The 144,179-nt window shown below is 37.6% G+C and overlaps 1 protein-coding gene and 1 long non-coding RNA gene across 4 annotated transcripts; one reads left to right on the forward strand and one right to left on the reverse strand.

Annotated features, from left to right (window-relative positions):
- The first annotated feature begins 6,713 nt into the window (after positions 1-6,713).
- TNIP3 (TNFAIP3 interacting protein 3) lies at positions 6,714-98,734 on the forward strand. 2 transcript variants are annotated; one of them, XM_015539997.2, is made up of 13 exons: positions 6,714-6,799; positions 43,823-43,943; positions 62,005-62,091; positions 65,741-65,821; positions 67,739-67,804; positions 69,255-69,386; positions 72,665-72,793; positions 77,543-77,662; positions 80,507-80,632; positions 84,646-84,696; positions 85,611-85,709; positions 88,866-88,926; positions 98,602-98,734. In XM_015539997.2, the coding sequence occupies exons 1-13, from the start codon at positions 6,768-6,770 to the stop codon at positions 98,631-98,633; spliced, it is 1,137 nt and encodes a 378-aa protein (XP_015395483.2). In that variant the 5' UTR covers positions 6,714-6,767; the 3' UTR covers positions 98,634-98,734. The 2 variants fall into 2 exon arrangements, with proteins under 2 accessions (XP_015395483.2, XP_015395484.2); XM_015539998.2 differs by lacking the exons at positions 88,866-88,926; positions 98,602-98,734 and adding an exon at positions 88,257-88,859.
- LOC107180153 lies at positions 22,736-69,262 on the reverse strand. 2 transcript variants are annotated; one of them, XR_006216804.1, is made up of 4 exons: positions 69,049-69,262; positions 61,712-61,777; positions 25,021-25,118; positions 23,145-24,270 (listed from the first exon to the last, which is right to left on the reverse strand). It is a non-coding gene; the product is annotated as an uncharacterized LOC107180153 (long non-coding RNA). The 2 variants fall into 2 exon arrangements; XR_006216803.1 differs by lacking the exons at positions 23,145-24,270; positions 25,021-25,118 and adding an exon at positions 22,736-23,138.
- Positions 98,735-144,179: the final 45,445 nt, after the last annotated feature.

The raw sequence follows: 144,179 nt of genomic DNA on the forward strand, positions 1-144,179 counted from the left end.
GTGTAATTTTCCTCTCTTCCAATTTCTTCTACGCTGCAATCAGTCTTAAGTATCTGTGAGATATAGGAATCTTGCCTGTTAGAGGATATAAATGAAGGAAGATCTAGAACATATGCTTAAATTTTTATGACATTATCATATTTTTAAAAACCTTGAGCATTTGTCTAATTTGGGATAGAAATTTTCTGAAATATTTTAATAGAACATTAGGTTTGTGCTTATAAATTTAGGTTGGTTTTATAATCACCTGATATGTTTCATAGTTCCTGTTTCCCAGCTAAGTGGATTCCATTTTCTTTTTTTAATTTTTTAAAAATTTGGAGATACAATTTCTTTGATAGGGAGCTGTGAGGCTAAAGCTTCTTGAACATAGAAACTGGTATAATGAGTAACTTAGACAAAGCTAAGGTATTATTAGGAAACCATATTCAAGATTCTGTATGAAAAATGTTAAACTTCCATGTACAACTAACTGCTGACATAATTAATATTCTTCAATTCATTCACTGAATGTTGGTGGAACATTTACCATATTACAGGCACTGGATTAGGTACTACAGATTCAGTTTTGAACAAGAAAGGTGTAAAATCACAAAATTTACAGTCTAGTGGAGAAGAATGGCCTTAAGCAAATAATTGCTCACACACCAAACTAGGGAAATTACAATTATGATAAATGCTGCGAAAGGAAGGTGCATAGAGCTGTAAGCGTATATGTTAAAGGAATTTGTATAATATGGGAAGTCAAGAAATATTTACTTTAAGGAGAAGAACAATCTAAGAAGGAACAGTTGCTTCAAAGATTATAGCAGATGGGAGCTTGGCACCTTCAAGAAACTGACAAAATTATCTTATGGGTGATAGAGAAGATGCTGGAAGGTGATGCTGGGGAGGAAGAGAATGGTTATCATAATGATTGGGGGGTCAGTGATGTTAAGCATTTTGCAAGACCAGAACTGTTCCCACACAACAAAGAACCATCACTTTCTATATCCAGTATGTAACCCATTTAAGACATGCAGAGCCCTTTAGCTATGACAAGGACTTTGGTCAGTGTAATGGAAAACCATGATGGTGTGTTTATTGTGGGGGTGGAGAAAGGAGAGATGATAAGGTCAGATGCATATGTTGAAAAACAAACAAAAGAAAAGAAAACAAAACAAAAAACTATGCCTACAATGTGGAGAGCAGATAGAGGGGAGCTGAGGGAAGAGGCAGACCAGTTAAAATGATACTCTAGTGGTCCAGGTAAGAAGGAATGCTTTTACCAGTGGTTTGCAGCATTGGAAAAAAAACCTATAAAATTCTTGAAGTTATTTCTTATCAGCCAATATAATAAAACATTAAGCATAAGGAAAACTTCCTTTGGCCCTTTAGCTCCAAAATTTATTCTCGAGCTTTGTATAAGTCACTTAATTCTACTTTAAGGAGAGCCAAACACAGAGGCAATAGCACTCCTCCCTTTAGCATTAATCTAGTAGTGATCCTGGTCACCATCCCATGCTGACAGTAGATATTTGGCAGTGATAGTCATGGTCATAGAATTTTAGAATTCAGGGAATATTAGATCTAACCCAATCAGGCCTTGATTCTACAGAAGACAACTGAGACCTAGAGAAAATTATTATGCTTAAGATTTCACATCTAGGTAATTTAGGAATCGGGACGAGAAAAAAAAAAAGTAAAAAAAAAAAATCTCATTTGGTGCTTCCCCCCGCCCCATATTTCTTTCTTACTAATAATAACAAGGAACTTGAAAGTGTTACACATTACTATCTGCATATTGGCATCCAATAAGCTCATACTTTAGAAGTTACAAAAGGTAATGAAAAAACACTCAATAATTGATGAAAGAAAATGGAACATTTTTAAAGAGAATTGTGTTTTGTTTATTTTACTTTTTCTTTAAAAAAATAAATTTTAAAAAATTTTAAAAAATTTAAAAAAATTTTAAAAGAATTTTAAATTTTAAAGGACATTCATTTACTTATTCTTCACAGGTCCTACCACCAAGTGTCACCAATTTATGTTAGCTTCCTGACTCTGCACGATTTTCCCACTCCTGACTAAAAGTATTGCTCTTTTTCTTACCTCCACTTAACCAGCTCAGCATGGCTTAACCACGCTGTCCATTCTCTGTGTAAAACCTACAGCCTGGAACTCAAGGCTGCTGAAAGCTATTCACTTATTTCTGCCTTGAAAGTTGAGTGGTACGTTATACCAAGAGCCAGCCTTCTTTGTTCCCCTAAGTATTTATGACAGTCTTACTTTCTTCCAACTACATACTATAAGTAAAATTAATATAAGCCAATGACACAAGAGTACAAAAAAAAGATACAATAAATGCTGTTCCTAAGCAAGCTAACTGAAACATCCAGTAAAGGTGAGTTGCCAAATTTAAATTGGATGTGGGTGAGAGAAACATAAAAGTTTAGACATATATCATAAAAATCTAAAAGCATTGTTTTCACATAGCTTTGTAAACGTCTTGAAAATCTAATTCCCTTGTAAAGAAACTAAAACTAGAATTCACAGATTTGTCGTGGGCCAGAAAGTCAATGTGGAATACTATCAGTAGACTCCTACCTGGAAATGAGAGGTTGGCAATTGAAGTGCACCTGGGTATTTTAAGTTACACTAAATTAATATGGTGTCAATACATTAATCTTCATGAGTCCCAGCTTTAACTAGTTTTTTGGTCAACTGACTACCTGTAGATCTCTTATGTGATTGATAAGAAAGCTTTTTTATGTATTAGACACCAAAATTTCATTTCTAAAAAAAATCAATATTATTTCTTTTATATGTAAGTATAAGTATGTATGGAAGTATATTTTCATATAAAATATTTATTATTTATCATATATGTAGGTATAAGAATAGTAATTTTCATGATGGTTTAGTACTTGCCTGGAGCACTTCATCTTAAACGTATTGACTCTGGTTAACACTTGATTTTGAATTTAGTATAGGTGGATACTGGAATGAAACAGAGTTTCTAGTTAAGAATCATGAGTTCTAAATTCTATACCCCAGAGGAAAGAGCACATTATATAGATAAAAATTCCTTGTCAGCTTAAATCTTTTTTCTGTCTTAAGTAAAGCTTTCATGCCTTTGATTACACATGTATTTTCATACATTCCAATGCTATAGCACAGGCTTGACCAGTACAAAAACTTCTACAATGGTAGAAGAATTCTTTGGCAATTTTTAAGGTGACATTTTCAAGGTCTGTGAAACCTATTTTTGCAGAGTTGACTATTACTGGTATTAGTCACATTCTAGTCCTTGAATTTGACTTTAGAAATCCAAGCGTATTAAAAGCTGTCACCACAAATGGCGAAAATCTCATAAAACTTGGTTTACTTCCAAAAGTAAGTTTATCCTCTAAAGTTGGGTTATTTTGGAACTGTGGATTGTGTAAACTTCTGCTTAAACAATCAAACAACTTATGATCTTCACTGATTTACTGAAATCCATCCAAAAATCCGGGACACCTTTTGGTTATGTTAAACAGAGAGCAACAGATGCTTTTTGAGCAGGTGAGAAAAAAAAAAAAACAAAAAAACAAACTCCTTATAAAGAGGAGTAAGAGAGGGGGAAAGGAAGAGGCAGAGGAAAGTAAACAAATGAGGGAAACAAAGAAATGTATTTGCCATTAGCTTAGAGGATGCTGTCAGTCAGTTATTTTCTATGGTCTTTAACTGCAAATCTTTTGGTTAAGATTTAAACCCTAAATCTTAAGGTTAAGAGGGTTGAGGTACCCTATCTTTCCTTTATCTTTCTACTGTTTGGTTTTCAGATACAATTTGGTGTGATGAAAGTCCACCATGTTCTATGTCTAACTTGGTTGTCCCATTTAGAATGTGTTTCAAATACTTAAAATGTTTAGCAAGTAGTAAAATAGTAAAAAATACATAAAAATAGGAAATATATGCATAAATAGTAAAAATATTTGAATTACACATTTTATTTATTTTTTTTAATTTGTAAAAATTCTTTTTAATGTTTATTTTTGAGAGAGAGAGAGTGTGAGTGAAGGAAGGACAGAGAAAGAGGGGGACAGAGGATCCAAAGCAGGCTTCATGCTGACAGCAGAGATCACGATGCAAGACTCTAACTCAGGAAATATGAGATCATGACGTGAGCCCAAGTCAGACGCTTAACCAGCTGAGCCACCCAGGTGCCCCTAAATTACACATTTTATAAGAAATCAATGAACAACAATCAAAGGTAACTGCAGTGTGCTGCCGGACTTGGCACTTATGACTGCCGTGTCTTCTGGTTTGTTGTATTGGCTTTGCTCTGGCCCCTTTCCATGTCTCCACACTGGCCAATAAAAATTCAGGAAATCCATTCCCTCCCTTTTAGATCAGTTCTGTGCTTCTGCTCAGTGAAAAACCATAGAAGAGAGAACTTCAGTAGAATTCCTTATCTTACAGTTTCATGTCACCTTGACTTGTAATTAGTGGAGATGAAGTTCAGAGGCACACAAATATTTGCTAAGTCTTATGAGACTTCAGAAATGGTTCATTTTCTCTATGATTAAAACAAATGAGGTGCTGGAGTTAAGAAAGGCACCGTGTCCTTGGGGTTGGCTTGATTTTATTTGCTTCCACTTGAAAGAGAAGTCCTTTAATTGCTATCTTTTTCTGATTGTCTTCTCTGTCTGTTCCATTGGAAAAGTATCTCTGTCTGTGGAAACAGATCAACTATTGGAAGTTATAATATGGTTGGGCTATTAGCTTTTTTGATTATCACTACTTGATATTTTGACTTCCTAAACAGAATAATTACAAGTGTAAAATCTCAGCAGATGAAAAGTTTCTTTAGAAAGGAAATACAATGTTCGGTAAACTAATACCTTTGCGATAATACCAGTCTTGTGTGTTTGCACTGCCTCAGAGGTATTATCTGTGAATCTTAAACTAAAAAAAATCTAAATCTGGAAATTTACCCCTCCATATGCTGTTTTGGGGGTTGTTTACCACCAGAGTTAGTTCAGTTAATACAGTATCCTTGCCTGAGAAATATATTTTTATTGGGTTTCATTCATAATGTGAAATTTTTGTATGTTACTTTCAAAATATTTTAGTATTAAAATGAGATCTCTCTTTATTTCAAACTTGAAATTTAATCTGTATAATGTTCATTTATAACCACAGTAGAAAATCATAGACTGTGAGTTCAAACGGCTTGACATCTAATCCTAGATTAGCCATTAATTAACCAAATCATTTGTCCTCTTCAGGTTTGTAAAGTGATGGCATTCTCAGAGTATTCTCTAAGGTCTCAAATTCTAGGACTCTCTGATACTCCAAGACTTCCTGTATCATTTCCAGTCTTCTGTGACATTAGTACTTTTTAAAAAGTAATTTTAAAAATAACGAAAGCATCGAAGACACTTTAAACAACTTTTTTTTGCAAATTTATTTTAATTAATTAATTTAATTTAAAAAAAAATTCCAGACATTACAGTACAGGCACTTTCTGCAAGTCACTCTTTGTCAAGTAGCACCTCCTCTGTCTGCCTGTTCGATGCATTTGCAGAATTGTGTAATATTTCCAGAGTGCCATATAAAACAACTGGGCACTCTTGCAATATTGCATAGTTAAGAGATAGCTGGACTAGTTGGTGGTCCAATTCCTACAACAGTCCTGAAAGGCATTTGCTTTCATCTAGTAACTGGCTACCATGGTGGTAACAGATGACTTTTAAACAGCTGTCACAAGCTGAAAACAAAACAAAATAAAAAAGCCACCCTCCCACACTATGAACAGACAGCTTGCCAATAGCTAAAACAAATCCTTCTAAGATCGTTTTAACAAACAAACTTTTTTTTTTTTTGGTTATTGTTATAATTAAATAGACACTCATAAAACTCAGACAAGCTGGCTTCGTGTTTCCCACAGACCTGAACCGCCTGAATTTTCTAATGGGATCACAGCAATTAGTGGTTTCCAGATGCATTTAAAATGTGTCAAGTGCCTACAGGGATTGGCTTTTAAAGCATACACAGTCTTCAAATGCTTCACTCTCAAGAATCTACTATAAGCCCCATGAGGTACTATGACGTCTATGTAATGTTAGACCGGAGTTTGGTGCTTAAGTTGCAATTAATAAGGAAAAAAAAGGGAGGGGATTCTGTGTCTTACATACAGTTTTCTTTTTACCTCCTTCTTCTCTTTTAATGGCCACATTACCAGTTCCCTTGTTATCTGAAAATCAGAAATAACCATCAGCTCTCCTTGGAGAAAAAGCTGGAATGAATGGTGTTGGGAGAAGAAAGTTCTTGGTGTCCATGGGTCACGAGTCACTCCTGGAAAACTCATTCCTGGGCTGTGGCTAATTGAACTACAAACATGTCAGTCTAATAATGTTAACAGTTTATGGCACCTGTGTTGAAATGTCCAGCCTTCTTTTACCTGCTCCTGGACAATCTCTCCCTGTCACAAGACTCTTCTTTAACTGAAAGACTGAGTCTTTAATGTTTATACCCAGCGTTTTACCTTTGCTTGAAACTAGGCAGAAGGCAAGTTTGTGGTCTGTTTTCTCATAATTGGCAGTGCTGAAAACAAGACATGAGAATAAAAACATTTTTGATGAAAAATGCATTTAACGGGTGGTTTTTCTCCTCCAGTCACTGACATGGTTATCTTCCCTTGAGACACATCCAAGCCTCATGTCCTTCATATTTTTCTTTCCTTTTAGATTCCGTGTGGACAACGCATAAACAAAAACGAGAAACACGAAGAGAGACTGGTAATGTTCACCAATCAGCAAGAGGATTCTGAAAGGTAACCATGACATTTTATTTAGAGGGTGTGTGCCTCTCCTAGTAATGTTCTACTGGACAGCACTTCTGCTGTCAGAGATGATGAGTCTATTATTAGTAGACGAGAACCTATCTGAATCAAACCATATAGAGTAGATAAGAAAAAGAGGATGGAGAACAGTGTGGACGTTTTGAACACATTTTCTTTCATTGCTATCTCATGGGCAAGAATTATGGTAGTTTATGGAGGTTTTGCTTCTTCTTCTTCTTCTTCTTCTTCTTCTTCTTTTTTGTTTTTTTTTTTAAGTATTTGGTAAATTTCCCTTGGCAAGTTTGGACCTTAAGATAATTTCTCTTGAATAGCAGAAATGTTCTCCTTGAAAACAACTCTATTTTATTCATAAGGTGAAGAGGTAGCTGTATCTTCACTCCTCAGTTATCAAATCCTTAGCTCATGGATAGGGTGAGAAATTTACTAAATCCTTTACCAAAAAAATCCCGTTGTCAGTCACTTTCCACATTCAATCAACCCCTTATGGCTTGTCTCAAGCCTCATCCTATTCGTTGACCTGTATAGTTATTTCTTCGACTTTTTATTTGGCACCTTTTGTGTGCAAGATATTTGCTAGCTACATGCAAAAGATGAATCAGGTACAGACTCTATCCTCTAGCTGTTTGCTGTTCGCAGGTAAAAACCCAGGCGCATACCTCAGGATAATATATATTCGGTGTTTGCCTCATAAGTGAGGCACAGATATGTTGCTCTAAACAATCAGAGGAAGGTGAGAATCCTCTTTGCAGACGTAAAGAGAAGCGTGAAGAAGGAGTTGTTTGGCCTAACTTCTGGCAAAAATAAGATGGGAGAAAAGATAAGAAAGAGAAAGAAATGGTGTTCCAGGTTGAAGGCGTAAATGTCCTCATAGGAAAGTTGAGGACTTTTGAAGGGACCAAGGGAGCAGTTAATTGCGGCTTCCACATCTGGCATGTAATACAAAACACATCCTGAGTGAGACACCAAATAGCCAAGAACTTATTCTGTAGGCTGAGGTTTCTCTGTCTAGAAAGACAAAACTTCTTTCAAGTAAAAGTCTATTTGAAGAAATAAGTCAGTGTTTCTCAAACTGGGGTTCTCATAAGCCCCTCGGTCTGAGGCATATGTCCAGGGTTCCGGATCTGTGAAAACCTATTCATGAAAAGGGGTTCATATGTACTTCCAATATGAGAATCATGACCACACACAAGGGCAGCCACTACAAATTTTGAACAGGGGACTGACAACAGGCGAATCTGGCTACAGTGTTTAAAACTGGCAAGGGGGAAGAGTAGGAGCTTGAACAAATATAGAAATGGTGATTTCTCTTATCCCTCTCAACCAGTATCTATAACAAGCATTTTATCCTATAATTGTATAAATTTAGCATTTTATTTTGTACTACTCTTTATTATTCTACAACGGTGCTGGGCGTGTAAGTCTCGTGTCCTTGTAACATTTTATCCACTTCAAGACAAAGAACGTGTCATACAACAACATAACCTGCTTTAACAGTAGGTCTACAGACAAGCATTGATCCATTTCATACAGTTTTACAACATGTAAATGTTGTATAAATTTATATTTATATCACAGGAGTACTCTGGGGATTTCCTGATTATATCGACAACCTCTAAGATACTACAGATATTATAGAAGCATAGAATACAATCTATGATGCTGAATGATTTCTAGGAAAGATGATACCCATTCTCCGTTGGTAGAAAGGCCCATATTTGCCAACTTTTACAGTTTAAGAGAACGAAGAAAAGCGCAGAAAGGACAGAAGGAAAGAGGGAAGGAGGAAGTAGAGGAAGGAAAGAAGACAGAAACATTGTTTCTGTGTTTTGAAGATATGTATATCTTTAGCTTTGTCTTCAATATATCCACTCTATAAAGAGGTAGGGACTAATCTTTTCTTCAGGCAGAGAATTGTATGAACTCAGTAGCCTCTTCAGTCTTATTCTGTTGCTTCCTCCTGCAGTGCACATTAATACTGAGATTCTATTTACCGATGATGACAATTACACAGAATTTAGAAGTTAACATATTTTTTTCTACGGTAAGAAAAAAAATTGTATTTCTGAGAGAAAGAGAGAGAGTAAGTAATTTTAAATGCTCAAGAGATAGTTTTCAAGTTAACCTTTTAAGGTGGCTATGACTCAGGGTCCAGAAGAAGGGTGACTGGATGAGGCGGACATTGTAGTCTGTTTTTGTCTCAGGCAAGTTGAAAAAGAAAGGTAAAAAAGGAGATGAGAGGCAACAGGGCAACAACAGAATAGTGAGTGCTGAGTCATCTTTTCTTCTTGCTTTTCTGCATGGACTCCTTTCTAATTGAACCATTATAAGTTCTGCAGGGATATAACTTTCCATCTTTTGAAGTACTACATATTCATATTATGGATGTCATACCAAGCTTCTTTTTCAAAGTGAAAGTAAAGAGTGGAGGAAACAACTCTGATCCCAGTGGGGGATTATCAAAGTAAATACAATATTTTATAGTTTTTACATTACCCTTTAACAGGATCTCAAAGCCTATTGTTTTAAAAGCAATCCCACTCAACATATTATGATCCTGGATTGGTCTTTGTTTTAAAGTACTTTTATACTGCCAACTCCTCATCTTTATTGTTTTTAATTTTTTTAATGTTTTTATTTACTTTTGAGAGAGAGACAAAGACAGAGCACGAGTCGGGGAGGGACAGAGAGAGAGGGAGACACAGAATCCGAAGCAGGCTTCAGGCTCTGAGCTGTCAGCACAGAGCCTGCAGCAGGGCTTGAACTCACGAACTGGGAGATCATGACCTGAGCCGAAGTCGGACGCCCAGGCACCCCTTGCTAGCTCCTCATCTTAATTGTTCTTTCTTTTTTTTTATTTTTTTAACTTTTATTTATTTTTGAGAGACAGAGAAAGACAGTCTGAGTGGAGGAGGGAAAGAAAGAGAGAAACACAGAACTCGAAGCAGGCTCCAGGCTCTGTGCTGTCACTCAGAGACTGACATGGGGCTTGAATCCACAAACCACAAAATCATGACCTGAGCTGAAGTTGGATGCTTAACCGACTGAGCTACCCAGGGGCCCTCATCTTAATTTTTCTAAGGTAGATGTTTCCTTGTCTTCACATTTTATTTTATGAATTATATTTTTAAATGAATTATGTGTTCAGAAAATTATAGCCTAGCAAGGAAAACTACTGTGATTCATTATAGCCTCAAATAGAGGTAATCTCAGAAAAATAAAGTGAATGGTAAATTCTCATGAAGTATCTTTTACCTGGCCTTAAACTTATTCATGTTAGCACTCATTCAACCTATGTACTAAACACGATTGAATACAATCTCAGTTATTCGTTGCTTTCTGGGAACAATGTACTGGTTTCAGATGCACTTAAGGAGCTCCTGTGTCTTTCCACATATTCAAAGTGCTCAAATTTCTTTATTCAAAGCACTGGTGTACTTTAAGAAAATTAACCAATAGGGATGCCTGGCTGGCTCAGTTGGTTGAGCTCTGACTCTTGATTTCGGCTTAAGTCGTGATCTCACAGTCGTGAGCTTAAGCCCTGTGTCGGGCTCCCTTGCTGGGTGTGGAGCCTGCTTAGGATTCTCTCTCTCCCTCTCTCTCTGCCCTTCCCCCCATCCTTCTCAAAGGAAGGAAGGAAGGAAGGAAGGAAGGAAGGAAGGAAGGAAGGAGGGAAAGGGACAGAAAAAGAAGCGATAGTTGCTGGGATTTTTGTTTTTTGTTTTGTTTTGGTTTGGTTTTTTTCCATATGAATACTACACTCCCCTCCAGATGCAGTATTTGGCAGTCAAACAGCTGCTGGCTATTAAGTGTCCCTTAAAGCTCCATTTTTTGCTCATAAAGGGAAGAGAAGTGTAGGGACTTTTATGGGGTGACAGGCAGATGTTTTTGTTGGAGCAAGACTATGTATGTGGTGAGCAAAAGCTAAAGTGATCTCTTTTATGATATCATCAGCATTTTTACAATTCCTTTGGCCTCTTTGTTTTTAACTGCCTTCTTACTTGACCTTAAATTAAAGTATTTTGGAAAGGTAGAATAAAGGGCCATTTATACAGTTGCTGTCCACATTACAGACAAGTCAATGGGACCATCTACTTTCTCAGACAAACAGAGATTATTCTCTGTCCATTCATATTGTTTCATGGGGTAGAAGAGAAATTGATCTTGAAGTGCTGAGTAAGTATTTTTAATGACTCACAGAACATCACACATCATCATTTTTTCTCATAAATTTTACTAATTCTTAGTCATGCTTTAAGCAGTTTCAGTATTAAAGTTCACAAAACAAATTTGTCAGTTTTTCATGAATTATAGATATTCAAACTAATAAAAACCAAAGTCATACTGGGTTTCTGGACAATAGTCTAAGTCTTTTCTCTTTCTGAGAAAAGAAAGTGCTATCTCAACTATGTGTTTATGTGTAACACATTAAGTAAAATTAATGTTTATTGGATGGATAAATTCACAGAGATTTAAGCAAGGGACTTTTGGAAAACTTGTGTTTTCAGCGAGACTCTATAAAGCACGTTTTGGAAGAGGCTCTTCATGTAAACAACACCCATGGGATAAACATAGACTTCATTTTCTGAGGCCTAGCTTATATAGAATGCCTAAGAAGATGTCTGTAGCATATCTTCTGTTCTGCCTGTTTTTAATACCTCATACCTCCATAAATTCTTTGTTTGATTCCATGCAACAATCATTTGTAAAATTCCTACTATGTGCTAGGACGTGCTGGGGAGATGTTGTTGGAAGGAATACCAAATTAGAATCCTCCAAAGAATCTACTTATCAGTTCTCTGGGAAGGACTAGTTCTGCCTCTCAGCATGAAATCTGTGTATCTGGAAACTGGATCTGCCAGCTTTTATCTTAATAGAAATGTCTTTGATATTAACTGTGGAGAGACAGAGCTTGCTTAGAGGTCTATACCAGATCCTGGGCAGGTCACAGACAACACACAGCCAGCTGAATGAGTTATGTATAAGTTTTTCCGTTTGGCAACTCTTTCTGTTTGGCAGCTCTCAGAGTTGCCGTTTTGTGCTGAAGGCTTCAGAATTTAAGCTAAAGGCATCTCCTCCAACGTGGTAATTAAATACACAGATCTTCTAAGCCAGTATAGTCAGTTTTCATGGCTCAAACTTGACACAGTTCAAAGCCAAATAACAGGATGGAAGGTACTGCATTAGCAAAATTCTGATTTTCAGCGCAGTTGGAAATAATAAATTCACAATTCCTTTCGTGCTGTTCAGACAGGAAGTTGTGTGAATACACTAAGTGATACAATAATGAAGAAAAAAAAAATGAAGGGACTCGAGTTTAGAAAGTTCGGCTTGGTTTCGGCTTAGATCTTTCTCTTTTATTCCTTAATATAAATTGAAAATTTAAATTTAATATCCTCAGTAAACTGGGTTCTTTTCATCTCTGGTAGGCTTCTGCTTCGAAAACTAGCTACGTCTGTTCAAACATGGGTTTACTTTAGAGAGTAGATATGTTATGTTCAGAATTTGTTTGCTATAAATTTTTACTCCCCACTCTTAGACATTTATATCATTTGCTAATTTGTATTTTGATATAATACTCTACCTACCACTTTGTATTCTGAATATACTGCTCTGTTAGGATTGTAATTACTTACATCACACATCACCTCACTTTCCAAGGCAACTGGACTAGAGATTTATTTTTCCGTTTCATGTCTAGAAAATATTCTTAAGCCAGGGACATCTGCTTTCTGAGCACAACTGCTTTCATTGTTTTAACCATGTAAGACCCCTCATTCTCTTTATATTACCCGAGTGGTGTTTTCAATCATTGTGGAAGATACCAGCACATTAAAAAACAAAATAAAACTTTTTTTAAGATTGAAACCGTTTGGCTTACTTGCCTTTTAAAAATTGTTTTCATTTTGCTCTATACCTTACCACACTTTATTTTAGAACACAAGCAAGAAAAGAAATATAAATATTAGCAGCAAAACTTAAGTTTCACACCCTATGCTGTCATTATTAATACTTGAATGTGACATTGTTGGGGTGATTTTATTCATAATTGTACTCACACTTGTTTACTATTGTACAAAGGTCAGAACATCTTTACACATTCATGTCTAAATTTAGAGTAGGTTACAATCTACACGGAAAAGTATATGATTCTTGTTTATTTCCAACTGCTTCCAAGTCTTATCTGCTGAATAGTTAGTTGCTTCTAATAGGAAAAGAGCTGATCACAGTGAGTGGCGTGCATGGTAAGTGCCCTGAAAATGTTTGTTGAGTAAGGGGACACCTGGAGATTAATTTAGCCTGTAAGGTGGCTCTATTTTTATGCCAAGGGGAACCATTTTCTGGTCATTACAAAATAACCTGCCACCATGCCATCTTCTTATCCTCCTTGTCTTTTTCTTTCTATTTGAAAGTAGTTTTTATTTTCTAATTATAATATTAAAACATGAGCTATAAGTCAGTTCTTTCCATGTGTGGTCACTCTAAGAGTTGCTTTATTTATGCAAAAGGCTTTACATGTTTAAAATACAGACAAAAAAGAAAGAAAAGAAAACTCAGGTTTAAACCTACTCTCCAAAATAACTACTGAATATTTCAGATCTCTCTCAACCTTTCCATTTTTTTTTTTTCTTTAAAAATAGGTCCATTGTTGGGGAAACTGAGTGGCTCAGTCAGTTAAGCATTCGACTTTGGCTCAGGTCATGATCTCAGAGTTCTTGAGTTCCGGCCCGCGTCAGGCTCTGTGCTGACAGCTCAGGGCCTGGAGCCTGCTCTAGATTCTGTGTCTCCCTCTCTCTCTGCCCCACTCCCCCTCAAAAAAATAAATAAACATTAAAAACAATTTTTTTTTAAATAAGACCATAGCAAAAGATTGTCTTTGAAACTTTTTTTTTTTAATATTTATTTATTATTGAGAGGCAGAGAAAGACAGAGCATTAGCATGGGAGGGGCAGAGAGAGGGGGAGACACAGAATCTGAAGCAGGCTCCAGGCTCTGAGCTGTCAGCAAAGAGCCCGATGTGGGGCTCGAACCCACAAACTGCGAGATCATGACCTGAGCCGCAGTTGGATGCTTAACCAACTGAGCCACCCAGGCGCCCCCCCTCCTTTATTTATTTATTTTTTTTAATGTTATATTATAAATATTTTCCCAGGTAAATATTTCTCAGTAGTATCCAGTTATATAACTATTTCAGCGTTTATTTAACTGGTTGCATGTTTGAGTTGAATTCAATCTTTGTCTATTACAAACGATGCTACAACGAGCCCACTTGTATTTAAACTTTTGTGCACATTCACTTTTGTTTTCTTTGGATAAATCCCTAAACGGGGAGTGTTGAATAAAAGTTTGGAAAACCTCAAGACTTTTTATATGTACTCACAATGCTCTCAAGCAGAATAATGCCAGTTTACCTTCCCTGCAGGGATACAGAGAGTAATTTTTCTGCATTATTAGTATTGCTCCACATATTATTTAGTGTTGAACCAAGTACTACTTCAGTCTGGTCAAAAGTTCTCTCCTAAGAATGTTCTCCCTCACTTGAGTTAAAAGTTGCTCTGCTGCTTTAGTTGGTTGACTTTTGAGAAGTCCTCCTCAGTAAATGAGACACCCTACCTCTGATATTTTCTCTACAGTCAATCCCTTCAGATGCTGTTTTTTCTAACACCCTCCCTTCTTGAACTCCTTGTTCAGCTCTCCAATCTGGACTGTTACTCTTTGGCCTATAGTGCACTTTTACTTCCTAGAATTTTCTGTACCACCTCAGAACTTCTGATCATTGGGTCTTTTCTGGCTGTTCAGTTTTTCTAGCGAGGACTTTTCCAAATGTGTAGTCTTGAGACATATGGCTGGTTATGGGTATTGTGAGCAAAAACGTGGGAAGAGATCTTCTACTACAGTTTTCTATGTAGATTTTCATGCAACCCCTCACCCTCACCCCTCTCTGTCCTCCTCTGAGCCTCTGTCCCTGAGCCCAGAGGCTTTTGGTTTTATCTTCCCAAAAGAATCAGTCTCTGGCTACGCATATAGTGTTAAAGATGGTTGCCAGGCTGCACGGGTTCCTGTGGGAAGAGACCTGAGGGATTCAAGTGCTCCAAAATCAGACACTGAATCACTTCCCTCGTTTCCCATTTTTTCTTCAGCCCTTTCAAGTGCTTAGCCTCTCAGAAATTCTTTGGAGAAAATTGTCCTCACTTCTTGCTGGCATCTTTCTTTAAAGAGACTGGTTTTAACTTCCTGTGCCCCCATAATTCAATTGAAACTTCTTTTCTTCTTCTAGAAAGTGATTAAGAAAATCTCATCTACTGGTGTCTCCTTTTCCAGTTCTCTTTGTCCTTGTGGGCTAATGATAGTTTCAAGAATTCATTTCTTGGGATTCTAACAGGGTTTCAAGAAAAGAAGAGTTAAATTCATATGTGCTATATACCTTATTGATATAATGTTTATCTGCTCGTTACTGAAACAAAGTATGTCAAGATCAATTGTAAGAATTATTTCATAAGTGAGACTTGGTGTTTAATGTTATCTGACATTTTCAAATTAATGGCCAGAGATAGGTGAATTATCAAGTGTATTTACTTCCAATTAATTTCAGAGTGTTAACTTGTCTCATTTAATGCTTTGCCTCTGAATTTTACCTTACTGATCACAACCCCAACATTCTTGGTGCTTTCATTTGTCTGCTCAGCCTTAGCCCAGTCTTTACTTTTAGCCTCTCTGAATCCCTTGGTTTTGGAGTGTCTTTTCTTCAGCATAGATTTGTTTTGCTTTGTAAACCACATTGAAAATCCTGTAGCCGAGTTAATCCCATTTCCATTTGTTGATAAGACGAGTGTATCTGTTCTCGATTCTGTTACTATTTGATGTTAACATTAATATCAGATTTACTTTGTTTCTCTTAATCTGTCTTATTTGCTTAGATTTGGTACTTATTTTTGCACTTAGGAAAGCTTGTATTTTTGTTTTAGTAGTTGACTAACTCTGTGCTAATAACTCTTAAAATTCCCTTGATCTTTTTTTCCTTAATTAGTCTTCTACTATTTGTTAGATTTAAATGACATTTGTTGACTTCTATCTATAACTTATGCAGCAATCAATGAACTTATTCTAATATCTATTTTTTCCCTTCTCCAATTTTTTTTCTTTTTCTAAGTTACTTTCACTTTGTAAGAGCACATAAAATTTACGTAACACTTTTTCATATTCGTCCTCGCCTTTGTTTTAGTTCTGGATGTATTCTTAGGTCTACTATTTTAATACTCATCAACAGTCCTTTTGCCAAAATTTCCTTTAGTTGTGATACATATAAAACAGCTTCACTGGATGCAAAATTCTTTACTCATACTTTCCTAAGTTAAAAAAAAAAAATCTGTGTCATTTTTGTCTTGTTTTTGTATGTTTCAGTCAAGAAACTTTGTAAGTTTCTTGGTATTTGTTTTTCCCAGATGAACATATTTTTTTCTGATTCTTTAAAAGTAAACAGTTTTGCTAGACTCTGACTTGTAATTTCCAAGGTATATGATGGGCACTTTCAACAACAACTTTAAGGTTTTACTTTTCCTTTGATTACAGTTTTAACAATAGTTCTACTCCATTATTTTATTTTTCTTAATTGAGGAAAATCCATTGTATATAGGATCTTTTTTGCTGTTCTATATTTAGTACTTTCTTTCTGAGCCTTTCATTTTATTTTTGTTTCCTCTACTCAAAACATCTTATTAGACTTGCCATCAGATCTATTCTCCCTTGGATACTTTGTAATTTGGGCTTCACCTATGAGATGATTTTCATCATTGTCTTCAATTTCTTTCCTGAATTTGGTCATATCTCATTTTAAATTAAAAAAAATTTTTTTTTGGGTCCACTTCTGTTCTGAGTTTTTTGAATTTATGATTTAAAGTCCTCTTTTATATCTAATAATACTTATTTAGAAATGTTGGAGGGGAGGTGTTTTATTGCACTTTTCCTCTGTTTTGTGTTTATTGTTTTATTTTTAATTAAAAAACACTTTGTAATGTTTACTTATTGTTGAGAAGGAGAGGGCAGAGCAGGGAAGGGGCAGAGAGAGGGAGAGAGACTCTGAAGCAGGCTCCACACTGTCAGCACAGAGCCCAACGTGGGGCTCCAACCCACAAATCATGGGATCATGGACCTGAGCCAAAATCAAAAGTCAATCACTTAACTGACTAAGCCGTCCAGGTGCCCTGTGTTTGTTGTTTTGGAGAATATTTTCATCAACTAAAACCTTTTGATTGTCATTTTCTATTTTCTTCTTTCAGTTTTTAATGGATGTTGCCTGTCATTCTGTAATCATTTTTCTGGACTGGGTATAGCAGGTGTTTCTGTGTAGATATGGTGAGTGTGTCTTACTAGGTTTCTTAGTCTAAGAGAACCCTCTTCTGTTGATAAAGATAACTGCTTTTTCTTTGGTAGTTGATGTATTTGAGGTTGATGTATATTCTGATTTTTATTTCCCTAGGGTTCAGTTCCACCGCTTGTTTGCTTATATCCTTTCACCACCAAATTCCACAGAACACTTCTTTCTTCCAAATCTCATGCCCTCTGTTCAGTGGTGCCTTCCCAGGGCTGCCACTGTTAAGAGATCTTGGGCTTCCAGCTTCCAGAACTTTGAGAAATACATTTCTCTTGTTGAAGCAACCCAATCTGTAGTATTTTGCCATGGAAGTCTGAGCAGCCTAAGATACTTATTTATGCTGCAGTTTCCTGTTATTGATTTTATTTGCTCTCCTTGTTGATCTGTAAGGATTTGGGAAAATGTGTGGAGGAATTTGGATGAGGCAGCTGCTAATATCTAATAGGCATCTAGAAGCCCAGGCAATGTATTGGCAAGTATTCCTTAGAGAAGCACAAGTGCTGTTATTATCAACCTTAGTTCGATTGAAGACTATTGGAAATGCTCTAGAGTGTACAAGGAGTTACCTCATCTCTATACAGTGGGGATCTTTTTTAAAAAGTATTATATGGCATAATTTATTAGAGGATGGTGAAACCCTTTCTCATCAATGGCTCAGGGCAGCACACCTACCCTTCTGAGCAAAGCTGGTAGCAGAAGGTCTTATTTATTGACCTTAGAAAAGGGCATCTAATATTTCAATGACACCACTTAAAATCAGTATTGTGGTTAAGAGTGTGGTTTCTTGAGTCAGACTGCCTGAGTTCAAATCACACTTTTTATGTAAGTTACTTAATCTCTCTAAAATCTTCATTGTCTCATCTTCCCAACGGGGATAATCATAGTTGTGAGTATTAAATAAGATAATACGTTTAGAGCTTCTGACACATAGTAAGCATTCAATCAACATGCAGATCTATTTAAAACAACCAATTAGCAACCAAATTAGGTTATGGTATAGAAAACAGTTGCCTTAAAAGTATTTTCAACTTTCAGTAATTTTCGCTTAGAAGCAGTCATGTGAGATTAGGTGTAAATTATACGTAATACCCAAAAATGTGTCACGGATTTGTTTCTTACAATAACAAATATAAGGAACATCTAAGACAATTCTTGGCCTATAGTAAACTTTAATAAATATTTGTTGAGTGAGTAAATAAAAGATCATATAACAAAATGATGTAACTGATATTTATCTCACCCCATTTGGGATCAAAGAATAGAGGATCTTGATTCTTCTACAGTTATTTTATGGAACTTCAGAAGTACAAATAAATGTGTGAGATTTGCCATAATTTTACTGATCTGAATGTATAAGGCTAATACGGAGGCTTGTTATTTCCTCTGGGTTCACTATTCCTTCTATATATGATGATATTTGGGTTAATATAAACAGCACTTATACCCTTTGTGACATCTTTCTTTCTGACAGCAAATGAGTGATTTTTTGCACACCAAATTCTCCCAACACCAGCTGGGTGTTCAATTCAGTTCATTCAATTCAATTCTGACACTAACTCCCTGGAGTTAGCACAGGTGCCACAGTTTAAGTGTTGAGTCCTCTAAGACTGACCCCACTTTGAACTCCAGTCACAAACCCCAACAGCCACCTATACTTCTGACTGACCAACTATACATTTGAAGGTTCCACAGACCTCTCTTCAGGTTCAATAACTCATTAGAATGGCTCACGGAACACAAGAAAACATTTTTACATTTACTAGTTTATTATAAAGCATACAGCTCAGGAAAGGCCAAAAGGAAGAGATGCATAAGTAAGGTATGAGGTGGGGGGAAGCCGGGACTGGGCTTCCTTGCCCTCTCAGTAAGCCAGCCCAAAGATCTCTAGGAGTCCCTCCTTGGGTCACCTCACTAGGATAAATGTAGGTGTGATCAAAAGGAGCCCTCTGTGAATAAGACACTCTTATCACTCAGGAAACTCCAAGGGTTTGAGGAGGTCTGCTAAGAACAAAGGCCAAAGACCAAGTATACTTTTATTATACCACACCCAGTTTTTGGCCTTCTTGTGTAAATTGTTCTGCTCCTCTGTCTGGTCAACTATGCCTCAAATCTGCATGTTTGTTATCCTTGTTTTCATTCACTAACATCTTAACTCAGTGCTGAAGCAGTTAAATAAAACACTTAAAAATCATTATGAAGTAATGTGGAGGAGAGTAAGATCTAAAGAAACATAGCACCTACATAGAATGAGTCAATAACAGAGTAAGTCAATGACATTTAACTATTATAAATCATGTATTGGTCTGTCCTGGTTTCTACCAGGCTTGAATAGGCTTAACCTTAATTAAAATTTCTCTGATTTTTCTGAAACTTGTTAATTTTTCGCTGTGATTTAGAAGTTCCTTCTATAATTATCAGAATTTAATGTCTTCTTTATGTTTTAGGTTAAAATAGATCATTGACCATTGTTTTTTACTCATCCTGTGCTTGTTTTCATTGTACTTTTGAACAAATCTCTGAACATTCAGGGTCATCTTTTCAATTGCCAGTAGCTAATAATGCTAAAAAACAGGGAAAACAAACAAACACCAAAACAAAACACAAGAAACAAAAAACAAAAAACACAAACCCAGACCACATACACAAGATATTCTCACTAATGTGACCCTCCATGACTGTTCTTTTCCAATGAGAAGATTTTCCTTTACCTGACCACCTCATTTTGTTCTTAGCTCTTTGCCCTTTGGAGTTAATACTTAAGTTTATTCCTATTTTGAGTCAAAATGTCAAGAGGCAACCCCATAAATACAAAATTACATAGTTCTGTACCCTCAGGGGCTTAGTACAAGAAAAACCCAGAATAGATCCAAGTCTAACATTTCAACACCTTTAAATACATTTGTATTTAAAAAATCAAAACACTAAGTAATGTGTCTGTGATAAAATGCCTCTGACAATAACGAATAATTTGTAGATTATCTTTAAGGAAGAAGTTCATCATCATTATATTTAACTTAACTGCAAATCAGGAAATAACTGTGGCTTCTTTATTATTTTAAGGTGAGGATTAAATTTGATCAAGTCTTATATTCATATCATTTGAATATATGATACATATCATATATCAACATAACTAAAAGTATGTCTTCATGGGGATTTCTTAAAGACATCCAAAATAAGAGGTTCAAAAAAAAAAACCTCTATTTCTCTAAGTATCTCAAATTTCCTCCTCCCTCATTCTTCTCTGTCTCAATAAAGGACAACTCCATTTTTTTTTTTTCAGGTGCTTAGTCTAAAAGAACTTTAGAGGCATCCTTTAACTATCTAACTCTCTTCCCTCTCTCTCTCTCTCTTTCTACCTCCCTGTCTCTCTCTCTCTCTCTCTCTTTCTCTCTCTCCCCCACCTCCTTTCCTCCTCTTTCTGGTTAAATTACACCCAAAATCCAATCCTTTTCTATCCACATCCCCACTACCACTCTATCCATACCATTAGTGTCCCTGCCTGGATTATTGCAATTATTTTCCAAATAGGCCTATACCTTTTTCCTTTACCTCCCTTTACACACAATCAGAGTGATCTTTCCAAAATATGTCACATCATACCACTTCTCTGCTCAAAACCCTCATCTCTTCAGAATAAAAGCCAAGATTTTTTTCTTTAATTAAAGTATAGTTGATACACAATGTTACATTCAGGTATACAACATAGTGATTCAACAACTCTATACATTATGTTATGCTCACCACACACACACACACACACACATACACACACACACCAAGATCTTTTTTAATACCCATAAGCCCTCCTTGGGTTGACTCCCTTTTACTTCTAGTATTATCAGCTACAGCCCCCCTTCTAGCTCTCTCTACTCTAGTCATACCTTCTTCCTTGCTGTTTGTTGGACATACCAAGCAAGCTCAAGCCTTAGAGTCTTGGCCCTGGCTACCTTGACCGGAAATACTGCTTCCCCAGTACACTACATGGGTCACTCCTATACTCACTGTAAGTCTTGCTCAAATGTCACCTTCTCAATGAGCCCTGCCTTTGATCACCTATATAAAATTACAACTCCTACCTCCCCGAACCAACACCCATGATCCCGATCCCATTTAACTTGCTTTTTATTTTTTCTATGACCCCTATACCTGTGAAAATGCTAGACAAAGAACTACTGCAGATGGGAAAGAAAAAGGAGCCCATAGGGAAGGTCAGTGAAGAACCAGGACTAGCAATTATAGAATAGAACAAGCAAATAAATAATAACCATATTGAAATATGATCAACATCATTGGTAATTAGGAAAACACGAATTAAAACAACAATGGAATACCCATTTTGGCAAAGATATTAATATATCTAGAGCTAACTCGTAGCAAAAAAAGTCCTACACATAAATGATAGAAAAGAAAATTGTTATAACCAATTTGGAAAGTAACCTGGAAGCATAATTAAAAGTTTGAACATTCAAACCCTTTAACCCAACAATCTGGCTTTGGTAAATCTATTCTATATAAATAAAGTATCATTGTGTAAGAATATATTTAGGTAAATATTTCTATTACATATTGATTGTAGTGAGATTAAAAAGGAAAAAATAATTAGAAACAGCTTGATATTCCATTATAGGGAAATGATTAGATGAATTTGGTCCATTCATAATTTTCAAATAATATTTGGCCATTAAAAATAACTGGTTAGAGCTATATGTATGAACCTGAAAAAAATGTTGAGAGTAATACAGAATAACCAAATAATTAGCAGAGTAATGTATAATATGACTATATTTTTACTTATTTATTTTTATATATTTTTATTTTAAAACAGAAAGAAAGAAAGGAAATATTGTATATATATATATGTATGTATATATATATATATACACATATATATATATACATATATATCTATATTTGTTATGAGCATAGGGAAAAATATGGAATACTTATGTTAATACTAATTATCACAGTAAGGTAGAACTCAAGGAAGAATACAAATATTACTGTTTTCTTTTTATCTTCTCTAATGCATACTTATTAAAATAGATGTACTTTTATAGTGTAAAAATTTTTTTTAAAGTTTATTAATTAAAAATACATAGCCTTGGGGTGCCTGGGTGGCTCAATTGGTTGAGCATCCGACTTCGGCTCAGGTCATGATCTCACAGTCCGTGAGTTCAAGCCCCACGTCAGGCTCTGTGCTGACAGCTTGGAGCCTGGAGCCTGCTTTGGATTCTGTGTCTCCCCCTCGCTCTGCCCCTCCCCTGCTCATGCTCTGTCTGGCTCTGTCTCAAAAATAAATAAAAACATTTAAAAAAATTTTAAAAATACATAGCCTAATATTTTGATAAATATGCAATGTTTATGTATCATACCAGAGGACCTAGATTTTTTTTAAGATTTTTAAAATTTATTTTGGAGAAAGAAAGCACAGCAGGGGAGGGGCAGAGAGAGAGGTGGGGACAGAGGATCTGAAGCAGGCTCCAGGCTCTGTGCTGACAGCAGTGAGCCTCATGTGGGGCTTGATCTCACAAACCATGAGATCGTGACCTGAGCTGAAGTTGGATGCTCAACAAACTGAGCCATCCAGGCATCCCCAGAGAACCTAGATTTTTATCTCCATTCTCAAAAAGAAAAAAGTGACATTTTTAAATCAATTATATGATTTCAATATTGGGTTGACCTAAGGTTGTTCCTTTAACTTACATATGAGGAAAATGAGAGCCACATGCATTTAGCAGTTTCTTGGTTTATGACCATTGACTGAATGAATAACTGCATTAATTTTTAGGCAAAAAATGAGCTAAGTACTTGCCCAAGTCACAGGTAGGTAGTGGCAAAGACACATCTAGAATCCAGATCTTCCAATTCCAGGTCCAGGGCTCTTTCCATGACCACATAGGCTTGGAAGACCAACAGGGAGAAAGTTGTTCGTGTTGCCTGAAACAGTGATAGGCTTATCTAGAAAACTTACAAGTATTCCAGCTCTAAATTTGTCTACAGCAAAAATCATAGTGAAGAACCATTAGTTACGTTTTCCTCTTAGAAGGCTTATTTTTTGTTTGTTTTGGGTTCTTTTGCTTTTGTGTTTTGTTTCTTGAAGCATGCAAAATAATGTTTAGAAATTAATTTTAAACATATGAGACACAATACCAATAGAATACCTAATAACCAGATGCTGTATTCTGGAGCCTGCTGCTCTGTCAGAAGCAGGCCAGTGACCACATGCCGTCTTGCATGGTTTCTATCGTGAGTCCTCCTGTGGTCCTTTCCAAGCACTAAATAAAGCATCAACATGGCTACCCAGTTGTTCCCTTTTGTGGAACATTTGATTAGCACCTTTTCTGGACTTTCCTCACACCCCAAAACTTCCTCTACTTGCCCTCTACTCATTCAGGCTCATCAGAAGCATCCACTGACGTAGCTTAGAGTCCATTCATAAATTAACTATAGTTACTGCAGCCACCAAATTTCCCCCTTGACCTTCAACTCCCACTCTCTTCCCCAACACACAGTTCCATTTTTACTAATATTCAGAGTCTCTTACCAAAAAGTGACCTTTACTTTCACTCTCACCTAGCAGATCCAAAGAACAGTTTCACTTTGTGATAATCTCCTCCCGGTTAATTCTCCCTCAGATACATTATTTTCCAGTACAGTTCTGGTTTTTCTCTTAATAGAGTCTGAGCAGAGGACTTGGAATGGCCAACCAGGCTAGGCTGGAGTTCCAGAAATCTGATGGATGAAAAGAAACAAAAAGCTCTCTGACGGAATAAAAACAAACCAAACAAACACACCAAAAATCTGCTTAAGAAAGGATAGCCAGCGTGCCTGTTTGCCCACAGTAATTCCCTGGTCAATAAATCAATCATGCAGTAAGTGTCAGCCAGAGTTCTTTTTGAATTAGATTGTTCTGTCATAGGAAAAGGATGTTTTCTGATCAGCAGTTCGTTGGTGGTTACCAAAAGCACTACAGGAACTGGAAGCCTGCTGGTCAGGGCTTGTGCGCTCAGGGATCTCTTTATGCATCCAGAGACTGCCAGTGGCCCTGCAGCTGCCAACGGCCAAAACTCTGTGTAAAGATGAAAAACGTTGCTTAGAAGCGTGGAAAATCCCCTCAGCCTGACAAGTTCTAACTAGGTACGGTTTTGAGAAATTGGGTCTAAATAAAGACTGCTGAGGGCCCTACTACATCGTTTTTGAGAAATCTTGGACTGTTAAGAGTCCTATTCTTAAAGAGTATGCAAAGGGAATCTGTCATTTTTGTAAAATGTCTTCTTTGTAAAAATTCTTCTGCAGGGGTCCTAGGAACTCGCTGCCATTGCTTAGTACTCTCAGGTGGGGATGGTGTCCCCTGTTTGGGTGAGAATCGGCCAGAGGAAGTTCCTTTAGCATGTCTGTATCCCTGTGGGGGCAGTAAAGGAACTGATTCAAAGTGGTCTCAGTGTCTCGACATACAAACAGAAGAGCTGCCAAATTTCCACCCCAGTGGTGCCAGGGAGGGGCTCTGCCTCTGACTGTAGTTTTTGAGAGGGGACACAGTTGCCAGGGCACCACTAGCCCATAGAGTGTGTCGTGTGATTGAGAAACAGGGGCCCCCTTCTTCTGGGTGTATGCAGACCTCCCCAGAGCTGTTGGCGTGGCAAGTGGGGAATGGTGACATTCCAGCCTCCCCTGCCTCCTGTGTCACACAGCACAGCAGCACCCAGAACAACTGCACCCTGTCAGTTCCCCTGACAAGTTATCTGCTCCAAAGTCACCCCAAAAAGATCAAGCCCCCTTAGCTTCCTTTCTTATTGAGAGTATTAAAGGGATGCTTCACCTCTGAGCACTGTGAATTTGGGTTTACGTGCTCTGTTTTCTCTTCTCTAGAACATTCTTCTCTAGGCGTTGCAGCTTGGCACACACAATCAGTTCCAGCTGAGTGTGGGAGAATTAGGGAGATAATAATCAGTTCAGTTATAAGTTTAATCTCACACCTCGTAACTTGTCACGGGCTGAAATTTTTAATCAATGGTTGCTAGTTGCCACTTCCCTAATTCATTGACCCCTGACTCACGTCCAGGACGTGTGGGGTCTGTGTTTCACCAGCCCATTTACCTCTGCCAGGCAGGGGCATCGCCAGACTACAAGAGGAGCAACATTCTTTTCTTACAGGCTTCATGCCCGAATTCTTTTACTTTTAAATAAAAACTGCTGTCAGTAACTGGTACATTTTATTAAACTTCTCCTAGCTCTTGCCCTTGCTGGGTCCCTGCGATTACGACCCTCTCCATGCCCAGGCAGGGTTTTCTATTTTGTTCGAGTTTCACCAAATCACCCCCTAAGCTTTTTACAACTTTGTATTTCCAGCCATCATAGGATCTGTACCCTTTTCAAAAGAGCTCTTTAGAAGTTTTACATGTTAAAGATAGTATCTTTCTGAGGAACCTCCCTAATTCTTCCTTTTTATTTAAAAAGATTTAAATACTTCAGAGCTATGTGTTTTATGACACAAACTCTAGGGCCATAATGCAGATCATAGTCACTTTTGAAGAGACAGGTTGTTCTCAGAACGCATTCCGTGATTTTGTTAACATTCTCTTTGAAACTATTCATATTTTCCAAACAGATGTACTAAAATTTTAATTACTTTAAAGCAATTAATCTTCTTGATCAGTACTTGGCCCTCACTGGATCATCTTCTGAGTCATGTTTATTAATGAACCTGACAGCAAATTCACTAATAAGTGTGTTTGGAGGCCAGATAATTATTGTTGTTTTTAAGGATGTGAGCTCCACAAGAGCAGGGACTTTCTTTTTCTTTTTTTTCATTGATATAATGTGCCAGCCATCAAGAAGAACATCTGGCACGTAGTAGGTGTTCAATAATTATCTGCTGAATAGCTGAATGATAAAAATCCAGTCTTTTTTTTTTTAATCTCTATAGAGCTGTGAGAATGATTTCATAAGTAAATAATATGTTTTGGGTTGTTTTTTTCTCTAAATGTAATTCCTTATAATGAAAGTCGTGTACTACTTCTCGGTCTATTTCCAAGCTGTGTAACTTTCCTGTAGTTTATTGCTTTTGCTTTAGCATTTTGGTTTGAAAAGCCTTTAAAAATGTTATTGCCATTGTTTACTTTTCTTTCTTGTAATTTACATACAAAACAAAACAAAACAAAATCTTTCCTAACCCAGATTCCTGAGAGAAACCAAATATTTATACTGACCCAAAAATATATCTATTTTCTACACCCTTTAGTTCTTTTCTAGAATCTGTTGTTTTTAAACACGACAAAACATTTTTATTGCAACTCCATTTTTAACATTGCTTTTGCCTACCTACAATCTTAGTGAAGTTCTCACGTGGGTTTATTCAGTGAAGCAAGATTTGTCCTTACAGAAAGATTTCTTTCTATAGCTTAAATTACTTTCATATTAGATCTATATCATGAAATTACATTGCTGACAGGTAAAGTCTTTGCCTTTCTTATATGGTTCTTCGTATTAATTAAAATAATATTAGCAATCCTCATTTCTCTTTCCTGACGGCTACCATTTTTTGAGAAGGATTCCTAAATTTTCCCTCAAATTCCTTCAGAATCTTTGGGTGAATCCCAATTTTTTGTTTATGTGTAGCTTTATAGCTAGACTTAGAATAGATCCTACGTGTGCTTGAGCTTGGACTTAGGTGTTGAGGAACACACAAAATCTTTAACAGGAAAGTTGAAAATCAAGTTTCTTAACTCCGAACATCCATCTGCTTGTTTTCATTTTTTTTTCATAAGTTTTTACTTTAATTCCAGTTAGTCCACATATAGTTAGTTTCTGGTGTACAATATAGTGATTCAACAATTCCATAAGTCAGCTTTTACATTGTACCGATAGTCACACTGCCTTCTGACTGGTTTTTGCCTGTCTTGGTGTACTTAAATACATCGTATTTTATTGATGTTTATTAAGCCTTTTACTTTGAGCCAAGATGGTTCATGTTTATTCTTGAATGCTTTGAATTGAATTCCTTTTCTACTCACAGATTTCTTTACTAAAGGAAAGGCCTTTAATACTCTGATGATATATTAATCAGAAAAAGTAAAATATAAAAATTTATATACCCTTAATCCCAATTTGCAAAAAAAATGCATATGGCTTTATAAATAAAATAGAGTAAGTCTACCATCATTTTATTCTAAATTTTCTACATTAAAGTTGTATTCTTATAACAGTTATTATGAAAATATTTATTACAAAGTATTAAAATACTTGTTTTTCCTATTTATTCAGCATTGTTGAGATTTGACTGTGCCAAATATTCATGCTTATATTTGGTATGAACGTGTATTTTTAAGCAATTAAATTTTTTTCATCTATAAAACTAAACTCTTTTCCCTGGACATTTATAATTTCATTTTTCTAAAAATAATCTGGCCAATTTCTTGGCTTTCCAAATCTCATTGGAATTCTGAATCTAATTGTGCTATGATCTCCATTATGTGGTCAACCACACACAATTATTTCCTGTACCAGTTCCTAATTTTTTTAGTTCTTCAGGACCAAATCTTACATTTGGCTCTTTCCTTTTTACTGTCTTTTTTTTTTCTTTTTTTAAATTTGTTGAAGGAAAACAAGCAAACAAACAAACACTGCTTTTAAAAAAGATCTGCCTCTACCAGTGTCACTATGATCTATTCTAAGGTTTTACCTTTGGCAGTCTACACATAATCCCTGACCAATGGAATGCATTGGTTAAGAGCTCAGCTTGGGCAAATTGTTTCATCCTCCGTGAACTTCAGTTTTTTCAACTGTAAAACAAGGGATTCAGTTCCAACCTCAGGAGAGACGTCTATGGATTGAATGAGATAAGGCATATACAATGTTCGGTGCGATGCTGGGCTCAATAAATGCTCAATAAATGCTGCCATCTCTATGACTAGCCTGGCCAGGATGACTTTATGTTTGTCATATTTCAACAAACATCCCTGAGTGAGGGTGAATGACATGTCTCTAGCAGAATGCTACTGTTTGCTATCCATCCTGTTATTACTCATAAAAACTATCACCTCATCCACCTCTTGGTCCCTATTTTTATTACAGAATGCCACTTTGCCTTTGAAGATTTTCCCTTTTCCACTGGATCTCTGAAATACCAGTTATATGTGAGATTCACTCCCACTGCCATGTATTCTGACCTACCCAATTTCAGTAATTCCTTTTCTAGTCTTTGTATAGTTGCATTTATACAAATACTACAGGTTGCTTTAATATAAAGCCTGTAAAGATATATGAAAAACAAAAACAAATTTTATACCAAATAATAAAATTATTTTTCTTTGCTGGTTTCTTACATAATTCATGGCCCTTGATAATTCCCATCTGAATTCAATGGTTTGATATTTTGTAAAAACATAAAGAAGCCAGTGTTTCTTCCATTTCACCTACAAATAAATAACCCATTCTCTGTACTCAGAAATGAATAGACAAGGTCCATATAATTTTATTTTATAACTTTTGCAACTAAAAATAATACAGTGATAAACACTGATTTCAACCCCTGTGTGTCAAAGGTCATACCCTTGTGTGGAAAAAAAAAAAAGATAACTAATGAAAGGAAAAAAAAATCCCCTTTTATGCACCTTTCTTTCTTTTCACAACTCATCCAAAAAGATGAGGACAGTCTTGGTTAATTTCTAAGGTTAAGAGGTCTCACACAAAGAAGTTTTAAAGAAATATTTATTGAATTAAAAGAAAAAAGTCTCTATGAGACTTTTGTTTTTCTAATGAGCATGGATTTTAACACTAACCCACATTTCCAAAAGTAGGCTTCTATAATATGAGAATTCAAAAGAGCTGACATGTTTATTCTAAGTCCACAGGAAGGTGAAATGCCAGCCATTACAGAGCAAAGGTGAAGACATTCAAAATGTGGGGGTTTTGTTTTTTTATTTTGTGCTTTTTCCTACTTGGGCTTTAAATATTATGGTGAAAATAGCTCATTTGTTTTTCTGGAATGGCTAGAACAGATCATCAAAGTAATTTGATTCATACAAATGCTCTTCCTCCACATTCTTTCAGAAAAGTAAAACAAAACACTTAAATCATCTTTGTTTTGGTCTGCATTAATCTCACAAATCTCAAAAAAGATTTATTGGCCTGTGTCTTAGCGTCTGTTACATAATGAAATGCTAATTTCATTTTCATAAAATGATTCCTACATTGAGCGTGAGATAAAGCATCAAACCAGATTTTATTTTGTAGGTTTAATATTTTAAGTGTTTTTTAATTTTAAAATAATTTCAAAATTATCAAAAATTTCTAAATGTACAAAGATCTTTTTACTCCTGAGCCATTCTGAAATAAATTATCACTGGATGATTTAGTGTGCATTTCCTACCACCAGGGACAATTCTTCTGTGTAACCACAAGATAATCACCTATCTGGGAGGAGAAACTTTTCCTCTACCCTCTTGTAGGGTAGTTCAGTATCAGGGGCCTGCTAATTTAACTGACAAAGGCTGCTTAACAGGAGAAAAGTAATATACATTTATTAGTATTTTTATTTGCACAGGAGTTCACAGAAAAAGAAGTGAAGCTTAAAGAAGCAGATTCAGGAATGTATATATACTTCTTAACAAAGGAAAGAGGGTGTGAGCTTCAAAGGAAGATAAATCATAGGGAAGTGAGTAGGAAGTATATGGGGGAACCAGTGGATGATAAGGGCCATTTTAGTAAGGTTTATTTATGCAGATTCATTTCGGTGCTGGCTCTCCATCTCTGTGGATAAAAGTTTCTCCTTTTATCCTGGTACACAAGAGGAGTGAAATTTATGCCACCTTCACAAAGGGAAGTTTATGCTCTGCTTTTAGAGAGATCAGGGAAGGGCAAAGAATTCTTCCTGTATTTGTCTACTCTTAATTGCCTTCAGCTTAAAATAATCCTATGTCAAAGTGATATAAATTCAGAAAATGAACATTGGTACAATACTACCCTCTAATCCTCAAACCCATTCAATTTTTTGCCAAATACTTTGTTCATACCCTTCATAGAAAAAAAAGGATGCAACTCACGATCATAGACTGCATTTATATTTTATGATTTTAGGTCTCTTTCAGTCTGAGATAGTTCCCCAATCTTTCCTTGACTTTCATGACCTGAGACTTTAGATTACGGCCTGATATTCAGTGGAGCGTCTCTCAGTTGGCTTTTGTCTAATGTTTCCTCATAATTAGATTCAGATTATGCATTTGGGGAAAAATACCACAGATGTGAAGCTATTTTTTTCTTAATGCATCTTATCAGACGGTCAGAGTGGATTTTTTTCATTACAGGTGATTTTAACCTTGATCCTTTGACTAAGGTGGTGCTTGCCAAGATTCTCCAATGTAAAGTTATTCTTTAGTATTTCCTTCAGTATTCACTAAGTATTGACAGGAGGGAGATCCTATGAATTATGTAAATATTCCATTCCTCATCTAAATTTTAGCCACTAGTTTTAGCATCCATTGATATTTCTTATTTGAATTATTACTGTGATGTCTGCCAAATATTGATTTTCTATTCCATAATTTCTTCTACCTTTATTAGTAGGCACTCCAGTGTAAAGAAAAGACTTCTCCTGTTCCTGTTTAGGTTTGCTTTAAAATCCTTATAAGTATAAATTAATTAATGAGTTCCTATTGTAATTAATGAGTTATAATGTATTCTTCTTATTATTTATTTTGATGCTAAAATTGTCCCATTTTTTAACCAGCTTCTGAATACTTCTTAATTTCCGGCACAAAAAGAAATTCTAGGTTCATCCATTTTAGATTCATATGAATGTTACAAAAAAAGGGAATATGGACTATTGAAATTTTTAATAAACCAATTTACAGCTGTAGGAGGAAATCTATTTGGTACAAGTCTAGGGCATAAATGTTAAACAGTGACTGCAACTTAAAAAAAAAAATTCCTATAAAGAAAAACAATTTTTCTAAGTTTAAAAAAAGAAAATAAACAGAAATGGGCATCAGTTATTACACATGTGTACACCATACATCTCTCTCTCTCTCTCTCTCTCTCTCTCTCCCTCAAAATTCAAAATGAAGATGTGAGCAACATCAGAAACTGGTTTTCACCTGAACTGAATGCAGAGTGCCCTCTAGAGGCTTCATTCAATCAATGCAGTATTTCCAACAGAGGATGAACCTACTTAAATTTCTATACGTTTCAGACACAGTTCTTATTACATGAATAGAATTACTCGACACACAATAAGTGACCCTGAGTTGATTCAGCATAGGAGGGACTGCCTGTAACGAAACGAATGTAAGGGGTCTGACGAAAAGTGGGCTTGTACCCAATCAACTACACAAAAGAATTGAAAACATGCCATCAGGAGATAGAAGACATTAAATTGTCAGTTTGTAACTTTGGTAAAGCTGTTATGAAATCTTCCAAAAATTTATCACAGAAGGAATATCTTCATAACTGATTCCACTATTTCCTCTATATCCATAGCCAAACTGGTGTAGATTCTGATGGGCAAGCTGCCTCACTCCCCAGTCTTCATTGGTTCACTATATGCCGCAGCAGACCCAGAGACTAGTCATAAATTAAAACCAAGAATGGCAACCAGGTCTTGAAATGAAACTTCAAAACAGATGTGAAAAATATCACATTTAAGCTGATATAGTTTAAATAAGTGTTATTTAATGAATAATTAAGTAGAAAGGTAAACAATTTCTGCTATAAAATTTTTGTACTGCTCTCAAGTATACAGTCTCTAGGGCGCCTGGGTGGCTCAGTCGGTTGAGCGTCTGACTTCGGCTCAGGTCATGATCTCACAGTCTGTGGGTTCGAGCCCCGCGTCGGGCTCTGTGCTGACAGCTCAGAGCCTGGAGCCTGCTTCCGATCCTGTGTCTCCCTCTCTCTCTGCCCCTCCCCCGCTCTCACTCTGTCTCTCAAAAATAAATAAATGTAAAAAAAATTTTTTTTAAATAAAAAAAAAGTATATAGTCTCTAAATTACTTAATGTCTCAGATATAGTTATTAAAAGCATCTCTTTCTCCCCGCCTTTGCTATAATTTAGAGGAATTTGAATAAAATCCTTTTACCAGTAGCTGTTGTGTTAAAAAAAAAAAAAAAAAAAGACCTTTCAAATATTTGTCCCAGTGAAATTCAACTTTAACAATACTGATTTAAGAGAAAAGTTTTAAAATGATATTATTTTCCTGTTAATGGTAACTGTTACCTAAATACATGGTCAATGATCCAAGAGAAAATATAATTAGACATGATTCAAAATTTAATCTTCTAGTCTTCCTAGTCACACCTTGGTATTGTATAGAGACTTGGCAGATACATTTTATGAAATTAAAGGAAAACTATAGTCAACATAAGAATGTGGTTACATAGGCTCCTGGGTGGCTCAGTCCATTAAGTTTCCGACTCTTGATTTCGACTCAGGTCATGATGTTAGGATTTGTGAGATCAAGCACCGAGTTGAGCTCTGCGCTGACGGTGCAGATCCTGTTTGGGATTCTCTCTCTCTCTCTCTCTCTCTCTCTCTCTTTCTGCCCCTCCCTTGCTGTCTATCTTCCTTTCTCTCTCTCTCAAAAATAAAATAAATACTAAAAAAAAAAAAAAAAAAAAAAAGAATGTAGTTACATCAGATGACTATACCAGACCTAACTTATCTTCTTTGCTTTTTTGACATAGACTCAACTGTAAAATATATCATTTAATGTTTCTGTTGAAATTCTTATTTCTAAGAACATTGCAGGGGAGGAAAATTCTTTCCTCTGCCCATTTTAGGTCTTGGCTGGGCTTTGTAACAAAAGACAGCTTAAGAGAGAAAAACATACACATGTTCATGTGATATGGGAGCCCTTGTATGGAAATGAAGACCCAAAGAAATGACAAAACCTAAACGCTCTTCTACTAGGATGAACAAAGAGAAGCTTTTGTGGAAACAGAAAATATGTTAAAGTAAGGTTAAAGAAAGATAAGAATTATTTAACAAGGTCTGTTTATGCAGAATTCTTTCAGTCTTCCTGTCCTTGATAATAAGAATGTTCCTTTCTTGCTGGTTCAGGGAGGACATCTTTCAAAGGGGGGGGGGTCTTATCCTGTTTTCAGGAAGAAAAGGGGAGAGCAGAATGCTTTTCTTACATCTACTGTTTTTCAAGTGACTTTAACCTCAAAATAATCCTGATGCTGAAGTGGCATATTTTGAAGTGGATAGTCGACCACCCTTCAAAATTAATGATAAAATATATAACTTTTCTTTGCATGTATAGCTAGTTTAATTTTGTTCTCTTCCAGGTGTTCATCAATAAGCCAATACGAATATATTTACACTATAGAACAAAGGTTCAAAAGCATTGACTAGATGATGCAAATGTTAGAGTAAGTGCCAAGGTTTTCTTGACTTAAAAATGAAAGCTTAACTTGTTCATAACGCTGGTTAGGAACTGTGTTTTCTATTGCTTCAATCTTTAAAATTATTCGCTTTTTATAGTCTGCTTCTTCAAGAGAATGGAATTTTAAATAAATAAAAACCACCCTTGATGATAGTATCCCATATTAAAACAAAAATAACAAAAATACCAAGGAATCTACCCCCCTATTGATCCATAAAGCTATCAAGCTATGCTCTTCCTGTATCCCTGTCAGTGGGTGCATTTTGTGTTATTTTTAACTTTGTAATAAATGGTAAGCAGAGTAATGATGTTTGCATGACCTCTTCATGTTTCTCCTTTTCCTCTCCTACCATCCCTGCTTCCCAAAGTAGAGAAACTCACATCTTAACATTCTGTGCTCTTCCGGGCTCAGCCTGTTCATGAGATCTAGCATGGTGTCATTTTCCTCTTAATAAAATCTCAGAAGTACTGTTAGGTGAGAATCATGCTTAATATTTGCCTTTGGATAAGGTTTTACCCCTGTTTATATTTCTTCTCAAGTATTGATCTGTGAGTTTGATTCCAGGGAATTGGAAAGGATTTCCCAAATCAGAAATACCTCCTGAACCCTGCTTACTGATCCCCGAAACTATACTTTGTAGCAGAAAGATGTGTCCCTGTCACAATACTCATAGCCTTTAAGCCTTTGTTGGCTCTTTTGCTCAGAGGCAGATGTATTGAAATGAGGAGGGAAGAAATAATATAAATACCATGGAGAAAAATGCATCTAAAAAAGACAGAGGAAAAGCCTACACATGACTTTTTAATATAAGCTTCTCCTTCTTCAGTACTACCTTTTATCTTTATTGACTTCAGATCTAGTTGTTCTTGACTCTTTGTCCTCTTATCCAATATTTAATAATCCCAGCAAGGATCTGAACTGCAAGGATAAGCAAGCTAAACCTGTCCTGCTTCCAGAGGTGTATAATCTAATGGAGAATACATGCAAGTGAACACACAATTACAATAAAGTGTAATAAGCTTTGTAACGGGAGAAATAGAGGTTGCTATGGAAGTACATAGTCAGACTGTCTCATGCAATCTAGGATTCAGTTTCCCTCCCATATTTAAGGTGAAAATCGTAGGATGGCTAACATTAAGCCAGGCAAAAAGGCCAATGTATGCACTTATTAGAGTATCTTCTGACAAAACTGTGTTTATTCACGGAAACTATATGCTACTCTCAATCTGTCACTCTGCCCTTGTGAATGAGAGTGTTTCACCTGGGCGGAACAGTTCCAATGAAGAGGCCAACTCAGTAGGATAACTGTGGGAGGTTGTGGTTTCTATGTAACTTTGCTCACTCGTGCCCTTTCATGGCCTGAACAGCACCTGCAGTTCACTACATCTCTGCTCCAACCTGGCTTCTCTCCCCGCATGTTTGTCCTGGCTGCAGCCACAAGAGGTTTGACTTACTTGGGCACGTGGCACATCAGTTCAGCAACCTAGCACATTACAGAAGCTGAGAGGAAATGAATAGGGATACAGACAAGAATGCAAATTGAGTGCTACAACAGAGGCCATGTTTATAAGAAATACCCCTATCCTCTGGGCTTGAGTATTAGACATGCAAAGACCATTTTTAGACACTATTTAAATGATTAAAGCACATAGCTTAGGTAAAACTTTAGAAATATCCATTTTTGCCTGAGGCCAATGCAACTTCAAAATTTCTCCGAGGGGCGTCTGGGTGGCTCAGTCGGTTGAGCATCCGACTTTGGCTCAGGTCATGATCTCGCGGGTTGTGGGTTCGAGCCCTGTGTCGGGCTCTGTGCTGACTACTCAGTGCCTGGAGCCTGCTTCAGGTTCTGTGTCTCTCCATCTCTCGGCCCCTCCCTCTGCTCATGCTCTGTGTCTCTCTGTCTCTCAATAATAAATAAATGTTAAAAAAAAAATTTTTTTTAATTCTCCGAGCAAACCTTTCTCTTCTACTACCTTCTTAAGCCACAAGTGTTAAAGTTCTTAATTACTAAAGTAATTAAGACATCATGACTTTATTCATCGAAAACATATATACACAAAGTAATCTTTTTTTTTTTATGTTTATTCATTTTTTAAGAAAGAGAGAGAGAGACAGAGCATGAGCGGGGGAGGGGCAGAGAGAGGAGACAGAATCTGAAGCAGGTTCCAGGCTCTGAACTGTCAGCACAGAGCCGGACATGGGGCTTGAACTCATGAACCACAAGATCATGAGCTGAGCCCAAGTCAGACACTTAACCGACTGAGCCACCCAGGCGCCCTCACAAAGTAATCTTTATTGAGTAATTTATTTCTCTCCAAATTGGTCAAGAATATGCTCAGAGTACTAATCATAATAACAAAAAGTAAAACCTAAAAATTACTCCTTCACTATAGTCTTTTAGACAACACTTCTCATTCCGAATCACCAAAGATTACAGCTCCTGGGCTTTGGACATCTGGAAGCATTTCCTTTATAGAAGAACCCACTATCGATTTTTTCCTTGTCTTATATTTGCAAATATGCTTTGTTCTCCGGAATCTTTCCTAAAAAGTCTTGGCTTACGGTGTAAGATCAAAGCGTAAAATGTGACCTTGGCAGCAGGCCCGGAGGAAATGTGGACATAAGAGGTGGGCAAGTGTGTGGAGGAAGGAAGAGCACTAGTGTCCTTCATTCTTGCCCTGGCTTTGCTGTCATTTGACTCCCCTGAGCTTCCTTTTTCTGTCTTAAATGCAGGACTTGAATTAAATGAATTTCAGGTTCTTTCTTTTTTTTTTTTTTAATTTTTTTTTAACGTTTTTATTTATTTTTGAGACAGAGAGAGAGCATGAACGGGGGAGGGTCAGAGAGAGAGGGAGACACAGAATCTGAAACAGGCTCCAGGCTCTGAGCTGTCAGCACAGAGCCCGACGCGGGGCTCGAACTCACAGACCGCGAGATCATGACCTGAGCCGAAGTCGGACGCTTAACCGACTGAGCCACCCAAGCGTCCCAATTTCAGGTTATTTCTAAGATTGTAGTTATTTGTTTGTTCTTCAGGAATTTACACTACTTGCCAGTACCAATGATGCAACCATAGCATGTAACCATAAAAACCAAGTCTGGTGAATTTGGGTTGCATGCTCACCATGACTCAGTATCAGAAACTAGAAATTTGAGGTTTTAAAGTATAGATATCCAGTGATGTTAACATCAATGCACAAAATGTTAAAAACATGACCATGATACAGTATAAAATGAACGTGTTTGTGTTTTTTTAATATTTTTAATGTTTATTTAGTTTTGAGAGACAGAGCATATGTGAGGAAGGGGCAGAGGGAGAGGGAGATACAGAATCCGAAGCAGGTTCCAGGCTCTAAGCTCTCAGCACAGAGCCTGACGCAGGGCTCGAACCCAAAAACCCCGAGATCATGACCTGAGCCAAAGTTGGACACTTAACCGACTGAGCCACCCAGGCACCTCTGTTTGTGGTTTTAATTCAACTAATTAATTAATAATATCCAAAAAGATAAAAAGGCACATTCAAAGAGTATTCGAGGAGCTGGGTAGGTACAGGCAATTTAATAAAGGAATGTTAGAATAAGATGGTGAGATTAGATACAGTTAATGCCCTACAAGGCAGGAAACCATAACCTTTGATATTATCTTTTCTACCAGAAAGGATTCTACAAATGACAATGTCTAGGTTCTAATCAAATAGTAAAATTTAAATCATTAAATAATCCTTGGATAAGCCTATTAAACCATGGCATTCAAAGACATGCTATATCCTTTCCTTAACAATAATTTTTTGAAGGCTTCTGTACTGGAGACTCTTGAATATGTAATTGATGTCCAAAGGCTCCAAATACACCTGAAATCCATTCATCTCTTTCCCTATTTTCTCTGGTTGGGCCACTAGTGAATCATAATTTTCTGATGGTAGTCTAGGGGAAATCTGCTCACACAATTTACATAATTTAGATAATTTAGACATAATTTACACAATTTACATCATTTTAAAAAGCTTCTTTTTTTTTAAAGCTTCATTGTCATATTGGATTAACCTACTATCCTACTGGTAAAATCTAATTCATATTAATACCATTTCTAAAAAACATACCTTTTCTGTTTGCTTTCTATGTTGGTTTATTTTTGTAAGTGAAAGGTAAGAATGAGGGGTAATAATGCGGAAGGTTTATATTCACTTAATTCTAAATAAACAATGAATAAGCCAAGGTCTAACAGGGATTTACTAGACTTCATTGAATTCTGTCACACTCCCCTCAGAGAACTGTTGGTTTAACAATAGTCTATGTAATTCTCTGTCCACTTGCAACTGAGTAGGGAGGCCACCTCAAATAAAGATTTTAGTAATAGTGTTTGAGTCAAGAGTCATTTATGAATTTCTGTGGCTCCTTCATGGTAAATAAATAAATAAACAAATAAATGAAGTGTCCTCTTAGAGAAAGCCACAGTAAAATTTGATTTTAGGGGCGCCTGGGTGGCTCAGTCGGTTAAGCGTCCGACTTCAGCCAGGTCACGATCTCGCGGTCCGTGAGTTCGAGCCCCGCATCAGGCTCTGGGCTGATGGCTCGGATCCTGGAGCCTGCTTCCGGTTCTGTGTCTCCTTCTCTCTCTGCCCCTCCCCCCTTCATGCTCTGTCTCTCTCTGTCTCGAAATAAATAAATGTTAAAAAAAAATTAAAAAAAAAAAAAATAAAATAAAATAAAATTTGATTTTAAAGTGGTCACTCAAGACAATAACTTGTTGGATCAGTGATTTTCAGCTTTTTAGGGGAAGTCAAGAACTTGATAAAAACTATAAGCCCTTCCTTCAGAAAGAGACAATGAGCATATAAGACATACATTATTTCATGTTTCATTTTATCTGGGATGATTCATCCCATTCATGCACCTTGGTCAAGAACTCACAGCTTACTTTCCTAAGCTGCATATATAAGCTGCATAATAAGGAGCTGCATAAAAGATATGTGGCAGGTGAGACACTGATCCTCATAGCTTGCCTCCCAAGCCTGTCCTAACATCTGACTTTATAAATCAGCTACATTTCAGTTGTAGACACTAGTAGGTTTTCTTTGAAGCTGAAGCAGACAACAGCCAACGAATGGAAAACCTAAACCCAATTATTTGGGGATAACATAGCCCTCTTACGGTCCTGCTGTATTGACAATTCCTAAAATCGTGAACAACCAAATTGTAGAGTGAAATGTCATGGGCCTCAGAGTGCACCCTTGTCCTGCCCTTTATAAGTGAAATGACTTTAAGAAAGACACTTCTTTTGGGCATATGGGTGGCTCAGTCAGTTAAGCATCCAACTCTTGATTTTGGGTCAGATAATGATCCCATGGTTCATGAGATCAAGCCCCATGTCGGGCTCTGTGCTGACAGCCTGGCGCCTGCTTGGGATTGTCTGTCTCCACCTCTTTTTCTGTCCCTCCTCTGCTCTCATGCTCATGCGCGCGCTCTCTCTCTCTCTCTCTCTCTTTCAAAAATAAATAAATAAACCTAAAATGGAATGTACTCCTTTCTTAAGGCTCAAGTTACTCATCTGAATGATTAAGGAGCAGAATCCAGAGCACAACTCATGGGAACCATAACCCTTGTTTAATCTGCTGGGTAGAATCAGGAAACAGATCCAAAGTTGAGGATATACATACCCAGTAATGCAGGGTCATGTAGGATTTGTTCTATTTGTATGTAAAAGTTTGGTAGAATGTTTTTCTTTTTCTACTCTAAATCTTAAGTCAAAATGTTATATTAAGATTATAACTATGTTTCATGCATTTAGCGATCTAAAGGGAAAAGCAGAGTTTATCAGCTGTAATTCATTCTGCCTCTCACTTGTCAGAACGTTGAGCTTTATAAGCAAGAAATAAACCTTAGTAAATATGTTTTCTTTTGTAGAATAAATCTAAGGCCAATTGAAATTCATGAACTATATATAATATATTTCACTAGTTAAAAACAACAAAAAATATTTTTATCCAGCAAATTCTTATATTAAAAGAATACTGTAAAAAGATTTGCTATGAATGTCATAAAACCCAAATAGGGAATATGGTTACCTTTTTTTTTATCCAAGGTGTGACTAAACTTTTTGATTATCTTTTGAACCAAATTGAAATTTTTCTGTGTTTTTTAAATTATTTTTCTCTTCAGCAATATACAAAATGTATGGTTCCTACTCTCCAAACTCATTTGTTAGAATGCTTGGTAACTGGGCCAGGCCCTCAGAATACTAACCATGCTCTCAATTATTGAGCACCTACCACATGTCTGGCACTGTGCTAGCCCTTGTACATATGTTATGACTAAGCCTATTGATGGTCTCCCAATGTAACATTATTTCTCTTTTTCTAAACCACACCAATAAGGTTCATAGATGTTAAGGGACTTACCCTAGGTCCCACCACTAGGTTCAACTCTAAAAGCTTATTTTCTACTTTCTACTACATCATAATGCTTCTTTCAGAGGCTTCGGATGTAAGTTCTGAGGCACACTCATTACAGCGACAGCAGTGGCTACAACCATGGCAATGAGAAATAAACTCAAATCCTAACTGAGGTACACTGTCTGGAGTCCCACCCGTCCTGTGTTCTTCCGGCTCCCAGCTGGATTCCTGAGTGCCCAAACCCTGTCCCTGCCACAGCAGTCAATACTGAGACCCACCATCTCCATAGATCTTACCAGAAGCTCCTCACCTCTGGTCACCAACACACGATTCTCTTCCTCTTTGCTGTCACTTCTCCTTTTCCTGTAGTGGTCAAAGTTACCCACTGAGGCTCACACTGTACCAAGTCCAGGGCCCATCACCCCTATAAGACCATCCCTCTTTGGCCATTGTTCCGAGGAACATATGCTGAACCCCACCCTCAAAAGAGGGAACAGGGTCCTCTTTCGGAGCAAAACCTTTACTCACTTGTCCGAATGAAAAAGGAAAGGGTGGCTGTAAGCCTGTAAGCATGTTCCCTATTAAAATTATGACAATTGGAGAATCATCACCGCATGTAATTATTTCTGCAAAACGTGAACCCTGCAATAGTGAACACTCAATGAATTATTGTTGAACATTGAAGAATTCACATAATTGAAGTATAAATGAACAAGGCAGCCATGAATACAGTAATAACTGACTTAGGGTGTGCATTCTAAAGCTGCTGTTAGTGTTTCCTTGCTGAATGATTTATGTCTCAACTTTATCCGTCTTATGAGTTTGAAGTTATTTGCATACATTTTAAATAAGCATTGAATCTAATGATTGGATTTGAGTTAATGACAGGTATTTTGAGTTAAATTTCATCGTAGAATCACACTGATTTAATAACAAGTACTTACTGAGTTTATACTATGCGCCAAGGAAACAGAGCAGTAAATAAAAATGAAGACCCTTCTTTTAGGGGACATGTATAGGGCCTAGATGGGTGTCAGAGAGAAGAACAGTAAACAGATAAGAAATGAAAATAATAGAAAATAGAAAATTCTAAGAAGAACATAAAACAGAATTAAGGGGGAGTAGTGATGGGTGTGAAAAACTATTTCAGATGCTTTAGTCAGCAGAGGCTTTCTTGATGAAGTGACACTTGAGACAGGACCTGAATGGGGGAGCAAGTCATGTGGAGGGAATAGCAAATATCAAGGTCCTAAAGTGGAAGTCTTGCATAGCATGTTCTGTACACTGTGATGGGGCAAGTGTTCCTGGAAGGAAAAAGCAGGAGGAAGAATAGAAGATGAGCTCAGAAACATAGCAAGGGAGCCAGAGCATCATGGGACTTGGGGGTAGGTCATAATGGTCATATAAAAGTGGTGATCCTGTCTGGGGTTTGAAATGGCTCATTAACAAGTTTGCCACAGAGGAATATAGTACCAGAAAGTATTGTGAGCTTATGGTGGGCAAGTCTGGTTTAGAATAGGTCTGAAAGTCACCTCAGGAATTTATTCAGTCTAGTCCAATTCCAGTGCTATTTGGAAATGTAGATAATCTGCAGGATTTGAGGCAAAGGAATTTTGTGACACTTCTCAGAGGGTTGTGGGAAACTTTGAAGCCCCAATGCCATGAATATGCAATGATGTGGGCTGTGAAGGATTTTACTGTAGACCCAGTGACTTATAACATACAGTGACATCATATGTAGGGCTTGAGGTACAGACATTTCACAGCCTGAAAGAAAGAGTATAAATATGAAGGTCAAGGTATATTATTTAGGGATTTCACATCACAAATAACAGAAATCAAGCAAAACTAGATAGTTTTAAAAAATGGAGACAATTCATTATAAGGACATGGAGTGGTTCCCAGAATACAAGGGTGGGAAGGCAGTTATGCCTTAGAAAGGGCTTTTTCAGAACTAGAAAATTGTCAGGACTCTCTCCATCTCACAGCCCTGCATTTTCCTACTCGTATGCTTCATTCTTAGCTCCCTCCGCACACAGAAGAAAATCTCTTTGGCTGGGATCAGTTGTTTTCTTTTGGTCCAATCAATTATAACCAAAGACGTGAGGTCAAGAAGTGTCAACAAGCCTGGCAACAAGCTCCTGGGAGTTACTCTCAAAGAAAGTAGTGGGTTGGGCAGACAAATCAAGTAACTTCAGCCACATAGGTATACAATTAGGTCATCCACCTACACATTCATTTTATGTGCAGACAACTTTGAAAAGTCCTCCTAAAAGATCTCCTACCCCAATCCTAGGTGTTATTTTTAGGGGCTGAGAAATGATAAGGCAGGCAAAAAAAATGTATGTGAAGAAAAATCACATAATGTATGCATTTTTCTTGTGAATTGTGGTTTTAGTGCAAAAATTTCTCCATCATGGCAAGATGGCATAATATGAAAGAAAATGGAAAATTTAAGTCAGAAAATCTGGTTTAAATCTTGGCACTATTAATTAATGGTCATGGGAATGTAAGCAATTCATTCTGGTTTTCAGATAAATGATACAATTGGACGAGATTCTCCTTAAGGCAAATATTCTTTGACTCTAATATAATATTTCCATTTGGTAGCAAATAATTGCTTATAAATTTGTTCTCAGATTAATTGCAAACATACAGCAAAATGGTTAAGATAGGGAATAGTTTACAATAACTAAGACAGGGAAACTACCTAACTGTCAGTAATGAATATATGAAGAAGTGTGTACACACACACACACACACACACACACACACACACACACACACTGGAGTATTTTCAGCCATACAAAGACAAGGAAATTCAACTACTTGTGACAACGTGGATGGACCTTAAAAGCATTATGCTAAGTGAAATAAGTCAGACAGAGAAAGACAAATACTGTAGGTACTATATGATCTCACTTATATGTGGAATGTAACAACAAAGCAAAACAAAACGAAATGAGAAAACCCCCACAGAACTCTTAGAAAAAGAGATCAGGTTTGTGGTTACCAGAGGGGAGTGTGGGGGGAGCAAATTGGAGGAAGGAGATTAAAAGGTACAAACCTGCTGTTATGAGATAAATAAGTACTAAAGATGTGATGTACCATGTGATGACTAGAGCTAACACCACTGTAGAATATACGGGAAAGTTGTGAAGAGTGTAGATCCTAAGAGTTCTCATCACAAGGAGAAGTGTTTCTTTCTTTTCTTTTTATTGTATCTGTATGAGAAGATGGACATTAGCTGAACCTACTGTGGTAATCATTTCACAATGTATGTAAATCAAACCATCATGCTGTATGCCTTAAACTTATACAGTGATGTGTGTCATTTATTTCTCAATAAAACCGGAGGAAAAAAACTAAAACATATACACAGGCTATAGAATCCTATAGATTTGAGTTTGCTTTTGGCCCTGCCAGTGTTTGACTTTGCATAAATTAACAAATTAGTTAATTTCCTAAAACCAAGTTTGCTTCTCTACAAAATGAAGGTATGGGTGACCTCAATGCATTGTTGTGCCACAGAATAAGAAAGTGTAGGTCACCGGGTTCACCGTGAGCACTCAATTCTGGTCATTGTTATCAGGCTGTGAAAATGCCTAAGCTTGCCTGCATCTTACTCTATCACTTTGTATAAATGTGCAAGTAAGTGAAAACTAAACTCCAATAATCCTTAAAGTGTTCCAATGGCATGGACTGATGAACAAAAATGAGATTAGAGACCTGAGATTCTAGAGAGGTACTGTAGACACATAAGACCTCCGTGCCATTGACAAACTCATCGTACCTCTGAATAATTTGTAGTTAACTTTGTAAAATGTGACTTTCCCATGTCCCCAAGCAGATGTGAAAGCATGGAGTTGGACAATAAAATCAGAGATCTGATCGAGAGGAATGATTCTCCTGATCTTAAAGGGGCCACCCCAGGAGCCACACGAGGTCACAGAAATTCATGTTCTCTAAAGGTAAGAAACCACCTTTTTTCTACTTTTTCTCAAAACACCTTTCAACAGTGTGTTCACTCAGAAGAGTTTGGGACAGTCCCCAGATCATTTACAGTAATGTGCTTCCTTGATGACTGAGAGGTTATAAAGCCAACCCACTCTAAAACCCTCTTACACAGTCACTTCCTGTTACTAAGGAAACCCTTCAGCACAAACACTTTCCCATTTAAAGCTTGATACCAGGCAGGCAACTGTGACAACAGGGAAGCAGGAACAAACTTGTGCTATGAAAAATAATGTATAATACAGCAACATCTCTTTTGGGGAGAGGAAGTAACCCAATTTGTGTAAACTCTCTAAACTTGGGTTACTAAAATCAGCATAATCCGTTGTCCATTTTTTAAAGAAAAAACAGGCTTTCTGGATAAAAGGAGTGGTCCGACTTTGAGTTTCCTCGTTTCAGGATATTTGTTTACAGTGCTTCATGGAAGCAAATAAAATTCCAGGGTAAGCTCAAGCTAGGAACTTTGTGGATAACTTCCTAGAAATGCATCATAAATGACAATATGAACCCATAGCCGTTCTGATTAGAAACCATCTCTAATGACCTTTTAAAAAAATCCAATAGAAATAAGTTTGAAAGCATGGCTGACAAAAAAAAGACAAAAAACAAAAACAAAAACAAAAACAAAAACAAAAACAAAAACAAAAAAAACCAAGGGTGCCTGCGTGGCTCAGTCGGTTAAGCATCCGACTTTTGCTCAGGTCGTGATATCATGGTTCATGGGTGTGCGCCCGGCATCAGGCTCTGTGCTGACAGCTCAGAGCCTGGAGCCTGTTTCAGATCTGTGTATCCTTCTCTCTCTCTGCCCCTCCCCTGCTCACACTCTATCTCTCTCTCTCTCAAAAATGAATAAACATAAAAAAAAAAGAAAATAAATAAATATTTAAAAAATAAACAAAAACAACTTACATAACTTCTTTAGTCCTTATTTCTAAAGTAACTCATGTTCATTGTGAAAAAGTTATCCTAAGCATAGAGAGAGAAAACAATAAAAATCATGTGGAAACAGATTTCTGGTGGACCTAGTGAAGCTTGGATCCCCATAGCCAAATATTTACTTAGGCACTTAATTTACATTCATACATTTGTATCTTTTTCTTTTAAAGGAGGCCCTAGAATTGTATATAGTATAAACTTCTGGCCTCACTACACTTAATCTGTCTCTGAAATCCCCTTTTGGCCCACCACTCCCAGAGAGCATCTCTTAGCATTTGGGTTCTCTCTGTGTCTCTCTTTTTGGCACACACACACACAGACACACACACACACAGAGGCACACAGAGGTTTGTTGAACTTACCTTTTTTCACTTTAAAAATATGTTATGGTCACTCCCGTAACTCTTTTGCATGCATTTAATAAATGCAAATGTGTAAATATGCATTTATACATGTATTGTGTGTTTGTTCGGTATCTATGTACTCCTGTTTAGAAATCCACTTCTTCCTGAAAAGGTAGTTATCTATTTTTTTTTAATTTTTCTTTTAATGTTTATTTATTTTTGACACACAGAGAGAGAGAAAGAGCATGAGTGGGGAAGGGGCAGAGAGAGAGGGAGACACAGAATCCAAAGCAGGCTCCAGGCTCTGAGATGTCAGCACAGAGCCTGACACGGGGCTTGAACTCACAGACCACGAGATTATGACCTGAGCTGAAGTTGGATGCTTAACTGAGCCACCCAGGCACCCCAGTAGTGTCTATTTTTAAAGTTAGAAATGAGTATCTGCTGATGGTTAGGAGCCAAGGAAGGCTTAGTTCTCCACTTCTTTCTTCTCATCTTACCCCATCCTCCCAACCCTCACACATACACATCTAACTCCCACTTAGGACTTTCTTTCTTCACAGAAATGTATGCTTTTCTCAAGTGGCCTTCTTGTCTACTCCTGAAAATAAGATTTTATGGTGAGACTTTGAATCCCCTCCAGTACCCTAATCCTCATATGCTCTGATTATCAGCCCCAAGATTTATTTGCTCATGACTGACTTCCCTCTCAACTCTGTTTGTCTTCTGGATTCCTCCTTATATGGTAAAGGCCTCTTCTACATCCTCATTGCCATCCTCTTGGTAATTAGTTTCCTCTATTTTGGAGAGTTAACTAAAACTTGTACCTCTCTTTAAGATACAGCTTCTCTCATCACTTCCCTGATGAAATGTGCTCGTTTTCCTACATACCACACATCCAGGCAAAGGATTGAAGATTTTTAGCTGATGTTTTTGTTTTTGTTTTTGTTTCCTTTTCCTTGTAAAGTGTGAGATAAAAACATTTAGAGAAAGTGAGAAAATGAGAGGTGAGATCCAGTGTATATGGAAATTGGGGATGGTAAGAAGTAGGCAGTGGGAGACAGAAAAGAGGCATAAAACTGCAATGAGTTGCTGAATAGCAGTGAGGATGGAGTTAAGCTTCACGGCCACCACTTTTTGATAAGTCCGGTCACTGCATGGTATTTGAGTTCCTATATCTTCCATATCTCCATCACCTCTCACCAGCTTAAAATATGTTCTTGCCTCTTCTACCTTCTCCACTTTTAAACATATGTGAGATCCCATATTATTTTATGGGGAATGTTCTATCTCATTCTTGGGCATTATAGCCAGGCTTATTGATCAGGGTGTCCAGGGATGTTCCACCCCTTGTCACACCACCAATAAGCTCTATCTTGATAAATCCAATGGTAATTTTGCATCTGATTTTTCACTTGTCTTCTCATATGCATTTGATGCTATTTACTAATTGAATCTTTTAAAAATGTCTTACTCCATCAACAACTATAAAATTAATCTCTCATCATCTCCCCTCCCTTATACACACACTTTTATTTCCTCCGATCTTTCCTTCTCATTCACCTTCACTTTTTCACTTCCATAACCTGCTTATGTTATATCAGTGTTACCCAGGGATCTGTATGTAGTCCTTGGGTCATTAAACTACAAAATATGTGCTGATGACTCCACACACACATAACTTCCTAAACATGGAGTTCTTTTCTCCATGCACATCTATTTCATGCAGTATATTCCAAAGTGAATTCAATATCCTTTCTGCTAAAACTCCTTGTTCCTTCCCCTTACATTTCCTACATTAGTTAATGGATCATTATTCACCCCATGATCCAAATTTGAGTATAATCCTGTATTCCTCCAGGGCTACCATGCTGCCCAACTCCAGGAGGCATTCCTAGAATAATGGCCAGCCTTCACCCTGGACCCTCAAGTTCTTGCCTCTTCTACCTTCATAAAATCTTTGGACTTTGTTTCTTTTCCTTCATTCTTACTACCATATCATGGTTCAGATATTCATTATTTCTTGCTAGACTATCCCCAGAAGATGCCTAACTGGTTGCCCTTCTTAAGCGTTGCTCCACACTAATTCATATTGACCAATATAGATGTTGCTACTGTTCAAGTGCTTAGAACTTAAAAACAGACTTCCTTACCTGCATCATAAAGTCCAAATGCCTTGACTTAATATATAAAATCCTCCAGGGTCTAGTCCTGGCCTACATTTAGAATAAAACAGTAGGAATAGAATCTAATATTTGTGGGTCAATGACCATAACAGATATGGAGGTGTTTTATATTATGTTTGATAACTATAACAACACTTAAATATGGCTATCTCTATCCTCATTTTCCAGATAAAAAAAAAAACTAAGGTTCATAGAAATTTTAAAATGTTACCTAAATTCATGAAGCTGCAAAGTTCTAGTCTCAAGATAGGAAGCCAAGCCTGTGCATATTTTTCTTACAGTGTCATGCTGTCTTCTACATATTCTGCCACTCTCCAAAATGCAACTTATGCTCTAGCCACCCCATAATCCCTTAGGAGACTATGCAGCTTCATATACTATGCCTTTTCATGTGCTGTTTATTCTTTATGGAAACCCTTGCCTCCCCACCTATTTGATGAACTGTCTGTTATGCCAATTCAAACTTTTCATTGTACCGTTAACCTCTCTCTCTAGTCCCACAGAGTGGCTCGAGCCCCTCCTACTCTGTCCTGAACAATTTACCTTCCTAATAGGTCATTCATAGACTTTGTCATGTTGGGTGTTTAATCCTTTATGTATAGATATATCATCCCCACCAGTCAGACTTCTTGAGAATGAGGTATAAAATGTCACATGAAGTAGGTTTTTCTAGGAGGTATCAGTATGAAACAACACGTTTGATTTCATGAACCTTGATAAAGCTAGCTTTTCACTCAGCCTCTAGAGTCCATCCACAAGTAATTCTCAAAGTTTGTGGGGGAATCTCAAAGGTATACTCATAGATCCAGAGTCTTATCCTTTGTGTGGAAAGTACCATTTGTTCTTGCCTATTCTGGTCTCCTAAATTATTGTCAATGGTTGTCAGGTGCTTACCTATCACTGCTACTTCTAGATGTCAGCTGTACCACCCTTGAGACTGCTATGGCCCCACTCACTGTACTAAGTATGCCCAGCATGGGATATGGCCTCCAGGGTGCCAAATACAGCTAAACACTATTCCTGTCTCCACCTCAGTGGGAAGGCTTTTTCTTTCCCAATTTTAGCTACACAGGAGGCTCCCAATGCTCCCTTACAGATCCAGTGTTTCACAGAGATATGTGTATGGTTTTCTATTTTGGGTGTTTTAGCTACCACCTACTGAGTGATTACTTTGGGCCAGCACTTTGAAAAGCATTTATATACAATCCTTACCCATCTATAGATGGGAATAATGAGGCTAAATCATTTTCCTACGGTCTAATGGAAATTGGACTCTGGACCTAAACTCAATTCTGTATATCCTGAATTGAACTTCCTGCTCTTAATTCCCTCTCCCTCACATAAGTCATTTGGCAACTGGGCCATACCTCAAGCTATTATCAGGAGTGATGTTGTTGTCAGAGCAACCCCTCCTCTCTGGACTTGAAGCATATCCTTGGATCAAGCCACTGTGATGAATGAACAAGGCTGGGGTTCCCTGCCTCTGAGGGCTCAGGAAGGTCAGTTTTCCCTCCTGGAAAACCAAGATGTTGTCCAGACAAGAATCTCCCTTTGTCCTTGCCCCAGCATCCAGGTATTCAGAGACAGCTGCACTCCCCCTACCCCTGCAGCAGGGACCAGTGAGCAACACGGTTTCTTGGGAAAATTCCCTTTTTCTGGCTCCATAGTATGAGGTAGGAGCTTCAGAGCAGGTCCTGGGAGTGGAGAAACTCTTTGTAGCTTTTGACTTACTTTTATCTTATCAAACAGTATTTCAAACCCAGAAGGGAACATAACCCTCCCATATCATGAAGGGGAAACTGAGGCACTGAGGAGCAGCCCTTTGGATATGGTTCTTACAGCTTCCATCTGAGGCTTCCATCAGGGTCCCAGTGCTTCTGGCACCTTCTTGTCATCCTCTGGCCTAAGACAGAGTCAGAATGTGTGACCCTCCCCTGATAAAATGTTCCACAAAGACAAAAGCAAGCAAACAAACAAACTTGTGCTTTTACTCTCTCTATGAGTAAAGTTTGCCAAAAACAACCCCTGGGAGTCCTTTTTCATCCCAATAGATTTCAGGCATATCTTTCTCAATTGTCGTCTGAAAGTATCTTCCAATATTTGACTCCTTGAGTAAACATAGTTTAATTTCCAGCTGGAATCTTGGCTGAATTACTATTTACCCAAAAGCACTCTACAGGGGAACTTCTACATTCAAAACAAAATGAAAACTTTTACATTCTCACTGAGATATTGATAGAACTGGAAAAAGTATAAGAAAATTTCTTTTTGGTGTAAGACAAAAGTGAGCCAATGACAGAGTGACAGTTGGGGGTGTCTTGTTTTCCACTGGATGAAATAACAATAAGAACAATAGTACAGTATACATCCTTTCCAGGAGCAGAAAATGAATTTCTTTATAAGTTTATGAGATGGGAAAAGTGTTGCTGAATGAAGGAGACATGTTTTAATGAAAGAACCTGAGACATATGTCAAGTTCCCTTTTTGCCCAACTACCTTTGCCAAGAATAAGAGGGAGGATTACTAGAAGATAAAATGAACAGACTGACTGTACTTTGAGGAAAGGGGACTGTACTTTGAGGAAACAGAGAAACATTGTTGATGACCATGAGAAACTCCATCAGTATGAGAGCATGCTGGGACAGTTGAAGTGGACGGTTGGCAAACAAAGGGCATCAAAAAGAAAAATAATTGCCTAAGTAAGAAAAATATTCAAATTACAAAATGCATGTTGAGTACGAGTTACACTAAGCCAAGACACGGTCCTAATGCTATGAGAAAATTAATATATGAATATTAATTTGGGACCCTATAATTGTAGGTCTTTAAATACAAAAGAAAATGAGAGAAGAATTAAAGTGTATTTTTTGGACAAATATATTTCCAGTAATTCTTTTTTTTTTTTAAGTTGATTTATTTTTAGAGAGTGAGAGAGAGGGAAGGGGCAGACAGAGAGGGAGAGACAGACCCCCAAGCAGGCTTTGCACTATCAGCATGGAGCCTGACACGGGGCTGTATCTCATGAAACGTGAGATCATGACTGAGCTATAATCAAGAGTCAGATGCTTAACTGATTGAACCACCCAGGCACCCCTATTTCCAGTAATTCTTAGAAACAAGGATGCAACTTGGGAGTGAGAAAGAAAACTGTCCAAATTTTAATAAGATTCACTAGAATTGAATTTGCTTAAGAACTTGTTTTGTCTCTGGATTCTATTTTGTTTTAACTGAGAGGCAGTACCCCAAATTGGCTTTTAGTAACTTTGCACAAGTTGAGGGAGGATTTCCCAGTAACTGAGGACAAATTCTAGATCCAGACATTCTTCCCAATGTAAAAAGCCCTGGGAAAATTCTTTTGATGATTCAGAGAGTAATATAAACTTATGACACTTGGAAAGACAATAAAGGAAAAACTTCCTGCAAAATACAGTAAGCTGACACACGTTTTCTGTAACCACATTGTTAAAAAAAAAAAAGCTAATTTCCTCTTCCTTATTTCCCTTTTTTTGAAAGCTAAGCTAGTATTCTTTATCAAAATACAATTTGGATGATCTAAATCTCGTTTTCTCATTTGTAAATTGGATTCTGATAAGAATACAAAGTGGGTGAAAAAGTAAAAGCATTTCATAAGTATAAAGAGCTAAACTAAACAAGCATAGCATTATTGCCATCACCATCACCATTATTTTTATGGTAGTAGGGTGACCTTGAACCCCCTCTATTTATTTTCCATTTTTCTCATATAATGAGTAGCTTCTTTGAATCCCATTATCTAATTTCAGTAGTGATGGCTTTGGAATGTTTTAATCCTTTTTTTTCTTCCTAACAGAAAAATATGTTGTTACATGAGTATTTGTTAACTCTTCATTAGGAAATGCCTGCACAGTTGGCTAGCTAAGCTCTGCCTGCATGTTCCCAGGCCCCAAGAAGGCCTATCTTAGCTCAGCTGCCACACCTTGTGCTTGAAGCTCAGTGTTGGCAACCTGGGTGAAGTCACTTACATGAGCCATGTATCTTTCTCCATTGTAAGTGCAGCTATTAGTTTTGAGTCTTCTAATTCTCAAAGTATAATCAAACTTCAAAACTAAACAGGTTAGTGGGTAAAGAAGCCAAGTTGTGTTTCCCAAAAATATTTCGAGTTAAATTGATTCCATGGCTAGTCTAAGACTTATTCCTTCTTCCATTAATAACAAGGATTTTTAAAGCCTTCCACAATGCATGATTATCAGGTACATGTCCAGATACAGAGATCTTGCTGTGTATGCCCATCTTGAACTCTATTTTATAGTAAAGTATATCACCTGGCAAAACAGAAAATAGAGACACGGGTCTGTAAGCTAAAACTGCACTCTAAGATGCAAGAATTAACTCTTACAAAAGAAGGAAGGCAAAAGCTCTCCCTAACGTTTGAGAGGCATCCTTTTGGGGTAAGAGAAGTGAAGCAATAAACTGAAACACTTTTGAGAAGGACACTCTTTTCCTTACTCAAATGTTGCTCATTCCATTGCTGGGAGGATTTGCCCCAAGTTCCACAAGAAAGGGAGTTACAGAAAACTGGAAGATGCAGGTTGTCCTTGGAAAGATGGAAGCAATAGGTGGAAGAGTATTCTTTCTGCCTCAGTGAAAATAGTAATTCTGGCAGCTCCAGTTTTGATCACTTGGGTCTGGAAGAACAGCATGACAACATGGGGTAAGAGTTGGGGTGGAGGCGGGGTGGCTGCTAGAGGAAGCCACCAAGACTTGGAGTGAAGAGTGACAACTGGGTGGAAATTATAATTGATTTTATAATTCCAACTGATTAAAAGAATATAAGGTATCTAGGAGTCTGCAAAGAGAAGAAAGAGAGTTCAGAATCTCAGGGTTTCTACTGAACAGGTCAAAGGTGTTATCCTTCCTTTTAGAATTATTACTCTGCCTTTGATTGTCTTCTCCCACACTTGTATGATTTCAACAAGCAAATTTGAAAAAAAAAAATTTAGATATGTCTTCTTTATTATGCAAGAAGAATAACATAAGCCTCTGGGTTAAGAAATTTGAAAACTTGTGATAGTATTAAAGAAGTGAAATATTTGGCTTCGGAGGTATTGTGAGTCATATGTTCGTAAGAGTTGTTAAGCAAATGTGTTCTTTATGTTCGTGATCTGTTTAGTTTTGTGACAGTTTGTAGATCACTCATAAGGACTTCTAAACCCTGCCTGGCTGGATTTTGGGATCCAATGTCTCAAAAGCCTTGTTTCTCAAGCAAGACTTCCCACTTCTAGTTTGGTTGATAACAACTTCTTCTCACAAGTGTGGGAAAAGTACTAGCCAAGTGGGCACTGTCAGCTCTCACTGAAGAATGCTCATATCATTATAATGGCTACCTTCTAGATGAAATGTATTAAGACTTTTTTTACTTTATATTGTACTTGTGGGGAAAATAAGGCTCGACCCATAAAGTTTATAGATGTCTTTTCCTACAGGATTCTGGGGTAAGTAGCAAAAACTGAGATCAATTCTTTTTTTTTTTTTTTCCCTTTCAGTGAGGAAGCTTTACTTTTTAAAATACTTTTTTTTTTAATCACTAAAGAGCAATTAGAAAATATTTGCAATTTTTCAGACTAGCATATTTTCTTTTGAGTCAGGCTCATTTTCAGACAAAACCTTCCTGATACACACTCTTTGCATCACCTGTGTTTCCACTGAGTTATCACCACAGGCTCCTCCGATTCCAGCATCATCTTTATATACACATGCTTTTTCTTAATTATACTTAGTTATATTTTTATTTAAGAATTGTATGTAAATCTATGTATATGATGTTGGAATGTATTGTCTCAAGAAGAAAGTAGTCTCTTCTACGTAAAATGTCCAAGCTAATTACTTGGTAATTATGAAATGACACAGAAACAATGTCATCATCAATGCAGTGGTCCCTCTGATCTTCAGATTTATAGTAAAAAAACAGAAAATATGCGAAAGACATGTCTGTTTTGTGCATCTTTATATCTTAGGACTTAGCATAGTCCCAAATCCATAGTTCATAATCAATAAATATTTGTTATAAGAATATATACATGAATGAAACTGAGGTCAATGCATGAGCTAAGTAGGATAAAAATAAAGCAATCTGCATTCATATGGAGTGGTAAGGGAGAAGAGAAGAGAAAAGATTAAATTCAAGTCAGTTAACATCTCTAAATTTCAACTTAATCTTTGTTACCATCAAAGATACCTTTCCTGACAAGCTTATAGGGCTGTTATGAAGTTCAAATTAAAGCAAATAAAATGTTCCAAACCACAGAGCTCATGTGTGTGAAATTTTATATATGTATATATATATATATATATATATATATATATATTTTTTTTTTTTTTTTTTTTTTTTTTTTTTCCTAAACTGAATTTACCTTTGGTCTAGGACCCCCATCCTATCTCATAGAAGATAATTTAATCTGGTTGGCTACAGGAAATGTCAGTCATTTTATTGTTTTCTCAGGCAATTTTATATTGCAAAACTTCTCTCCTCTCCCTCCTTCTTCCCATAATGGAACCTAGGGTCTGTGAAGCAGATTTTGTGACATAATCCAAGTGGAGTAGCATTGTCAGATGTAGAAATAAAAGTACAGGATACCCAGTTAACTTTGAATTTCATACAAACAACAAAATATTGGATGGGGCATAGTTACACATAAACAAAAACTATATCTGGAATCCAAATTTATCTGGAAGTCCCGTATTTTTTTGACAACTTTAGGGTGAAAACATTTAGGCTTCAATAACCCGCCATCTCACGATGCCATTGGGACTAATCTAAAGTACTCTTTATGGTCTTTTCATTGACCTATATCCTCACTGCAGTCACTCAAGCTTCCATACAATTCAATTCATCTCCTATCCTCAGGGCCATATGGTAAATATTCCATCTTCCTCAATTGACCACCTTTACATTCTTCTCAAGAAGGTAGCAAATTTCTGGTTCTGCTTCCATAGCACATTAGGGTTGACCTGTCTTAGGACCTCTCTACCTAGACATGCCACAAAATCTCAGCAAGGTACCATGATGGGATGGAGAAATTCTCTTCAGGACTTGCCCTTTGCCCAGGCTTCACCCAAGGGTGAGGCTAAAGCTGTCTCTGCTCTTTGCTGTTCAATATGGGCAATTGGATACATGATGGATGAGTCCCTAGAAGTAGGGGAATGGGGCTCCATTTCTTCATGAGCCCTCAAAACCATCCAGATACTCTTTTACTCTGATCTTCCTCATTTCCCTCAGGCCATGAGACCACTTGAAAGGATAGCCACTTGAAAGGATTTTATGACATACACCTATACGTCCACAACCTCAGTGTTGCCACCAATGTTTTTCTCTACTTGTTTACCACACATCTATCCACTTAGTCACCCCTCTTTCCATCAATCAATCCACATTTGATTTTGGATCAATCAAATAAAATCCACATTATTTTCTGAGGTATTTCAAAATAAACTGCACGAAAGGAATTAGTCTTTAAATTTTTTTAACATAATTTTCAGGAAAAAAAATGCTAGCTTTTGCAATTCAAAGCTTTGGTTTTCAAAGTTGGTTTTGGTCTCCAGAGTTTGGAGAGTCTATTTTGAAAATGACAGGTTGAACAGGGCTGTTTCTCCCTTTGCATTTACAGCAAATTTAATCAGTGCTGGAGACAAAAGATACCATTAACCAAGTAAACAAAGGAGTGGTTACATAAAACAAAGAGCAGTGTTCATTTGGAGGGATCATCAGTTAATACTTCAAGATATTAACTTGTCTCCTAAGATGTAAAAAGCACTGTGCACATTTAGGAAATATTACTGAAGATCACATTTATGCCTTTTAAGAATTCCCACATAGTAGGACACCTAGCTGGTTCGGTCACTTAGTATCTGACTCTTGATATTGGCTCAGGTTGTGATCTCATGGTAGTGAGATCAAGCCCCAGGTCTGGCTCCATGCTGAGCTTGGAGCCTGCTTGGGATTCTCTCTTCCCCTCTCTCTCTGCCCCTCTGCCACTTACACTCTTTCTCTCTCAAAATAAATAAATAAATAAACATTAAAAAAATAACAAAAGTTCCCCCATAGCTTGTACAATTATTTATATTGATTATTTATTAAATAGTAATCAAGAGTAAGAGAAAATTAAAGGGGGATTTTTATGGAGATAGATATAGATGATACAGATATAGACATAGATATAGATATAGATATAGATATAGATATAGATATAGATACATAGATATGGATAGGTAGAAAGATAGAGATAAATGATAGATAGAGAGATAGATCATATAACCAAAATAGGAAAGGGTAAAATATTTATACATAAAGAGAATAAAGTGAATAAAAAGTGAATGAAATAGAACAGTTTAAAAAAAAATACATTGGTATTCCTACTTGATCTTTTTTGATTTTGAGGCAAAGTGTATAACTCTGTATATCACTGTGGTCGTTATCCTCTGAACTGTATTACGAGAAGCAGAGGTGTGCTATGATTTCCTACTGAAAATTCATGCATAAACTGATTCATTCAATAAAAATGAACAGTATCACTACTCTGAACTCTGAAGGTACTATGTTAGTTCCCAATGTTCAAGTGATAAAAATTGAGTCTACTACCTTCAAGAAGCTTACAGCCTCACAGAAAAGAAAGGTACATAAAATTCATGACTGTTTTACTGTAAATACTGGAAGTGATACTTCACAGAGCACCCTGGGATCACAAAGGAGGAAGTAACTTAACACTACTTTGGAGAGCCAAGGGAGACTCCAGAGGGGGACTGATGGTCAAACTGGCTCAGATCCTTTAATACTTTGTGCAGTGCTGAGAAATCTTCAGACATGGAAGTTGCATAAAGTCTGCAATTTTGTAAAGACTACAGACTAGTTGGCAAAAGTCAATTTGCCCTAAGATGTATCTGAGATGCACTAAAAACTAAAAGCGTATAGTGGAAACAAACTTCAAGCAACACTTGTAAATTGCATGAAAAAATTGCTTCAGAGTTACAAGCTGGAGAGACATAAGCATTTAGCCCCCATGAAGTTATAGGATTTGGGACTCCTCTCTCACCCAATTCTCTTAGTCCAAGCCCAGGCTTGGGGTCTGAAAGAGAGGTGATTTACTAGTTTTGAGGCTAAGAAGCTGAAATTCTGATCTTTATATCTTTCATAGTCTCTTAAGAAGGTAGCTGATTCAGGAATATTCTTGATTTAGTTTTTGGGTAGGGAGGGGCCATTATGTGTGTCTGAACATTATGTGCATGTGAGTAGGTACTAAAATAATTGGCATTATTTCAGATTTGAGAAATATGGAATGAACACAAGAGACAAAAATTATTGCCAATGAAGTTTACATTCTAATGGTGGAGAGCAACAAAGAAGAAAAATATATAGTATCTTATATATAGTACTATGGAAAAATACAGCAGGAAAGGTAGATAGAAAATGCTGGGTTGGAGAGCAATTTTATATTGGGAGGTCAGGTAAGAACTCAAGAAACAGGTGACATTTAAGCAATCACCTATTGAAGGTGAAGGGATGAGCCATGTGGATATTTAGGAAAAAGAAGTTCTAAGCAGAGAGAACAAGGAGTGTGCATAACAGGCTCATGGGGCAGCAGTGTGGACAGGACACAGAGCAGAGTGAGCAAAGGGAAGAACACTGAGAAAGAGGCCAGAGAAGCACAGGCTACAGTGTATTTGGTCTTGTGGGCCACTCTACAGAGTTCTGCTTTCATCTCTGAGTGCGATGAGAAGTCACTGAAAAGTTTTGTGCAGAGAAGTGACATGAAATGGCATGTTCTTAAAGACTCACAATAGCTACTATATTGATAATAGATGGAGGAAGGGAGCAAGAGTGGAAGCACAGAGGCTATTAGGTTATTGCAATAATCCATGTAAGGGATGCAGGTGGCTTGATCAGTCCAAAGATGCTAAGCGTCTTCCCAAGGTCACATAACTAGTAAACACAGAGGTAGGATGTGACACGAAGTCAGATTTCAGCCCCTATTGGATGCTCTCTAAAAATTTTCATGTGAATAAAATCAGGACACAAACGCTAAAGTTCTCATTTTGAAAAAGTTATTAAAAGGCATGTTTATTTCACCTTGCCACTCTCTCATTAAATTGGGTCTTGCGCCAATGTGTTGCTCTCCTTTCTGGTATACTTTTGAAGTGCCTGCAAAATGTTCAGATAAATTGGATGCAGGTTGTGTGAGAAAGAGGAATCAAATATATAAACTCCAAGATTTGTAATATAGAGCATGAAAGTCACCATTGACTGTAATGGAGAAGACAAGTTTTATGGGGAAGATCAGGAAATAGGTTTACGCAAGCAGAGAAAGATGTAAATCCAGATAGAAATGACAAGAAGACAATTAATATAGGAATCTTACTGATTCATTCTGAGTGCCCTAGATGAACTGATTGTTAAATATCTGGATTACCACACGCTGTTAAATATTTCAAATATTGTTTTTGATAATATCTACGAAGTGGTATTACAGTTCTCAATCTCACTCATTTGTTACATAATGCATATATCGAGGTCTATTTTTATAAAAACGCTACCCAGATCATGTAAAATTCTTTTTCTCAGGGATCTTCAGTGGCTCCCCCTGGCCTATGCAATAATCTCAAAATTTCTTAATGTGAAATTTAAAGTCTTTCACAATTTGATCCTAATCAACTTTAGATGAGCTCTACTCTAGTTACAGTGGGCTCATTACAATTCTTCATACTTAGGTTTGTCCACTTCCATTCCGTTTATGTTGTTCACATTATAGCAATATACCTCAGCTTTTACCATCTATCAAAATCCAATCCACCCTTCAAGGCCCAGCAGAAAGTACAGCTCCTTCCATAAGGATTAAGGCTGGGAGTGAGCTCTCTCTCTGAATTCTTGCAGGCAAGCGGATATATATTATGTGTATACATATTAATTTAATTGGAAGCAGGGACCTTTGCTTATTTTCCTTTGGCATCCATTCAGTGCCAAGTGAAACATAAATGATCGATGGTCCTTTCCTTTTTTCATATTATTTATTGCACAAATAATTTGATCAATGTCCCCCTATCTTTAAGATCATATTATTACCAGTAGTATCTAAGTTTTTATATGTGTTCTTACAAGTAGCAAGACGACACTATTAGGCCCCTAGGAGAAGGACACTATTACTATTCTCATTTTACAAATGTGGAAGTTGCACCTTAGAGGCCTTAAGCATCATGCCCAATGTCACGGGTAGTGAATGGGAGAGCCAATATACAAATCTAGATGACCTGAGTCAAGAGTCAGACCTTTTTGTCACCAGCCAAGGCTCTCAGTCCTGCCTGGATAACACACTCACCTAAAAATTCATGCAAATAGATTCAGGAAGCAAAAGAGGTTTTCAACCTTCATTCTAAAAGGATAATAAAAAAAGGGGGGGGGTATGTTTATTTTACCTGATAAAGAATGCCTCCTAGCATTTGTAGAACTGTGATGATCTGTCTTAGACTAGTTCTGAGAGAATTATCATCAACTCAGATGAGAGTTACAAACTAACTAGTGGCTGGTAGTTCCTTGGTCCTTTTTCTTCACCATATCTCTCTTTGTTAATTATTTTTCTCTGTGTAATATTTTAGTGACTTGAAAAATGAAGGCTCTTCAGAATCCCCTTGGAAACACGTCTTTTCCTCTGAGAGTTATTGCAGCTAGTAAGACTTCTCACAAAACAAATCTTGACTGAAAGCCAGACTCTTTTTTTTTTTTTTTTTTTTTTTTTTTTTTAGAAAGAGAGCATGAATGGGGGAGTGGGAGAGAAAGAGAGAGAGAGCGAATCTCAAGCAGACCCTACACTCAGGGTGGAGCCCAACACAAGGCTTGATCCTCTGACCATGGGATCATGACCTGAGCCAAAATCAAGAGTTGGATGCTCAACCAACTGAGCCACCCAGATACCCCTAAGAATCATACTCTTAAGTACATAGTACATGTAAGCGGGCTGGAGGTGAGGTAAGAAGGGTATATCTAACAGAAAATGTCCAGTTTATTTCTAAGACTGGCCTAGTGCAAGCTCCTATTTTCTCAATCCAAACATGGGGCTCTCCAGAAGAGTTATTGTTAATTCATAAATTACCACATGAAGCTCTGAAGCTAATAGAAAATCTGTTTGCTGTTAAACTGCATAGCAGAAGACACAAAGGAATTGTAATGAAAAATGTAACGGTATAGGATTTTCATTCAATGGAAGCCATCACACCACGCTGTGCTGAAACAGTTGAGTATGCATCAGGATACTGTACAGAGGAGACCCAAAAGACACCAAGGCCAAGCACTGTACTTTCTGTCAAGAAATGATCTTTCCAACTACTTTTCTAGGTCAATGTTACCATATCCACTGGGTTATTACTACCAAATACACAGATAAGGCTGAAAGGAACCTTGAACTACATCTATATATCTCTATCTCTATCTCTATCTCTAGCTCTAGCTCTAGCTCTAGCTCTATCTCTGTAGCTCTATCTCTATCTCTGTCTCTATCTCTATCTCTATCTATATATAACTATGTTGTGGGGGATAGCGTTTGGAAGAAAATATTTTATTTTTTTTAATATTTATTTATTTTTGAGGGAGAGAGAGAGACCGAGTGGGAGCAGGGAGGGGCAAAGAGAGAGAGGGAGACACAGAATCTGAAGCAGGCTCCAGGCTTCGAGCTGTCAGCACAGAGCCCAACGTGGGGCTCGAACCCACAGACTGAGAAATCATGACCTGACCCAAAGTCAGCCGCCTAACCAACTGAGCCCCCCAGGCACCCCTGGAAGAAACTATTTTCATGTTAGAGTTTTCTTTTTCTTTTTGGATGAGCAGGTTTTAGTGTTAATGAAGTGTCAGTCTCCAGGAAATCTCTGCTTATGTCCCCTAAAATCAGATCAGATGTGAGTCATAACTCTTACTTTTAGAAATCAGAACAATTTGATTCCCACCTGCATTTTTGGATATTGCCTTAAGGAAATATCACTCCATTTCACAAGTGTACCCCCAAACCAGACCAAGAAACTAGCAAAAAACAAAACCATGTATACATACACACACATAGCAAAAAGTCTGTCAATGTGGCATGTAGATATTCATCAATTTATTCACTCAGCAGAATGTGCTGAATATGTGCTGTGTGTCACAGTACTGTAGATACGGAGGTGAACTTACAAACATGTAAATACACTATGTAAATTCTAAGTAAAGGCTCTGTCTGGTTGGTAAAAGGAGATCAAATAAGGTTATGGGGTAAGAGAAGCATTAGGAAGATTTCCCAGGTCAACTGGTTGGAGGGGGCCCAGACAGGGGAATGTTCCAGCCAGAGAAAGCAGTAGGTGGTAGGTACATGGCTTGTTTCAGGAAATGAAGGGGGTTCAGGATGGCTGGATCACAGGCAGAGTTAAAAAGTGGTGCTAGATATGAAGTAGGAAAAAAAAAAAAGACAACAGCCACATCTTAGATACTCATCATTCTCTTTTAAAGAATTTGAATTTCAGGAATTGTAGGATTTATCCTGCATACAAGTGGCTATCTCATAGGAAGGTGTAAACAAAAATGTAAATTAAGTAATTGACTGTAAATTCTTTGTTTTCTTCCTTCAGCAACACATTCTTTTCTTTCTGCATTCCTGGCTCTACTGTGGTCCCTCTCCTCCAAGTCTGGAATGAGGTCTTCTGTTCTACCATGACTCATTTGTGTAGCTCCAAGCATCATCTTTGCACACTTTTATCTGCATTACCCAGTATTTCATTACCTCAATACCGTATGAGTCAACTCATGAACACTAAAATATTAGTGCCAAAAAAACAAAATATTGAACCGCAAATGGATCATAGAGAAATCTGGACTTAACAAACTACCATCAAGACAGTCTTAAACTTGAGAACCAAGTTTAAACTTTCTGCCAATATAAAACATTAGCTTTCCAAACAATGCCCATTTTTGCTGTAATGAATTTTCTCTTTTAGTTCCATAGGAATTAGTAGCACGTACAGAATTACGTATGACTCATTAAGTTCCACACAGCTAAGCTCACAGTTAGAAGGCATTGCCAGAAAATCTTGCCTTCAGGGAAGCAAGTAACCGACTTGTCAAAAAGTCAATAGTTACCTAACTCTCTGGGAAATACAATGAAGTTATGGCAGTCTGGCTACTGAGGAAAGACTTGGTTTGCCCAGGCTTTCTGTGGTAACTTCCTCCTCTAGTGGGAGAAACTGCCAGTAAAGGAAGAATGACAATTTACATACCATAGTGAGGCTAATCGGCCTCTCCCTTAGTCACAGCCTGCCTACTTGAGACATCCTGGGAAATCCCTATTTGGAAGAGAAGAAAAGTTAAAATCACAGATGCTGTGCTTATAACCTTATTCTGTGTAATTCATATACAGAGTCACTTCTGTTCATTTGTAATGAAAAACAATTGCTGTTATTTTCCACCATGAGTTAACAGTGCGGTCTTTTAAAAATTTTGTATATTTGGTTTCACTTTAAAAGATACCACAAGAGACATTTTCTTTCTCTTTTTCTTTCTGTCTTCCAAGACTCCAGGAAAAACAGCTTCCATGGCATGTTGCGTACAGGGCACAACTAGAATGAGCGCAGCAGAAAGTTCTTCGGAGCATGGAGAGGTAAGAATACATCTTTAGGGGATGAATTGACCATATATAGCATCAATTGCATTTTTAATGGTTAATTATGCAATGATGGATAAGAGTAGAAATGGCTACTTTGCTTTCTTTAGATAACAGCTGCTCTGTATTTTTTTAAACTTTTTAAAATGTTTATTTATCTATTTTTGAGAGAGAGAGAGAACACAAGCCTGGGAGGGGTAGAGAGAGAGAGAGAGAGAGAGAGAGAACGAGAGAAATAAAATCTGAAGCAGGCTCCAGGCTCAGAGCTGTCGGCACAGAGCCCGACCTGGGGCTCAAGCTCACTAACAGGGGGATCATGACCTAAGCTGAAATCGGATGCTCAACGGACTGAGCCATCCAGGCACCCCTTTGCTTTGTATTTAATCAATGTTATTTAAGGAGGAAAAAGTATCTGGGTGACTGTTGCATTTTCTTTGATCCCTCTGAGCTCCCCAGTTCTGTGGGCTCCATATTTTGCTCTTGATTTAAAGAAATTTGGTTCAATATAAATTTCAAAAAGAATATTTGTACAGTTGGAAATAGAATACAATATAGCAATAAAGTATCCCTAGTAAAATATTTATGGATGTACAATGAATACCATAGTTTTTGTTTGGTTACTGGTTACTGCAACACTTACCCAACTGAATGAATGAATGAATGAATGTTCTTTCTTAAAGTTCTATTTAGAGATAAGCCAAGATATAATAGCAAATTAAGGGAACTCTTTTGTTCTTTAGATACTTAATTTAGCGTGTCAGGATTTGAATATCTTAGAAGTTGGTCCAGGTGTTATGGTAAATGAGAAAGAAATGCCCAGACACTTTAAACACACATTGCACCATATAAGGAATAATTGTTCTGTAAGTGGGGCCCTTAGTATAACTAATGACTAAAAATCTTTGTGTTTATTGAAACATCAGACACCTTCATTAGCAACTGGAAAGCAAAGCAAATACAAATGAAAAATTTCCCCAAATTTTGTGTTTGATTGACTTTGTTCCATTTTAATACATACCTGAGACACATGAACCATAGTAAAATAAATGTTGATTAATCTCCAGAGAAACTCCTGGTGATACATTTATGGCTTTTAAACAATTCTTATTACTGTGCTTTCTCTCTCTCACTTGCAGGTTTAGTATCTAGCTTTTCAGTAACTTTTATTTATAAATAAAAAATCAAAGTCCAAAAGTTTTAGTATTTCTTTCCAGAGAAAGTTATATATGGCAAAAAAAAAAAAAAAAAAAAAAAAAACATGCACAGTATATAATTAATCTTAATGTGGATTCCCCGAAGGTTAAATCATACAAATGTTTGCTAGACACAGATTTTTTTGTCTCTATCACAAATAGCAAGGGAACTTTTTAAGGACCCCAAATCTGTGTTCCCAAGAAAGGTCTGAAATCGGAGAACCTTGAACTTTAGTGTGAATCACTATAACCTCTGAAATTTATTTAAAGTAGAGAAGGGATAAATACGCTGAGCACAGAGGATTTTTAGGGCAGTGAAACTATCCTATATGATACTATAATGTCATTAAACATTTGTTCAAACTCATAGAATGTACAACACTAAGAATGAACCCTAAAGTAAACTATGGATTTGTGTGATGTGTCAGTAACTATTCATCAATTGTAACAAATGTAACACTCTGGTGGGAGATGTTGATAAAGGTGTAGGTGTGGGGGTAGAAGGCATATGGGAAAACTCTGTCACCTTCCGCTAGATTTTCTTGTGAACCTAAAACTGCTCTAAAAAAATAAAGTCTATTAAAAAAAAATGGAGGCGCTACAATTCCCTTTTCAGAAATTCTTTTTCAGTGTTCGTGGTGCCCTACATTTAGCATGCTTCCATAGTGACTTCTATGTGTTCTTATAGTAAGAACCACTGATCTGGAATCTGGTCTCACTGTATCTCTGCTTTGCTGAGCTCAGGTTACACAACATACAGTTGGCTCACAGCATTTCCCAGATCAAAGGTACCTAATAGTCAATCTGTTCTAATCCAGAATGAGTCTAGACTTCCTAAAAAAGGGAAAGCCCAATTTTAAGACCCAACATATTTGTCACCTGGATTTTGATGTTACTTCTGGAACTCAGCCAAACCAGCTTCTTGAGGCCAGAAGCAAATAGAATAATTCTGAATTTATAGACACATGGAAGAATATCTTTTAAAATGAGGTCTTAGGGGCACCTGGGTGGCTCAATCAGTTGAGTGTCAGACTTCAGCTCAGGTCATGATCTCACAGCTCCTGAGTTCAAATCCCACATCAGGCTCTGTGCCAACAGCTCAGAGCTTGGAGCCTGCTTCAGATTCTGTCTCCCTATCTTTCTGCCCCTCCCCTGCTCACGCTCTGTCTCTCTGTCTCAAAAATAAGTAAACATTAAAAAAAATTAAAAATAAAATAAGGTCTTAACTGTACATGGGTCTAGGAAGAAGCTAAGAAAACTAAGGGCAGCTTCTATAAAGATGTAACATACGATCCAGCCCTAAAATATTGAGTGAGACATAGGTAAGCGAGAAAAGATAGAAAAATAGTTTTATAAATCATTTCTAATGAAAAAAGTCCTTGAAACCCCATGATGATTGTAAAAGAACACTCCCTGTAAGTCTTTGGCAAAAGCCAACATGTTTTGAAAATATTTAATTGTTCATGGATATCTTTAATTAATTTCCATAACTATTGAGCTTGAAACTAAGTAGCAGATTTAGGACTACCCTCATCACCAGATTTGTTGTACTGTTTATATGACTCAGAGATGAGATGGTAACAAGACTATCGAGTTACTATAGAGAAAACAGCACTTAAGTGAGCTTTGTTGGTGGTCCATTTAGACAGATGGCCCACAGTTTCCAGAGCATTTGTGCTTTCTTTAAATAAATACCCCCAACACTGAGAGGGAAAAAAAAAAAAACTGAAAAGAAAGGTGGTTAACTTTTTCGTTGTGCCAGTGATTTATTATTTAAATTTATAACCTACTGGCTTTATTCAAAGGGCTGGTTAAAATTGCACAATACCAGATAATCTATGTCAATCTCTCTATAACATAATTGTATGAAGGACACTGAGGTAGCTAGTTCATTACAGTCTTAGAATGGATTTGCTGCCTTTTAGTTTTATGTCTTTGTCTGTTTTTCATGATGATTCTGTCATTCCTCTGATTTTTGTCAGGGCCACTCTTCAGATATGGACATGTCTACAGAAATGACATTTTAGAAATGTTTATTACTATGTAAATACCCAAAATGTATCCATGAAACTTACCTGATTTCCATAAGCATTATACTCTGAATTTCCATTTTTTGGGAAAAGGATTGAAATCCAAACTCATAAAATCCTAATTTCTTGTTTGACTAATGTATACATTTATAATTTATTAGAGAATTATTTTGTTAATTCATATAAAGGAATTTGAAATATAATATAATGCTTCTTCATCAACAGGTCTCTATGAAGGAATAATGGTGTAAGGATTGTTACCCCTAGAATAAGATATTTTTATAAATCACAATAGGAGAGTTAGCCAAATGCATAGAGTTTGTGAAGGACAACATTTCTCCTGCTTATTTTATAGAAGATTTTGTTTCACAATTTCTCTTTCTTTTTTTTTTTTTGTTTTTGTTTTTGTTTGTTTGTTTTAAGCATGATCAATCATCAAGCAGAAAGAACTTGACAAGTTCTCTTGAACAAAAGATAAGGTGCTTGGAAAAACAGAGAAAAGAGGTAATTTACAAATATTAGCTGAAGCAACATGTATCATGAGTTAATGCTGAGGATAAAATAGAGTCTAGAGTCTTTTATTTTTGTTATTGGGTCACAGTATTTATCTCTAGGATTTTGGACTGCATTATTTTGAGAGGAAGTACTTTTTTCTTATTCACCTACATTTCTCTTACCCAGTCTTTCAGTGTTTGTGTAAATGAGTGAAAAATGACAAAGTCATAAATCTAATAATTATCTTAATTTTTCTCAAAACTTAGATGTTTCCTCCACATGGACTATGTGAGCTTATCACCTGTGCCTTATGCCTTGCAACTTGACATACCTTGAAACTCAAACTGTCAAAGGCTTTAGGTGTAATTGACTTAGGCACTATGATTTCATGAGCTGGGTATCCAGCCACATAGGGGTTAAGGAGCATTATTGAAAAAAAATTTTTTTGGGGCGCCTGGGTGGCGCAGTCGGTTAAGCGTCCGACTTCAGCCAGGTCGCGATCTCGCGGTCCGTGAGTTCGAGCCCCGCGTCGGGCTCTGGGCTGATGGCTCGGAGCCTGGAGCCTGTTTCCGATTCTGTGTCTCCCTCTCTCTCTGCCCCTCCCCCGTTCATGCTCTGTCTCTCTCTGTCCCAAAAATAAATAAAAAACGTTGAAAAAAAAAAAAGAAAAAAAATTTTTTTGTTGTTTATAAAATGCCATTAGGAATGTGATGGATATTATTATGAGTTCTGTTTTTCTGAGTTTAATGAATGTTAGAACCTCTTTATTCTTCTTGAAGATGAAGAAGTGAAAAGTGTAACAATTTTAACACTGTGTATGTTGTCAAATTTTAAATTAGTTTCCTAAACCATTGTATATGTTTTATCCTTCATGTTCTTCTGTATGGTGCCTTCTACTCCTCTTTGATATTACATAAAATATTGTATCCTTCTGGAAAATTATTGAACTATAGCAGGGTAATGTTACCATGGCATAGAAATGTTAATCCTTAAAATGCCAACAGATAAGATATCTTTATATAATAATATAATATAGTCTATACTAAATACCCATAGCTATTTCCAGCGTAAGATTTACCTAGGGACTGGGTGTCTGGATTAGATATTTTGTTTTATAATTAGGAGACTATGTTGCTTCCTTTTAGTCCTTGTAACTATCTTCTCAATCTCTGTCCCATATTGAAAGTGTTGGAATTTCTCTTGATGTAGGAAGTTACAGGCTTCCCTTACAAGAAAACTAAAACACAGGACATAGTTTTTTTTCTTCCTTTAGCACATAATTTTAAAGCTTCTAAATTGCAGCCTAAATTATTTCTAAATATTCTTATGACAAAACTATTATTCCTTGAAAATCTATAATTTCAAAACAGTGATATTATCCATTCATTACATATACAAGTCATGTGTTGATTTTAAAAAGCACAATATTGCAAGCACGTGATGGTAAGTTATCAGGATTTGAAATTCATTAATATAAATTCTGCTTTAGAAAAGCTAGAAGAAATATTTAATTATAATAATCAGTGTAAGCACACAGAAAAATATGGAAAGGTTTGAAAAAAGACCCTCATATATTAATAAATCTTACAGAAAACCATCAATACTCCCAAAGTTTTACTGGATTTTGATTGTATTAAACAAAGATGAAAATTTCAAATAACAAGCAAAGTTGAAAGTTCTAATAACAGTTCAGCTGACTAGTCAAGATATACGTAAGGCTAAATGGTTTTTCATATGTTAGCCAGTTATACAAAGAGGGAGTGTGCTCAATTCAATCGTCCCAGCCCTACAAGAACTTGGTGGAAGGAATACTGTGTTCAACCGTGGCTTGCAAGTCTTACTAGCCCCCCAAAAGTGATTTCATTTTGGCCAAATTTCCAAATGGGCAGAAATCCATATTGATCCACCAAATTTTAATAATTTCAGCTCCTGGAAGTTAACCAGCAATGGGATCAGCAATTTAGAAGTATGAAAGAGTTATATGAACGAAAGGTAAACACCTCTCTGTTTAGTATTTGCTTTAGATCAGTAAGCTGGGGGACCAAGTCTGTGAAGATTCTCACTGGTTGCAGCTGAAGGAGACATGTGGCTAGCCAACTGTTGAAAAAATGATGGGTGGGGGGGTAGGGAGAAGGTGCTGAGTGCATTATTGGTCTCTTGGTACTGAAGATTAGTGAAGGATATCAGTGAATTATCTTGAGCATGGCAAAAAAAAAAAAAAAAAAAGGTACTAAAAATAGCCTTTAGCCTCTGGCGATGTCTCTAGAGTTCTTATGCACATTCATCATAGCTCATGGAATAACCTGTTTTGGATTTGTTACTAGCAGCCATAAATACACAAAGTTATATGTGAGGTAGGATATGGCTTAAAGTTAATACTGTTTTATATGAGGCCATTTCTCTAATTCTTTAATTAGTTGGCATAAGCTATTTACACAGATAAAGAAATGAACAATGGTAGCAGTGACAGTGTGAGGGGAAGTGGGGGCATTCCCTCTTCCCCCTACAGCATATTGTCTGTCAAGAATCTTTTGCTTTGATGAGAAAGAACTTTATGGAGAGAATATCTTTTAATAGGTCAAAGTCAATTTGTAATTTAAATTATTCCACGTTCAAAAATAGAGAAAAGGAGAAAGTAAATTCCCCTAAATAATTCAGAATTAAGAAACCTGACCACAAGTGAGTAACAGAGCAGTATTGCTCTCTTCTTCCCCATTTTGATACACTGAAGCATTAAATTTAGTAAGTGCAGGATAATGCTCCCACTACAGCAGGCCTGTTATATTCAGTCTGGGCAGCTTTGGGGTCTCCAAATTTTAAAGAACATGGTCCCAGAGAAAATGTGTAAGCTGCTCAGGAAGAATGGCCTGCAGGTGTGTGAAGACCCTTGGTTAACAGTGGGCATAATTCCCATCTTTGATAAAACACCCTTTTCTAAGGCCTCTCTTACTGGACCATCATCGCTCTGAGAACTAGCTTGGCATTTCGTAGGGCGTCAAGCATTGCAGATTACTGAGGAGTTAAAAGCCATGTCTGTTTTTCTCTGGCCCAGGCAAATTCACTCACCCCCTAACCCCATGCTGCCCTTTTCAGGTCAGGCAAGGCACATTTTGAGAGTTAGGAATAGAATGACAGGCTCAGAAGCGTCCCCATCTAAGATCTAAATCTTTATTCTCTCGGAAGTGGTGTGGTTTGGAGAAAGGAGGGAAGGGGCTTAAGGCTGTTTCGGTGTTTACCTTTTCCGGTAGGGGAAGCTCTTCTTAAGTACACAGGTCCTGACTTTTGCTAAGGCTGGTGGGAAATAGAACCTCTCTTAGGGGCCGCCCAGGAGTGGGGGCGTGTCCGTCCCTGCGTGCACGGGGTGGGGGAATAAATCCGGGGGTGGGAGGGGGTGTGAATTTCAGAAGTGGTGTCTGCCACACTGTGTATACGACTTCCTCAGGTCGCAGAGCTGAAAATGAAACTGGACGCCGCAGAAAGATTCCTCAGCTCGCAGGAGAAGGAGCGGCTTCAAAGTCAGAGAGAGAGCGACCGACTGCACGACCAGACCCGCCAGAGGCTGCAGCTCGAGGAGGTGGGCGGGGCTCAGGGAGAAGACCTTCCTGGCCGCGGGGCCTGAGCACGCTCGGCGGAGAGTGGTGGGCGGAGAGTGGTGGGCGGAGACTGGTGGGCGGAGACTGGTGGGCGGAGACTGGTGGGCGGAGACTGGTGTGCGTAGGAGCGGATGGGTTACGCAAGTCCCCGGTTCTCTGCAAACTGGAGGAAGGAGATGCCCAGGTTGCGTCCTCCTTTGTTGTCCAAATGAGCAGGCCTTTGCGTGCCAGGCTCTACCCGCAGAGAGTGCTGATCCATAGATTTGGTGCCATCTTTCTAGAGCATTTCAGCCTAGGAGATTAAATTTACCCTTTTGTTTTTACTCAGATACAGTTTTTATTTCGAGTGTTAATAATAATGGGACACTGCCTTGTGTTTGTACAGCTGCTTTTGAGCTTACATAGTTTTACAAATAGGTATTGCGTTTGTAATCATAAAAAATAAAACATTTAAAAAACTGCCTCACCTTCACCATCTCATTTAACATTCTCAGCCCATCTGTGAGGGAAGTGGTATTTCTGCAATTTTTTTTTTTTTTTTAGCTTATTTATTTTGAGAGAGACAGAGACAGTGTGAGTGGGGGCAGAGTGGAGTTGGGGGGGGGAGGGAGAGAGAGAGAGAGGGAGAGAGAAAGAGAATCCCAAGCAGGCTCGGCACTGTCAATGCAAAACCTGATGTGGGGCTCAATCCCAGCAATCAGGAGCTCATGACCGGAGCTGAGATCAGGAGCCCCACCCTAAACCTTCTGAGCCACCCAGGTGCCCCCTATTTTTGCCATTTTAAAGCTGAGATGTGAAGAGGTTACAGGACTTGCCAAGCTTGCCAACCTAGTACCTGGGAAAATGGGATTTGAACCCAGCCTCCAAATTTGAAATCTCCATTAATCCCCACTGAGAGCAAGATGGTGGCCATTAAGGTGACAGTCTTCTTCTAAAATACTCTCAGTTTTACTCTTAGTTGTGGGGCTTAATGGATATTATAGAGAATGGGAGGAAAATCTTAAGCTCTAATGGATGCACTTTTTTTTATGTATGTTAAGAAAAAATAAGTGTAAATAGTCTCAGGTGTAGCCTTGTGACAGATATCATGAAGCATTGGCTGTATATTAACACGTGCACCAATCTTAAGGCAATAGCTGAAATCAATGCAGACAGCCGTTGGTGTAGATTTTCTTACCTCGGTAAGGTTCTCCCTGTCCCAGTGAGTCAGAGGAAAACAAACAAGGTTTAGCAACTCCCTTCTGACCCTGTTGCAGTCCCTTCCTTTTCCTGACCAGGAATCATGACAATTGTTCCCTCATGAAGTTGGAACCATTTACAATTTGAAGTCACCTTTAGATTATGTCAAATTAGAAAATGATTGGCTCATTTTCTAAGTGTATATAAGCCCACTCTATTTAAGTGAAAGCAAATAGGAATGTTTTCACTTAAAAAAAAAAATCACCTCACGTAGATATCTTTTTTTAAAAAACTTTTTAACATTTATTTATTTTTTAGAGAGAGAGATTGAGATGGTGAACGTGGGGAAGGGCAGAGAGAGAAGGAGACAGAATCTGAAGCAGGCTCCAGGCTCTGAACTGTCAACACAGAACCCGACAGGGGGCTTGAACTCAGAAATGATGAGATCGTGACCTGAGCTGAAGTTGGATGCTTAACAGACTAAACCACTCAGGCACCCCACATAGATATCTTAGATCTAATTATTGTTTTGGGAAATATTAATTACTAAAACAACATATTCTAACGTGTGTTAGCTATTTTCTCATCTTGATTTACTTAAATTCCGGGATGTTTGTTTTATTAGGTTAAAGTTTCAGTGCCATTAAGAATTCAGTTCATTCCAGGAGTGCCTGGGTGGTTCAGTCATTAAGTGTCTGACTCTTGATTTCAGCTCAGGTGATGATCTCAAGTTTGGTGGGATTGACCCCACATTGGGCTCTGCGTTGACAGCGTGGTTTCTGCTCGGGATTCTCTCTCTCTCTCTCTCTCTCTCTCTCTCTCTCTCTCTCCCTCTCTCTGCCCCTCCCCACCACGCTCACGTGAGCTTGCTCTCCTTTTTTTTTTTTTTTTTTAATTTTTTTTTAACGTTTATTTATTTTTGAGACAGAGAGAGACAGAGCATGAACAGGGGAGGAGCAGAGAGAGAGGGAGACACAGAATCTGAAACAGGCTCCAGGCTCTGAGCTGTCAGCACAGAGCCCGACGCGGGGCTCGAACTCACGGACTGTGAGATCATGACCTGAGCCGAAGTCGGACGCTTAACTGACTGAGCCACCCAGGCGCCCCTCCTTCTTTAAAAATAAATAAAACTTAAAAAAAAATGCAATTCACTCCACAAAAAATTTACTATCTAAAATATAAAATTAAGAATTAGAAGATAGATATTGTCAACTAACCTTGCTTCAGTTATGTAAAACAGAGGACTTTTTGAAGGTAATTGGAAACATGGAGGAGTGATGGCACTTGGGCTTGTTGATCTCTCCCTTTTCAAAGCAATGACACAACAATACAGTGCTCTGAGTAATTATCTGTAGTGAAGGGTCTTATTTGCCTGAAGTTTTATCCTCTTCTCCCTCTCTTCAGTTCAGAATGATGCAGGCAGGATTGGTCTTTGAGATATTTCATATTTTTTATTGCAATCGTACTTTTTTTTTTTCTTTGTAGAACTACTTACTTTTACTAAATCGCTTACCCATCACTCTGTAACAGTACATGGGAACTTGCTTATTCTCTGAACCCATTTGACCCTTGAAAGTGAGGACTGAGGATTTTGAGCTTTTTCTGGGGTCATGAAACTTACTTAGTAGCACTAAGGAGGAAAGAAAGATTTTTTTTCTATCTGAACCCTGTCCTCCAACCAAAGAATATTGCTTAAATGGAATGTCAAGGGGCGCCTGGGTGGCTCAATTGGTTAAACATCCAACTTCTGCTCAGGTTATGATCTCACAGTTCGGTTCATGAGTTCGAGCCCCTCCTTGAGCTCTGTGCTGACAGCTCAGAGCCTGGAGCCTGCTTCAGATTCTGTGTCTCCCTCTCTCTCTGTCTGTCCCCTTCTTATGCTCTGTCTCTCTCTCTCTCTCTCTCTCTCTCTCTCTCTCTCTCGCTCAAAAGTAAATAAATATAAAAAAAAAAAATTTAAAGGAACGTTAAGTGAAAATCTAGCAGGTTCTGTTTTTATTGTATTTCAGAAGTATTCCTACAACATTATCTCATCTGAATTTTATTGATTTCAGTTTTGTTTTCTTGCTGTTTATTTCAGAAGGAAAAGGAGAGCCTAAGTGAAGAATTACATGAATTGAAGAAAGAAAATAAGCTTTTGAAGGAAAAAAACACTCTTGCGAGCAAGAAGAAGGAACAGTATGAATGTGAAATAAAGCGCCTCAATAAGGTACCAGTCCAGGTCAATCTGGGGAGCTGGAAGGAAAGGTCCCTGTAGAAAGAGCACATTCCTAACTGAGAGTCACAACACAATCTGTGCAGCAGTACAGCTCCTGGTCTTGGGAGCCTGCACAGGAGCTTCTCTGTAATTTTATAAGTCACTCGTAGCTGCATCTTTCAGCCAAGGCTTTAAGGAATACATGTCCCTGCAAAAAATCATCATGAAAAAGAGAAATGAGGAGTAACTTCAGAAGATAGTAAGAACTTTTTTTTTTTTAGTTCAAAGAACCACGTAAAGCAAGTGGGTGTTTGGGAACAATAGCATATCTCTTGGTCAACCACAAAAGTTTCCTGAGGAAACAGGCTGCTCTTTAAAATCATCACTATGGAGCTGAGTATGATGCAGACTGTATGGAATCATGCTAAAGACCAGCCCCAAGGCTGATATGGTGGCCTTCCAGAGAAGAAGGCTAAAACTCATTTTTAATTAGGGTGTGGGGTCTGGGGGATGGGGGGAGGAATGGAGGTAGGTGTGTTAGAAAAACACAAGTGGTTAAGTGCCTTGGCTTCAACTTAACTATTCGAAGGGGCTACTTGTGGAGTGCTGCCAAAGGATGACTCTAGAGAATTTGTGCATTTGTGTGTGTGTGTGTGTGTGTGTGTGTGTGTGTGTGTGAGAGAGAGAGAGAGAGAGAGAGAGAGAGAGAGAGAGAGAGAGAGTTTTATGGACGGATAGCTTAATTTCCCTGGGGAAGGGATTGCTCACTTATTCAAGTTAGTAATTAAATCCTTTGCTGTTGATTTTTCAAAGGGCCACATCAGATGTGGACCATAGGAGCACTTGTAGTACATGTTTGAGTCAAGATATTCATCTCTCAAGTTAGATATCTCTTGACCTAAGTAATAGAAATTGCCTTCCAAAACAAGAGTGGGTGATTGGCCTTGAAAAAGTGGTCAGTGCCTGTGCTTTTCGGACTGTGTATATTTTAGTCTGGACTGTGTATCTTTTTAGTGTTCAGAGGATCATTTAAAGATCCCCAAAGGGTTGAGTATGTGCCTGTATGGTTGACAGAATGCTTTACAAATGTGATGCTGCATTTGATCTGTTTGTGGGGCAAGTTACTGGTCAGGAGAAAATGGGAAAGTAGAGACTAACATCATAAACAATGCACTTCTCTATCCTCTATGAGAGGAAACAGTGTTCAGAGATACAAATTTAGAGCAAATAAATTTTCCCTTTTATCCTCTGTCGGAAATCCTCCACAGATGAATTAGAGGAACTAATGTTGGGATTATGCTTGAAATCTTTCCCATCTGTGATTTGTTATTTGATAAGTTTTCTTCTGCTCTCTAATTCATTTCTGTAAATGTTGACACAAGAATATACACCCTATAGTAATTAGAACAGCCATGAACTGTTTTTTGCTCCTATGTGTACCCTTAATTTTTGTGTCTCTGTATTTATAGTCTAATATTTTCAAAGTTAGTAAAAAATTTTTAACTCTTGTGATTATAATAAAATTGAGAAAATGAGAGAAATTAATTTGAGTAAAATTCAGGCCTTTATGCAAATGTCACCTTCTCAGAGGATTTTTCTCGCTACCCTAATTAAAATTACATAATCTGTCTCTGATATTCCTATTTTAATGTTTCATTGGAATTTATTGCTATCTAATATATATTTAATGTCTCATATTAATTACCCTATTTGTTTCCTGTCTCCCAATCTTGATTGTAAGCTCCATGAGGGTAGGACTGTGCAATCGACTTCTCTATTTGGCATAGTAGGCACAGTATTGAGGGCTCATGATACTTTTAGTGGCCTATTAATATGTTTAATTTCTCTCAAAATCTGAAAAAAAATGGACCTTTAAGTCAAAAAAACATTTTCATATTAATATGAAATATATTCATCTTTGTAAGAATGCAGGTAGGAAACATAATTTTAATATGCATTTATTCGGAGGAATGGACTCACAAATACAACATAATGTAGCCTAAGTTTTTCTAATTTTTTCATCCTGTGTTCTGGATGCCAACAATAGGGCATTGCTCACAGTATGTTCTTAAATATTTATTGAATGGATAAATTAATTAAATAATTTAGCTGGTACATAATATGTTCAGTAGCCAATTCTGGCCCCAAGATTCATGCTTTTTTTTTTTTTTAATTTTTTTTTTTTAACGTTTATTTATTTTTGAGACAGAGAGAGACAGAGCATGAACTGGGGAGGGTCAGAGAGAGAGAGGGAGACACAGAATCTGAAACAGGCTCCAGGCTCTGAGCTGTCAGCACAGAGCCCGACACGGGGCTCGAACTCACGAGCCGAGCTGTGAGATCATGACCTCAGCTGAAGTCAGATGCTTAACCGACTGAGCCACCCAGGCGCCCCCCAAGATTCATGCTTTAGCAGGCATAACACACTACTTATGAGTAGTGAAAAAAAAGTAATAAAAGGATACTTTAAGCCAGATGTACTTCCACTATATCTATACCTTAAAATATCATTTAAAAAGCATAGATAGAAAGTGATGAGCTATGAAAGGTTTTTTTCTCATTTAGTGAATGTATTAGTATCTAAGGAAACGTAAGCAATTACTATTCATACATACACTGTGGATTGTTTCTTCTCTTAGCACAGGAATAAATAAAAGTTACTTAAAACGTTCATTTGGGTAGTTGATTTTGCACACCCTCCATCACAGCTGGAATTCAGGGCCCACCCTGCTTGCACTAGCAGACCCCCTGCTGACCCATTCACCACAGCAGAAATTTGTAGCATATCAGCTTAGTAATTAACATATGGTTTTCAGAAGTTCACACAACTCTGTGTACTCAATTCGGCTTATTTGCTTTGAAGGAAATACCCAAGGGCATTGTTTTCATTGAGTTCTTAAAGAGAAGCCAGATGTTTAACCAAAGTGAGAGAAATTACCTGAGGCTCCTCAGCCAATGCCACCCATGGGCAAAATTGATTTGTCCAACATCTCACCATTGTGAGATGGGTAGATCTGTTTAGTATGCCTGTGCTGATAGTAAATTACTATTCTGGAATAGGTTATAGGTATTTGTTCAAGGAAGTTAAAAAAACCCCAAGATGGAATAAATGTCTATTCAACTCACCTTTCAGTTATGACTCATTTGAAAATTTTCTAGAAGCCTGAATAGCATGAAAGGTAGACCAGGAAATTCAAATATAACAACACCCACAAAAATAGTCTGTTCATAGGTGTAGAATATGAAATCGGCATAGTTGATTGTCTTTAACTCATTTGGCTCACCCCATCCTAGATTTTCTCCACTTTTAAGAATTGTAACTAATATACTACTTCTTAAAACCATGTAGCTTAACAACAAGTTCTAACAAAACATAAATTATGAAACAACTTTTATTGTTTCTTTAAATTCTTCTTGGAGGAAGAAAAAAGTTCTTGTTTCTCTTGCAACTTCATGAAAAATGATATTTACATTAGGCTAGACAGTATCCATAGACTATAAACACATTCTATTAGGAAATTCCTAGCCTGCCTACAATATTTAAGACCATAACTTTGTTTTGTTTTTCCTACTTTTATGATCATATTGTACAGTAATGCAGGAAAGTAAGTTACAAATAGTACCACCGAACGAACATCATTGAAGCTACTAAAGAAATTCAGAGGAAGTGAAGTCTTGGAGTTCTGAAAGCGAAACGTTTCTGTTTGTATAAAGGGATCATTTGATAATAAGCAAGTAGTCATATCGTATGTGGGCTCTGAGACCACACCAGGATGAGGTGTGTTGTGTCTTAATTTTGGCAGCCATTTTATTGAACTCGATCATGAACCAAGGTCTTCAGGATAGAGAGAATGTATTCTATATGATCTGACAAAGTATAGGATATGAAGAACCAAGGTCTTCAGGATAGAGAGAATGTATTCTATATGATCTGACAAAGTATAGGATATGTAAGGTATTATGGTCTAGTGAATAATGATGGTTGTCTAAGAGACTCTTGTTTCCTTCATCTCCTCACCCCACAGTAAAGCCAATAAGTTGTACTGAATGTCAAGAAAGCAGAGCTTCTCTGCGCCCTGTAGTGAGTTCATGCATGTTTTATTGGAGAATAAATATGACTGTGGCTAAGCCAGGGCATGGTATACTGAGGAGGACAGTACAACAGATCTAAGGAATAGTGATCTGCACAGGTTCACATTTCTGTGGGTTTTCTTCTCTCCTATTGGGAGCAGGGCTGTAGAACACAGTATCACTCAAAATGTCATCTGGAACCAGCAGCGTCAGCTTTTGAGGATTGCAGATTCTTAGACCATCTCCTTAGATCAACTGTTTCAGGATCTCTGGGGAAGGTGCCCAAGGATTTGCTACCTCTCCAGCTGATTCTGATACTCTAATGTTTGAACATTATTGATAGAGTCTGCTTTTGATTGAAGCAGGAAATCTGAAAAAGGGCTATTGATATGTTTTCTTTTCATGGTTGGCTTGGTGGAGCAGGACATCCCTGACATTAGTATTGGAAGCCCTCCTTAATAACAATGACAGTTGAATAACATAAGCATCATCATGGAGAAAAGACAGATTCTGAAAAAAAAAATCATATGCTAGAAAATGAGAAGGAAGACAAGTAATTCAGTCATAAAAGGGGCATCAAAATGGAGTTCTTTCTTGTGGGGGGGTATTTGAGATAATTCTAATAATCATAGAAGAATTCATAAGATGTGGTAACTCTCAGTTCAACGGTGTGCTTATCTTATAACCTAGGCTCTTCAAGATGCCTTGAAAATCGAGTGTTCTTCATTTCTGGAGGATTGTTTGGGAAAATCTGAACTGGAGTGCAGACATAAGGAGATGAGAACAGAAATGGAAGTTCTCAAACAGCAGGTGAGAAGTGGAAAGTGACATGATCATGTGGAGAACACAGGGCCCATTGTTCATGCTCCTTTGGATGGTTTTGGAAGTCTTCCTATTCAAAATGTGTCCAAAATTATTGCATTTATTTTCATTAGAATTATGTAATTTTAAGGCTTGATAAGAGAATATACATCGGCTAGCCCAACTTCCACTTTATGAAAGAGGGAATTAAATTTCAAATGGGTTGAATGGCTTGTCCAAGATCATATGGTTAAAAGAAGGACTTACTAATTAACCTTTTTGGTGAGATTTAATTAGCACTGGTCCAGAGAACTTCATGTAGACATGATTTATTTTGAAAACACTATTAACCCAAACCCTGGACCTTTTCAGCAAATGGTAGCAGCCACGCTGTTACTCCATAGCCGCTGGTTTCCAGGCCTTTGAACAATGAGGGCAGTTTTAAAGGGAAGTACTGTGCAGTGATCATAATCTCTGAAGAGCCAGATCTGCTCATCTACCGCCACATATGGATGGCACCACCTAGCAATTTATTGATGCACTTCTCCTTCCTCTTCCCCTCTCACCCAACCTCACTCCATGTCACCAAGTGGACAGAAGAGTAAAGGAGGCTTTCTCTAAGCTTCTATATGTATCAGCAACATAGGGCTGTGGGCACTGCCTAACCTATCTGGGTCTAAATTTAGTTCAGCCAGCTGGAGCTAGCTTAGCCGAGGGGGCCACCCATGCATAACACATCTCTTTTCCTGTAGAAGGTTAAATAAACTAATGAAGGTAAAGAGCTGGGACAGTTCATGGCGATGTCAATAAATATAGGATACATGCAGGAATTTTAATCTCTGAAGCACGCATTGTCAGTAATATATTAGCAATGGGGGAGAGGATGTTATGGAACAAAGGGCTGGGAAGTATGTCCCTGGAACTGATTTGTTGACTGTTTTGCTCTGAGCAAGGCCATTTACAAGGACTTTTGATGCAATACACCAAAGAATTAAGCAATTGTATTATTGTTGTTGCTGTGTATTGTTATTACTTCATAGGAAGTAACCTATCTGTAAATGTAAAAAATTCAGAGAAGCTGATGTTAAAGTTGAATTTTTTCTTCTGTCAACCCCATTTGAATAATCTGCCTCATTACATTTAGCTTCAAATACATAGTTTAAAATAAGCCTATGAAGAGAGTAAGAGTATTAAAACTCTGCCAAATCCTCAACTCCTAAAGTACCATTGGCACTAGCCAGGATTCCTCTGAAAAAAAAAACTACTTCTTATGTTCGGACACTTGAATCATCTTGGATGCTCTCATATAATGTATCCCACATGCAAGTGAGTCACTCTTACACATGCATGGAGTTTACAGCAAGGGTTTAGCTCATGTTGGATGCAGACAGTGGCAGGTATCCTTTTTTTCACTATCCTCAAGAGGTCCAGAATCCATCTTCTTAGTTTTTCTGTGGCTCTTTTGCTAACTTTATGCATACACATTTTAACTGTGCATATTTCTAAATGCTCAGCCACAATCACTGTTTCACTGAATGTCACATGATACACTAAAGGAGTTAAATTCACAAAGAAACTGAGTTGGAATCTTGGCCACCTGACTGACGTGATGACAACGCTATCATATTGTATTTGATAAAGAGTGTTCAGTTTTGATCAGATGAGCTTCTCCCATTTCAAATGCCTCTGGTAATTGTTTACAGAGCATTGGTTTGACTCTGTCTGGAATTGAGCCTCAGCTCTTAACTAAAACCAAAACCACAACCAAATGTCAGCTTAGCTGGGTGTAGTTCCCTTGCAATGCTTCTGGTGAATAAAACCTTCAAAATTAAATGTGCATATCTTCATCTAGATATATATACAATGTTTGATTTCATCCTCTCTTGCCTATTATATTCTGTCCTATTATTATTGACTTTAATCAGCCTCTAGTTAAAATGTGCTGCATTATTGGGGGTGAAGGTGCAGTGTGCATTAATACTAATAGACAGAAATCTAGCTACTAAGTTCCCATGTAAGTTGTACTTTAAATCCTTGTCTTAAAGGAACTTATTCCCTAAGCTTCATTTATTTTCATAGTTCCATATACTAGCCTCCAAGCCATCAGTTGACACTATGCCAATTAAAAACAATAATGATTAAATCTGTTTTTCTTTTGGTTTGATTGCTTTTCTGGAATATTTGGAGTATTTCATGAGAGGTACTCCACTAAAATATTACTATGTTTGTTTGTTTTTAATGATATACCCCCAAAATTACTGGGGCAAATTGTGAATACCTTTTAACAATCATTTTGTTTTTCCACATCCATGAGCCTTTCATTTCTATCTTGTGTTCAACTTATTGTTATATTTGGAACCTAGCATGCCAATATTTACTGGCTTCACTTAACAGCTATTGTCAGTAAACTGTCTTTTAGAACTTCAAGCACCCTTGGTACATCAAAGCCTTGTGTTAGGGATGGGTGACTTGCTCCAGGATAGTGACACTTAACCCTGGGGGGCGGGGCTCATCACAATAAGGAAATGTGCAGCAGAATAATGGGTGAGGACAATGGGTGAGGATAATGGGTGAGGGGAATTGTTTTTCCAAAATATCCGTGCTGTTACCTTAGTTCTGAATTCCTGACACATACTCAAGGAGGAAAACGTTGAGAACTACCATTCTAAACAAAGCAAGAGATGAAATTTTGGCCATATCCATTAGAATAGAGTCTCACCATGAAAAAATATTCATGAAGAGGATAGGGATTATTCAGATTGGACAAACCCAGATAGTACCTCTTCTGAAATCCATTTACAATGACTTAGGAGAAAAGGATGCTCACGGTAACAGTAAATCAATATTTCCTAGGTGCAAATATATGAAGAAGACTTCAAAAAGGAACGATCAGACCGAGAAAGACTTAATCAAGAGAAAGAGACTCTACAGCAAATTATTCAAACTTCTCAATCCGAGTTGAATAGGCTGAATTCTCAGGTATCAGTCAAAACAAAAATAATCTTTACCAGCTCATGCATATTGTTTTTAATTTTTTCATTAAAAATTTTCAAGACTTTGGGCTTCTGTTAATTGACATTGATTTTCTCTGAGAGGTAAGCACCTGGGATGAAATCATTCTTAAACAATCTCATAAAGAGATGAAAATGACTGGAGATTTCTTTTAACTTAAGTATATTAAGGAGTAACCTAAGAATTTGGATTCCAAAGTCGTGTATAAAATCCAGTTCTTCTGATCTTTTTCTCATAATATTTATCTTGGTGGAATGGGAGTTGAACTACCTAGTACTCAAAATTCAAATCCACAATGCGCCAGCACATTGAAGTTGTTTCTAAACTCTTGTCATTTTCTTTGAAGGTCTATGGTGGAATGTTCCTGTCTTCCAAAAACATACATATCTCTGAATGTCATTTATATATATAAAATACTGAGAATTTTGTTCGCTGGGTTCCCCAGCTAAATGTGACTGGCACACTCTCAAGGAAGCCACATAGCATTTGCCAGTTTATTGAAATAAAATATATTAAATATAAGCACATTACAATTAAATGGAATAGGATATATTAAGAGTAGACTCAGCAAGTTGCCACAATGGGTAAATATTGATGTTAATGAGGAAGATGTAGCTAACACAATTTTGGCTTAAGAAAAGAAAATGAACCACAGAATTTTTGATTTGCAAAATCATCCAATACTTCTAAGTAAATAGGAAATTGTTGCGGGACATGGTGTGACAGCTCCGGAGCTGCAAGATTCTTAGTCTCCAAAGAAATTTTTAACTATTTGTCATCCCCTTCTTCCTGACAGAAAGTATACTGTGAATTAAATTTAATTTCTTTTCCGATGTTTTTCAAGGATTCACTTGAAATTCCTAATTTTACATGCAAAAATCATTTGGCAGAACTATTTTCCAAGAAATGGAAAGGAATAAAATCGTGGTAAAAATATAATAAAGTGAAAATAGTTCAGTTCTGATTACTCTCGGTGAGGAAATCACTCTGAATTTGTATCCCTTATATGCAGAGCTCCCTTAATTTGTTCTAAGTTGTCACTGCACAAGTTATGTTACCTCCAGCCATATTTTAACTTGATTCATTCTACTGTATTAAGTTCAGACTGATGATAAATTTATGTCTGAAATTGGCAATGTCCTTGTCATTGTAGAAGGTCTAGTGCGTCCAGGAACACATAACCATCTAATTATACTATAGACTATAATCCACAAGTAATTTTCATTTCTGTATCATCTGCAAACTAACTTTCTGTTGATATTAACAAAATAATGCATTGTCTACATACAGTATGGGATAACTGTGTTAATGAACTAAGGGATAATCTTAATGATATCTTAAAACTACCAACATTTTTCTTTAAATAATGATAGTCCAAACATTTATTTTTCAAAAGTCTCACTCACTCTGGTAAAAGGATGGTAGAGTTCACAAAGGGAACTGGTAGATGGCTTAACAATCTATGTTAAATGTATTAACAGCAGATTAAATGCCATGATATAATAGAACTGGCATGATGTTATTTGAATAGCATATTATCGGTGGTCCAAATGGGCCATTTGACCAAAAAGGAATTTTTAGGTCAAATCATTCTGGCACTAGTTGCTTACATACCAGAGGTTATTCATTCTATCACTAAGGATATTTTAAGTCAATGACTGATAAAATAAAAGTGTGGTGAAGGGCAAGATACTTAGAGATACTTAGGAGTAGGAGAAATTTAGGGGTAAAAGCTTTGTGTTTGTGCCCGCTTTGACAATCAGGAATGACATTGAGCAACTTCTCCAACTTTTCTGTGCTTCCTTTTTCTTCCTTCATCTGTAAAATGACAAAGTTGAACCAGATGATCTCTAAAATATTTCTTATAATTCTAAAAGCTCTGTCTCTAAAGGTGAGTTACTAATTCTCATTATACTCACCTGTAAAATATGGATGATGGTTCCTACCTCATAGACATCACAACGTTGTTTTCAGGGCTAAATGAAAACAATCTATACAAAAACATCTAGCTTCGGTCATGGATCACAGGTATTTCACAAATGATTTTTGTCTATTGGAAGGGGAAGTTTTTAAATGGAGTTTAGTTGTACAATTAACATGCCACCTTTAGTTCCTTGTAATTTAATTTTGATGCTCACTTTCTTTCTGCAAGGCACTTTGTTATATACTATGAGGAAATAAAAAAATGATCCTTGCTACTATTAAAGACTCACAGTACAATGAGGGGGACATATATAGTCTATATTTATCATTTGTGGACTCCATGTTTGTGAATTTGCCTACTCATGAAGGTGTATTTGTCACACCAAAATCAATACTAGTGCCACCTAAAGTCATTTGTGAACATGCAGTGAAAAACTTGAGTCACCTTATATGCTTGTTCCCAGTTGAGGTCCAATAAGTCCTTGCCTCCTCGATTTGGCTCTCAGACTATAAAAAATGTCCTTTTTATGGTTTACTTTGTGTCACATTTTCTCATTCTTGTTCTTTTTGTTGGTTCTTTCATTGCTTAACATGGCCCTCAAACGTAGTGCTGAAGTACTACCTAGTGTTCCTTGGCACAGGAAGGCTGCGCTGTGCCTTACAGAGAAAAGACACATGCTAGATAAGCTTTGGTTAGGGATTAACATAGTGCTGTAGGCCAAGAGTTCAATGTTAATGCATCAACGGTGTATGTGAGATGTCTTTAACAGAATCATGCATAAAACAAAATTATATATTGATCGGTTAACAAAAATGGTATGATCAGAGGCTCATAGGAACCTAACCCTGCATTTCTCTAGGAACACTGGTTCAGTTAGCCACTTTAGTGTTCATGGTGACTTTATTAGAACATAACTACCGCAGATAATGAAAGTTGACTGTGCACAATACACATCGGACTATAAAAAGTCACACAGAAAATGTATAATGTTAAATGGGAGGACGAAGGAAGTAGAGAATAATCCTGATAGGTGAGACTTGGAATGGTATCATTCAGTGGGGATATATGCCTCACAGGGTTGTGGACCATGCTGTGGAGGGATGATGATAGCATGACTAATGAGTCCAAGAAAAAACAGCTTTCTCTCATTGTGTCAGAGGTTGAAGGAATCCAGAGTGGGTGACTCTGACTGAAGAGGTTGGGTCTTAAACAGTGAGAAGCCAGAAAGTACAGTAGTGTGACTCTGAACAAGTTACTCAACATCTCATGTCTCAGCGTCCTCATCTGCAAAGTAGTGATAATAATATTTAAGTATCACACAGAGGCACTGGGAAGATATGGTGAGTTACTATATGGAAAGCACTTAGATCAGTGCCTGGCATGGATTAAGTACGTGTACAACTTCTAACATTTATGATGGAAGCTTTTGAGTGTACAGCTGACCAGTTCCAGTACATTCAATTGGCAGTGGAAGCTGTTTCTGTATCTATATCTATTCCTATGTCTCTAGATATTTATATCTCAGTATATCAACCTAAAACTTAGACTTACAATACTTTCAACAAATAGGGAGAAGAGTTTAAAACTGTATTCAACTTTCCGAAACTTCATTTGGGAATTTCAAGATAGAACCAGTACACTTCTAGAAAATCCAAAACTTGACTGTTTTCACCGTTGGCATTGCTGCTATCAGTGCTTCACCCCTTGACATCTGAGCAGGTCATTGACGGCTGGGTCAGGCAAGAGTAACTTTAGGGGGCACCTTGGTGGCTCAGTCTGTTAAGTGTCTGACTCTTGATTTCATCTCAGGTCATGATCTCACGGTGCATGGGATCAAGCCCCGCATCGGGTTTCATGCTGAGTGTGGACTATGCTTGGAATTTTCTCTACCCGCCCCCCCCCCCCGCCTCTCTCTCTCTCACTGCCTCTCTCTTGCATGCGCTTTCTCTCTCTCTTTCAAAATAAATAAGTAAACATTAAAAAAGATGGTAAAGAGTAACTTTAGAACAAACCATGTGAACTCTTTCACAAACAGATGTCTTTGTTTTGTCCATAGATAAAAGCTTGTCAGATGGAGAAAGAAAAACTCGAAAAGCAGTTAAAACAGGTATGTTGCTCCTGACCTGAATTCAACAATCTTCTTGTCATAGTTGAAATGGCAACCTTATGTTCCACCCCCACATGTATTTCCAAGCACAGCAGTTCTTTGTGGTTCCAATTAAAGACATATTCAAGCTCTGCTAAAGATGGCCCAGAACACCCATGCTTTTCCTTATCAACTAAAATGTCAGTGGACACATAATGCTTAGGCACATCCAAAGTTTCTCAACCCTAATGTGCATGAAAAACACATGCTTTTTGGAACATGTTAGCAGTAGCACAAGCCTTAGTGTGTGTTCATACAAATGGAGATCTCTTCACAGACCCACGAACACCTGGGAAATATATTTCCTTGGTATTTTTTGCAATTGCTTACACAATTTACATTTCAAAAATTAAATCAATTATTTGTGCCTTTTTTTGAGAAAATACAGTATCTTCTTGGGCACTGAAGAATTCTGTCCCATTGGTTCTCTAGTAGCCTTCAGGAATGAATATTTCTTCTCTTAATTCTTGATTTCCTCTCTGGACTTTAGTTATGCTGTAGGAATCTCTGGCTATAATTTAAGAACACTTGTTTTATGGCTTCCTCGCTGATTCTTCTTAAGCAAGGATCCTCTCTGAAGATAACTCAAAAACATCATGTTAACTCTATTCTTTTCAAGTGTTTCCAACTTCTTCAAAATGAAAAGCTAATTAGAGTTTCACCCTAAGTGAAATTTGACCCACGAGCCTTATCTATATCAGTCCAGAGTCTACATTGATACATCTACTATGTCAAGTTAGGATTATGCAAGAGTTAGACTAAACCTCAAGATTTAAGCCAAACCTGTGGTTGTACGAAGCAAGTATCAGTGAAGTGTCAATGTGGCTCCCCAGTTCTACCCACTTCCAGTGAACGGACAATATTATCCTCCTCAGATGTATTTCCCAATCTGTAACTGTGGCTTGAATTTCCATCTGCGGGATCCATGCACACTGGCAGACCCTGGGACTGCACAAGATCTACATAAGCACCCAGTAAGTAACAGCTTGCATTTCAACATACAAGTGCTTATATTATCTAATAAGTGCTGGTATTTTTTTTTTTTTTTTTTTTTGGTAAAAATTATGTCTGTTTCAGGGGCACCTGGGTGGCTCAGTCGGCTGAGCGTCCGACTTCAGCTCAGGTCATGATCTCACGGTTTGTGAGTTTGAGCCCCACGTCAGGCTCTGTGCTGACAGCTCAGAGCCTGGAGCCTGTTTTGGATTCTGTGTCTCCCTCTCTCTCTCTCTGCCCTCCCCCGCTCATGCCCTGTCTCTCTCAAAAATAAATAAACATTAAAAAAAAAAAAGAAATCATGTCTGTCTCTGTAATCTGAGCATGTAATATTCTCCACAGAAAGAGCCTCTTTTAATCCCAGCCTCTATGTTACAGTTACAGTGGTCAATTACACTATAATCATCTTTTGGGGACGCTGGACCCACAGACCACACATAGATATGAATGAATTAACTGAAATGTATCAAGTTAAGCTGTAATTCTTTGAAAGAACATATAACATTTTATACGGGTCCTTTTAAATGAAATGCCTGACTCTTCCAAGAGGACATTTTTGTCTATAAAGAAAAGCAAAGTGAATATAGCAAGTCTGAGAGATGCCTTTTTCAGTTATAAACTTATGTTGAACTACTGTGGACATTGCTACATTTGTGCCACAGAGGTTTGACATTTTCCAATTAAAAGGATATTCCTAAAGCATCCAAGAAAAAGTGACCCACTTAAGTTGCTCTCTGTGACTGTGTCTACCCAGGCAAAATGAAACGAATAGTGGAGCAATTATTTGTGAGTGGAATTGATTTGGACAGTCACCCTGAATAAGTCAGAACCAAAGCACCCTTCTTTCCTTTCTCCATAGCGGTATTCCACCCACCCTCCCCCATGGTCTGGATGCGTCTCTAATTTGTGTTTTGGCTACATAGACAGAATCTTTATACCGGAAAAAACATCATACATTTTTTTGCATTTTGGAAATGTTCAGACAGCTCCCCTCCTCCTTAGTTTTTATTAGCTGTGTTTTTAATTATGCAAAGAATCTTGAGAATCCCTTTACCTGGGATTTTCCTGGCAGAACATGTGTGGAGAGCATGATTCTTTTGATTGCCATAGTTTTGTATTTGAGTGTAACTCAAAGCCCTTTTCCCAAGGGAGGAGGTAATGACTCTTCGGGTGGCAGAAGGATGTCAGAATTTAATGAGCATCCTTTAGTTGACCCCGGTGTGACACAGCACACTGCTGAGAATTTGCTTCATTTTGTGTTGTTGCCCCATGTCACTTCTGTGACCCACCCCCATTTCCTTTTTTCTTTACCTGCTTGCTTACTTTTCAATCTTCACCAGAAACATTCCTTGGAATTCCCAAACATAGGTATAATTCCCTAAATTTGCTTTCAGAATGTAGAAGTAAATTAATATTGGGGGAAACAGAAAGAGACAGAAATGTACTTTGGAGTTATCTCCTACAGGTTGGGAAATTGTAGAATTATTCTTGTGAAAGGTTAACTTATAAAGCCAATGAGTCAGGCAAGCTCATCTAGAAGTAAAAATGACTATTGTCTTCAAATATTCATTTATGGAAAGAAGGCAGAAATTCACCTAGTCTAAAAGCTCATCAAACTTTCCTGATCAGTTATAAGAGGAGTGGTCCAGACCTTGTAAAATTATCACCAAATAAAAGTCTGTATTTGAAAAAAGATTCTGAGTCATGTATGTAATGGCTTGTATTCAGTTAAACAGTATTCAGTTAAACACGATCTTGCTATAACAATAGAATTTAACTCCCAGGGTTCATTTAAAAAGAATATTTAGTGTTCTATGCTTATTTCTAAGCCTGAATTAAAACACAAGCGATAGTGTTTGTAAAATTACAGTATATTTGCCTTCTTTTGGCAACTCTCCTGGAATATAAAACTGAGGCTCACGTCACTTATCCTACATGTTATTTGAGACATCTAAAAATAAACGAGGAGATAAAAAACAGAGGTGATCTCATTTCCTCTTTTAGCTTTTTCGTGGACCAAAAGGAGCCAAGAGTCTAGGTGTCTGAGTGGGGGTAAAGTGGGGTCAGACTGTACTAAATGCAGCATTTCTTAGTGTCTTGTCAGATAATTGAACTTTAAGGCTACTTTCAGTGGTCTGGCAGCCCTGTAAATGCTCCCTGTTGGCTCATTGTTAGAGAAAATTTCCCGGAGTTATTTTCTGGAGGTAATTGAATAATAGAACAAAAGGTCTGTATTCTCCGTGTCTTGGGGGAGGAGGGGGGCAGGGGTGAGCATTGGCAGCAGGAAGACAGACCATCCTCAGGGGCAGGTGAACCTCAGATTGCTGTGTTCCAAGTGGTTCAATACAGAGACTCTCATCTTAGAACGGAATCTTGAAATTCAGGTCTATAGCTCATGATTTATTCAGTGCAGTTTGTTTGACATGTTCCTTGATATTCAATATCTAGATGTTCTTAACTGGTGAAACCTAGAAGAAAATCCCACAGGGCAAATCCAAGTCTGCCCTTTTCTCTCACTGCCTCTCTAGTCTAAACCACCTGAGTGATTTAGAGAAGAGTTTCCGCGGAGGAACACTACAAAGAGAAAGATCTGCCCTGCTTCACCATCCTGAGCCTCTACAAGCCATGTCCGCAGTTAACGGCTTAGATTTCTTCCTTGTACCAGAAAACGTTGAGCTTGTGATTGTTTTCTCGGTCTTCCTTTTGCCTCCTGTGTGAGGGATTTAAACATAGTATTTATTGATGGTAAACTGCTTTGTTTTGTTTATGGGCTGTAGTAAGTTTTACAGAAGTGTTTATACTTCTGCAGATATCCAAAACACATCTGCTTCAAAAAAAAAAAAAACAAAAAACAAAAAACAAAAAAAAAAAAAACAAAAGACACCATGACACAACCCCAAAGTACGAGAAATTCTGGCCAGCACAGTGCACAGTGTGGATTTAGAGGGGGGTTGGGAGATGGTAATAGTGATGACGGAGGTAAGAGAGATGAGCGTGATTGGCAACAGGTTTGGACAAAAATTACTTTTGTGTTGCCTGCATAATAAAAGCCACATAGTATAATTATATTTTTAATGCGCCTCTATGTTTTGTTTGAAGTCCATATTGCTATAATAATGTTGTATTGTTCCACACAGCCAGACTATCAGTGGTATGCTCCTGACCAGTTTCCGCCAGATGTGCAGCACAAGGCAAATGGTAAGACCACAGCTGTATTGAGCATTCTTTCATGTTTACATTTTAATGGGGTCTTTTCGGGATGTTTACTCAACATACATTCATTCGTACTCAGGGAGGGCCTTCTCTAAAGTTGTGTTGCATACACAACTCTAATTTGATGCACCTGGGGTTAAATTGAACTCCTTCAGAAAAAGAAAATGTTCAAATGCAGAAATGCATGAATCTCAGTCCTGGCTTCTGTTCCCATTCCAGTCTCAGAGTCAGTATCCCATCTGGGGTTAGAAATGAAAACTTCAAGTAGAGCTATACTGTAACAACAACAACAAAGCTCTGTGATTCCACTACAAAGGGCAGATGCACATCCACTCTTCCAGGTTGAGTTTGCTAGACAGATGTTTTAAATGTCACTGGCAGACAGACAGAGGAAACAAAGACTCAGAACTGTGTTCCCTAGTGACTAAATGTCAGACTTCAAGTTTAGGCCAAGGTAGCCCACAACACCCACCTCTAAGTACACTGGAAAAAACCTAAAAAGGCACCTAGAAAGTACTCACAACTAACTACTCTTTTATCTTACTTTTCTTTGGTTTACCATTCTCCTCTTCTTTCCAGAATCTGCCATACTTTCTACTACTTATCTCTATGGTCTCAGGAGGCCATCTAGGAATGGGCTGTATAAACTGTGCTATAACCATAATCTTACCTCTATTTTCATCACATATCATCAAAAGTCAGCCATGCCTGCTACATGCTTAAAAATCTCCTGTGACACACACTTGTGACTCTATGTTGTTAATTTCCAGAGATTTTAATCTATCCACAAAAGCTGAAGACGAGCCATATTCCAATTTCAGGTCATACTTGAAACTTGATCTCATTTAGTTCAGATCTGAGATCATAGAACTCTGGTTTTTAGTATAAGGAGCCCATTATGGAGTGGAAATAGAAAGCTAGGGATAACATGCAGTCTTCCAGGTTGTATACTTCACAGTCCAAAGACTTCTTCATGGCAGTCTTTGCAAATGTAGCCCCCTACAACAAAGAGTTGTGCTTTATACAACCTGGACATCTGTACCCAGCAGCACTAGGAATGGCAAATGCCATAGCTTACAGAAGGCTTATAGAAAAAAAGAAGGTAAAAAGTGAGAGCTGTATAATAAAATGTCTAGTTATTTATCAGAAAACTGTGGGTCTTTGTTTTTCTTTTCTTTTTACTATGAATATAGCCCTTGGCTTTAATGAAGTTCTTGGGTTCCAGCCATAACAGAGAGCTTTTATTAGAATGGCATACTATTAACCATAATGATTGTTGTATAATGTCTGTGTTTTTGAAACCCATTGTTGTATAATAGCTGAACTGCCACCCAATTACAATTTTCCACTTCATATTATATTGGTCCAGAGTGAATATTAAAGATATCTTCTCTCTGAGGTGGAGTTTAATCACTAGAAAATGCAATTATGCATAGAGAATTCAGTAACATCATAAAGCCATTCATATATCACTACTAGATTCTTCTTGGACTAATATAATAGAACTTAATAATTATGTAAAATAGAAATGAATTGTCATGACCTTCAGAAACTAAATAAAATTATGCAAAAATAGAATATTATAGTCAGTGTGCAAGACCCACAGATTTTTGTCTACTTGGGAAGAAACATAATGAAATTTGTGGTGTGTAATATGTTGTGTGACAGTCTATAGATTTAAAACTATAATAAGAGGGGCGCCTGGGTGGCTCAGTCGGTTAAGCCGCTGACTTTGGCTCAGGTCATGATCTCGCGGTCCGTGAGTTCAAGCCCCGCGTCGGGCTCTGTGCTGACAGCTCAGAGCCTGGAGCCTGTTTCAGATTCTGTGTCTCCCTCTCTCTGACCCTCCCCCATTCATGCTCTGTCTCTCTCTGTCTCAAAAATAAATAAACGTTAAAAAAAATTAAAAATAAAAATTAAAAATAAAACTATAATAAGAAAAAAAAAACCTCTGTTATGTTGCAACCTGAGTATTTTTAAAACATTGTTTAAATCTTCACAATATGCCATAAAATAGGTTTTGTTATTATGCCATTTTACAGATTAGGAAACTGAGGCTTAGAGAATTTAAGTAGCATGCCTAAATCACGCAGTTGGTAAAAATCAGCCCTGAGATGAGATTCCAAATGTACAGAACTTTAAAACCTATCTTTGAATCACATCCTATTGTTCTCTTGAAAACCCCCCTCTCACTATATTAAAATTTTCTAAAATGATTGATATAAAGTGAGAATGGGGGCTTTAACTTGGATAATTATATGACTAGAATCTAACCATGAATAGTCTTTTCTTCCTATGCACTTGTAACATATGTTATTTGTGCTACTCATTTGGTATTTTGCATATCATAGATAAAAGACACAGTACAATGCAAGGTTAAATACATAATAAATGCTATCAACGAGTTAATGCTTGGGCAGCCCTGACAGAAACTGATGGGATGTGTTGCCATTTGAAACCTTTCTTTCTCCATACCAACACAGCTCTGCAGCTAACTGTGGCTTCTCTGTAGCAGAGAAGAGGGCTGATCACGGGCTGGGCCATAGAAAGAAATCCCCTACTCAGAAATCTACCTGTTTTTGATTTCTGTTGCTCCTCTTCTAGCTTCCAAAGCTGATGCTATTTTAAAGTTCAAGCCAGGTCATAAAAATTGGCAAAAGCTCTGGAATCACTCTTGTCAAAAAACAAAAACAAGAACAAAAACATCTCGTGTGCCATTATTTAATTTCAGTGGTGATTCTTCTTATTTTTTATTTCATTTAATTGGAAAGCTCCTTTTGATTTGTAAGTCCAACCCAATTTCTCAGAATTCCTTTTTTTTTAAAAATATTATTTATTTATTTTGAGAGAGAGAGAGAGAGCACAAGGAGGGGAGGGACAGAGAGAGAGAGAGAGAGAGAGAGGGAGAGAGAAAATCCCAAGCAGGATCTGCACTGTCATTGCAGAGCCTGATGCAAGGACTCAGACTCACAAACCATGAGATCATGACCTGAACCAAAACCAAGAGTTGTATGCTTAACCAATTAAGACACCAGGGTGCCCCTAGGATTCCTTTTTTCAAATGTTTGTGTATTTATTTTGAGAGAGAGAGAGAGAAAGAGAGAGCATGTGCACACAAGTTGGGGAGGGGCAGCAGAAAGAGAGGGAGAGAGAGAATCCCAAGTTTTCGGCGCAGAGCCCAATCAGGGGCTTGATCCCACGAACCATGAGATTGTGGCCTGAGCCGAAATCAAAAGTCAGACACTCAACCAGCTGAGCCACCCAGGTGCTCCCAGTTGCTCAAAATTCTTAAAAGTAGCTTTGTGGTATTATTAAATATGAGTTTAGAAATCTTTTTATTATACAGATTTTTAAAATAATAGTACTCATTGTCTTACTATATGGCTAATATGTTTATCTTTCACTATTCAGGAATATACTGCTAGCCAATATACCCTATTCTTTGGGCTATAAATACCAACAATCAAACAATGGAAGGAGAAATGAGTGGAAAATCAGGTTCTGTTCCTGATAAATTATAAACAGAAAGTATTTTTTTAATGTTTATTTATTTTTGAGAGAGAGACAGACAGACAGACAGAGCATGAGCGGGGGAGGGGCAGAGAGAGAGGGAGACACAGAATCAGAAACAGGCTGCAGGCTCCAGGCTCCAAGCTGTCAGCACAGAGCCTGATGCGGGGCTCAAACTCACAAACTGTGAGATCATGACCTGAGCCGAAGTCGGACACTCAACCCGACTGAGCCACCCAGGCACCCCAGAAAGTATTTTTAAAACTCATATAAATTCTATTCATATAATAACTATGTAAGTAATTTACTTGTATTTAAATGAAAATGATCCTTTCAGAAATATGGTATTTAAATTAATACTAATTTGTATGTGTGCTTTGTACATTGCCCTAGTTCTCAGTTTTTTATTAATTTCCTGTGACTCCTGACAAATTTACTTTTTTACCACAATATATATAGCACATTATATTTTGCTCCTTATAATTATTCCTCTTAAGATCATCTAACCTGAAATAGCGGCTCTGATGTCTATGCATGAAGTGTTTGTAGAGCAGTAGCCTTGTGATTTTTCAAAGGTACAGTGGGTAATGAGTGATTAAATTGCTCTGACACCACTAGATCCTCCTTTAACATTCCCAGGGCCTGAGGCAAGAATACATGGAGAGCTGCATACTTCATGTTAAATATTTAAGTGTCATGAATCAAGCGTAGAAGCTATTATAGTCTATCCTCCTACTGATAAATATACCTGGAATGGCAGAGTGAAATTTAAAATGCTCATATTCCAACCAGTTCTGTTCCAGGAAACAGTGGCACAGGAACACCTGAGCCATGGCCCATCCCCTTCTCTTCCCACCTTTCCAGTGGGAGGGGTCTTGAGTGTGAATTTGAGTACAGCCCGTTTGCACATCCCAGCTTCATCCATATACCCCTCATTATGCTACAACAGCACCCCTTGACTTCAGGCTTGGGAAAGAGGACCACATGAGGCCTAGAAGCAGAAATAAGGTCGGTTGGGCAGGAAATTTGGGGATCTGCATGTGGGTACCAACAGCTTGTTCTAGAAGAAAGCAGACTCAGGCCGGGGAGAGAGATGGCTAGAGGAGGACCACAGCAGGTCCCTCTATAAGTGTAGACCTAATGAAGGACTTCCTGGCCAAGGATTAGTCTATTGAACAGTCTTTGAGTAAACTAATTTCCATCGTTGCTCTCAGTTACTGTCTCTGGTTATTTTAGAATGCTTTGGGGACGCATTGAAAATTAAGTCTTCTGGGGTGCCTGGGTGGCTCAGTCAGTTGAACACCCGACTCTTGATTTTGGGTCACGATTCCAGGGTCATAGGATTGAGCCCTGCATCAGGCTCTGTGCTGAGTGTGGAGCCTGCTTAAGATTCTCTCTCCCTCCTTCTGCCCCTCTCTCCAACTTGCACATGCACATTCTCTCTCTCTAAAAAAAAAAAAAAAAAAAAAAGAATGCACACACAGAAAAAGAAAATTCTTTTTTCAAAAACTAAAGATTTAAATAAAGGTTTTCAAGACATTTAAGACTTGCTTGGCTTTCTCTCTTCATAGCACTAGATTTTAATATATTGAAGTACACAGATGTTAAGGGGCTACAGTTTCTGTTTAGAAACACGATTTTACAGGGGTGCCTGGGTGGCTCAGTCGGTTAAGCGTCCGACTTTGGCTCAGGTCATGATCTCGCAGTTTGTGAGTTCAAGCCCCTCATCAGGCTCTGTGCCAACAGCTTGGAGCCTGGAGCCTGCTTCATATTCTGTGTCTCCTTCTCTCTCTGCCCCTCCCCTGCTTATGCTCTATCTCTCTCTGTCTCTCAAAAATAAATAAATGTTAAAAAAAATTTAAAAAAAAAAAGAAATGTGATTTTACAGAGAACATTTTAATTTCATTTCATCTGTTATCAGAATGGGATGCAAAATGACTTCCATGTTTCTAGAACAATTATGACATAGTTGAGTTAGTATAACTTTGAAAACATGTTTTGTTTCTTCCTTGTGAAATGTCAAAAAGGCTATGTTTTCTAACTATTTTGCCTGCCAGTCACTTCTGTAACCTTCCAAATTTTTCATATGGTGCAGAGTTGAACTTTGTCTAATGAGCTAGAGCTCAATTCTTACATATTTGGAAAGACATGAAATGTAGGCATGTGAGATTGTGTTGTGAGAAAACATAATTATTTCTTTACAATACAGAAGATCAAAGTCCAACTATTATAATTGGCCTTTACTAACGTCTAATAATAACTCGTTAACTGAACACTTACTGAATTCGTTTCCTAGGGCTACCATAACCAAGGAGCAAAAACTAGGTGGCTTAAAAATGGCAGAAATTTATACTCTCACACTCTGGAGGCTAGAAGTCTGAAATCCCGGTGTTGGGGTCATGCCCCCTCCGGATCCTCTAGGGCAGGCTCTTTTCTTGCCTTTTCCTGCTTCTAGTAGCCCCAGAATGTACTTGGCTCGTGGTAGCAGAACACCAATCTCTGCCTTGCTCTTCACATGGCTGTCTTCCCTCTTATCTGTGTCTGTGTCCAAATTTTCATCTTCTTGTAAGGACTCCAGTCATGTTGGATTAGGCTAATCCAGTATAATCTCATATTAACCTGATTCTGTATGAAAAATCCTGTTTCCAAAAAAGGTCACATTCACAGGTACCAGGGGTTAAGACTTACACATATCTCTTGGGGGGACACAATTCAACCCATATCACTAATCCTGTGTCTGGCACAGGATTGCTCAAAACCTTGTAGCGACCCTATGAAATGAGTACCACTGTTGCTCCTGTTTTATAATTGTGGAAACTGAGGACCAGAGACATAATGTCACTTGTCCAAATCCACATAGCTGGTTATTGCCTACAACATAGACAAGCCCGAGCAGTCTAGCTCCCAAGCCCACATTGTAACCACTGAGCAATATGGACAACCCCTGGCTATACATTAAAATATAGTAGTGTTGTCGTTTTCATATATTTTATTTAAATAAATTCATTTTTTAAATATTTATTTATTTATTGAGAAATAGAGCAGACACGCATGCACAGGCAAGCAGAGTAGAGTCAGAGAAAGAGGGAGAGAGAGAGAATCCCAAGCAGGCTTCGTGCTATCATCAGGGAGCCCAGAACAGCACTTGAACTCATGAATCTGAGATCAAGACCTAAGCTTAACTGACTGAGCTACCCAGGCACCCCTATTTAAATAAATTCTAAGGCCCTGTCCTGAAAGCCAGAATCTTTCTCATTTTGTGTCTTTTTATAACTGTCTTTGTATCTAACCATTACTGGTAATTTTACATTGGTAAGACGGCTGGATTAGTTGGATTTTTTTTTAGTACCTGGTGATATGAGGAGATACAGGAACCAGTGTAAACAGTAAAAGCTACTTCAGAGATGTAAGAAACAGAAGAAACTTAGAGGCTACATTGGGTGGTTTTCACTACAGATGGGTAAAATAATATTTTTCTTTTATAAAATATATTACTTACTTGGGGCACCTGGGTGGCTCAGTCAGTTAAGTGTCTGACTTCAGCTCAGGTTGTGATCTCATGGCTGGTGAGTTCGAGCCCCACGTCGGGCTCTGTGCTGACAGCTCAGAGCCTGGAGCCTGCTTCAGATTCTGTGTCTCCCTCTCTCTCTGCCCCTCCCCCACCCATTCTCTCTCTCTCTCTCTCTCTCTCTCTCTCTCTCTCTCTCTCTCTCTCTCTCTCAAAAATGAATAAATGTGAAAAAAAAATTTAAATATATTACTTTCATAATTATCTTACCAGGAGTTAATAAAGAGTATTAATCAATTAGAGACAGATAGTTTTATGCCTATTTCATTTCTGGAGTTTCAGAGAAGAATTGCAGAAGAAATTATAAGGTGTCCTCACTTTATAATGCTATAAAGTTCAGCTTATTGGTAAACTAAGTGATTTTGCTAAGGGAATATTAAATAAAGTGTAAATGTATATTTATATGTACAGGAACATATGAAAATGCAGGTGGTAAATATATTCCTATGCAGACACTGATTTATAAGCAAAGACTAAACATTCTAGTTAACATTATATATAGATATAGGTAGGTAGATAGAACCTAGATGAGAAAAATGCATACAATAAGGCTAGACTAGTCACAATTCCACTAGGTATTGCAATATACCTCTTAAATGGAAGATAAAATTCTGTAGGGAAGCGAGGTTTATATCCCATATTGCATTCCATTCTTCCTAGGGAAGAATGTTTACTTCCCTAGGTTTCCTTACTGTTGATGCATAAGCACCCACATTCTAAGAGGTGAGTGGGCATGATCCTCCTCTTTCTTGATTGATATCTTTGCCTTCTCTGTCCCCTTCTCTCCCCAGATTCCTTAGTTCCCCTCCAACCTGAAGGGACAGGAGTGTGGGGGAGAGGTCCCAGGCCCAAGATTCCATCTGCTCTCCTTCCTGGATCCCAGAGGGGGACAGGGGAAGAGGGTGGCATCCCTAACCCTCAGCAGTGAGGAAGAACAGGGCTCCTAGGGCCTGAGCTCTGACCACTACCCACCATCTCCCTTCCTCCCTGCTCCCAAGACTGGCCCACTTCTGCATGGGGCAGTGGGTTACAGCTCAGTTCGCACTGAGAATGTAAGAGCTACAAAATTTCTATGAAATTAAGTTTTGTGTCTTCAAAAGAGAGAGAAAGAGAGAAAGAGAAAGCAAAGTCCCCTCAATCCTTTTAACCTTTCTGCTGCACTCCCCTCTCCTCTCAGGGGACTTCAGATTCAGCTAATCCTTGATGTAGAGTCAGACATGGCCTCTGCCACCAAGATCTCTGGGTTCTATTCAGATCACTTCAGCATCATGCTATTTAACATGCACTCTTGTGAACATAAAAGCATGGAGTGTAACACATACCATTAATAGATAATAAGCCACACATTAGTGAGTAGAATTCTTTACCAACGAATAAGGCAAAGCAGACTGTCTAGCACTGTGAGAACCCATGATTCCCTTGTGCCATTTCTCTTGCCCTGCCATCAGAACTGTGGAGCCAAGTCTGATGACAGAAGTCTCTTCCACATTCACTATATGGGGACACTCTGCCTTCTCTTCAAGGAACTGAAGACCTGTTTTTGCTTTTGTTCAGATTTCCATTCTGCCATGGATTATCTCGTGGGTCACAACCTGTCTCCATCTAAAACATGGAGATAATGACCCTTGCCTCTGTACCTATTTCACAAGAGTGCTGTAAAAACTACAGAAGAATTAATTTTTCTTAATGTTTTAAGATATCATTAATGTATTAAATCTAAACTTTAGATTGTTTTAGATCTGTGGACTATGCTTCTGGGTCCAAATGTATGTTCTTAACATATTGGATACCTTTTTAATGTAATGGCCGCCATGCTTAGAAGAATATTTTTTAAACCTGGAAAGGAAACTGTTAGTGAGTCCATTTAAACGTTTGTTTATTTGAAATACCAAATGCAGGCCAGCAAAAATAAAACATTCAATATATTCAAAATTGTTATCATGAATAGGAAAACACTTTATTTCTTGAAATTTATATAATTGTATATACTTTATTTTTTTATATTTTAAAAGTTACATATATTTTTTCTGTTGCCATGAGGAGATCTTTGATTTTGTCTTCCCTATAGTGCTTTCCTGTAGTCCTACTAAAATATACTGTGTTTTTCATATTGGTCTTCATGGGCCATTAACATATCTTAAGAACTGTGATCTTTTCTATTGCTTTGACAATAACATACCCTTTACCACACTTAAAGTAGTTTAGGTGACAGCTGTCATTCTGTGGGCTACGTACTGAACCCCATAGTATCATATATGACTTACTTTCACAAGCAAATGCCTGAGCCACCAAAATGCCAGCAAGGATACGAAGTAGTACGGACTATTCCTCTTCAGGCGTGAGTAGAACTAGGCCACAGCTGATTTCACAAAGTGGTAAGCATATGTCAGTGCTTAAAATAATAGCCCTCCATTTCCCGCCCCTTGATTTCTCCGTGTAAACTGATGGGAACTCATGAATAAAATCTCTCTCTTTTTTTTTTTTTTCCTGCCAGCCTCAATGTTTATGTTAGCCTTAAGCCAGAAGAAAAGAAATGAATTTTCAGTTTTTAATCTGAAACATTTTCCTGCTGTCTTTCATAGGCTTCTCCTCAGAAAAGAAAGTCAATCAGTAGAAGCACACACACGTGCACAGCGTACGGGCAGAGGGAGAGCTTGGCGGAGGGCCCTCATTTCTCTTTTTCCCGTGGCTTGCGTCTGCACAACTGCGTACCATCTACTCCATTATTTGTGCCTGGCAGTGTCTCCCTGTGGCATGGATAGAGGAAAAGACTTGTGACAGCTAAGATCCTGACCAAGTCTGAGAAGCCAGTGTGACACAACCAAACACAACTTCCAGTTTCCTCGGCATGAGATTGAGCAGACAGATTATGCGCCCTTCTTTGAAACTCTCTTCAGCATATCGCTGTCAGATTTTGCAGAGGTGATTTCCCAATTTGAGCGACTCCACTTTTGTTGCAGTGGTGTTGTATATTGATTGAAATATGTATTCCCTGGGGGAAAAGCATCTGCAGGGGTAAGTTTGTAACATTGCTCCCGTTAGTTGTATAGGGGCTTGGTTCTTTAGCCTGTTTGATTAGATACTGTGTTCATCCTTGTTGGCCTCAGTGAACTTGTCAATAGGACTGAAGAGGTGTATATACTTCCTGAAACTCAGTGAATGGTTCAATCTGAATAACATATAAACTTGAAACTGTTCTTTAAACAGATCGTTCCTTTAAGATGATGGGAAATTGTGAGCCTACTTCATTTCTAGGTGGACTAGATTATGAAAGAAAACCCTACTGTGATGATGATGGTATTGGCTGTGTTCATATGCACGTCCAGTAGTAGTTCGGAGATACGTGGATTTGTAGTTAAATCTGTTTTTTCTTCCTGTGGATTTGAGTAATTATCGATGAAAAACATGTCTGACTTCTCAAACCTATTAAAATGGAAAATGAATGTATCCGAATTGTGTGGCAATTAAATTGTACAGTGGCATGACAGATGTCTAAAGACTAAGCAGATTTAAAAGTATTCCGTTCATCCATTTAATAAGGGTTTTGCTACGACCAACCGGAGATCCTCTTTGTGAGATGTATAACAGGAGCGTGAGATCCACAGATATCTGTGATCCTAGACGTACCTAAAGAAAACCGGGAGCATCTGCTGAACCTGAAGTCACATAAAACAATCCAAGATACTGCCGAAACTATCTAGCTCCGACTTCCCGAAGTTATACTACTTAATTCCAGCTCAGATGCTTTTCTTTTTCAGTTTCTGAATATACTTGAAACTTCGTGTAATGGAGAAGTGAAAGAGCTTTAGAAAGTTAACTACTTTCAGCCTGAGTCCAGCTACTCAAACCACAATTCCTGAGAAAGAACTGTCCTTCTCTTACGTTAATTCTCTGAAGCTTTGTTTTTGTTTTCGCTGCTCCTTATTAAAGAGACAAACCATTCTTGAGCAATACTTCAGCATAAGTGAATCAGGAAAACAATGGAGTTTACAAGTCAGTTTCATGGAAACACATTTTTTTTTTTTTTGATTTCTGTTTCCTCGGATTAGTGGAAAAGTCATTGCAGTAACAACTTTTAGTGGTGGATTAAGTTTACCAACTGAGATGTGCCTGTCAGAATAAGAATGGAACACACATACAAGAAGTACCCTTTGATGGACTCATTCTAGGTCAATCCAACAGCAATAAAACAAGACTTAATCATCCCATTACTATTACTGAAGTCTTCCTATTATTAATTAGCAAATTGGCAAACATTGGCAAGATGGCACCAATGCTAATGTAATGGGAAACACTCCAATTTAAGTGAGACCTAATTTAATTTGAATTCCCAGTGGGTGACTGCAAATGTGAGAAGGGGACCCCTTGCTCTGAATACACCTGCGCTTCCAAGAAGACAGATGTCTACAGCCTTGGCCGTGGCCCGAGAGCCAGCCAGTCCCTCCTGCGTCCTTCTCCCCAAACCGTTTGTTTGGGGACTTCTGTCTCAGCCCATAATAAAGGTCATCCTCAGCTGTGGCACTTGCTTCATTATCACAACACAATTTGTGGAAATTGGGTGAGGAATAGCTGAGGGGAAGAAGTCCTACCACACAGTCTCTTTTATCTAGGAAATGTACAACTAGGGCGCATTTTAAGTTTTTGATGATCGTGGAGAATTTGATCTTGAAGGTATCACCTTCACTTTGTCCTGATTGTGATGTGAAGTCAAAAGAAAACCTTCCTTGGGGTCTGGTTAGGTCTGGGAGTTAGGCCAGCCTCTGTTGCTACTAGCATAGAGTTTTACCTCGTTTTCTTTTCAACAAAAAGGACATTTCAGACTAACTTGCTAATATTATTAATTATGGACAGAGTTCCACATGATTTTCTTTAGTTTATTTACTGAGCTCCATCACCTAGCAAGAGAGGTATAATTACTGCCTTGTTACAGATAATTAATCTAGGGCACAGAGAGATTCAGTCATTTCTGCAAAGTCTCAAGGCAAGGAAATGGCAGAGCCAGGATTCAAAATTGTGGGCCAGGGCCACCCAGTTCTGTGCATGCTGTAATTCTGTTTTCTAGGTTACCCCAGCAAGTTCTCCTTGTTTTTACAGTTCTTTCGGGTTTTCACAAAATTGCACTACAAGAACATACTTGTTAGGAGAAAGTATTTTAATAAGGAAAATACTGTATATCGTATAGAATTTAGTAAGTTACCCCTGGAGTTAAGAGAAATATCTCATTTTGTGGTGCCTGGGTGGCTCAGTTGGTTGAGCATCCAACTCTTGGTTTTGGCTCAGGTCATGATCTCACGGTTCGTGGGTTCAAGCCCCTTTCGGGCTATGATGCTGACAGTGTGGAGCCTGCTTGGGATTCTGTCTCCCTCTGTCTCTGCCCCTCTCCTGCTTGCTCTCTCTCTCTCTCAAAAATAAATAAATAAATAAATAAATAAATAAATAAATAAATAAATAAGAGAAGTATCTCGTTTAGGCAACTACATGGGAAAAGAAAAATACACACTTAATGTTAAAGTGACATGAGGGGCACCTGGGTGGCTCAATAAGGTAAGTATCTGGCTTCGGCTCAGGTCACGATCTCACAGTTCATGGGTTTGAGCCCCATGCTGGACTCTGTGCTGACAGCTCAGAGTCTGGAACCTGCTTCAGATTCTGTGTCTCCCTCTTTCTCTGTGTACCCCTCCTCTGATCACACTCTGTCTCTCCCAGTCTCTCTCTGTCAAAAATAAATAAACATTAAAATAAAATAAAGTGCATTACGTGGTACAAGTATGGGCCTGAATGGTTGCTTTCATGTACCAATACATTTTTTAATGTTTGTTTGTTTTGAGAGCAGGGAAGGGCAGCAAAAGAGGGAGAAAGAGAATCCCAGGCAGGTTCCACATTGTCAGTGCGGAGCCCAACCCAGGGCTCAGTCTCACAAACTGTGAGATTATGACCTGAGCTGAAATCAAAAGTCAGATGCTTAACCAACTGAGTTATCCATGTGCCCCATAACATAGCTCAGTCACTAGTGAAATCAAATCTAAAAGACCTATGACCTCCCAACTCAATAATTCAATTTAACAGTATTTTTAATTAATTTTTTCAATGTTTATTCCTTTTTTTGAGAGACAGAAAGAGACAGCAAGTGGGGAAGGGGAGGGAGAGGGAGACACAGAATCTGAAGCAGGCTGCAGGCTCTGAGCTGTTAGCACAGAGCCCTATGTAGGGCTGGAACCCAGGAACTGCAAAATCATGACCTGATCTGAAATCAGATGCTCAGTTGACTGAGCCACCCAGGCTGTCCTTCTCTGTATCATTCTAATCTTAGTATATATACTGCCTAAGTGAGCACAACAATTATTATATGAATACAGGCTTATTTTCAAAAATGTCTAGGCAGCACAAAACATCTCACACTGCTTTTGCCTCTGTGCACTATTTTTGGTTGAATACATATTTGGGGGTGGGGAGAGGCAGAGTCATTTAGCAGCTTTTATTCTCCTCAATTTGAGAGCCCCTTTGCCCCCTTTTCCTTTTTTGCCATTTTTCTACCCATCTTCCCAGGGACCCCAATAATATTAGATCCGAAGGTGATACAGAATCATTTGCATTGCTGTTGCAGCTACACTATGATCTTCCTTCCCTGCCTCAAAATTGCTTAATCTCCAATTACACAGCTTGAAAGAAAGGAAAATATTTTCTATAATCCCTACTTTTAATAATTTTAGAAATATTTTTTCTTGCTTCATCACCATTTTACCTATCTACCTCTTTGTGCTCATCAGTCTTTGGTCCAAGGAAGAAAGGTGTTCTGGGGGACTCCAAGCATTTGTGATTCTATAGAAAAGGAAACTTCTACCAGCACGCACTATGCACACACCCACATATAACACACACACACACACACACACACACACACACACACACACACACACACACCCTGCCTCTACCTCTCTACCTTACAGGCAACAGTTTAGGCCTCTAGTTTCTCCATTTATGTCTGAGTAGATTTATTCAATGGGAAATTTTGCATAATAAAGCTAATTTTTTTTTCCATTTTGCCTCAAATCCCTGTGTGCATAATATATTGCCAAGAATACTGACAAACTCTATCCTAAACTCCTGCAGGAAGTGATAATGTTGAAATCTAGAACCAAATAATTTGCCAGTAACTGCTGAGTAATATGACGGGACTTTTAATGTTCATGGGAGCATGTGAGTCTCACTAATTTGTGTACTGCACGGAAAGTTAAAATAATTTCTCTCTACTCTCCTTTGACTTTATTCCATTCCAACATCAGAAGGAAGAGCGCAATTTATGAGACTCAGGAAATACCGTTTGGTAAACTAAACCCAACCCTTAGGGCTTCCTCATGTGCTTATTACTGAGAATTAATTTGCTGGGAGACTCCATCTTATTAACTGATTTTCCTGAGTCTGCTCTTGACTGGCAGGGGTGTGCTTAGATGGACTGGTAATTTCATTTGCACATCCATGGGAGAACCTCACGGCTTCCCTCTCTCATATCTACAGCCAAAGGATGATGACCCACATTAGTCAACCACAGACACACACACAGAGGGCAAGAATAAAAATGAGACCCCCTCTATTCAGAGACTACTTTGCAGGCAGATCTCGCAATGCTGAAGTAAAAGAAAAATGAACTTGGGAGACTTGTTTGTTTCTTGGTTTCCAAATGCCCACTCCATCTTTGTTTGTTTGTTTGTTTGTTTGTTTGTTTGTTTGTTTGTTTGTTGGAATAGCACCTCAGTATCCTTTAGGAGAGTTATCTTTCCCCCACCGGAACCGGTTTGACATAAAGTGCCCTGCCCTCTCCTAGGTAAGAGGCAACCATGTGATCCAAACCAGGCTATGTGGACACTCCATTGCTGGAATTTGAACTTTAAGCCAGCGTAGTCCTGGGGAGGCTGTGGTCATTACCTGGCACCTTAGAATTGGTCATGTTTTACAACACATTGTAGATCATGTTCTACTCACTTTGATGTGAGTAACCCAGTGTCTCTCCAATCAATTTGTTAAGTCAGAGTTTCTTGAGTTTGAAAGAAAAGAATCTTAATTAATTGCAAGTGTGAGAGTTGAAGGTCAGAAAGTAACCGTCAAGTATATTGTGAGAAATAAATATACGTTATGCACACACATTTTTTATATCTTTAAAAATGGAAAGTCAACCTTATAATAATATAATCAGATGGGTTAATTTAAATGTCATGCTTGCCAGTCTTACAAAATATTATCTTGGATCATGGTGCAATACATTTTAATATCTTTTAAAGTGGAAATACCACAACGAAAAATAAAACATACTTCTTCATTTGAATTTTCTCCTAAATCCGAAAAGCCCTTCAAGAAGATATTTTAATGAGGCAAACTTGGGAGAAGTTCCAATGAAGTAAAACCACCAAAGCCCATGTCTAACTTTCCTATTTCTTTTTTTGAAGTGCTAACTTGCATATAACTGTTAATTTACATTTTCATAGGTATTAATAAATAAATGATAGGAAATAGAATTCCTTTGTGTAGGAACTATATCAAATGAATTCTGCTTTAACATCTCAGTGGGATGATGTTTTGTTTTGTTTTCCCCCAGCAAAGTTAAACTCTAACATTATAAACTTCAGATTGTTCTGTAACAGAATGTTAATTGAGATACAGGGTAGCTCCTCAATGAGAAGTTAAGGTAAAATTGCTGATGGCTTCAAAATCATCTGAGTTAGTACATTCAATTCTACACATATCCTAAGTCTCATCTTGATCAAATATCTATTTTGAATGTTATTATTTGTCAATGTCACTCACTAGAAACATGTTTTGTTTGCATAAAAATGTGTGTGCAGTGATGGGTGATGTAAAAGAAATAGAGGCACTTTCTATTCTTTCTATTGTCTAGGGAAAATTATTCTAGCAGTTGTAGGGAGGATGGACTGAAGCCAGGGAGAGTGAAGCTCCTTTTAATTTTCAACATATATTTCAGCCTTTCAACATCTTTGGAAGTATCATCCTTTTATAGAAAGCACAGAAGAAAGATAGTCAGAATTTAGCAATTTATATTAAGCAAAATATTATAATATTCAAGTGCTCTAGCAAATTTTTAAAATTTTCTTACAAAAATGTATTATTTTAATAATTGGCAAAATCTAGAATAATTTTCTCCAAAAGGACAACTAGCCTTTGATTTATTTTTATAGTATTATTAGTTCGATATGGCTCTAGTGGTATGACAGAAATCCACCTTTCTCATAAGACATTAAAAGTTAATCCCAGAATGTAGATTAATTATTAAGAAAATTTATAAGTTAAAATGGATTTTTTTTTTTTAGATTCAATGAAGTGGAGAGCCAATGTTCTGGCATAAATTAATTTAATTTTTTTTCCAGTTTTATCATGTTTCCCTAAAGAAAATTATTACTAATACTATTTGGCAAACTTTTAATTTTCCTTTGGACATTCTTTCTTGCTTCATCACCAAATAATTTAGGATCTATCTCCTTCACTCCTCTACCAACTGGGGAGACAGCATGTGTTAAGTTGATTTCCAGTAAGATGAAAAAAATAATCAGGTAAAAATAAGTTTTTGTGATTTGTTTTTCATTTGTTTTTTTGTTTTTTGCCGATAGAAATAGCCAAGGTAGTTTAAGAGATTTTATTCTAAATCCTTCAGGAGATCCACTTTTAGCAAAAAGAGTATAATGAATGGGTATAGCAAAATTTTGTAGAAAGAGCATGGATTTGGAGTCAGGTACAGATTCTGCTCCTGGTGGCACCAGGTGTGAACATGAACAAGTGTGTGTAAGTCAGTGAACCTCAGTTTCTGTAACTGAAAAAGGACAGTAAGAAAACAATCTCAGAAGATTTTTATAAAAATTAATTCATATCAAATATATAATGTTTGGCCCTGGGTGGTATTCAGTATACATTAACTTCCTTCTGCTTATTGTGATGGTTAAAGAGATCTCTCTCGAATAACATTCCTAAAATGTGCTTGTTGGAAGGGAAATAGGAGCTGTACAGGAAAGGATTCCATCCCCGTGAGTGTAAGATGTGTTTCATCCAACTCAGCCTTTACTGTAGGACACCTCTCATATCTCTTCACATGAAATTGCAAATTGCAAAACTTACACTGTGAATCTCTCCCAACATGTACAGATTTTAAGTTGTGTTGGTAAGGAGAACATACATAGAATTCACACAAAAATCAGATGCCAGTCAAGATTGATCTCTGCAAGAAAGAGGCATAAAATTCTAAATTCTTTACTAAATTTAGATATTTTATGTTTATTAAAAGATAAGACCACACACAGGAAGGGTTGTGATATTATATATGGGTGAATGGGTGTCATATGCCAAATAGAAGGAGACAGAGACAAGGGAATATGTATTCCAACAAGGAGTAACAATTTTGAATTTTGTTCAAGCTGAATGTGACTGAAAATAGATCAAAGCATGCAAATCAAAAGGGCTCATCCTGATCCAGAAAGAATGAAGCAGAATATCTGGACACATTCTGAAAAAAAAAACAAAAAACTGGATTACAAAGATAATATAATAATCATGAATTTAAAAATAATTCTGATACAAGTTTTCAAGCTAAAAAAATCAATTGGTTTACAAAGGAACAATGGAGGGATACCAACCAATCCTGGACAACACGACATACAGGAAAACATTAATGGAGTAGCACTTGCCATTTTTTCTTTACATTATACTTTTATTTTTCATTTACTTTTTCACTCACCTTTCAGGTATCAATGTAAATAACATACTGAATGTATATAAATAATACACTGAAATTATATTAAATTTTATATAAATTACTCTGTAATTCCTAATAACATTATAAGGCAATTATAAATACCTTATTTCTTAGTAATATATATTTGTACTTTTAAAAATACATGTAAGTTTTATCATATCTAGGGTTAGAGTGTAACAATGATACAATGCAAGGAGCCTGCCTCCCTGAGAGTTTATGTTCCAGTTTTGAAAATCTGAAGGTTTTATTACTGTTATAATATATAGGTCAAAGTTCAAGCCAAAGATTACTTGATTAAGAAATGTTTTATTTTTGAAACCTAACAGCATTTTACATTTTGGCCATTGCACAAAATCCTTTTTATAATTTTTTATTCTATCTTGCAGTTCAGAAGAAATTCAAGTAAAACTCAGATTTCAGGTTTTCGTGTTTATATCCCTTAGAAAAACAAATCATCTCATGGAAGGAGAAACTAAATCACAGATGTGGATATAGAGTTACCAATCTAGCAGAACTACAGCTTTTTATGTAATTTTCTAGTTTGTAGGCACCCTCAATGAAGCCAAACTTACATATGCCACCTTACATAGAGGAATTTTGGAGATCTGACAATATTCCAGAGTAAAGCAGCTTCGGGCACATTCGTGATAGTAATGTCTGCAAGACACCTCCAATTCCAAAAGACAATTAGATCATTGATTAGTTTCAACACAATATGTATCCAAGTTCTTAATGAGGTTATTTCAAAAATTAGAAGCATAAGTACTCCAAAGATACACCTGAAGCTATTTGTTTAAGTAAGAGGAAATCAGTGGTAAAAAGCATAACATCCAAATATCTTTCCTTTATAATTAATCTGTCAAAACAACTTATATACAATTTATAGATATTAAATAATGCATATATTTCTTAAGTGTAACACAAAATAGACAATTAAAATATTCTAACAGAAATGTAATAATGAAAGAAGAACTAAGCTTCTGATAAAAATATTTTTCTTTCTTTTGATAGCTTTCCAAAAGTTCTTTTGTACCAGTAAACATGCCACCTGGTGCATTTCATTTCAGATTTTTGAAAAAAGTTTATTTATTTTCAGAGAAAGACAAAGAGCTTCTGATAAAAATATTTTTTTTCTTCTGATAACTTTTCTGGAAGTTCTTTTGTACCAATAAACATGCTACCTGGTGCATTTCATTTCAGATTTTTGAAAAAAGTTTATTTATTTATTTTGAGAGAAGGAACTTATTTTGAAAAAGTTTATTTATTTTGTGAGGGGGATGAACAGAGAGAGGGAGAGAAAGAATCCCAAGCAGACTTTATGCTGTCAGCACAGAGCCCCCACGCAGGGCTCAATCTCATGAACCATGAGATCATGACCTGAGCCAAGAGTCAGATGCTCAGCCAACTGAGCCACCCAAGCGCCCCTTTAAGAATCTTTATAAGAGATATCCAAACTGATTCCTAAGGATGTTGTATGCAGCTTGTAAAAGTTAGAAACAGTCACGCTGGTGGGGCATTTGCATGTTCGTGGACAGAAGATTGCTAGAATCAGAAGCAGAACTCAGAGTGTAGTAAGCTTAAAGGAAATTCTTCTCCCATTTTCATCTAATCTGCCCCCTTTACAACCTTCTGATTTTACTAGGCTTGTAAAGTAAGGGGTAAGGAGTTGGCAGACAAAGAGATGAAGGGTTGATTGATGAGGTGGAGGAAAGGTAACATCAAAGAACACCCATCATCTGATGCATCTATGAGCAAAACAAAACAGCTTCACTTAATTGCAAACCCTGGGAACGTTACAGCCTGAAGTCAACTTAAGTGCCAATGTCTTTGAAGCACTGAGGTCCTCTGGTAAATTAGCATCCACTACAAGCTACATTGTGACCATCAACAGGGCCAGCCACCAGGAAACTTTTCTGTGAAATGCCATCTGTATGGCTCTTTATGAAACAAAAGTCATCATGTTCTTTTCTGGAGTTTTTGAACCTGAACACACAGTTCACAGCCTAAGAAGTTTCTCTGTTCTTTGCTAACATCAGGTCAGCTCTGAGGGCCCACAACAGAAAGTGGCTGTCTTTGCTCTGCTATACTGGCATTTACCAAAATCACTGGATTTTCTTCTTTTATTCTCCACAAACTTTCTTAAGAAAAAAGCTGCTTTTTCCCCCCTTCACTTTTTCATCTACTCACAATTACTGTCTTTGGTTTTTTGAAGATGGTACTTGATTGAGGACCTCCTCATATTGACCCAACGCCAGCAATGCTAAACCATGTGGTCCTTCCCTTAGAGAGTCAGGACTATATTCCCTCACCTTCTACATGGCTGACACCAGCCCTCAAAAGTGAGAGATGATCCTCATAAAATAGCGAAAAGAAAATATTGTGACCCGATGTACTTGACAAAATCTTGTACCACGAGCTCCCATATACAGGAGCTCAGAAAACACATCACCCATGTGAATGTCTAAATAAAAATATTTTAAACATACATTGTAGCTAAAGAACACATTCTAGAAGGATTAAACAGTAAAAAAAGTATATATATATGTATATGTGTATATATATATATATATATACATATATATATATGTATATATATATATATATATATATATATATATAAAACCCTATAAGCAATATTTAGCATAATGGAAGAAACAACTGAAACCAATATATTTGATTTATAAAAGCTAGCATAAATATGTAACTATAAACTAGGAAAACGTGTAGGCAAACACCATAAATACCATATGTGGTATTTACATGTAACATATAGGTGAATATCATATAAACAACATAAATATGTAAACATAAACCAGAAATATATATGTACATCTCATATGATGGATAGTTGGCTAACATCCTAATGTATAAATAGTTTTAATAAATTTTTAGGGGCGCCTGGGTGGCTCAGTCGGTTGGGCGTCCGACGTCGGCTCAGTGAGGTCGTGATCTCACGGCTGGTGAGTTTGAGCCCCGCGTCGGGCTCTGTGCTGACACCTCAGAGCCTGGAGCCTGCTTCAGATTCTGTGTCTCCTTCTCTCTGTGCCCCTCCGCTGTTCCTGCTCTGTCTCTCTCTGTCTCAAAAATAAATAAAAACATAAAAATTTTTTTTAATAAATAAAAAATAAATAAATTTTTAAAAGCACATTTATTTAACAAATATTGATTAAGCACTTATATTCTATTCCATCTAAAATAAGCCTGGAACCTTCATATACTACTAGTATACTACTAGTGAGAATGTAAATTAGTTTACCTTTTCTGGAAAGCAGTTGATGCCATGTACCATGTGTTTTAATAATGCTCTTACTCTTTGATCCAGTCAAGTCCTCTTCTAAGAATCTAAAGAGTTAGTGATATGATCAAAGACCTGTATGAGAATTGTTAAATAAGTTAAGAAACACATCACGAGCCATTTTGTCATTATTAAAATCATCTACAAAAATTTAACATAGTAGAATGTTAATTTAACTTAACTATGTAAGTAAAGAAAAATCACCACTTAAAAAAACCTACTTAGGTTCACAATTCATCTTCAATTCTGAAATCTAAGAATTTCCAAATAACAAAAACTATTTTGTAAGGCATTTAATAGCAAAATATGACCTGAATTTATATGAGGCTATTTATAGCCTTTATTCATCTTATTTATTGTAAAAATAAAAATTTCAGTATTAACGTATTTGATTGCAGGGTCCTTCCCCAGACCACACTAGGGCTATTATGTAATACACAGTTTATACCTCATTATCTTTTTATAGCCAATCAATTCTCAATTCCTAAGCATACTTTGGCTCCAAAAATTCAAGTAAGGGATAGAAGACCTATGCTACAGCCTTAATATATATATATATATATGTGTATATATATATATATATATGTGTGTATATATATGTATATATATATACACATATATATACACACATATATATATACACACATATATATACACACATATATACACACATATATATATACACACATATATACACATATATATATATATACACATATATATATACACATATATCTGGGGTGCCTGGGTGACTCAGTTGGTTGGGCGTCCGACTTTGGCCCAGGTCATGATATCACGGTTTGTGGGTTCGAGCCCCGCGTCAGGCTCTGTGCTGACAGCTCAGAGCCTGGAGCCTGCTTTGAGCTTTGTGTCTCCCTCTCTCTCTGCCCCTTCCCTACTCACACTCTGTCTCTCAAAAATAAATAAACATTGAAAAAAACTTATTCATCTGTATATTTATTTTTAATTCTATCTAGATGGAGAGATGGAAGGAAAGAAGGGAGGGAGGAAGGGAAAAGGGAAGAGTACAGGCATAGGAAAGCAAGGAATTTTTCTAAAATATTAGTCGTTTTAGAAATCTATAAGCAGTAGGATTATGGATGGTTTTATTTTCTTTCTCTTTAATGTTTTGAATGTTCTGAAATAAGCAAGATATTAGAACCAAGAAAAAGCAAAAACATTACAAAAATATTATTTTGCAGTTATTTTACATTAGAAGCTCTTCATGGAAAACACAGAGATAAAATATTTAACCAATTTAGTGTATGAGTTATCACAAATTTACATTTTCTCTCACGTCTTTTCTCTCCCCCATTGCACTTACCACCTTCTATCATAGTACATTTATTAATTTATTATGTTTATCATCCCTGCTAGAATGTTAACTCGTCAGGGTTTGGATCTTTTGTTGATTTTGTTCACAAACGTATCTCAAGTACCCAGAACAGTGCCTGGAACATATTAGGCACTCAGTGCATATTTGCTGAATTAACAAATATATATAATTCTGATATACTCAATAACAAAGAGAACAACACACATTCAGTAATTCATAGAATTGCATAATTATCAGAATTATATTATCTGAAGGAAGCCTGAGCTCTCTTTAGTATAAGTATGGCTTAGCTGAACATGGTTTTAGGACATTACTCACTATTAGATAGGCTATCCAAGTACATTATTTATTTTATGCTAAGAAATGTTTATAACCAGTTTCTAGTAGAAAATTTTCTTGAAGTTTCCTTTTCTTTAATGTTTTTCAAGTTTCCAAAGAGAAGATTAAGAACTCTTCTAGTGATACTATCATGTGATTCTGGCTTGGTGATTTATTAAAATAATATCCCTTTGATCCTTTTAATCTTGTCTGAGAAAAAAAAATCCTATCATCTAGTTTTCAAGGGCAATGTAGAGCATAATAAGAATATGCAATATGAGCAAAATTATCTACATTAGTTTCCACTGTGTTACCTTCATAATCTACTTCATTTGACAGTACTTTTAAATTGAATTCATAGAACCTAAAGAGCTCATGATTCTTCCTGAGAACAAATGGCTTCCTTCTCATCTACCTGTGCCTTTTCTCCCACAGGGTACCTCAATCCTAGGATCAGGCACACAGTAACGCTAAATGTAGCCGTCATGAATTTGTGTATGTGTAAACCCAAATAACACATGGAGTTGTGCAGCGGAAAGAGGCAGCTAAGCCAAACACGATTGCTCTCCCAGCATTCTTCAGGGCAAGTCATAATCCTTCTGATACTTTTGTATGCACTAGCTGTGAAAGTGGACATAAGATCTTAGGCTGCTTTTGCTTTTGACAACCTGAAGTCAGAGATTAAGGGGCACCTGGGTGGCTCAGTTGCTTAAGCATCCGACTCTTGACTTTGGCTCAGGTCGTGATCTCAGGATCTTTGAACTTTGGCTCAGGTCGTGGTTTGTGGGTTTTGAGCCCCGCATCAGGCTCTGCTTGGGATTCTCTGTCTCCTCTCTCTCTGCCCCTCACCCTCTTGTTCCCTTTCTCTCTCTCTGTCTCTCTCTCTCTTTCTCAAAAATAAATACATTAAAAAAAAAATAAAGTCAGAGATTAAATTCCCAAATAGCAGAAGAGATAGAGGAAAACATTGATTTTTTTTCCTTTTCTTTTGTTCCTCTAAGTGTATCTTTCACTTATACATTCTATTTTAGCACGGTACCTGCCATACTAAAAGTTTCTCCCCATTGGGGGAGATTGACCTCTGTTGCTCTATGCTGTGCTGTGTAGCAGACACTTGCTTTTTTTACTGAGCCCTTTTACTTATTGTAAAACCCATATTTGGCACCGGTATTCAGTCTCAGGGAAGATTAGTCCTGTCCAGTCTCAGCCCCAGAGGGCAAATCTTGATTACCTTCAACCAACCATAATACAGTAGTTCTATTTCCCTTGCCGTTTTGAAATTGAGTCAGAAGGAGGTACCTGACCCAATTCTAAGTAATAAGACAAGAATGGAAATCTGCTGGAGTACCTTGTAGGGAAAGATTCTATGCTCTTAAAAAGGGACCTGAGAGAGAGAGAGCTCTTGTGCTTGTTTTGCCCCTGGACATTGATCTGTGAGGATGTATGGTTTGCAGATAGAATCATTTTGCAAACATTAGAGGCCTATCAGAGATACCAAGGTTGGTAGAACAAAAGGAAAGACTCTGAGTATTTATTTAATGGCATTCTTAAATTGCTGAATTAACAAACCCTGGAGTCTCTCTACATCTGAAACACTAGTAAAGTGCAACAATGAAGTTTCCATGTTAACCTAGCCACTTTGAGTAAAAGCTAAAGGCATGCCTCTTCAGCAATATGGTAGCAAGCTAATTTGCAATTTTTTTGAGACACGTTGGCTATTTGCAATAATAATGCATCCTTGTAAGTTTTCAGTTCTTATCTTTGCCAACCTCAGTCTGATTTCATTTTGAGCAATCACTTGGAATTTTTGAAGTGGTCTATTACCTAAGTCCCTTTGCTTTTTGAAAAAAAAAAAAAAAAGTAGAATACAAAAGGCATATATGAGAAAAAAAAAACCCTGGAGATCTAACTAGCTACAAATCAAATAATAGACTCACCCACAGTCTTATTTCAAAGCTATTCTTTGAACTTAAAATTTGGCCTAAATTTGAGTATTCTCTTTTTTAACTTTTTAATGTTTATTTTTTGAGAGAGACAGAGAGAGCGTGAATGAGGGAGGGGCAGAGAGAGAAGGAAACACAGAATCTGATTCAGGCTCCAGGCTCTGAGCTGTCAGCACAGAGCTGGACCCGGGGCTCAAACTCATGAACCGCAAGATCATGACCTGAGCCAAAGTCAGGCGCTTAACCGACTGGGCCACCCAGGTGCCCCAGAATATTCTTCATCATATGGAATAGATGTGTTTCAGAATGATGACTGTGTTATGAAACTAATGCTGGTGATTTATTTGTTGTTTGGCATGATAAAATTAAAGGCATATTCCCAACGAAAAACTCCTCCAAGGAGAACTGAATTTTAAAATTTCCAGCAAAAAGAAACTGTCAGGTTCAAAAACGTGCTTGTTAATATCCTTCACAGTCATTTGAGAACTTGTAAAGATTTCTCAGATGGGATATTTTATTCTAGCATTGCTACCAATTTTCAGTAACTCTGAAGTTATGGAACTTCTCACATTTTCCCAAAATTTTTTGACCACACGTTTGTGATTCTCTAAATTTAACACTTCTTCTACTTTTAATTGGGTTTATACTATATAAATGAGGATCCGGTGGTAAATTCAATAGGAAAGAATGTTGAATAAGATTTTGGAACTCTGTCTTCCTCGCACTTGTGTCTGAGCCTACACCCAGCACTGAACATCATTTTCTCACCTTTCACACAAGTAAAATGAACTGGACCCAATGTTTCTAAAAGTTTCCCACTGAAGAACCTCAAATGGCAAAGCGACAATGAATACCTTTGCAATATAGACACTTTGTGAAAGGTTTCCATCATAGATAGAACATTCAGGCCAATGTTGCCATCTAAGTCATGATATAATTTGTTTTCATATATAAATATTGAATAAAATTGAGATGTCAGAAAGATGTGCCATACATATTCTGTGACCACACTCTACTTCTACTCCAGATATACCATATTTCTCAAGAAATATACATTCTGTAGTTTTAAAACTTGACAAAATAGTTTCTTTCTCTTCTAAAATCTTAAGAATTTGTGTCTAATGATGTTAGACTGCAATATCATAGATCGTCAATAGGTGCCACCACTTAATAGAATTTACTAGAATGTGACAATTCTTTAGTTCAATGTCCATAAGTTAATTAGTACATTTTTAAAAAAGCATCATAAATGTGAAGATGCATAAAGTAGCTTTATTTAAAATAAGGGCATTTTCCATAAGGAATCTAGAAGTTAAGTTGTCTGGATAAATGCTGTAAAAAAGGCTTTGTGAAATTTAATGAAATCAATGAAGGATAATGAATGCATTTTTGGAAAGCATCCATTATTTGCCTGGAGTTTGGGATACCAAACTTTCTATTATGATAGATTATACCATATTCAACCTTGAACTTTTTTTTTTAATGAAAAGATCTGATTGTTTCCAAATATATGAAAATCATTCTCTCTTCATAAAGAAGTACAGAAATAATAACAGCAAAGTGTCGTGGTGGAAAACACATGGGATTTGGAGTCAGACAGACTTACATTTGATCCCAGCTCTTCCACTTACGACTTCAACAATCTTAAACCATTTACTTGACTTTTTTTTTAAAACCATAGAATTTGTATATCTTAATTGCAAGGCTTCCACCTCTGACAGAGTTTTTGGAAGATTAATAATGCATATAAATCACCTGACACATAGTAGTCATTCAAAAGGCAGTAGTTATTAGCAGTAGTCATGTTTCAGCAAAGCCTCAGAAACTACATTATCACCACGGCATAAATATGGTGGGGTTGAACAGTATTATTAACACCTGTAATATTAATTTTAATATGTTCTAGTGCACTATGTATCTAACATTTAAGTGGTAAATATATTTCCATATCAAATCAAATTCCATTTAACTGTTCTTTCATTGGAAACTGAAAATGTACTTAGATTAACTAATCTGGTGACAAAACTTGAGGTAAGAAAAACGACTAATTCCGAATGTCTGAAGCAAAACTATTTAAAGCAATGGGTTCCCACAGCCCTCTGCGTGTACTTCTGCTGCTGCTTCCAGGATCCTCCAAGATAGGCCTTTTGGCATCACTGGGGGTCAGAGCTCAGAGGAACAAAAAGAATATCCCCTTCTCTACCCCCACCCCCCGACTTGGTAAACAACTTCAGCCTAGAGTTCCTCACAGAATTTTGTTCAGGCGTAGAGAAACCAGAAAGCAAAAAGGCCTTCAGAGGTGACATGTGAGGTGAGTTCTGAGGTAAAACTTTCTCAGAAACTCTTAGCAGGCTTAGACCTGAGCAAGACGAATAGGAAGAACTCAGCCCACTGCTACGAAGGATCTTTCCCAATATGCTATATGGCACCACTACCATCTGCAGAGAAATCCTGACAAGCGGCTGATCATCCGAAGTGCATAGCATCAGCAGGAATGAAGACAATGGCATCTGTGTTACGTTGTCAGGGGTGCCATAAGAAAGTACCACAGAATGGGTGGCTTTAACAACAGAAATGTATTGTCTCACAGTTCTGAAGGCCAGGAATCTGAAATCAAGGTGCCAGCAGGGTTGTTAGTTCTGAGGGATATGAGCAAGGATCTGTTCTGTGCCTCTTCCCTAGTTTATGGTGGTTAATTGGCCATTTTCTTGGTATTCTTTGGCTTTTAGAAACATCACTCCATCTCTATCTTCATCTGCACATGGTGCTGCCTGTGCTCAAATTTCTATTTTTTGTTTTTTAAGTTTATTTATTTTGAGAGAGAGAGAGAGAGGAAATCCCAAGCAGGCTCCACACTGTCAGCACACGAATTGTGAGATCATGACCTGAGCCCAAATCAAGACTTGGACACTTAACCCACTGAGCCACCCAGGTGCCCCACAAATTCCTCTTTTTTTAAGGACATTAGTCACATTAGATCAGTGGCTCATCCAACTCCAGTATGTGTTCATTCCAACTTTAACTAAGCATATCTGTAATGACCCTATTTTTGAATAAAATTATATTGTGAGGTGCTAGGGTTAGGATTTTTATATACAAAATTTGAAGAGATACAATTCAACCCATAACAGTGTCCCTTTCCATCTTAAAGATACCCTGGTGCTATGGTCTGAATGTTTGTGTCCCTTGCCCACCACCAAATTCCTATGTTGAAAACCTAATACCCAAGGTGATGGTATTAGGGCCTTTGGGAGGTAATTAGATGATGAGAGAAGAGTCCTCATAAATGGGATTAGTGCCCTCACAACAGAGGCTCTGGAGAGCTAGCTCGCCCTTCCACCATTTGAGGACACAGAGAGAAGCAGGCAGAAGTTCCATAATCCAGAATAAGGGTCTTGCCAGAATACAACCATGCTGGCACCCTGATCTTGGATTTCAGGCTCCAAACTGTGAAAAATAAATTTCTCTTGTTTATGAGGCACCCGATCTATGGAATGTTACTGAGACACCTAGTGAACTCCACAGAAAACAGAGTTTTGAAGCAGGCCTCCACCTGGGATTGACTTTCCCTCAGCAAAAGTCCTGCCAGTGGAAAAGGTCAATCAGATAGTGATGAACAAAGGTTGGGGGCAGAGTGTACTCTTAGGGTGATAGCTCAGGCACTGGCTAGTCCAACCCTTATTGGACAGTTGACAAAAACCATGTTGAAAAAAATATTTTGAGGACTAGCTGGCAAGACAATGCAATCCTGACATATTGAATTTTGTGAGCTCCATTTCTAAAGCTCATTCCAAAAGTCTTTTCAGATGTCCTTAGAAATGCTTTAACAAATAGTTAAGATCTCCACGCTTAAAGTGAGATTTTCAAGTATGAAAACAAAGTCATATACATGCCTGTGCAGGGCTTTTGGTCACAGAAGGTCTCGTAGAACAAGTTTGCCTTCCCCCCCCCCCCCCGCCAATATTTTGTTTTCAGTCATTCCAGAATCTTCTTATTGGAATACTTTGTTTATTTTTAGCTTATTATGTGGTAACCTCCCCATCCCCTAGCTAGTATTTTGCTGTTGGTAGTGGTAATAATGGTGGTTTTCCTTTGTGGATGCTCACGTTAGGTTTGTCATGAACAAAATTAATGATGCCTAAGTCTTGAGAAGCAGTCTACCTGGCAATAAACAATGTCATAACTACCATGATTACATGTGATTCTTCACAAAATGGAATCATACATAAAATTTCTGACTGACCCCCAAAAGTTAAGGATTTTTTTAACAATTTAAAAAAGCAACATCAACAAGTTTTGTTTTTTTTTTTTTAATTGAAATATAGTTGAAGTGAAAGCAGAGGGGAAACATGTTGAATGGCCCGACACAATACTATCCAGCAAGATCAAGACCACCACAGCTAGAGCCTTGTAGCAAATTGTATCAGATCCCTTAACTTCTGGCACTGATTGAAGATAAGGAGAAAAGCTACTTTAAAGATGCCAAACATATGGCAAGAATTCTTATTTGGCAAATTGGAGAGCTAGTGTTAGTGTCGGCAATAGATACTCTGAAACAAAGTCAGCTGTCTTGCTTTGATAAAATAAGCAAACTTCTTTAGGGAATCCCTTCGAAGCAACAAAAATGAAGCCATAAAAATGACAATCACCATCATCGTGTTATTTCCAGCCTCCAGCACCCTCATCTGGCCGCTTTTTCTTCAGGTTATACCCATTGATTTCACACACCTTCCAAAACATTATTCGGTCTAAAAGAGACAAACAAATTTATGCATGACATCTTCAGACTTTCCTGATGAAAATAATACTGCAATAATGACTATCCAGTTTTGAATCTGTTCTTTTCCTTGGACTCACTTAGGATGAGCACATCTTCTGAAAGCAAAGCAGAAGGGACTAAACTGTAAGGACCAGATCATCCTCCACGGTGGAGAAGCCCAAATATGCACACGAGCTGACAACATACGGGTGCTGAGCACACCGTAAGCTTAACAGAACACAAGCTGCTTGACTGAATCGGGCTCGGAGTGAGTCTTTCCTGATCAGTCCATCTGAGATTTGTGGCTACCTGGCTCTAGCCCATATGCAGAGTGAGGAATGGCAACCTTGAAAATACGTCATGGGAAGAGGGCTAATCGAGGTGCCTTTGTGCGTACAGTTAAATAGCGCTCTACATTGGTCTTAGCATTTTGCATTTATATGGGCACATTCAAGACACTCACACCACACACGCAGAGTATGTGGCTCGAAGGGGAACAAACACGTTTTTTTCCAGAACGAAAGAGCCACAACTAAAGGGTGCTGGGGAAGCTGTGTCACATTGATCTCGGCTAGGCTTTATTTTACCATCTGGCTCCTTTTCTAGGGCTCCTCAAAAGGGATATCCCTAACTAACCCATCAGGGCCTTCTCTCCCATACATCAGTCCATGTAGAAACAACAAAGGAAGTCAATTGTGTGGTTTTTCTGTGTAAGGCCCCATACCAGGCTTGTTAGCAGAAGCCTCCTCCTTCACCCAGCCTGGCTGTCCTCCCCTTCGCAGTCAGGAGTCCTCACTTAAGTCCCTTTTAATGAGAGGAGCCGCTGGAACTCAATAGTCCCAACCTTCCTCTTAAAGGGACTGAGCCCCACCCTCCACCACAGCTACTTCCAACGGCATTCCTAATAAGACTGTGTCATGTTTCCTATGATACTTATTCAGTGCCTACACATTTTCTTTTTCAGAACCAACAGTGCTATTTTTCAGAGTAAGTGTTATGTTACGCTTCTCCCATTTGAATGAGGCCTCCGTTACCTACTGCTTTCCCAAATGAGCTTGTAGATTGAAAGTGACCTATTAATAGACCAGTTTATCTAACTGATATGTACTAAGGAAAGGTTGGTCACTCACTCACAGATGAATATTAGAAACCCCTTCACCAGTTTGAGCTTATTCCATAGTAGTTCTGATCTACTTACCATTTCATCGGGTTAAACCTGATACTGAGGAGATGCGTTCAGCAGTCAGAGACAGAAGGACAGTGTGTAACAGCTATTTCAGTTTCCAATTATTCCAGTGATTTCTTTGGGGCCAAATAAGCCACTTAATCTAGGAATGCTTAAGTAATGCACGGGTGAGGCCTAGCTTGCTGAATCTCAGTGGTGGCTCTTTTGATTTAAGATCTGTATGGGTTCCCAGACCTGCTTGTGGACATCACCAGGAAGTCTATTCTGTGCTAGTCTCTTTGTGCTTGTTTCCAACTGACAGCGTTCTTCAAAGAGTTGCATGTTCAAAGATATATGTAGTACAAAGTTTGCTCTGATTGGTGATTGGAGCAAATATATGCTCTCAAATTTACCTGTAAGGAATCTTTTTTACCATTTAATGGAAAATTCACAACAAATGCTTATATTTTTCACGTCTTCCATTTACTTGGCATGACCCAATCAGCCTTGCCTAAGATTGTAATCAACTCTCTTCCACTGAGGTACAATTTATGAAACGCTTCCATATTGCACCTGTCGTCTTGTGCATGAAATCTTTGGTAAGCAGGCTGGGCAAAATTGGCAAGATCTCTTCCCTGCAGGGTGAGAGGTGCTCACATTTGCTCAAGCATTGTCTGAACTCAGTGGCTTTACCTCAATGCTTCACAAACTGTCCACAAGCTGTGACTTTTGCCATTTAAACACTGATTTTCTCATTGTAAGAAATGACATTATTAATGTTTACAAACAATGGTTCTCAAAGTGTCGTCCCCAGGCCAGCTGCATCAGCATCTGCTGGGAGCTTGTTTGTTAGAAACACAAATTCTCAGGTCACACCCCAGAAGTTGAATCAGAAATTCCAGGAGTGGGAGTCTACTGATCTGTTTGAACAATCCCCCAGGGAGCTGATGCAGGCTGAGCTCTCACGTGTGATATACTTAGCAGACAGCAGATTTTACCTGCACATTAACACAAACAGTCTTGTGTTGCTGGAAGTCTTAATAAAGACTTAAATGAGAAGACGTTAAATGATCTTTTTTAAGCCTTTTGCCTTCACTACAGAAATGTTGAAATTTCAATATTTTCTTGTTTTCACCCAAATCCATTTTAACAATCATATTCTTTGACATTGCAAGTCCTGTTGAAAATATGGGGGTGAACAATTGTAGGCAGTGGAAACACCAGAGAGATGAACATCAAGTATGGTTCCCACAAAATGACCTGCGGGCTGTGTGCCTCTTTTAAATATTTTAAACGTACAAATCTCCATGTGCAGGATTTTTTCTCTCTTCGTTACTGAAGCTAAATCTCTTATTCAGAATGGTTTTTGCCCAAGGACTCCAGTCTTCTCCTAATAGGCTTTCTTCTCAAGCAAAGTTTCTTTAATCCTCTCAGGTCAACTCTAAATACAGCCACTCTAATCACCTGTTCTGTTGTTGTTTATTGATTTGACGTGCCAGTCATTCCCCTTAATCTTTTCACACAAATTCCCAAGTTCAGACCTTGAGCCCACATGTCCTTGCGGTCCTCTTCAGGCATTTTGGTCCTGTGTGGTCTTCGTTGTTTATTGACGATCTTCCACCTAAGCCATTATTTTATTAGTGTCCTTCAATTGGTCCTTTGGGTCCCATACCTTTGCCTTTTTCTAACATCTATTTAATATCTAGCAGCATCACGTGGCCTGTAAATAGGTAAGCTGAAGAACTGTCCACAGTGACAGGATGGATCCAAGCAGGATGAGATGAGGCAGTTCCCGTGTGTGTGTGAAACATTTTAACACAACATCTGTGGGTGGAAGGGGATCCAGGTTGCTAAGTGTAATAGACAACAGATGGAAGTCAGATTGGCCAGTGTGGAGCCCTAGCTTCACCATTGTTTATGTGCTCTGAACATTCTGAAGGATCTCGGATCTCTAATTCCATCTCCCGTGCCCTGCTTTGCACATCGTTTCCAGCCTTGGCATACCCCAAGCCTTTGTGCCAGTTACAAAAGAAGTGGTCCCTTTAGCAGACCAACGATTAAAACTCACATACAGGATAGATATTTTGCAAAGGGCCCCTGCTGAATGGACTAAATGAACAAGTGTTTCTTCCCTCAGGTTGAGGTAGCTTTTAGGACTTAACAAGTGCATTAGGGGCTTTCAAGGCTCATTGCCACCAAAGCCCATCCTGAAGCTTTGTTTCTTGCTTGAAACTGCACAACCCTACCCATGGTGCTGCTTTTCTTTTCCCCCATTACTTACTGCTCTGTCTAAAGCAGTGGTTCCCAAAGTCTAATATTTGTACCAGTGGCACTATCACCTAGAAATGGGTTAGGAATGCAAATTATCAAACCTGGCTGCAGATCTTCTGCCTCAGCAAGCAGCAATCTGTGTTGCTTCCTTCCCAAGCAACCCTTCCAGATGATTCTGATGCTCTCCCAAGTTCGGAAACACTAGAAGATGCCTGGTATATGATAGGTATTTGGTAAATGTTTGTGGGTTGGATGACTAAATGAATTTCTCCATGAAAATTAAGCTCAAGCATCCCCCCTCCCTGCCTTAAGAATAGCCTCCCCCAGTGTCCATCTTATCTGGCTGTGCCCCCTCTGTGTTCTCACAAGACTCTGTATCACTGTGTGATGGGATGCAATGCCCTGCAAGAAATCACTGGCTTACTTGGCTCTTCCCATGACTTCAACTGGCACTCCTTGAGGATAGGAACTGTGCTTCTAGACTTCATTTCTGTACTCCTCAGCACAGTGTTTAGTCCACAATAGGAACTCAGTTCTCATGGAAGGAAGCAAAGGAAGACGCAAGCAAGTAACCAGGCAAAGAATAAGGTAGTCACCAGGCAGGAATTGGTCCTTCCCCAAAGGGTCCTGGGCTAGCAGTTTTCTTTGTATAAAATTCTAATCAGTTCAAAAACTCATGTTCAAAAACATATTTTCTTATTGTGCTTGAAGTAATGTGCCATTTTCTCTCATTCAACTGTTTTGCTTATTCCTACTTAAATAATAACTATTTGTTTATTAAACAAATTTGTTTAAATATTTGTTGATTAAAATATTCAAGCCACTTGTGATTTGTCAAGGGTGGCATTTGCTTCCACTTCTAGGTCTACATAGGAACAGGGTAAGGGAATGAACATGCCTGGATCCTTGAGATGCTGATCCAGTCAGCCGCAAGAGTCTAAGGATGCCGGGAAGTTCACCTTATATGGGTCAAACTCCAGGGGAGAGAATGTGTGTCAACTGTGGAAAATGGTCCCAGCACCTTCCTGTCTAGACAACTGCTTTTTAAGTTACCCAAAGGCCATTTTTATTAGAGTTATACCTTTCCTTTCCTTTCTGATGTCTCTCTTCAGCATAGCATTATGAAGGATTAGCTCCTACATCAATGAAACTACTCTACCATAGACCAAGAATACCTCAAGAAACAGGTTTTATACTTGCTTTAGTGTTTTAATATGCTGGGCTATCACAGCAAAACACCACAGACTGGTTGACTTAAACATTAGAAATTCTATTTTCTCATAGTTCTGGAGGCTGGAAGTCCAAGATCAATGTGTCAGTAGGTTTGGTTTCTTCTTGACTTGCAGAAATCCACCTTCTCCCTGTGGCCTCACATGGTCTTTCCTGTGGCATGTGAGCATCCCTGGTGTCTCTTTTGTTCCAAATTTTCTCTTATAATGATACCAGATTGGATTAGGGCCCATTATAAAGGCCTCATTTTAAATTAACCACGTCTTTAAAGATCTCATCTCCAGGGGTGCCTGGATGGTTTTGTTAGTAAAGCATCTGACTCTTGATTTCAGCTCAGGTCATGATCTCACAGATTGAGTTTGAGCCCTGTGTCAGGCTCTGTGCTGAAAGTGCAGAGCCTGCTTGAGATTCTATCTCTTTCTCTCTTTCCCTCCCTCTCTCTCTGCTCCTCACCGCTCATGCACTCCCTCTCTCTCTCTCTCTCAAAACAAATAAGTAAGCATTCTTTTTAAATTTAAAAAAAGGATCTCCAAATACAGTCATATTCTGAGGTACTGGAGGTCAGGGCCCCCCATGTGAATGGGAGGGGAGACATAACTGAGGCCATAACGTATGCAAAACAAAGTAACGTGTCTCCTCTTCCTGGACTGAGTTGGGAGCAGGTTCAGCTATTAATTTGCATCTTAATAGACCAGTCAATGCACTTTCTTAGGTAGGTTGATGCCTGTTTGTCTATCCTTTTCCCTTTGATTATCTGTACTCAGACTTGGCTGAATTTGTGGATCCCAACTCCGTACCAGAAACTTCCAAGTTCTATCCTCTGACTTTTCTGGATGTACAAGTGCAGTTTACTCCCCTCCACTGCTCCTGATTTTATCTTTCAACATTCCTCAAATCTCTTTCATCCTCAACAAAGCGTTCTTTTTTCTTTTTGTTTTTAATTGTGGTAAAATACATACAACATAAAACGTACCATTTTAACCATTTTTAAGTGTTCAGTATCATTAAGTACATTCACAATGTTACATAATCATCATCACTATCCATTTCCAGAATTTTTTTTATCATCCATGCTGTACTCATTAAACAATAGCTTCCTATCTCTCCCCATCTCCCAGCCTCTGCTGACCTCTATTCTATTTTCAGTATTTGTCAACTTGCCTATTCTCATGTAAGTAGAATCACAAAGTATTTATCCTATTGTGTCTGGCTTATTTCACATCATGTTTTCAAGGTTCATCCCTGTTGTAGCATGTGCCAGAACTTCACACCTTAACAACAACAACAACAAAAGCCTCATTCCTTTTAAAGGCTGAACCAGATTCCATTGTATGTATGTACCACATTTGTGTATCCATTCACCTATTGATGGACACTTGGATTGTTTCCATCTTTTGGCTGTTGTGAATAATGCTGTTGTGAGTAGTAAAGCTTTTTCTGCATAGAATACTGCAATGGTTTCAACTACTTTCCATAAAGTTCCATTATATATATATATATATATATATATTAATTTGAGGTTGAAAATAATAGTTTCACTGGTAGAGCAGAACAAACTAAGGATTTGGAGTCAGACAGCAAATGTCATTTTTGCCTCCTATTTTCTGTGTGAACTTGTGCAAGTAATTTAATTTCTATAGCCCTCAAGTTTTTTATCTGTTAAATGGATCAATGTAATAATATCTGTTGCACAAAATTTTGTGAGAACGAATAAGACAACATCCGAAAGCACCTAGTCAAATCTTTGGTGCCAAGTAAGATGCTAGTGACTGACAGCCATTAGTATTATCTTCAAATGGCCACATACTCCAGCCCCTACACTTTTAATTCAACCACGCTGCCTCCTTCACCCCCCTTGTCACAGGTCTGGGCTTTGTTCTCACTGTTTCCTCTTGTGGCTCATAAGAGTTTGATTTTAATTGCTTGCATAGATCACAATAACACTGCTTAAGTTTCTAACCTGTTTGACATTTTATTAAAAGCTCTATTCAGCAAGTTTACCTTCAGGTCTAGGCTATAACTTCTACTACAGAGAAAGATCACTAGAGAAGACATTTTTAGAGATTCAAGACTATCCTATCCACATCTGTCTGAATTACTTTGACATCGTAATGTACTTTCCAGTACTTAAATGGCATCAAAGACAGTTGGTAAGACTCCTCCTGTCCTGGTGAAAGGGTGAGGATAGTTAACTTCTGGCACCTAGATAGAAGACTTCTAAGGCCCGTTATCACTGAGCCACTGTCTTGCAATTGCAAAGTGGCATTTTTGTCACCATACAAATGTATGAGAATCCCAGGAGGGATATCGGATATATCTAAATGGAAGATCAGCATGGGGAGGCTCTAGAATTGGTCCCAATGTATGCAAAAGAGGTACAGAAATGCTACTTAACCTAAGACTACCCCTGGTAGTCAGTTTGTCTGCTCTGGGTTGAGCCAGTCATAGTCAAGTTATAAAAGGGATAAAAGAAAGCCAGAAATGCCCTGCCTTAAGATCCAAACACCCTTGCACCCAAAACACTATCTGTGTATTTTGAAAGATTTATTCAAACTTTAATCATTTTAATTTTAAACCAAATTAAAAGTAAATAAAGATTCAATTAACCATTTGGGTCTTTTGAAATGAAACTAGTGATAGATCTGCTTAACAGAGAGCCATTCATAGAAAGAATCATCTAAGTTCATGATGATAACCATAACAAGAGCTATGACTTCAGGCTTACTTTTTATTCCGAATGTTCAGACATTTACTTTGTAGGCCTTCAATCTGCTTTTAAAGATAATGTAATTAGAAGCAACACTTTGCCAAATCAATTTTAAAAATCCAACCATGGTAATATTTTAGAATATGTCCAGATGATTAATATTTGAATGAACCATCTAAATAGGTTGGCTATTTTGCTATTGTGTTGCAAATTAAGCCATTAATGAGAGGTCAAGTTTTGAAATGCCCAGTGGTTCACTTTGGACTGCCAGGGATATTAGTAGGTGCCCCTCCCCTGCCATATGACTAAAGCAACTGTCTGTCAGTATCCCACTTGCTAGAAAGTGGCGAGCATGTAGTTGAAGTGGGCATCCAATAAAATGCTATCGCTGAATGAATAAATAAATAAAAGATCTCTATTGCTTTGTATTTTTGTTAACACTTGTACCAGACTTTTTTTTTTTTTTTTTTTTAATCAAGTTGTAATTATTTCTCACCTCAGTCACCCCAGCACTATCTAGATTGGGTCTGTACATTGATTAAATTAGCCAATTTTTTTAGGAAAGGGTTTTATGTAAAAGTAGGTATTTTTGTTTGTTTACCAACTTAATCATTTAGTTTCTTGTTCAACAAATTATCTCTGCTATTATTCCAGTTAGTTTCTTCTAATGTTGACTTAGTTAAAAGAAAAAGAAAAATTTGAAATCAAAGGTTTGTTTCTAAGTAAAATGTCCACTAGATGGAACTATTGTCTCAAAAGAATGAGAGTGATGCCTTGGAAAGAGCTCATTTCTAAAACTTTCCCACTGGAAGTTACACCATAAAAACGGATAGATAATACCTTTTCTTTTCTTTTTTTAACTAACTTTTTTATAAAAATGACATTAACACTTAAAAACGAATGCCATTTGACAGCTTACCTTCTGAAAACTTTTGCCATCTCTGACTTTTTTAGCTAAGGTGCCTCCATGCTGAGTTCTATTTTAATTTTTTTTTCCTGTATACTTCACAGGCTTAATGAAAACAAAGGAAAATATCTTACCTATAAAATCTGCTTTAAAATAAGAATCCTAGGAACTTGTTTAATGAGTCAAAAATAATTCGTAGAGCTTAAACAAAAATCTTAAAGCTGAAAGGCTTAGCAAAAACAAAAACAAAAACAAAATAAAATAAAAAATAAAAACTCTCAAGTGTGGAAACACACACATAGAGACTAAATATGAGTGTCTATTAGGTATATCTGTTAAATCCTCAAAAACACAGTATTGTTGTCCACTCACATATTCTTATTCAGTGAACTCAACTGTATTTATTTATTTTTGTGTTTTTATTTAAAAAATGTTTTTAATGTTTATTTTCTTTTGAGAGAGAGAGACAGAATGTGAGCTGGGGTGGAGGTGGGGGGTAAAGAGAGAGGGAGACACAGAATCTGAAGCAGGCTCCAGGCTGTCAGCACAGAGCCCAATGTGGGGCTCAAACCCACAAATCATGAGATCCTGACCTAAGCCGAAATCAGACCCTTAACCCACTGAGCCACCCAGGTGCCCCAGCACAACTGTATTTAAAGGGCCTATTTGACTACTGGCTAATGCAAATGGCACAGTGGAGTTGCAAATCACATTCTGCTCCTGTTTGCAGTGGCTGACATGAATATAAAAATTCTCTTTATTAACTGAAATTTGTCATGGTTTGCCCTTAGTTTAGTAAACTTAAGGCAGCTTCTAAAGCATTTTTTTTGTTTTCATACTATAATACTTATGACTAATATTTTCCAAGCATATACTTAATATCTTATGTTTTATAATTAAACATAGCTTTAGAATTAATTACTAACTTATCTTTAAGAAGTACAATTCTGAGGAAACCAAGTTATGATGCAGTATAAAAGCATTTTACTTGAAGGCTTCAAAACTCCAACTTTTTTTTTTTAAGTTTATTTTATACACAGAAAGCGTAAATAGGGGAGGGGCAGAGAGAGGGAAAGAGAGAGAATACCATGCAGGTTCCACACTGTCAATGCAGAGTCTGATGCAGGGCTGGAACTCACAAAACCACAAGATCATGACCTGAGCCGAAACCAAGAGTCGGACACTTAACCGACTGAGCTACCCAGGCGCCCTCAAACCTCCAACTTAATGACAAGCTTCCTCTACATGTCATCCCACAAGTGTAATAGTTTTGATCATTGATAAAGAGAAATCAATCAGCCCCTTGGCAAACTCTTTATAATAGGAAATATCAAAGAGTAGGTATTTCATAAAGCAATCTGAGTCACCATGATGTCATTAAAAATACTGTGGGTTTTTTTTTTTTTCTTTATAGAAGCTGAGCGAAATTTTTTTTAATTAAGTTGAAATAGTTATAATGCTTTCTTAAAGTGTTTTTCAAAACCTTCACCACTGAAAAATATTTAAAAAATTTTAAGAGTAAATATTCTTCCTTGCATAATTTACCTAACAGTAAAATTTAGCAAATATATTAAGGTCTTCAAAAACTAACATAGTATTTTTATACTCTTCATTTAAATCATTTGTCAAAATGAAGTTTGAAATATTAGTTTTTGACTTACTATATTATATGTACAAATACAAAAGCAGTTCATACTTTGTAAATTTTACTTTGAAACATCTAGAAGCTTATTTTCCTAAGGGTAGACAACTAAATTAGCCTACGAGGGGATTGTGGGCCAGTTGTTACAGTTGGCTACAGAAATGACCGCACACTGTTGGTGTTTGGTGTATATGGTAGATGTAGAACAGAAGTCAGCCCCCTCACATGATTCTAGTAGTAAATGCAAAACAGCACAAGCCCTTCATTCCAGTGTTAAAATAATTGTGTTTCTTTATTTTTTTATCCATCCAATTACCCCTTCACTCATCAATCAATATTTATCAAATTCCTAATATACCTATTTTTGTATTCCATGTTTTCCATGTCTTTGTTTTTAATATGCTGTCATACCTTTCTAATATGATTCCCAAATATTTAACTTTCTAAACATTAAAAAAAATTCTTCTACAGCTTCCCACCTGTCACTGAAAACAAGTCCAACTCCAAACTCTTTGGTCTGACGTGAGGGGGTTTCTTCAACATAACTCCCATTTACATTTTGAGACTTATCACCTATTCCGTGTATCTTATATTTCACTCAAATATTATATACTCACTGTTCTCTAAACACCACCTTCATTTTATTGATATTTTCCCTTTGCTTAAACTGTCCTCTTGCTATATAATTGTCTACACCTCTGAGTTTCTTGCGTACTTCAAGACGTCTTAGATTTTACCTCCTCTATGAGATTCCACTCCATCCCAATTCAGAAACAACCTTTTCATTCTCTAGGCTGACATGCATTGCCTTTCATTTCTAAGTCATTTGTGTCATGTCTCACTTTCCACTTAATAACAGATTTATATGCATATATTCTATCTCCCTCCTCCAAACCAAGAGGGGACTAGAATCCTGGCATATTCATATTTGTGTGTTGAAAGCTCTTATCACACTAACTCCTGTTACCCAACCATCTGAACCTTCATCACTCCTTCCTCCTGTTACTTGGAGGGATTGTTGCTTCCTGGTAAAGGCTAATGCTTTTACCAATATCTCATACCCTTGATCCTCTTAGGGATCCCCTGCCACTGGCTGTTTTCTTCTCCTTCCTTATTGGCTTCTTCAAATGGGCATATAATGATGCTTAAGTCTCTCCTAAGGCCTTCTTTTCAATCTGATACACACTTTAGCACTCTATCTCTTTTCTTTCTTTAGCAATTGAACTTCTCGAGAGGGTTTTTTACACATGTTGTCACTATGTCTACGGCCTTCACATAGTTCTGAAGCCTATGTGATCTGGCTTCTATCCTCATCACTCAAGTGAAACTGTTCCCACAGAAGACACCAATGACTTTCTGGTTGCTGAATCCAGTGGTTACTTCTTAAACCTTTCCTTATTTGGCCTCTCTATACCAACTGACACTTGGCCATTTTTTCCTCTTTCAAGTGCCCTCTTACCTTGAAATTCTGTGACATTTTTATGTTTCTGGATTTCCTCTTGTGTCTTAACCTGTCTGTTAAAATGTGGACTTCAATCAGTGTTCTGGTATTGGCCTTTTGTTCTAAGCCTACACACTTTCCCTGAATGGTCGTCTTATCTACAACTGCAGATGTTACTAGATTGGGGACTTGTATATCTTTGTCTGATCTCCATCCTAGACTTTTCTTCTGTGCTTTATACCCACATAAAGCTTACTAGACTTTTCTGCTTGAATGGCCCACCAGAACCCAAAGTGCAACATGTTCCAAGACAAACTCATTTTCACCCTCCTGTTGCTTATTTTTCAGTTCCTCATCACACTGAAAGGCAGTAGCAGTCATCAAGCTTCCCAGGCCAGAAACCAGAGTATTTTCCCTGGATTGTTCTTCTCTTTAATTCCAAAATTCAATTCTACCAACTACAAAGCTTTTGAATATGCCCCCTTTTTTCTAATCTCTTTCCCATTGTCTTGGGTATGCCCACCATAATTTCTCACCTATATTTCTGCCATGTCTGCTAACTCCACTTCTAGATACTCCACCTCTAGTCTTGGTTTCTGGCAATGCATTTTCCACACTGAAGGTTGAGTAAACTTGACAAATACAGATCCGATTATCCCCCCACATATCTCCAATGGCATCTTACACTTTATAGATCATACTGAATTGTTCTTGCCTATTTACAAACACCAGTAGGCCCAGGAATTGGTATACAGGGACTGTGTCTGTTTTTTGCACAGCCATAACCACAGTACCAAATTCAGTGCCTGGCACATAGCAGTGAACAATATGTATTGCAGAGATTATATACATATGTGTGTGTGTGTGTGTGTGTGTGTATACATATATATATACATGTAATATATGGTGAATTTTGAAAAGTAATAAAACCTACCACACTGGAGAAAAAGGCCATCTGTGTTTGGTTCATGGTTTTTTGTTTTGTTTTGTTTTGTTTTGCAATGTGACTAGAAGACAATAGAAGTGATTTCATCTAAGAAGTCAATTACATGGTCATACACATAAGCCATATCATGGAATAGTAGGGCAATTCTATCAAACTGTATTTTCACGAATACACAGATAGGCAAGTCTGCACAGGTTGCCACATCATAACATTTGGGTCAGCCTACGGTAGTCAACACACCTTTAAGAGGATCAGAATAAATGAACTGGCTGGGGGACAGTCTGTATATGCAATAGATTTAAACCCAGACTGTGTATGTGTTTACACATTGTAACATTTATATTGAAGAAGCAATTTATCATAAGTTATACTGAATTACTAGAGAAATCACTTTACTTTGTTGTGTACAATTCTAGTCATTCACAAATTAAAGTGAGTTCTTCAACTCAGTTTATAGTTTCACATCAAATGTAACATTTTTAAGTACCTAAAATAGCTAACTGCATAAAAGAAATAAATTAGTAGCAGTATGCTTTAATCCTAGAAAGTGTTCAGTACCTAATTGCCAATAGCTGGACAAAAGAGGGTCAACTTTCTCAAGTTTTCATTGTACAGATGAGAAAAAGGAATCCCAAGAGGTCAGATTTCATTGTTCAGGTCACCCTACCACATAGAAGCAAATCTCCCATCTCGTTAGTGGGATCATAGTGGAAACCACTGCCATACCTTCCTACCCAGGACGCTTTTCATTACATTGTGTTGTAGTTTACCACCCTCATTTCCCATCATTTGCACCTTGTGTGAATGCCCTCCACCTGACTCAGAATTTCTAAGTCTTGCAACATTGAGAATATATTTCAATGACAGACATATTTTGTCTAGCTAGGTTTGTAAAGAAATACCACTACTACTAAGAATAAGACCTTGGGGTTCCTGGGTGGCTCAGTCGATTGAGCATCTGACTTCAGCTCATGTCATGATCTCACGGTTCGTGAGTTCAAGCCCCGCAAAGGGCTCTGTGCTGACAGCTCAGAACCTGGAGCCTGCTTCTGATTCTTTGTCTGCCTCTCTCTCTGCCCCTCCCCCCCTCATTCTGTCTGTCTGTCTCTCTGTCTCAAATAAAAAAAAAAGAATAAAATCTTATCGGGAACCACGGTAAGCAAAACAAAACAAAACAAACATGCAAACAAAAAACAGATACAATCAATGGATGAGTTTTCCAGGCAATTTAACTCTTCATTGTGGAATCCCCAAAGTCTTTTCAAAGGTCCCATATATCTAGAGAGCAGAGCTGGAATACTACTCTAGCCTGAGGGAAGTGGAACTTTGGCAACAGGAGTTCTGGATTCTGCCATTCTCCTTGAGCTTGAAGAGAGCTGGCCAACATAACAAAGCATGACTTTGGCACGCTCATGTGCCTTCATCGTGTTAAGGTTTGTTTTGTTTTGTTTTTATCATAATCAAGCACTAAATAATTACCACAATAAAATACTAATGTAACTCAGAGTTCATCCAAGACAAAATGATAAAAATTGGGGGAGAGGGGCTTTCATGCTTTCTTCCTTCTTTGTCACCTTACATGCGTTCATTCAACATCTTTTTTATTATTTATTGATTGATTTTTGTACTATTTGGGTCTTTGTTCACCAGCATCTCAGCTCTTACTCCCACAGCTTAGAGGCCTGACCATGGGGGCCAACAGACAAAATTTTATTTTTATTAGCGTAGTTTATGTTTCAGGCACTGGCCAGCCATAAAAGCATCCACACATTTCATCTGCAATGTGTCACTTTCCTCTTATTCATGACTACAGGTCTACTCCATATTTCAATTTCTCAGTAGTTCTTCAATGTTTATTTCACATCCTAGCTCTTTCTTTTAATTTTTTTTATATTTATTTATTATTGAGAGAGAGAGAGTGAGCAGGGGAGGGGCAGAGAGAGAGGGAGACACAGAATCTGAAGCAGGCTCCAGGCTATGAGCTGTCAGCACAGAGCCCGATGCAGGGCTCAAACTCATGAACCATGAGATCATAACCTGAGCAGAAGTTAGAAGCTTAACTGACTCAGCCACCCAGGTGCCCCTCCTAGCTCTCTCTTGAAGCCAGGCAGGTCCAGCTCATCTAAAGGAGGCTGAGATTGTTTCTTCCCTTAAACCCTTATGGCATTTGCTCAGACTCCTTTTATTATATTCGGGTTCATCATACAGTTTTCGCAGTACTTGTCTTCTCTCTGCTCTGTCATCCACTCCTCTCTATAATGTACACTTCTATCTTTAAGGCAGTTGTTCTGTTACTTACCTGTGAATCCACCAGAGCAACCAGCCCAGCACTTTGAAAAATAAGAATGGGCTTTGGGAAAGACAAACTGAAGACAAATCCTAGCCTTACAATTTTCTTTAACTTAATGTGTTGGTGATGTAACTTCTCTGTATCTCAATTTCCCCAACTGCAAAATGGGGAGAAGAGCTATTTGTAATACATTGGTTAAGACTGCAAATAATGTATATAAGGTCCTCAGCCTTGGACCAGTAAAGGAGGGATATGATTACTTAATACATTATTAGTTTAATTCACATAGCATGGTTTTCTGATCTGAAGGTCACTCTGGCTTCAGTAACTGTGTTTCCACCAGGCATCCAGGGATACATGGCCCAGACACTGGCCTGTAAACTCTGTTTTGTAAAGACAGAATTTTTTTTTTCTACCCAATCTGTTTTATAATCCTCAGCACACCTAAGGGAGTGCAAGATAATGGAAAGAACAATTTGGAGCAAGAAAACCTTTTTTTAGCCTACACTTTAACTGACTGCATGATACTGAAAGAAGTCAGACATTTGCACTGTCAGTTATTACATGCTGAAAATGAGAAATCCTGTGATGTTTTCCTCACAGACTTTTTAAAAGGAGCAGAGAGAATTATGTAAGTTGGAGCCATTTGGAAACTGAAGAGAGCAATACAAGTATGAATTAAACATTTGGTGGTGGTTTTTTCATATTGACTAGGCAATATATAAACTTTGCATACGGGCACCTGGGTGGCTCAGTCAGTTAAGCATCTGACTTTGGCTCAGGTCATGCATGATCTCGCAGTTCATGAGTTCGAGCCCCGCGTCCGGCTCTGTGCTGACAGCTCAGAGCCTGGAGCCTGCCTCAGATTCTGTGTCTTCCTCTCTCTCTCTGCCCCTCCCCCACTTGCACTCTGTCTCTCTCTCTCTCTCAAAAATAAATAAACATTAAAAAAAATAAAATTAATTAATAAATAAACTATGCATAAAATTCAAAAACTACAAATGCACAGTAAAAGGTAAGTCCTCTCCCAGTCTTGTTTGCAGCCACTCAGATCTCTCATTTAGGACAACAGATGTCATCATGTTTTAAATTCATACTTCCATAGATATTATATTTATATGAAATTTATTATGTACCTATTAATAAACTCTTCAACTTCCCCCACACCTTCCTCCAGCCCAAGGTTCACTTAACACCGCTGACACCAGCAACACCCAGGGCTGACACCCACAGTTGGCCTACTCACACTGTTAACTGTATTTACTACTAAGAGTCTCTTAGTCACTGAGAACAATTCTGTCACAAGTCTGAAAAGGCCCTCATTCCCGGCACACGATCCCCACGGGGAGCACAGGGCCCAGCGAAGCCCGAAGTTGCTACATCTTCTGCTCAGAACCATAACAACTAAATGGTCTCTATCCTCACACATTCTAACTGCAGCTGCAATCCATTGGAAATCAATTGTTTTATTTTTTTTTCTTCTGCATGCCCTTGCTTAACTTGGATGTATACAAAATGATATATCTGAATTTTCCCTTACATTTGCTTGAAACAAGTATACCTGGAACAATCTTAATCTTCTTTTTCCTGTTTTTTTTTTTTTAATTTTTAATGTTTATTTATTTTTGAGAGAGAGAGACAGAGCATGAGTAGGGGAGAAGCAGAAGGAAAGGGAGACACAGAATCTGAAACAGGCTCCAGGCTCTGAGGTGTCAGCATAGAGCCCGATGTGGGGCTGGAATTCGCGGGGCTCCAATTCCTGAACCTCAAGATCATGACCTGAATGATCAGCCTCTTAACAGACTGAGCCACCCAGGAGTCCCTGAAACAATCTTAATCTTTGGCTGACACATATGTGATATTTACATCCTGCCATATGCACGAGATTATTGTGCAGATTAATTTAAGTATCCACATTACAAAGCTCTTCCAAATCTTTAGGTGAGAGGTCTGCATTATGTCAAGTATGTAGTTTTCATATCAGGGAGTCTCCCTAATCTTACACTCCAAGTGAATGTGGTAAACCTTGAAACTTCTTGAAGACTGTGTTCTTTCTTTAAAGCCTTCTAGGAGGGACATCCTGAATTTCAAAAATCATGCCTGAAATGATCAAGATTCACGTTATGTCGTTATTTTATTTATGCTTCCCTTCAGTCACTTTACTAACAAAGTTTCTTCAGTAAGAATGGAGCCGATGAGAGCGCCTGGGTGGCTCAGGTCATGATGTCCCAGTTCATGAGTTTGAGCCCTGCATTAGGCTCTGTACTGACAGCTCAGAGCCTGGAGCCTGGTTCGGATTCTGTGTCTCCCTCTCTCTCTGCCCCTCCTCAGCTCACACTCTCTCACTCTCTCTCTCTCTCAAAAATAAATAAACTTTAAAAAGAATGGAGCCAATGTAAAAATTCAAATTTCTTTCCATCCAAGAAATAATGTGTACCAGTCAGGGTCCATCAGAAAACACAAATCAGATATGTTTTTAAAAGACAGAATTTAATATAAACAGGTATTAAAGAACCAGAAAAGGCACACTGGGCAAAAGGATGTAAAAGGGACACTGAGGTCTCACAGAGGTAGCAAGTGAGAAATCAGTGGGTTCCCTTGGGCACAAAGAGAAGAGGGGGAATTGAAGCCAAGAACCTGGAGTAGAAGAAGCATGGAGGGGTTTGATGCAGCTGAGATGCCCGCTCCGAGGGGCAGTTACAGTCAGGCTCAGACCACTGTCTCTGAGATGTGGGAGAGAGCCCCCCTCGCCCATGACCCAAACCACTTGAAGACTGGTGGCCTGGTGTCCCTGAGGGAGTGTACCAGACTGCTCTACAGGCCAGGAACACTGTGAACTGGGACCAACTGTTGCTACTGCAAAATACCTCCACTGCCAAGGCTAGAAGTGGCGCTGGGTGAGGCAGGGAGGCACAGGAAGGAAAATAGCTGAGACAGGAAGCACAGAAGGAATGTGCTCCGCCCCCCCTTCACTTCAGCCTTGCACTCTCCTCCCTTTCTCCCCCCAGCCCCCCAACAGCAGAACCTGACCAGGAGCAGCTGGGGAATCAGAAGTGGGTTATTCAGGGTCCCAGCCTCAACACCACAAAGCAGGGGAGGGAGAGGAAGGTGGGTACAAAATGGAGTGAAAAGAACTAAACACCAGGCACAAAATTATATAGATAGATGATTTAGATGATATAGATATAGATATAGATATAGATATAGATATAGATATAGATATATAAATATGTAACATGCACATTTTTGTATTCAAAAGGGAGCCTCATATATGTTTAGACTTCAGGAAAAGCATCATTTCCAAGCCCTAGCAATGAGGTAATAAATGAAACTTCTTTCATTGTTTTAGGAAGACTTGTGACTTTCCACTGCCTCTTAAACATTGGTCAATAGAGTGTATAAATGAATCTCTTCTATACTTTTGAGGTAATAATAATATTCTGGAAGTGTTCAATAAAACACTACGGTATTACCCTTAGTTAAGAATTAGTGGAATATAAATCCTTTCTCCATCTCCACTCTAAAGTAGAACTACTTTTCCTTCTTAAATGAATATTTGTTTCTTTAGATGCTTGAATTAGGTGTTTCACCCACAGAAAGATGTCATGTAGAAAGAAGATATTTTGCGTTTAGGTTAACATAAATGAAGTTGGCCTTTAATTTGGTTCTTCCCTCTCATATAATAAAAAAAGATTTTCTGGTTCACTGGAACAAAGATAGTTCAAGAAACCTACAATAGACTAGAGGCGTGTGTGTGTCCGTAAAATGTGTGTACTTATGTCAAATAGGATCTACGAGAATTGGCATCCCAAAATAAGAGTTAGAATAAAACGGTCGATATAGTCCTCTTCTACCTGACCTAGTTCTGTAAAAGTCAGCCCCAAACATATTATATTGTCAAAAGAACATGAAAATGACTTTCCAAACTAATATCACCTCTTTTGAATTATTGATGACTCTGTTGAGTTTTTGAACTTGTGAGTATATGAGTTGAGGTGCCACAAATTCTTTACAGTTCATCCCATCAAGGAGTGGAGTCTACTTCCTCACCTCTTGAATCTGAATTGCTTTGATCAGTAGAATGAGACAGAAATGACCTCAATACCAGATGTCAAGGGGTCATTTCCTCATCTCTGCACTCTTTCTTCCAAGCATTAGGGTGAACTACCCATTGCTCTCTCGTATTTCCTGTCTTCTTAGATCTTTCAGGAGCTTCCCAATACTGTGGATTAGAGGAGATCCCTTCTGGCTTCTTCTCAACCTCGGGCTATCTCACTTCCCTTGCATGCAAAGCAGCAATGGCATGAGATATCACTTTAGATTGGTTCCATAGCAAATATTTTATTTATTTAATGTGTATGAGAAAAGAAGAACATAACCAGTATATGAAACAGATATTACTTGTTAGGTTGTTAATTTCCCTTTTAAATAAGCTATTTAGTAAAACAGAAGGTCTACAGTTTAAACAAATCAAGTAAGGGGTGCCTGGGTGGCTCAGTCAGTTAAGCATCCGACTTCAGCTCAGGTCATGATCTCACACTCCATGAGTTTGAGCCCTGTGTCAGGCTCTGTGCTGACAGCTTAGAGCCCGGAGCCTGCTTTGGATTCCGTGTCTCCCTCTCTCTCTGCCCCTCCCCCGCTCATGCTCTGTCTCTCTCTGTCTCAAAAATAAATAAAAACGTTTAAAAAATTTTAAACAAATCAAGTAATAGTAGAAGCTATGTTTAAATATGGAAAACTTTTGGGAAGTTCTGCTCTAAGGCATATTGGCTCAAATCCCACTTGGTGCAAATATACAATCCAATTTACTTTCTCTCCTTTTACCAAGAGGACTCCTCTATCTTCAAGATCCTCCCTGCTCCAGCTTTCTATCATTTTTCCTTTCACTCAGATGAAAATCAAGCTCTTCTTTGAAGCTTTTCCAACTGATAGTGAGATGGAAATTCTTAAAACATGCTGCCCTACCCCCTCCCCCACCTGTAAATGGCATTGTCCCTACTCCATTTTGTTTTCCATTGTATAATCATCGGCTTTATGATGTACCTCTAGATTTGGTGCTAAGTCATATATCACCCCTTTTTTTTCTTGGATTTCTCCACCTCTCTGATGCATTTGCTCTTTATTTTCCTGCCTTCTTCACTTCTTAAATCTTCTGCCTCCATGTCTTTACCACTGTCGTTCACCTTAACCAGTTTACTACCAGTCTTTACTTTCTCCTGGCTCTCTATTTTAAACTCTTAACCACTATCTCTTCTTCTCTTCCCTCTCCTGTCCTCTATCTCCCTATTTCCCATTGCCTTTATTCTTCGTCTTATTGTGTTTCTTCTCCTACATGTGTCTTACTGGACTTGCCTCAAAATATAGAGGAAGAGCGAGCAGGAGGTTTGTAAATGTGTTTGCTCATGCAAAGATAGAGTCAAACATTTTAGCACTTTTGAAGATCTTTGTGCACTTGGATCCTCCTGGATTTGTATCACTTATTCCCTTAAGAACTTTCTCTGTCAAGTTACAAAAATTCTGGTCTAGAATTGATTGGATATAAGATTACCTTTAGTTTTTGAATGAGATTTGGTGTTTAACACAAATTACATATTCCTCATAAATCAATGTGAAATTTCCTCCATAGATAAGGTCATTGAAAAGTTCTTTCAAAATCAGAATGATTTTCCTATGTTTTGACAGACACACAAATGAGTTCTTCGAAGGTTGGTATTTCAAATGACCTCTGAGTTTCCAACCTATTTGTTCACGATGTTATTTTCCTCAAATTTCAGAAAAATGTCCAACCCCTAGGCTTGCAGTTTCATCACACCAGAAATTCCCTCAGATTTTGACTGTGCAGTTGGTTTGGGGACTGGAACTGATACACCACCACTGTTTATCATGTTAATACAAATGTATGTACTTAGAAAGAGAGCTACTGACAAAATGCTAGGAAGACAAAAAAAAAAAAAAAAAAGGTTCCATATTGATTACATTTTATAGAGAGAAAATGTCATATAAGGATTAACCTGAAGAATGATGATTTAGGTTATATCATCTAAGCTTCCATTAGCAAAAATCAGAATTTTCCTTTAGAACGCCAGGAGTTTTCAGAGTCACATCAGACTCTGTTGGAATGAAAGCTGTTTTCCCAAAATAATTTCAGTGATTAAATTACAATTTATTGCCCAGGAAAAAAAATGGCTTTACTCCTTTTATAGGACCTGAAATAATGCAATTTTTTTCTTCAATAGAGCATAATGAGAGTTGAGAAGTTATGCTCGGAAAATGAGAACCACCTCTGTTTCTCATTATCTTGAACATACAGATTTTGAGTTTTACAGAGTAGTGATTCATATTTGATCTAGTTTTACAATAGGATCTGATTTGGCACAATGAAGTAAATATTAAGACATTTCTTTCCTAGACGTGGTATTTAAAAGTAGAAATGTGACAAAATCCAGTGTTAACTGCTCTAATCCAATAAGGAATTTACTATATTTCAGTCTGATAGCACACACAAAGAAGCTGAATGGAATTTTTCCATAATGCTATTCTATTCAAGAACAGTTTTATTTTTTGAAAGGGAAAATGTTTATAAGAAATAGCTAAAAATGGGTGTTGATATGACTGGAGTTGACCCATTCTTTAATTATTTAGTTCATTCCCCCACATTTGTGAGGGAACACCTTGAATCTATTCCAAAAGGGGAGAAGAGAGTGTCATAGAAAAAAGTATTGCCTGGGTTCAAATTTCTTCTTGGCAAGAAATATGACAAATTCTGACAGCCTTAGTAGCTTCATCTCTAAAATGGGGATCATAATAATACCTCTGGATAATGGTTCTTGTGGGGACTACTGAATAGTAACAGTAGCAGGCACATAGAAACCACTCAAGGAATATAAGGATTAGACAGTCAAAAGGTTAATGTGGATGACTTTTTTTTTTTTAAATAATTGATCTCTAGGGTTAACAAATTACTAGTAATGGAAACTGGTTGAGTCAAAGGTACATACAGTCTATATGTCTACTTTTTATGAGCTGCACATGATAAGACTGCAAAAATTATGTGCACCCTCCTATCCATACCGTTTTTCATAGACAAGCTAATTTGTTAAGTACCTTTAGGGAAGGACCCATACTGTGTCATTAGGAGAGAGTTTAAATGGTTGTCTAGTAAAAAAAAAAAAAAAAAAAGGGGGGGCGCCTGGGTGGCTCAGTCGGTTGAGCATCCGACTTCGGCTCAGGTCATGATCTCGCGGTCCGTGAGTTCAAGCCCCGCGTCGGGCTCTGTGCTGACAGCTCAGAGCCTGGAGCCTGTTTCAGATTCTGTGTCTCCCTCTCTCTGACCCTCCCCCATTCATGCTCTGTCTCTCTCTGTCTCAAAAATAAATAAACGTTAAAAAAAATTAAAAAAAAAAATGGTTGTCTAGTAAAAGACTCAGGCAGCTAAATCAGTCTGGACTACTCCACCTCCCTCTGGTTTACTTTTCCCAACTTGGGACCTGAGAGGTTTGTGGCTAGAGCTGATAAACCGGCACACTTTTGTGAAGATGGTACCTGTGGTCACATTTGCTCTTATGGAGCACCAACAAGGAGCCACCAAATCAAATTCTGTGGTAAAATCCTCTCTTAAAAATTGCCCATTAACATGACAGCACCAAAAGGACAAAAATGAATCTGTGAAAATAGTTACTAGAAAGGCTCCAAGTAATATATCAGGACAGCCTGCAGAGGCTTTGGATCAGACCCCCGCCTGGCCACTCGTGTCTCTAAATCTGTTTTCTCATCTGAGAAATGTGGAAAGTTATGTCCTTTACACTGGATATTTTAAGTAATAAGCTAGATAAATCTATAAAGAGAAAGTACTAGATATAATACATTTTGTCAAACAAGAAATCACTTATTTTGGTCATCCTAATGAGCAAGTCCTGAGTGTTCCATTCACGTTATTTTTTCGCTTAAAAATGGTTTTCTGATTAGGTAGGGGCAAATGATTTATGCATTTTAAGGCAAATTAAATTCAGGGATTAAGAACTGCCAATTATTTAGTGCCTATTTTTGTAGGAGGCGATTTACATATTTGAAAGTCTAATTCTGACAATAACCCCATCAGGGAAATTTTATTATCCCCATTTTACAGATAAGAAAACAGAGCCTCAGAGGAATTAAACAATTTTCCGAGTTCACACAGTGACAGAGTTAAAGCAATGTAGGAAATCATACCCAAGACCTCTGACTCAGAAGCCTGTGTATTTTCCAGTATATCTCATGCCATTCGGCTTCACAACATTTAAAAACTAACCAGGCTTTGTGTCTGTGTGGCCTTAAGGCAGCATGATATCACCAGCATGGAACTGTCAGGCACTTGGGCCAAATTACTCACATGAAAGAGTTTTCTTTTTAGCTGTGCCTAAACACAGCAATTCTTAAATGATCCCAAATTATAGGAACGTATTAATAGCAAGCCCCTGGACTCCCTGTTACAGCTCAGAATGCATCCTCACCCCTGTTTCTTTCGGCCCTTTTTATACTCCAGACTTTTCTCATCTCTCTATTTTTGTGTGCATGTATCTTTTGCACCCTTACAATATTGCTGCTAGCTTAGGCTTGCATTGTTCTTCATTGCTTTATAATACATCCAGTGCAGGATAGTGAAAACAGCAATCCATGCTGATTTGGTCAACAACCTGGACCAAAGAATAGTGACGGAATACCAAAGGCTGAGACTCAAGGTCATCAATAGATTTCTTCCTCTAGAACATAGGAGGAAATGTTTTCTGGATTTACATTAAAAAATATTTTAGTTTTTCCAGCACATAACTGATAGAGTGTAATATATCAAAAATGCTGCTTTTACTAATTGCTATATTAATGTATATATTGAAATGCACAGATATATTGAAATGCAATGAATGAACAAATATATAGTTTAAAGTAAAACAGATAGGGGATTTTTTTTTTTTTTTTTTTTTTTTTTTTGTAAGAGGAACCCATTTACTACAATCAAAAAAATCTCTCTTTTACAAATCAAGAGTGTCCTCAGGGCACCTGCCTGGCTCACTGGGTAGAGCAGGCAGCTCTTGATCTTGGGGTTGTGAGTTTGGGCTGCAAGTTGGGTGTGGAGATTACTTAAAATCTTAAAAAAATAAACATTTAAACTGTGCAAACCAGAAGTGTCCTTCTTGACTATGGCAAACGGTGCTTGCTTTAAATGTTTTAAGTTTTACCCATTGCCAAGAGGATCAAGTCCAAACCTCCTCTAACATGGTCACTACAATCTGCCCAACCTATGTATCCAATTTTTTTTCTATATTAATTCCATTAACAAAATCGATCCTAGCCAAACTATACTTTTCACTGCCTCTTAATGCATCTTGGTATTTCCTTCCTCTGAACCTTCCCCAAAAACATTTCTGTGGCTTTGATGTTCTCACCCTCTTTGCCGTCAATTCAAACCTTTCCTAAAGTGAATAAATTCTATTTTATAATTTTTATTACTCCCTTGGCAATTATCCCTTGGTGTCTGATGCTGTGACTGATATTTGAAAGCCAACTAATTTGGCACTCTTGTGCTGTAAGCACTCTGAGGGCAGGGGCAACATCTGTCTTTCTAATAATACATCCTCAGGATCTGGCAGATAAATATTTATTGAATGTCTCAAGAAAGGAAAGAAAAAATGTCTGAACTCTTCTTGCAATGTCGTCCTGGACAATTACTATTCTGTGTATTTTTCAGTATGTCTTTCAGCAGTGAGTACAGTGCCTTGAACAAAGCTACATAAACAAATTTCATGAAACAAATTTATGAATTTATTTTAAAGCATGAATTTATTTAAAGTAAGGATAATTTTTCTTTGCCATGTACTAACTTAATCTTTGAAAATTCATGCAAAATTATGCTTGAGGTTTTTAATACAATTTTAGATATTTTTTTAACCCAGGGATATTTTGTAAGATAATGGTAATTCTGATGTAAGTTATATTGTATTTAAATGTAATATAGCAATTTTTAAATATATCATTCATCTTCTTAAACAAACTAAAACTCAAGGAAAATATGTTGATCTTATCTACACCTTTATAATTAAGGCGATTTAATTAAGGCAATTTTCTATAGTAATGGTCTCTTTGTTACATTCCCTAAATATGTTACTCCCTAATGTAACATATGTCCCTAATAGGTAACATTCCCTATATCTGTTTTTACTTCCTTCAAACCCCATTGACTCCACATGTCTATCCTTTGACCCAAGATGACTGATCCATTTTTTAGGTTTCTGGGTGTTACTTTTTTCAAGAATTTTTCCCCAATGTCCCACTCCCACCCTCCTCGTGGACTTGAACAGCAAGCCCACCTCCTTATTATATCACATGGTAATTACCTAATTTTCCACTAGACTGCAGCCTTTGGGGAACAAGAGCTCTGCTTATTCTTTTATTCCAGCACCTAGAATAATGCATGGCATATAGTATGAGCTTAACAAATATTTATTATGAGAATGATTGCCCTCAGGAAGAATGAAAGGTGGCTCAGGCTTAACGTTTCAACTTTACATTAGTTCAGTGTGTAAGAGCCATCAAATCAGAGGTAATCACTAGTTTCAAAAGAATTTTTGAGAACTACTTCAAGAACTGTGTAAGCATCTTTGCCATGGAGAGGGTGGGATGGGGAAGGGATTGAAAGTGAGTCAACAAACAAAAGAATGCCCAGTACTGATTCAGTGGTATGGCCAGGACTATGACACTGGTTTATACAAGCTTCAGGATTTGTACAATGGTTTCTTCCAGTTCTTTTGTCCGGGTCCCCAGAGTAGTGATGCCAACCACAATAGTCTATGGAGTTAAGTACATGTACAGAAACTATATGTATAAAATGAGACATATATTGGACAAGTATAATTGAGGTGGTGGCCAATCTATAGGCAGAATACTATCATAGTATTGATGATCTTCAGTGTATTCCATTTTTAAACAATTATTTTCCATCTATTGATAATATTTCTATCTATTTTCATGATTGAACCTATTCCGTATAACGGTGGTCCTCAGGAACACTTCATAGTCTTAAAATTATTGAGGATCACAAGGAACTTTGGTTTATGTGGGTTATTGCTATCAGTGTTCATTATATCATATATTAAAAGATAAATTTTTAAAAATATTTATGAATTT

The sequence above is a fragment of the Panthera tigris genome, chromosome B1 (assembly GCF_018350195.1).
Source record: "Panthera tigris isolate Pti1 chromosome B1, P.tigris_Pti1_mat1.1, whole genome shotgun sequence".
Classification (NCBI taxonomy): domain Eukaryota; kingdom Metazoa; phylum Chordata; class Mammalia; order Carnivora; family Felidae; genus Panthera; species Panthera tigris.

What these genes read in the sequence shown, in the direction of transcription:
- TNIP3 (XM_015539997.2), top strand. Translation starts at nt 6,768, where the DNA reads ATGTTCACCAATCAGCAAGAGGATTCTGAAAG. An exon ending in AAGAGTTATATGAACGAAAG is followed by an intron (nt 67,805 to 69,254) that starts GTAAACACCTCT and finishes CGACTTCCTCAG; the next exon opens with GTCGCAGAGCTGAAAATGAA. An exon ending in TGGAAGTTCTCAAACAGCAG is followed by an intron (nt 77,663 to 80,506) that starts GTGAGAAGTGGA and finishes AATATTTCCTAG; the next exon opens with GTGCAAATATATGAAGAAGA.